Genomic DNA, 137,246 nt, shown 5'->3' on the forward strand with positions numbered 1-137,246 from the left:
AATAATAATAATAATAATAATAATAATAATAATAATAATAATAATAATAATAATAATAATAATAATAATAATAATAAAATGATGAACGAACACGATGCCTAGTGGCTGAACAAATGCGCACGCACCGTCTTGCTCATCGACTTGGCTTTGACGTTCAGACATCTACGCGGCTAAGAGTCTTCATTGTATTCATAGAACGTTCAATATGTGACACTAATGGGTAAAGGAACAATACATTTTGGTTGGCTAAGTCGAATTTGTTCATCTTTCAGGCTTTCACAGAAACATTTCTCCAAGCATCTCTCAGTTCATCTGCTTCCATTCCAACTAGTCTAGCCATCACCTACGACCAGAATTATACTACTAATCTACAACTCTGATAGTTCTACAGCAATACCACGTGACAATTCACGGGCTGATCAGGAATACCAGGTGGAACAACGGATGGAGACACATCTTCTCAAAATTATAACACAAACCCTCTCCTAAGGTGCGGACAGGATGCCAGGTTTCCGGTTACACCTGTTACAAAGCCAAGCATAGACAAAACGTCGTGATTCCATAACAGCTCAGGATTTGGAGCCAAGATTATCCAAGACTCTGCATCCGAAGGCCTTGTGCCATGGAGGGAATCCGAACCTGATGGCAGAGACCGTGCGCCCATTGTGATTCACTACTCGGCTATGATGAACGGAGGGACCTGGGATTGGAAATTCCAACTCGCTATTCATGATCCTGTCCAGTGTTGGGAGTATTTGAATCAAAATGGCGATCCAAAGGCCGGCTTAGAGGGGTATGGGAAGTTTCTAGCCACCCTCTGGTCAGAGACTTATAAGGTCTCGTTCAAGCCTAAGAAACGCCGAATTTCCATGGAAGTTACCAGAATTGAAACGGCGAACTATCCAAAGGCTAACAAGTAAAGCCAGCACTGAAGCAGAGCTCTAAGGATTGGACTAGAGACATCTTGATGACGTTGGATATGTTATTTCACTTTGTTGGAGGAATAGTGCCTGGGTAGTCTTTGCTGTCTATTAGTAATTTGTGCAGTTTATGAAATATACGCCTTTTTGCCCCATTTTAAAGATTGAAAGTGTTGATGGATTGTTCGTGTCTGGCACCTTCACTCTCTCGCCCAAGTTTCACTCTCCTAGAGTAGGGAACTAAAGGCCCATTGCACGTCTTTCTTGGCAGTAGCAGCCAGCCTGATTGGCTCAAAGACGCAAATATCATCCGGTTTGGGTCAGTACTCCAGACTCTCGGGGAGTTTACAAGGTAGAGCGTTGTAGAAAGCCCGGCTTCAGTTGCAGAATATGCCTGTTCTGTGCTTGTAAGCCAGTGCCGTCTTTTCCCCCTACAAGTATCATCTCGGCACCTCTGTTCACATTGGCGAGCCAAAAAGCATGCCCCTCTTCCCAGACGCAGACGCTCTCAAACTGCATGTGCATGGACACGCGGGTTAGCTTGGGTCTACGATATTAACCCATCAGTAGCTTTTGGCTAAGGTTATTCTGCCGGGTCTTTGCTATTTGCCGACAGACCCCAGGGCTTGTGGTGTTGCTTCGCCGGTTGCCAAGACAGAGCTACTGTATGGATGCTGTTCTGTCTTGTCTGTGTGGGACAAAGATTGAACAGATGATGAGATGGGAGTGGCGGGGAAGCGGGTTTTTCACGCTCCGTCCAAGTGAAATAGGTACTGTCTGAAGCCTGAGTTTGCTGTGCGAGTATATCGTCTGTTTCGCAGTCTTGAAATAGGTCCATGGGATCAAATAGTACTAGTAGGTAGTGAATGGAGCCCGGAGGCTAGATCTAGGCGTGAGACGGATGTACCTAAAGATGTCCCCATACCGGGAGACTCCAGGCAATAAACTGACAGCCCGGCACCTGGATTCCGAACGGACTAGGGACATGGTCTACATGCTGCCTTGTATAATTGATCTGTCAGACTGATCAGGCCTCCCGCGAGCTGACCTTCCTAATGGGAAAATAAGACTATTGAATCCTTAAATACTTTTTAGTGCCATATGCATTCTCTCGCCGTTCATGGCCCTCGATAGTACCTTGGAAGGTATTTGGTGCATGATTGTACATGTACCTACCAGATCAATTAGTACCTTTTTACGTCTGTACGGCTGGAGCTTCACCGGTGCCGTTTCAGTGGCTCCACTGCATGGTCCAGTTACCCCGTCTCCGTCTGGCCTCTTTCAATCCATCAATCAATCAGATGAACTACTTCGCGTGTCTGTACATACCTTACATGCAATGTTATCGTCTTGATAGGTACCTAGGTACCAAGAACCGAGGTAGCAGCCGGAATTGGCTCGGCTTTTTTATGCTTCTTGTTAGTACAGGCATCTTCAATGGGCTGCACTGCACAGGTACATGCGGAGCTGCTGATGGGGGCCGCGCTGGCGTTGTACCTGCTTCAGCTTCTGGTCGAGATGCCAATGCCAAGACAAACCCGCCACTAGTACGGAGGTGCGATGCTGCCAAATCGCCTCAAGGGCAAAAAGTCCCTGCAGCTGCGAATCTCCTCTCGCGCTCATCTGGCCGGATCGCCTTGCTGGTGACCCTTTTTGGCCGTCGGCTTTTTCCGTATCTTTTTTCTTTCTTTTTTTTCCTTTTTCCTTCTTCCTCTGGCATTTCCTAGCCTTGGGACTTGCTCATGTGCTCGTGATACCGCAGCTCAAGCTTCGGAGCGTTCCTGGCCAATTCACGTGAGGGCTGGGGGATTCGACCTGCTCCCTCAATCTCTCCTCAATCTGCTTCTCTTTTTTTTTTTTTTTTTTGGCTCCTGTCTGGCCTGAGGCTGCCTTACACCGTCCGTCACAATGGCACGACGTAGGTACAGGCTGTTTATGGTCTGTGCCGTCGTCATTCTCTTCCTCCTCTACAGAGTCTCGCAGAACACATGGGAAGACCCTGCGCAGCATGCTGGTCTTTACCGTCCTCCCACCTCGAATTCGCCTGCCGCGGGAGTAGAAAGCCCGCCGAAACCACCTCCGAAGCCTGCGCCCGAGCCCGAGCCCGAGAACATACCTGAAACAAAACCCAAGCCTCAGCCCGAGGCCGAGGCCGAAGCCAAGCCCAAGCCCGAATCGAAGCCGGAGCCGGAGCATGCTGCCAGTCAGAGCAAGCAGAGCAAGCAGAACAAGCTCGATGATGAAGATGACGGGCCCGGCGTCAAAATTCCAAAACTGAAAGAGCTGGACGACTCCAAGCCAGCAGTCAATGGCGGAGCGCCTGACACCGACGAGGATGAAGTGGTTGAAGATATTCACCAGAAGAATCCGCCAAAGAACAACCCTGGAAAGCCAGTAGATGATCGGATCCATTGGCGGCCTGTTGGTGAGCACTTCCCTGTGCCCCCCGAGTCTGCTATAAGCCTTCCCACTGGAAAGCCGCAAAAGGTCCCCCGAGTGCAGCACGAGTTTGGCGTCGAGTCACCAGAAGCCAAATCCAGACGAGTCACGAGACAACAGCGTGTTGCCAAAGAGATTGAGCGGGCGTGGTCGGGCTACAAGAAGTTTGCGTGGATGCACGACGAGCTCTCGCCCGTCTCTGCCAAGCATCGCGACCCCTTTTGCGGCTGGGCTGCTACCTTGGTGGATTCCCTGGACACCCTATGGATTGCGGGCCTCAAAGACGAGTTCGACGAGGCGGCCAAGGCTGTTGAGAATATCGATTTCACCACGACTCCTCGCAATAATATTCCAGTTTTCGAAACGACCATTCGATATCTTGGCGGTTTGCTCGGCGCCTTCGATGTCAGCGGTGGCCATGATGGTGGCTACATCATCCTTCTGAACAAGGCTGTTGAGCTTGCCGAGATCCTCATGGGCATATTCGACACGCCGAACCGTATGCCAATCCTATACTACCAATGGCAGCCAGAATATGCCTCCCAGCCTCACCGCGCAGGCTCTGTCGGTATAGCGGAGCTTGGAACGCTCTCCATGGAATTTACGCGCCTAGCCCAGCTTACCAGTCACTACAAATACTACGATGCTGTGGATCGCATTACTGATGCTCTGGTTGAGCTCCAAAAACAGGGCACCAGCATTCCCGGCTTGTTTCCTGAGAATCTGGATGCATCTGGGTGCAACCATACCGCAACTGCCATCCGCAGCTCACTTAGTGAGGCAGCGCAGAAGCAGATGGATCAAGACCTCTCCAAGAAGCCGGGTAACTTCATGCCTGGAAAGGTCCCCAAGACCGAATCTCAGAATGCCGAGAAACGCCCCAATCAGAAGCAAAGTGCAGACGGCAACGAGTTTATAGTTGGAAAGCTCAGTGCTTATGAAGCAATTGCAAAATTGCAAGCTGCTGATGAGGCCAGGGCAAAGGCTTTGGACAAGGCTGCAATCAAGCCTGCGGGAGAATCTGACAGCTTCATTGTTGGTAAAATCGGTGCTGAGGACCCAAGGGACGATCAAACTCCAGCTGCGAAACCGGATGCTTCAGACAAATTTGTTGTCGGCAAGATAGGGGCGGAGGATCCAAGAGACGATCAGACACCAGCTGTGAAACCAGATACCTCAGATCAAGGATTTGTTGTCAGCAAGATCGGGGCGGAAGATCCGAGAGATGATCAGAAAATTCCGGACGCATCTGGGACAAAATCCTCAGAATTTCTCGTCGGCAAAATAGGCACTGAAAATCCGGAATATGCGAAGCAAGGGCCCCGCGAAGATGACAAAACGGAAACTCGTCCGTTGGATTCTCTCCGTCGCCGAGACACCATTCCTGGTGAAGGTACATCTGTGGAGAAGCCCAGCCAAGTGCCATCCCAACAGACGGCGAGGCGAGGGACGCCACCCTTTGCGGCTGATGGCTTCACAGCCAACTGGGACTGTGTTCCTCAAGGCTTGGTAGTGGGTGGATACGGGCTCCAGCAGTACCACATGGGAGGTGGTCAAGACTCAGCTTATGAGTATTTCCCGAAGGAGTACCTACTTCTCGGCGGTCTGGAGTCCAAGTACCAGAAGCTGTACGAGGACACTGTCGAAGCAATCAACGAGTGGCTCCTCTACAGGCCCATGACGGACGGCGACTGGGACATTCTATTCCCCGCCAAGGTCCAAACAGGTGGAAACCCCTCTGAAGACCTGACCGCAACATTTGAGGTTACGCACCTCACGTGTTTTATTGGCGGCATGTACGGCCTGGGTGGCAAGATCTTTGGCCGCGAGAAGGACCTTGAGATAGCCAAGAAGTTGACGGATGGCTGTGTCTGGGCATATCAGTCAACCGTCTCCGGTATCATGCCGGAAGGTTCCCAAGTTTTGCCTTGTCCGTCACTGGAGAAGTGCGCTTTCAACGAAACCCTCTGGTATGAGAAGCTGGATCCTGCAAAGGACTGGAGAGACAAGCAGGTGGCCGAGTGGGAAGAGAAGAAGGCGGCGTTCGACAAGCAACAGCGAAGCAAGGACCCCAGAAAACCTAGCGACAAGGATAAAGAGGCTGCTGGCGAAGCCCTCAAGGAAACTGCCCAAGACCACAGCGAGTCTGCCGGTAGCTCCAAGGCCATTCACAAGAGGGCAGCTGTTCCGCCGCCAAAGTCGAGGGCTGACGAAGATGTTGGTTCAGAGCTGCCGCAGTCTCTCAAAGATAAGATTGGTCTCAAGGGTGACGAGCAGAAAAAGCCAGCAAAGAGCGGCGTCGGTATCCAACGAGAGCCTGGTGACCCAATCGACTCAGTATTGGAAGCCCACCGTCTCCCTCCCCAGGAACCGGAAGAGCAGCAAATCATCCTTCCCGAGAAGCCTGAGACGCACGAAGAGTTTGTAAAGAAGCATATTGCCGACTATGGTCTCGCCCCCGGCGTCACCCACATCACTTCGAGACAATATATCCTCAGGTAAGAGGCTCCTTTTTTGTATACCGAGTTGCATCATGGCACCCCTTTGCTAACCTCTCACCACTAGACCCGAAGCCATTGAATCCGTGTGGTACATGTATCGCATCACGGGCGACCCCACCTGGATGGAGAAGGGCTGGAAGATGTTCGAGGCCACCATCAGCGCCACCCGCACAGAAATAGCCAACAGCGCCGTCGACGATGTCAACAGCCAAGAACCCGGGCTCAAGGACGAAATGGAGAGCTTCTGGCTCGCTGAGACGCTCAAGTATTACTACTTGCTGTTCTCGGAGCCCAACGTCATCAGCTTGGACGAGTGGGTGCTCAATACCGAGGCTCATCCTTTCAAGAGGCCCGGTGGTAGCGTGATTGGACACAGTATATAAAGATCGACGGCGATGAATGAATGGGATGGGAGTAACCACTACAGGAAGCAATGGATTATTTTTATTTTTTCATTTCAGCATGTCTATGTTTTTGTCTCTGGGGTTTGTTTCTGTTCTTTTTTTTTTCCCCTACTTGTTTATTTTGCAAAAGTCATGAACAAAGCATCCGTGTTGCATATGGAGTCGAAATCACGACGGGCGTTGGGAAGAGTATTGCTTAGGAAATATGAAAAATACTAGAATTCTATAACAAAACTATATGCATCTGGTCTTTTGTAAAAACCAACTGTTGCGCCTAGACATTGTACCTCGTAGGATAAGAAGAACAAAACCAAGAAATTTCCCTCGTACCATGACCTGTTCATCTTTCTTGCATCCTCACCCATTCTCGTTGGAATCGAGAAGAAAAAAACTCAAACATCCTACCTCCTCCATTCATTCATTCTCCGATAGCCATCACGTCTGCTATTTCGTATAATACACATAAACCGCTCGTTTTTATATGTCAATCATTCTGCACGGGGAGAAAAAAAAAAGAAAAAAAGAGAAGGAAAAAAAAACAAAGACATCAAGGTCGATAGATAGGATATATATACCCGTCGGTCCTTCTCTCCAAGCCCATCCCCTATTGTATTTCCCCCCAAAGACAAGAAAAAGAACAAGAAAAGACAATGAAAAGCATAATAAAAACATTGATCCATAAACAATAGCACATGACAAATTCGTCGTCGAATGCCCAATGCATACTCGTCGTCTATAATTCGCCCAGTGTGACATTTCGACTTTGCCGTTTTCCTCGGGCTTCTTCTTATCCAACAAATGCCGTTCTTCGTCCTGTTTATCTGTTGCTTCGCATCGTCGTACAGCGGGCGTATCGAGAAGAGGGCAAATAGATCGATCGTTCGTAAAGGCCGGGGCTTCGGTAATGTCGTTTTGTCTCAGTTGAAAGCAAGATGATTTTTTTGGTTCTTTTTTTCGGTTCGGTTTTTTTGTCGTCGTTTGGACACATTAAGTATTCTTCGTGAACGCCGTCGTAACTCCGATGCTGATGCCTGTAAACCAACCAACCCCGTAAAGTCGAAAGTTGTGCCGCCCGTTTACACGCCCCTGGTATCGCCCATCACATATACACATAGACTTCCCGTCTCATATCTCATATTCCACCCGTCATAGCCGCATTGCTTTTTATTCCCTCGCATTAAACCCACTCATGCTTCATCACACCATTGAACTCAGGACGCGTATGCTCAATATCATTACGAGCAAACCAATGGTGACGATGATGAGCAGCGTAAACGAGAACCAGCCCATTACCATGGCGCTGCTTCCCACGCCGCTCTTGACCACACCGTTGCCAAAGTCTTGAGCAATAACGGATGCTGCGACGGATGCAGTATGCTGCCAGAGAACCGAGACGAGAACGAAGATGGACGAGATGAAGATGATGGCCAGTGCGACTTGCGAGACGGGGCGAGAGGGGAATGGCTTGACTTCGCGCTCGGATCCTTCAGAGTCCTCCTCCTCATGCCATCCGGGAAAGGTAGCCAAAAGAAGCAGACAGATGAAGGCGAAGATGATGGCGATGATGCTAAATGGCGGCGGTCAGTAAAGATGCATATGCGCGCGCAATTTGCCCGAGGGAAAAAGCCACTCACATCAGGTAGGGAAACACAATCATGTCTTTGAATTGGGCCGCCAGCCAAATGAGGTTGAGAGGGTCCTGGTCCACCGAGACTTCCTTGGCCAAGGCGGTCGCATTGTTACTACACAGCCACGAGCCGCCGTCCGGGTTGATGCAGATGCCAAAGTAACCAACTCGAGCCTGCAACTGGGCGTTTCCAGCAAAGCTCTTGAGGGCGCCGTAGAAGCTGTAATCGACCTGCGCCGTGTCGGGGTGCGCCTCGTAGCCCTTGTAGTAGATGGAGAGCAGGAAAATGCCGGGGATCAGAGGCGACGAGGATGAGCAGCCAGCAAGCAGCAGCGCTAAGATGAGGCGGTCAGCAAGACACACGAGTAATTGAGTTGAGAAACAACGCGACATACAAAGCAAGATGATTGCGACGACGATCAAAATCATCAGCACGTGGTGGTAACCCAGAAAGGGGACGAATCCTGTCGAGATACAATGTTAAACCTTTTACCGCATTCCAGAGCCGCGTGGCCACAATGTAACTCACGATGCCATCCCAGATGAAATTTGCGCGCGACGATCCTCGTGCTGGAACTCGAAGTCGAGGTGGTATGGGTTCCGCTCGCCATTGTTGCGATTTCCACAGAGGGGAGTTATCCCTCGTTAGAACCGAGACTGGTTGAGCGTCGAGACGATATCAGGAGAGAGCAATCGACAGCCGCGATGCTCCAGGACAAGAGGCGACAGCCGAGGGATCAAGAGCGCCGGGAGCGCAAGCCGTTGTAATCGCGCACGCAATGCTGCTGCGTGCCCCACGCAAGACGCTCTTCGCTGTGCAGCCTGAAGCCCGTCGCGATACCCCTCGTCAAGACGTTTCGAATTGTCGCGTGGCAGCGAGACGGCGCAAGCGCAACGCAACGCAACGCAGGCTGGAATGTGGATAGCAAAAAGCCCGGGTCTATCGATAATCGTCAAGAACAAAATGTTCCTTCAAAGCGAGCGTCCGAGTAGAATGCGCTTGGACCCTGCAATGTCGAGAATGCGGATGTCTTGCTGCGTGCTATCAGTTGTCATGGACGACGTGCAGGACGAGACTTGGCTCAAAGAAGAGAGCAGCGCCCAAAAGAGGAATTGGAATCGACAAGAGAGTGGCACGACGTAACACGTACAGTAGCCGGGAAAACGGAGAGGGGCCCTTCTCTCTCTCTCTTCCCAAAAGTGACTTTGACTGAATTCTTCGCTGTCACTCTTTTTTTTTTTTTTTGGTAATTCAGATGGCTGGGGGGAAATGCATTCGTGAGTAACCAACCATCCGAATTTCGCAAACCTGCGGTCGAGGCAGGGACAAGCTCGCATTTTGGTTGGCCCAGCCACGCCTTTTACGGTATTGACTTCCGTTGGCCGAGCGACCGGGGTGACGTTGGCAAACAGCGGGGCGCCGGGCCCGCGGGGGGGCGCTTCAGTGGCTGGAGGTGGGCATCGCGTAGGTTCCAGTGGAGGTTTAGGTCCTGAAGAAGCCGCTGAGGCCATTGAGGCTGCACGGATTACAGGGGCCGCAAAGCGCTGCTGAAGCGCTTTCCAGGACCCGGTTACAGTGGGGGGAAGTCTCTTTTTTCCAGCGGGTGCCTTGCAGGGGGGGAGCCAGTGCGCTAAAAAGAGCTGGAGGCAGCTGGGCCCTTTTGGAGAGCGGTACAGTAGGTAGAGATACACGGAGCGTTGGCAAAGAATCTGGATTTGCACGCGATCGATCGTCGGGGAGGCTTCAGGGCTCAGGCGGGTGGGTAAGACACGCATGGCTTTTCGAGGACCTGCAGCATCGGTCGGTAGTTGTTACGTTTGGCATGTGAATTACTAGTACAGGCGGCTGTTAGATCTCGCGTGCTGCTGCTGCTCTGTCTGTCTCTCTTACGCGGGCTCTCTTTTTCCAGAACAGATCAATGCGCATAAGACGAGGTTGGTGCTTGTGCTGGGCATCACATCAGCGCGACAGACAAGAGCAGTGCTCGTATCTCGGCGGGTTGCCATGACAATCCATTGGCTCTCGCAGCCAAGGCGAGCTGGCCGGAGCTAATGCTTAGGGTCGTGTCAGGCATTAATTGGCAGCTCGTGTGTCGCGTCCGCTCCGTTGCCAGATCCTGGTGTAGCTCTTACGAGTAATCGCACATGTACCATGGATGCATGGATGGACGGAGGCGCAGCCCTACTGACCGCCTGAAAAGAGTTCGAGTTGGAGCTCGGAAGCCGTGGATCAACAATGGAGTCGTCAACTTTTGTAGCCTTTGGCAGAAGGTGTCTATATATAGCAATTGAATGTTTATTTCGCGCATGTCAACATGGGACTTACTTTTGACTAGGTACATTTCTCACAATCGGGGGATGCCTCGGCAGTGACAGTAATCCAACAGTAATGCGTAGGTACCTAGGCTCGTACTCGTATGCAGCCAAAACAATTGCAAGTCAATCCGACTGCAGAGAAACGAGAGCAAGCAGCTGCATGCCCCTAATCAATGCAGACATGCCTTGCGCCATTTAGAACACTTCTCCGTCAGCTCTGCATGTCTGTGCTGTTTCCAGCCGTATACTTGCTCAGCTTGGCGGCTTGACCCCTGCGTTTGCATTTTGCTGTCTGCAGCTCGTTATTAGTACGGAGCGCCTGTTCCGCCTGATTCCCGCCATTAATACTACCACGACCATTTTGTCGAAAATCATTCCATCTTACTCTGTACTACTACCGTTATTATTGCCTTTGATTTTGCAGAGAAAAAAAATGAATAGAATGATATCTAGACTCGCTTACTCTTTGTCGATATGAATCCAAGTGATGAAATCGAGTCCAATGTGTCGTGCCTCGGAAACTCTTCGGTAGACGCATATCGATAACGGGCTACCCACCAATAAACATGGCCAGCTATCCGCAACGTACATCTACATCGTCATACCTTCCAGCTTCGACGCAGCTGTCCATGGCCGCATGCAAAAGTGACGACCATGTCTGGAATTACCAATGGCATCTCCCTTGATACTCGAGTTGAGGATTACCTCGAGGATAAGCTCCAGTCCACCGCTGATCTCGAAAATCTCGACCAACTGCTCACAAATGTCGAACTACAGCGGAACCAGCTCCAGTCGCAGCTCGACGATGCCGTCAAGGAGCTCGAGGAGGCGCGGCGCACGGCCGACGACCGCCATGCTGCGCTCCAAACCCGTATTTCCGAGTTCAACGAGTTGCAAGAAAGCATCGACAGGCGCGTTCTGATAGCTGCTGCATCGGATGCGCCGAGCGAAGCCATCGCGCGATTGCAGAAGCCCATGAAGCAGCTTCAAACCGTCGAGCTGGCCGAAAAATACTTCATTCTGCTCCAAGACGCTGAACGGTTGCGGAGAGAAGCTCGGTCTCATCTTCCGGGTAGCCCCAAGGAGGCTCTCGAACCATATGCGCAGCTGAAGGAGCTTGTCATTAGACTCAGGTCCCTGCCTGGGAATGACGAACTTCACTTGGTGGATCATATCGATAAGATGGCGGAGCATCTTTGGAATGAAATGAAGCAAATCATGTCTGCTGAGCTAGAGACTGTGCTTAATAAGAAGCATTGGCCCAAGGTTGATCCTCAGTCCGAGATGGATGAGGAGTGGGTTGCCTGTATCGAGAAGCTCCTCGACCTCCAGATGCCAGAGGTGATTCACAGCACAGGCGTTGTGACCCTCTTACCGTTTGAAGTCATGGCCAGAATGTTCGTCGCCGAGTTTCGCTTCCACTTTATCAGCGATAAGCCGACCAGCAGCCCTCAATCTGTTGGGACTCACTGCTTCCCCTGGGTTCTGGCGACCCTGGAAAAATGGGAGGACTTCTTTCGCGACAATCTCGGCCATCTCCTGGCATCCAAATTCCACGAGACGCCAGTGGCTAACAAGACGATATACGCGGATCCCGCATGCGCTCTTATTACGGCGATGCTACCAGTCATTCGGGAGAAAGTCAATGCGGTAGTATCAGAGACGAGCGCGAATCCTGGGTTCTTAAGCAATTTCATCTCACAGATCATGACCCTTGACGAGACCGTTCGAACACGATTCAACTATGACGGTGGCGATTCTGAGAACGGATGGGCAGGGCTGTCTGAGAGCGTTCTGGATAATTACTTTGATGCGTGGTATCAGGCCGAGAGGAGCTTTGCGCTGGAGAGATTCGAGGTGATTATGGAGTCTCGAGATGGGCGCAAAATCGACTACGACTACTCAGTGTCCGGCAAGATGAAGCCCACCTATGCCTCCGTGCAAATCACCGATCTATTACGAGTAGTGACGACAAAATACGAACGTCTCCGCAAAGTCAAGCAAAAGCTCAGGTTCCTGACAGACATTCAACTAGATATTCTCGATGGATATCACGACCGTCTTAGAAGCTCGCTCGAGGCTTACCAATCTCTAACCTCTACATTGGGCCGAACCATCCATGGCGTAACAAAAGAACAACTGGCTGCCTTGGAGGGGACAGGGGCTCTGGAGACGCTGTGCAAAGTGATTGGCAGTGCCGACCACATTGCCAACACATTGATAGAATGGGGAGATGAAGAAGTAAGCTACACACACACATTTATTGAAGGAAGAAGGAAATGCTAATGAAACAACTTATAGTTCTTTGTCATACTATGGGATCAGCTGCATAGGCGCGAATCCAGACAGTTGAGGCCTCAAGGCTCAACCATTGCCAGCATGGTCGGACACAGCGATGATATTAAGGAGCGCACTGTTGCCGCGGTGGATGGAGGCGATGAGAATGGAGCCATCTTTGATGAGACTATTGCGGCATACACCAACCGTCGCAAGGCAGGTGAAGAGCTACTCGTTGGCGCTTTGGTCGAGTCTCACTCCAAAGCGCTGCGTGCCTACACTCACAACGTTCAGTGGACCACGGTTGGCGAAAGCGCAACTCCAGGTAAGCTCCATCCCCTAAACCATGCGGTAGACCTTGCTGATTGGAACATGAAAGATGACTCTTCAGCACTCTCGATCACGCCGGAGCTAGACGAGCCGTTGAGCGTCCTCAAGAGGAATATGGAATTCTTGAGCAAAGCTCTGTCGGCCGCCTCCTTCCGCCGTGTCTGGCGAGATGCGCTTGACAGGCTCCAGGACTTGCTGTGGTCCAGCATTCTCACCCGTCAGACGTTTACCGCTTTTGGGGCTGCGCAGCTCGCGCACGATTGCGCAGCCATCTTTTCGCTCGTAGATCGCTTCATTCCTAATGGCTCGGCGGCACTGGAATCTCTTCGTGAGGGGCTCGTCCTGCTCAACTTGCCAGCAGCGGCGGAAGGCGAAGGTGTTTCGGGTGCTGCTATGACGCTCAAACAGGCCAGTGACCGAGCCTTTACGAACAATGATGAGGCACGCAAGGTTCTTGAAGAACTGGAGCTGGTGGCGCTGACGCCGCCGAATGCAAGACAGATTCTTCAGAGGCGAGTGGAAAATGATGAGAATGTTGGGTGGTGATACGATGGAACTCCGGTTTTGCATAGATCTGAAATGAAAAAAAAAAGATGGACGCTGTTCATCAGCATCATGATGCATCAAAGGCAGCACATCATATGATAAGATATTATCCAACTGATTAATTCCATGTTGAATGCCCAATTCTTCAGCCAACCAAGCGCAATACGGGATGTCTAATGTGTTAAGCTATCGAAAAACTCCGTCTCTATCAGGTATGTTTTGCCTTGACTTTTTGTCGGCTCACGCTCATCAAAAACCAATGACGTTTTTTACATCTCTTTTCCTTGACCCATAAACGCCCCCCTTCCACCATCCAAAAGAAAGAAAGAAAGAAAGACTCGTCCGCTCATCTTGTCGACTTCGAACCTCCCCCTTGTTTTCGCATCTCCTTAGTTGATAGCCCGCATAGTCATTTCAACCACGGCAAAGGTGCCCGCGCTCACAGGCATAGCTCTGAGAAGCGTAGGTCCAATGCCCTTCCAGAAGCCCCTGACACCATCAGCGCGCCATGTGGCGGAGAAGCACGAGCGCATGGTCGGGTACTTTTGCTGGGCGCCGAAGCCATCCGTCTGCATCTTGCTCTTGATGACGTCGAAGGGGTAGCTGACCAGCCAGAGGGCCTCGCCGGCGAGACCTCCGTACAGGGCGATCTTGTAGCTGGGGATCTGCTTGCGGTCGATGCCGTTGCGGGCGGCGTCGGCGTTCATGAGGTACTCGAAGGCGGTGAACCAGGCGCCGTAGGCAAAGGACTCTCGCCAGACGGTCACGACCTCGCCCCTGTAGAGGCCGCTCAGGGCGCCGTTGTGGGAGCTGACCTTGCGGATACAGTCCAGTGGCCCGTTGTACAGGCGTCCCTCGCCGTGGGGCTGGCTCTGCAGGCGGATACGGATGTGTTCGATGGGGCCGGACAGAGGCGCGTTGGCTACGCCGGCAAAGGCTCCGGCCAAGAAGTACTGGCCGTAGCCGAGCTCGGAGGCCCTGCCCTGGGCGGAGTTGCGAGCCTCGAGCCACCGACGGGCAGCGTGGAACGCGCCGAACTGCACCGACACACAGGCGCCGATGCCGATGAGGGGCGTCAGCGTGCCCTTGTAGAAGGCCAGGGCGCCCTCATTCTTGTAGATGGAGGCGGCGGCCTCGAGAGCGCCGGCGTACTGGTTCGACGTCTGCAGGCGGACTTTGACGATGTCGAAGGGTTGGCCTGGGAGGAGGAGGAGAAGGTCAGCGCGTGGGTTTGTAATGAGCCGCGAGAAAGCGCTTCGGACCGTCGCCAGACGTGCGACTTGAGTCCCGCCATTGAACCACAGGGGGGAAGATGGAGATAATGGGAGGAAAGACGGAGGAGAGGCCATACCTATCAGGACTTGGGCAATACCGCCAACAGCGCCGGAGAAGAGATCCTTTGCTGTCTGCAGCGCACCGCCTTGGTGCTGTTCAATCTCGGCGGCAGCCATCGAAAATCTGGTGGCCCCGCGGCCGGAACCGATAACGGAATTGAGGTTCGACGAGAGAGTGTAGACCGAAATTGAAGGGGGATATGAACGAAAGAAGAACAAAAACTCAAGACAGAATATCACAGCTGGGGGAAAGAAAAGGAAAAAAGGAAAAGGAGAGAGAAAAAAGAAGCTGACCGAATGATGGGCTTGTTCGAGAGGGACCGCCGATGACCCGTCCGATATCGACAATGTCGTGATTTGATAAGTCGAGATAGCGGCTGTATGAAAAGGGTTAGGAGGCACGGATATAAGGATTCGAATGTTTTTGTTTGGTGCATTCCCCGCGAATTGGGTAATATTTTGTTTGCTCCCGGATGGGGGAATTACCCTGGAAATGCGAGATCGGTGCATGATGCGATAGTTGGAGTAAGTTTATACGGTGATATATATCATCAAAAATGAGGGAATGGCTAATTGGAATTTCAATTGTTAGACGGCGTATCCTACCGTTTATTACAGCATCTTTATAAAGGCCAACTGAGCCTCTTGCTCATCTCACATCGCTCATAGATGTTGTATATCAATAGGCCAGATCCAATCTCAACCACGAACATCACCGCTTGCTTCATCTCACAACCTCGTCAAAGACCCCATCCTGGAGCCGCACGCTGAGCAGGTGCAGCGGCAGCTCGATTCATCCCACCGTTTCGACTGACCAGCATCTCTTCACTCCACAGCTCACACCCACAAGTCTTCCAAGGCTTCCCGCAGGTGTAGCAGAATTCAGCCCTGCAACGACAGTCTACGAGTCACAATGTCTCAGCAGCAGGTTCAAAATCAAGATCGATAAAAGAAAAAGAAAGAAGAATGTCATCTCACATATATGATTGCACCCGAGCGCAAGTTCCACAACGCGGCGGCACTTGAAGCATCGTTTCCAGCCTTTATCTCCCGCCACGCGAAGCAAATCAGCCGTTGCCGTATCTTTGGGACAATCTCCCGTATGCGACGCGCCTTTGCAGATGACGCACGTCTTTCTCCCGCATTTAACACATGTGCCGACTTCGTCTTTGATGAATTGCTTGGGAATAAACGTCGAGCAAGTCGGGTAGTAGCAATACTCCCTCTTCTCCGAATTGTACTCGAGCTCCTTGGCGCGATACTTGCCGAGGATGTCTGGCGATAGGAAAATCTGGTTGACGCCGGTGAGAGGGATGGGCTTGCCGCAACACTGAGGCGGGAAAATGGACTCGTCGTCGATTGCCTTTTTGACGTAGTTTGACAGGCATCCTCGGCAGTAGTCGTGAGAGCAAGGGCATCGCAGCGTCTCCACGAAGGGGAACTCGTCGGTGCAGACAAGGCAGCGACGCCGTTTGCTGGCCTTGGCTACTGCTTGCTCCTGTCTTCCCTTTCTTGATGACTCGGCAATGGGAGGGGACTCGTGGCCGCCATTGAACAAGACGATGAGCTTGCTGGTCATCTCATCGGACATGGTCCCCGACGACTCCCCATGTTGAGGGAAATCATCTTGAGGGAATCCACCGCCATTGAAGTTGTCCGAACCGAAACCATTGAGCACGAGCTCCCTGTCGCGTCTGGCCTGGTCCTCTTGGTTGACAAGCTCCCTGATGATGTCGGCATCACTGACGACGGCGCGGGCCACGCTACGAGTCATTGCTTGGTCGTGAAGCAAGGTGTGAAGCGACCGGAGCTCTGCGTTGAAGCATTCGAGCGCGAACTCAAAGTCCGGAGCCTCGCCCTCGCGATACTTGCCCTTGATCATGCTCTGGGCATCTTGCAACTGAAGCTCGATGATGAGATCGAGGCTTTCCTGGTCCATTTCGTAATCCATGATTTATGAAATGAACTTTAAGAAATAAATAATGAATGAATGAATGAATTATGACCGTCGTCTAGAGACCAGCCTGGTTTACTATTGGGACATTTGCCAAACTTGGAAGAGAAAAACAAGGCAAAAATGCACATGTACTACAAGTAGGTCAGTCTGTATCCCTTCTGCCCGAGTATGTAATCCGTACCTGGAATGTCATTTGCGCGAGACATAATCTTGCTTGCCACTCGTCCCCTCACTTATCACTTCCTGCGGGAGGCCGACAAAAGAGTCACCTCCGGGATAAGATACTCCGCATGTACAAACGAGTACTTGATGCTTGTGGTTGTTTCAAGCAAAGTGCGGGGATACAAGCAGGACATACTGTACCCTGCATGTCTACAGAGTATATCAATATGACAAAACTTTTATGCACGAATTCATAAATCAAGCGATGAAACCTGAGCTCCATCTTGACAATTCATGGCATCTTCATACCAGATTCCGGATGATGAATCTCCTTTATACTCCGTAGAAGTACCTGAGCTGTGCTTATGTCCGCTCGTCCGCAGTGGGGTCGGCGCCAGCTCCGGAATCTCTGCCGTGTTTATGAGACCGTTTGTTTCATCTCCAAAAGAACTGTGAGCAACTCAGATAAAAGCGGCTCCCGCTGACATGATATCCATCAACAACGGCCTCTTACTACGTTCTGATATGATGCTGTTATTTGCGTCATAAGATCAAGTCTAATGTCGGGGACGGATCTTTGTTTGCTTTGTTCCGATATGGTTACGGAGAAGAATTAGTACATCACAGCATTGCTCATAAGCAGCAACTGCTCGGGAGATCTTTGGCCTATCATGTGAAGCTTATGTACATGCAACTAGACAAGTTAATCCGTATATAAGCTTGATTTGGACACGAAAGTAAAAGGACCAAACAAGATCAAAACGACAAACTCGAAAGAATTGACACGGGATCGCACCTTTTACCATTATGATTCCCGGGTAGGCGCCAAATCTGCAAGGCACAATAGCCTATGTGGGCGAGAGCGAGCACGGCATGCGGCCTAGCCATGGCGCAAGCTCGAGTTACGCTCGGATGATCGCCATATCTTGGGAAACACTACTCAACCTAGGTATATGAATTGGCGTTTTCCGTGGCTTTACCGATGACCATTTATAATGAAGACGGAAGCAATATGCGGAAAGAGCTGGCTTCCTGTCTTTGTAGATGCGCTCGTTTGTGCTCGATCGAGATAGAGCGCAAGCTGGATACATTGACTGCTCAAAACACCACGAGTTAGGTCAATTGAATCATAAAAATGGCTCTTAGGTTGAGCTGTTTGCTCCTTGCGTCGTCATGGTTGTTTTCGGCAATTCTTCTCACAGAAGCGGCTCCAAGTCGTCCAAACATCGTCTTCATCTTGACAGACGATCAGGATAACCATATGGGATCCCTGCAACATATGCCGTCACTGCAGAAGCATCTCGTCCACCAAGGCACTACGTTTGAGAGACATTATTGCTCTAGTATGTTTCGCCCGAGTTCCGCGTACAAGGCGAATATCCCGTTCATGGCTGACCCGAGTTCTCTTTCTTAGCTGCTATATGCTGTCCTTCGCGCGTCAGCCTTTGGACTGGACAACTTGCTCACAATACCAATGTAACAAACGTGAATCCTCCATGGGGTGAGTGGTTTTCGATAGCAATCATTAACTAGGATTTCAAGTCTGATTTAAAAGCAGGAGGATATCCCAAGTTTGTCCAAAATGGCTACAACGACCACCATCTAGCCCTCTGGCTGCAGCAGTCCGGCTACAACACTTACTACGTGGGCAAACTCTTCAATGCTCACACCATTTACAACTACGACTCGCCTCACGTTAGCGGATATACACAGTCAAACTTCTTTCTCGACCCCTTCACGTATCAGTACTACAACGTCAGCACCACCAAGAACGGGGCACCGCCGACCAACCCTGTTGGCAAATACTCTACTGACATCGTAGCCGAGAGCGCCAACGAATTCCTCGACCATGCTCTGCAGGACGACTCTCCTTTCTTCATCACTCTCGCCCCAATTGCCCCTCATGCACTGGTGGGCGAAGGTTCTTTGGGGGGCTTTGATCCCCCGCAAGTTGCGCAACGGCACGAAGGCCTCTTTCCCGAGTACAAGATTCCCCGGACGCCAAACTTCAATCCTGATTCTCCAAGTGGTGTGAGCTGGGTATCGAAACTTCCCAAGTTGAACGATACCATCCTTGATTATAACGACGAGTATCAGAGGCGGCGTCTCAGATCTCTTCAGGCCGTGGACGAGATTGTTGACTCCGTTGTTGATCGCCTTGAGCAAGCCGGCGTGTTGGGAGATACCTTTATATTTTACACCTCCGACAATGGCTACCACATTGGCCAGCATCGATTGCATCCCGGCAAAACATGTGGGTTCGAGACCGATATCAATGTCCCTCTAGTCGTCCGCGGTCCTGGAATCCCTGCGCAGAGAGTGACACAAGTTTCCTCCTCCCACACAGATCTCGCTCCAACAATCTTGCAAATAGCGGGCATCGAAATTGGCGATAAGAAATTCGATGGGACGCCCATTGACATCTATGGCAAAGAGACTGAATCTCGGTCGGAGCATGTTGCCGTCGAGTTTTGGGGATTTGGACTTGCAGAGAGCGTCTTTGGCAGGGAGAATGGCTCGCCCATTTATCTCAACAATACTTACAAGGGGCTTCGTATTGAGGCAGAGGATTATGGATTCTACTACTCCGTCTGGTGTCACAATGAAAAGGAGCTCTATGACATGAAGGTATGGCTAACCGACAAGTTTTGGCGATTTCAAAAAAAAAAAAAAAAGAGAGACTTGCTGACACTCAGTGACCATAGGCTGACCCAGGTCAACTACACAATCTCCTCTCCTCAAAAGAGAGTCGCATTGACGCTACTATTACCATTGCTGATAAACAATGGCCCCTTGGAAAGATCGCTGACCGACTGGACGCCCTGATGATGGTTCTCAAATCCTGCAAGCAGCAATCTTGCGCACATCCCTGGAAGAGTCTGCATCCCACAGGCGACGTCCGAAACTTTCACGATGCACTCTCCACAGAGTATGATGATTTCTACAGTGAGCAAGTGAAAGTGAGCTTCACCAATTGCGAAGCTGGATACATCATTGAGTCGGAAGGACCCCAAGGCTTCCATACTTTTGAAGCTGGAGAGGGTTACGCTGATGGTGGTTTCTATGAGACGCCGGAGCAACGAGCTTTGGTCAATCCCAACTGGAGTCTCTGGGAATAGAGTGTATAAAATGAGTAACACAAAGAGTGCTGGTTGCATACATCCATACACATATACATCTGTAAGATGGTAAAATCTCTAGTGACAACTATCAAGCCCTTAAAATGTACACTCGTCTTATCGACACATTACCAGAACAAAACTAGACCGTCATCTTTCATCAAACATCCCCAAGCTCAAGGATTCACATAGTCTCCCGGAATCTTGTCTCGCCCCTCCACCTTCACCGTCTTCAACTTGTTCACATCCACTCCGTGCAACGCCCGCGCATTCACCCCCGTCCTCGTGTGCTGATTATCGTACAGCCGGCGCATCTTCTCCGGAAGCGCAGCGATTTCCTCCTCGGACAGTTCATCGTTGAACTGGTTCGTCAAGATGACACCGCATATCTTGCAGAAAACCTTGTCCATCATGCCCGTGTTGAATCGGTACCTTCCGATGTCGGCCTCGTCGCCGGATAAGATGACGAATTCGTTTTCGCTATATACCCAGAGAGCGGCATTCTAACATTCCTCCGTTAGAATAGCTGAACTTGGAAATGGACTGAAATAACGGTACTTACGCGCTCGCAGCTGCTGCAGTTGCATTGGATAGCTCTTTCAAAGGTCTCATCCAGACGCTTGGCCGTTGTGGCTACCGTGACTGCACCACAGTGGCAGCTGCCTGTATACACAACGTCTTCGCCTTCAGGCTTGGGAAGCTCTCCTTTGTGAACTGGAGGCTGGTATGTTTCTCCCAAGGAGGCACCATCGTATCTGCCAGATGCCATTAGCTTGCTCTCGGGCGAATTGGAGGTGGCAAGATGACTTACGGATGTCTCTCTAGAACCCAGGTATCCAAACCTTGAAAAGTATGAGCCTATAAAGTCTCGTTACTATTTCGTGTACTCCATGCTACGCGACTTATATGTGACTTACATTAAGAGCAAGTTGAAAGTCTTTCTCCTCGTCCTCTGACGATCCAGCGATTGCCGTAGCGCATGTCGGGCAAAACTGTAATCACAAAATAAGTCAAAAAAGTGCGATTCTTCAGGTCTCAGTCCCTTCTCATACCAGATGTTTCAGCTTCTTAGGACCAAACTCGTACGTCGTCAGGTCCTCTAAGCCGCCCTTGATAATCTTCACATTGTCTTGACCAGGAAAGATCCAGAGATAGCCCTTTTTGTTACAAATGTTGCAATTGCACTCAATTGCACTCTTGATCTCGGGCAACCTTGTCTCAAACACAAACTTGCCGCAGTGGCAGTTTCCTCGGTATGTGATGGTCTGGGCTTCGGCCATGTTGTCTCTACAGCTTTAAACCCGTAACAGTTTGCAATTCTGGTGAATCGAGCAACAAAAGGAGAATTGATGAATAAAAAGGATTGTCATGAGTTGACAAAGCGAAAGAGGAAAGCCTCTAATTCTCGGTCTTTAAACACAGACCGGGTTCCGAGCCCCGGCTTGTTCTTATCTGTCGCATCTCAACTTTCGGGCTGTCGCTTCGACATGCCAAACAAACACAACTGTTCACTTTTACTAGGCTTTCAAGGCTTACGATTCACGGCATGAAGCAAATACCACATCACGCTAATACCCCGCCTCGCATTCGTCGCTCCTCGTTTATTTGTCGGGGTTTCGGGCTACTGCTAATTGTGGAATAGAGTGGCATTGCGGGTGTATACGACGCCTGTTATTAATAGTGTATGACATGAGGCGCTTTGTAAAAGATCAAGTCTATACAAATGAAGTTGTCGGGGTGGAATAGGCATCATTCATTACGTCTTGCCTCGCCGTAGAGGATTGGAATGGAGACTTGACGCGTGGTTGCTGAGGCCTGACCGATTGGTGGGATCGGCCGCAAGCCCTTGTCCGGAGATTGAAAGAGCCATCATAAGCATCGTCATCGTCTGGAGCAACTTCAAAGCATCTTACAATCAGTAAAAAATGGCACATCTCCACTCGAGTCATTGTGAATGGAAATCATTATCATCATTAGAATAAATTGTGTCCCTCTGACATCCAAGGGTTTCCTTTACGCTGCTCGTCTAATATCTCCGAGTTCCGTTGTCGGGGCTCTTTGCCTCGTTTTGTGCCTGCGCGTTGAGCTGGATGGCTTCTTTCAGCCTCGCAATCACTTCAGGCTGATTGCTGAAAGCCGTGTCAAGCATGGTTTCAAGCTCGGCTTCTACCTTTGCGATGGGTTTCACTCCGGCTTTTCTGCTTTGAGAGTCGTTGAAAAGAGACCCCCAGCGCTTCGTAAATGCGTAAATGGACTGGCGTAGAAGCTCATCCAACTGCTCACTCATATCCTCGACAGTAAGCGTCTTTGCGGTGACTGATGGCGCCCCTCGAGACCAAAGATTGCCGCTGATGATGCTCCCGAAAAATCCCACCCAATTTTGGGGACTCAGCGTGTCCCAAATCTGGCCAAAATGCTGCATTGCGGGCTGGCTCCGTATATCCCCAATCTCGAGTGATACCAACTCATTCTTAATGATGAGTAAGTTTTTAACCATGAAGAGATCCGGGTCAGTGTCCGTTTTAAGCGACTTGATTCTTGCTTCAGCTCGCTGAAGTATCTGAATGGTCTCCCGCACAATCTTGAACACCACGGGACTGTTTTTAGCCTGCGTGAGATGGTGTTAGTTCCGAGTAAACACACACTTGGCTTTGTCAAGTGACTTACAGATCGCTCCTTGGGCATTGCTTGGTCAAACATGGCTAGAAGCTCAATCGCTCGCTTAACCAAGGGATATGCGTTTGAAGATGCCACTCCACCCACTACGGGACTGATTTTCAAGTGACTGTCTTGAGCTGCGGCCTTGCTGAGGGACTTGGTAATCTCTGCTTCAAATAAATTGTCTGTGAATGGCCACAAGTGGTCTGCAAGCAGTCGGGCGGCATATTCCCTGTACTTCCTGAAAGATGGAGACTCGTCCTCATCAACATCCACCACGCCATATTCGTTTGCCAGCCAGCCAACCACATTACACGTTTCTTGAAGTTGAGCGGTTTGGAGTACGGCTTGCAAGTTGGTAGCCAACGGCACAATATTGCCCGGGTGAACCATCGAGGTGTTGACTAGCTTGACGGCCTGGAAAGCTGACTCTGGAGAGGGGCTCCACACGAGTTCTATGTTGAAGATTTTGGTAAAAAGTCCATCCTCGCTATATATTCGTTCGAAGAGCTGCTTGATAAAGTTTCTAGAAGCTGTCTCTATCGATAGACTCTTGACTTCTTTCTGGAATTCGTCTATATCATGTTGCGTCATCAACTTCATGTCCCTATCACGGGTAGTGAGATATGTTCGGAAGATGGTGGTAATGGCATTGACATATGTTGCAGTTGTAGTTGTGGCTTCTACTGGCTGGCCGTATGCGTGGTAAGCCGATCGGACTGCTTTTCGAATGTTTGGTAGGAGAGAGTACGATTCGGCCATCATCTCCTCGAATCTGCCATAAGCGAGTGCATAGCGAGCAGACTCTGATTTCGTGGCGGCAATCTGGCGCGCAATGTCGCCGGATACTTTGTCCAAGCAGCTATTGAAGCCATGGTCAAGAAGATGTAATGCCTTGGTAAGTAGGGCGCTATATCGTGCCAAATACGAATCGCGTTCGCGGTAATTTTCCTGCAGCATGTCAATATAAAAAACTTTAAGTCTCAAAGCCTTCATCTTCTTACATGAGCGGTCATAAACTTGATGCACGAATCAATGTTTTCCACCATTTCGCCAAAGTCGTCGTCTTCGACCAATTGACTGGCGCCAGGAGCGTTCAGCCGTCTTGTAGCCTTCTCCAGGTATGCGTAGTAGTAAAGGTCTGTGCCAACCTCATCTGCAAGCTTCTCTAGTCGTCGCTGCTCCGCCAAGAGCTCTTCGCATTGAGCTTGGAAAGTCGAAGTCTGGGCCTCAACAGAAAGGAAAGACTGCGATAGCGTTGTGAGCAGCTTGAGTGTATCGTTGGCATTGTCGATCAATCCTTCCAGGTGGCGTTCGGTCATTTTCAATTGATCGCGGTATAGCCTGGTTGTTGATTAGCTGAGCTCTAATTGCGCATGTGTCCAGAGTCATACAGATACTCGCGCTGGCTCTCCTCCAGGAGCCGATTGTCTAGCGATTCTGAGGACGCGGCCTCCTTCTGAGGGTATGGAGAAGCTTCAGAGCCCTCATGGAAAAGCGTCAAGGCCTCCCAATTCCTGCTCCTCCTGTCGACTTTCCGCCGCGGCTTGCGCTGAGAGTCTTTGAGAAGCTCCGCCTTGACAACATCGTAAAAGTCGGAGTATGAGGCAGCTCGACGAGGCAATGTGGGTTCGGGAGGGTCGTTTGTGTTCTCTAACTCTTCCAGAACATCCTCCAGCGTCTCGGCGATATTGTTGGGCTCCTAGACAGAGTAAGTCGTCTGTAACATGCCAACTGAAGGATGGCCGACACCAACATTTGGCTGCTGTAGGAGCGATTCCTTGCGCTGGTGCCCACGAGGCCGGCCGCTAGACGTCTCGGCTCTGCCATTGTTACCGTTTCCAAGCTCCGGCACGAAGCTGTACCAGCCGTCCTCGTACATGGCGGCTCGGAGCTGGAAGCAAGGCTCGAGATGGGAGAATGCGCCGATTGCTGCGTGGTCACTATTTGGGATCTGCTGCACCACCCCACGGTACTTGTTTGCAACATGCAGGGTCCATAGAAAAGTAAAGTACTGTTGCGAACTAGCTGATGACTAAGCAGTTGCTCTACTTGTGTCGCACAGCGATTCAATTCAGACATGATCATTGTTCTGCATTTCGTAATCCAGCAGGTTCTCTTTTGCCAATTTTTTAACTTTGCATGAAGATCTGATGGGATTTTGCTACTTTTGTTTCTTGTTGAGGGCCGGTATAACTGTAAATCAGCAACTGGACATTGGATTCATCTCACTTTCCTTCAAATCATTGATCAGATGTCTCTGTATGAGTCCTTTGAATCATGCAGTAATTCGGAGAAAAACAAAAAACAAAATAAGAAAAAACATAATCTAGGTAATACACAAAATGTCTACTTTGTGCACTGTCACGCATCTGTTTAGGTGTTTGGATGATCAAGATCATTGGTCAGGATACATGTGTACATCGCAGTGCTCGAATCCGATGTAAGTGGCACCGCTGCGCATCAGCTTTTGACCCGTAAATCTACCCCAGTTGATCGTCAAATAAGCTTCCCTCTCTCCTACTTTCGTTCAGACCTCTAGCATCAAAGATGGTTATTAGCCTGGTGTTTTCTTAGTCTTAAAATTGTCTTGTGTAAGCTACTTCAACATCTTTTGCACTTGGAGACTTTGCTGGTACGTATCTGTATATTATGAGAGTTGGCCGCATCGTGCTAATAGGGATAAAACCCTTCTTTAGCTTTTTTCCCTCTCCATTCCTTTCTCAGCTTGCTGGGGAGGTAAAGATGAAAGCCCCCTTTCTATCCTTGTTTGGGTGCTAATTTCCATAGCTGACAGCCTATTCACACTATGGAGTACTGAATTGGATCGAGTACCGCAATGATATCGTGCATGGAGAAAATCTCATAACTGCTACTCCCTACTCGCCGTATCTTCATTATACACAAGCTTGTTTCTCGATTTGCGTCTTGGATAGTTGACGCAACCAAGCTTGCAATGGCAAGAATGGGAATTGGTTGATGAGTACTAAGGTAGCAAATAGCGTCAATGCTTATTGGATTGGCAGCTCGCAGCTCGGACCAGCCAATTAGCGGTATGACATCATCGGGTTGCCGAAAGCTTCAGTACAGGGATGTATGCACTTAAAGCCTTTTTACTAACTTTTGCATACAAGGATAGTGAGTGCATGATCTCATGGCATCTGCGACCTCACAATCGGTCGCTGCACTCATACGCTGATCAATCCAGTCCACAGCGGGGCTATCAGGTGAACTCCGGCATAGGTCATTGAGCATCTGAGCGTCAGCAGCTGGATCAGAGTGGTAAGGCAGCTATGAATGTCTCTCAGTCCGCCCTTCGGCGAGCGTCCCGTCTTCGCCTCTCGGCTCGACCACATCTCGCTACGAATCAGCGCCAATGGGCTCGATACGCCAGTGACTCGGCTGAGGGGAGGCCCAAGCGGCGAGGAGGGAAAGCCGTGGGATTTGCGGCGGTTTTCGCCGTGGCGGCAGCTGGAGCATACTACTATCCTAAGCTCCAAGCTCGACTGAGCTCGGCTCCTGAAGCAGCCCAGCCGGGGTATCAGAAGGCTGACTTGGAATTCGAAAAGACCCGCAAGCACGCTGCCTCAAAGGAAGAGAACCGCGAGCTGATTAGCTCCCAGCACATGCAGGTGAAGAAAAGCTGGGAGCATCCCGGAGTGTATGCTTGGGGCTCGAATACGGGAAAAGTCATTGACCCTAGTTCGAATGAGAAGAACATCAAGCTTCCGCGTAGAATATCCCATTTCGACAACCAGCTTCTCCGTGACTTGAAGCTCACTCAGGATTTTGGCGCAGCCATCACGGAGAAGGGCGACCTCGTGCAATGGGGCTTGGGATTTTCCAAGGCAGATCCAACGCCGGTGACGACTTTGAAGGGCAAGGATCTTGCCAAGATTGAAGTATCAGAGGACCGGATTATTGCTTTATCTCGCGGCGGCTCGGTATATGCCATACCGGCCTCCCGTGATGACCAAGAGGGCGGCAAGAAGCTGGAGCAGGACAAGAGCTCTTGGTCACTCTGGTCTTCGTCTGGCAACGAGGCCATCAGCTTCCAAAGCTTGACCCCAACAGGGCTCGGATGGGGTGAGCGCGTTGTCGATATCAGCAGCGGACTAGAGCATTGCTTGCTGCAAACTTCAGCGGGACGAGTTTTCTCCTGTGCCTCGAGCGCCTCATCATTTCCAACAAAGGGACAAATGGGCATTCCGGGCCTCACCTGGGAGACACGCCCCAAGGGGCGCTATGATCAACCACATGAAATCACTTCGCTCAAGGGGTTTGATGTCAAACGCGTCGCAACGGGAGACTATCACTCGGTTGTTCTAGATAAACTCGGACGCATCTTTACGTGGGGCGATAACACTTTTGGTCAACTTGGCTTCGAGGCCCAACTGGGAAGCGCTTTTGTCTCTACACCTACCATCTTACAAACTCACAAGCTGTACGGAAGCAGTGGGCTGGTACCCAAGGTTTCGTCAATCGCTGCCGGTGGTTTGAACACCTTCTTCGCCTGTGAAGCTGATGTGCCTGATACCAGCAACACCGAGGCCGGTGACACAGCACCTTCCAGGAGGTTACCCCATAGCACGTTTGACATTTGGGCGGCAGGGCAAGGCACCACTGGCTCGCTTGGTACTGGCAAGTGGACTCATGTTTCTCTCGGGCCTACCAAGCTGAAGGCGCTTTCGGGACTCTGCGAGTTTGATGAGAGAAGCAGCCAACTAATGCCTATCAAAATCAAGTCTCTGAGCATTGGCGCAACTCACGGCGCCGCAATCATGGACAATGTGACACAAACCTCCATGTCGAGCCGGTCCTCTGAGAATGAGACTTACTGGGGATCTGACGTGGTTTTCTGGGGAGGCAACGAACACTACCAGTTGGGAACAGGCAAGCGGAATAACTTGAACACACCCACGTACATTTCACCATTGGATGGAGACGCGGGACGGCACAGATTATGTCTGACACCTCGACAAACCGCCCGGCTAGGAGAAGGCGGCAAGGGCCGCAAAGTGACGCTGGAACAAAAAGTCGAATGCGGCAGATTTGTCACAGGGGTCTACTCTGCCGTTTGACGGAAGCAAGGGAAAGGGGGGAGGCGAAAAGCCATGTATAAGTATGGAGTGATGGAGAGGGTAATAATAGGTTGGGGCTCAGCTGATGCAGGATGTTGGGTGCGCATGTCCGCCTGTTGCTGAGCAGACACATACGGGATTTGTATTCCATTGGCTTATGAGTTGTTGGGTGTCACATGTCTCACATGGTGCGTTGGTGTTGAAACCAAGATGGCGGATGGGAGGAACTATCAATGCCTGAAAGATGAGAGAAAAAAAGAGGAAAAAGGAAAGGGACAAAAAAAGGGAAAGCAAAAGCAAAAGCAAGAGAGAAAAAAGGTGAGGCAAGGGAGTCGAAAGGGAATGGGGAAAAAAACATTGTGGACTGCGTCTGAGATGCATGTACTGTAAGATACGATATTCTTAGGATGGATCGATCTCTCCATTATGATTTGCCCCCGTTTTGGCAACGCTGAGTGACACACACACACAGACGCAGATGCAAAACACGCCGAGCAGAGCACAGTCACAAGAATGGCGGCGACACGAGCTTCAGCTGACGCGAACAAGCCTCTGTCCCGGGGGTTGGATGACGCGCTCAGGAGGATGGAAGCGAATCAAATGACCATGTTTTGAACCAAAATAACTGGCAGCGTCTGAGTGGTGGATGCGACATGCAGGTACTGGGTGCACTTACACAAGTCGCGTGCTGGGGAACCGACGCGATTGCGCTGCGGAACTCCACTGAAGAAGTTGACAAGCGCTAATCCCGGCCTAGTGTGTGCTGTCTGTCTGTATGCACGGGGGGGAGTTGCTGCAGCATGTATGTGCCAGGTATTGCATGCATGCATGCAATCAATATCCCAAGCCTGTTTCTTGGCTGGGTCAGATGTTTCCTGGAACCTCGACAGCAGATGAGATGCATCATTCTCTACATTGGCCATCCTTATTACTACTACTAACCTACCAACTGCCAGGGATACAAACGCAGTACTAATACCTACTCGTACATGCATGTACCCGGTGCTAGCATGTATTACGATCCATCTACCAAGGTATAAACAAGGTACCTCGTAGTAAGCAAGCAATCCCATCTTTCGCTAAAGCATCGGGCAATCTTACAGCCCTCAGATTGCATGCATCAAATCCAATCTTGGCTTCATTACTGTAGCAGGTACCGGTACCACTTCCGTCAGCGCCGCCGCCGCCGTGAGCTGCGAACCTCTACTCCAGATCCCCTCGCACTTTCCCGCGATTGCATATTCCTCTTCTTGCCATCGCCTCCTCTTCCAGACTCATCATATCCTTTCTTCTCCCGCTTTCTTCTTTCTTCTTCTTCTTCTTCTCTCTTCACTTTCACGCGCTCCTTGACAGAATTTTTTTTACTTCTTCACTTCTTTGCACTCAGATACATCCATACCCGGATATCACTTATTATTTTGCCCGGTCGCCGCTCTCGCCAACCAAACCCGCCAACGATCGAAATCCGAAATCCAAATCCACGGGCGACAGCGACAGCGACAGCAACGGCTAACCCGGCACGCCTCGTTGTCTCCTTGGCCAACGCCGTGAAAAAGGCAGCCGTCAGGGCTTCCAAAATCTCTTCCCTGGCTGTCATGGATAAGATCCCCAAGTTTCGCCGGAAACCCAAACCTCCCGTCATCGAGACGGCCCTCGATCGCAATGCCGCCGTCGCCTCGGAAAACATGAGCGTCAACGACTCGGTGCAGCGGACGCACCACAAAATGTCACCGTTCAAGAGCTTGCGGCTGCGAGGCCCGTCGAAGCGCGCTAGAGACAGTCCTCCTTCAGACCTCACTCCAACCACGCCGTCAGCCGTCGTGGTGGCCCAGGATGGCATCCAGTCGCCGCCCAGGCCTGCGCGACCAGCCTCTCAGCCAGCGCAACACAAATCGCCGCCTGTGCAAGATCGCCGCAGGAGCGTCAACCAGCCACCTCCAGTTTTGCCAGCCTTCTTGACGCTGTCGCAGCAAGGTGCGTCATATCTCTCACCAAGATAAGATGTATATGCAAGCCGGATGCATATGCACGTCATATCTACTGGCGCTACAAGTACAAGTGCTCCCGCCCCGCTAACATGGCACGCCATTACAGACATCGACGTCAAGTATCAGGAACTCACCTGGGCTGAGCGAGTCAGAGTTGCGCAGGGCATGCGAGACGACAACATGGGGGATGCACGATGGATCATCTACAAGCACGCCGATACCTTCGAGAAGATGGACCGCTACATTAATATCAAGCCCTGGGCGTATAACCGGGTCAAGCTTCGGGTCCCAGAGACCGAGTTCGACTATGTCAACGCCTCTGCCATTGCTCTTACGTCCCCGACCGACCCGAACAAGCCGCCGTTGCGTTACCTTGCCATGCAAGGCCCTACGGTATCCTCATTCGACCATGTCTGGCGCATGATTGCTGAACAGTGTCCCTCCCCTGCCGTCATCGTGCAGCTCACAAACATGATTGAGCTTGATGTGATCAAGTGTGATCAGTATTTTCCCATGGGCGATGAACTGCCCACCGGCGGACATGATACCGTCTGGGGTGTCAACGACTATAATCTGTGGAATGACAACTGGAGGGCAGACCTCACCTTTGTTTCTGTGGAGGAGCTTGCAGGTGGCGCAATCGAGAAGCGCAAACTACTCCTTCACGTCTACGGCGAGAAGGAGCCACGCGTTGTCTGGCATTTCCTCTACAGGCGCTGGCCTGATTTTGGTGTTCCAACTTCGGATGACTTGGACAGCTTTCTGGAGCTAATGAAGCTATCTCGACAGTATTGCGCACCGTCAACCCCACGCATTGTCCACTGCAGCGCGGGTGTAGGTCGTACGGGTACATTCATCTGTCTTGAGCACTTGATTAGGGAACTAAACGCAGGGTACCTGGCAAGATACGATTTGCCCATGGAGCGTGCCGATCTTGTCTTTCAAGCGGTTGACAGCCTCCGCCAGCAACGCCGCGGCATGGTCCAAGGCGAAATACAATACCGGTTCATCTACCAAGTCATGAGAAAGCTCTGGCAGGACAAGTACGGCCCTGTAAACGAGGAAGCCGGCAGTCGCGAACCAGCGGCTAAGAGACTCGAGGTCGCGAGTCCCTTTGCTGGCAATTTTCGGCCGGCAACGAATTAGCGATTTAACCGCGGCAGAGCAGCCTCGGACTTTACAGCCGCGATTCTGCGAAGTAAGAGCTCAGCATCCGCAGCAGATTGAGTGATGGGGCTATCCTCACGCTTTTTTGGCTTTGGCGTTTCTTTATTCTATTCTTCTTTGGATTTTTCCCCCCCCCAACTTCACTTCAATATCATTACGCAGGGATGTCTTTACCTGGCGCAACTTGGAAATGAGTCTTCAATGCCTGCTTCTTTTTCCCTCTTCATTTTTTCCCACGTTACCAACAAAGGTGGCAATCATCCTTGCATACATTTTTGCTTCTACTATTATCTTGTAGTCCTTTTTTTACCCCCTTGTTTTCTTCTTCTTGAGTGGTCCCATTCTACTCTATGTTATGGTCTCCCATTGTCGGAAACCTCGTATTACGAAGTCTTCATAGAAGGATCACAGTCGGACATACAGCATTCGGGGCATGAAGCGAAATGGAAACCCTGGAACAAGCATTGATTCACGAAAGGGTAATGAAGAAACAATATGCCCTTTCTTTTATTATTATTATTATTTTCTTTGACAACGTAGCGATGAAACAACATTATTACGGGAGACATGTTGGAGACTGTACGTATATAGATACTGAGAGTAAAAATTCAAACTAAATGCATGAGCGAAAGGATCAAACAGACAGGACAAACTACCTCCCAACTTGTGTATTAAAACTCCACGATGTGTTTCGTTTCCCTTTCCCATTCAGTATATATACTACATTAAAAACGTGGTCCTTTCCCTTTTTCCCGTCTGGGTGCAATTCATATATATAAAAACAATTTTGATGCCGCACCAAAGCATTATTTTTTCCGCCCTGTTCTCCTATTGTAAGACCGACTACATGAATTATATGCAGATTGAAACATGGGAAAAAAGAACGCGGAGACAAAAAAGAAATACAAAATCAAAAACGTTTAGATGGATTAAGCAAAAGTGTGCAGTTTGTAAGACAGATGAAACCAGCCTAGTCTAAACTTGCCCCCCTTAAGCGCTGACAGTGACGGTGACAGTCTCCTTCTCCTGCTGCGTGACGGTAACCGTGAAGTAGACCGACACGGTAGGGGTCCCGTTGACGACGGCGGTGGTACGAGGATTGCTGTCGGAGCTGGGGATGGCGAGCTCTGACGGGGCGGGATCGTCGGGGATGGGGATGAGGACGAGGCTCGTGGGATTAGGAGGGGGGAGAGGCGCAAAGGCGGGGGCCGAGGGGGGCGTGATGACGGGGGCGGGCTGGCTGGTCTTGATGGTCTGGAAGGTGGTTGGAGCTGGCGGCGGCGAAGGGGGGGGAGGAGGAGGAGGGGCCGCGGAGCTGGTGGTGGCAGGTGGAGGGATGACGGGGTCCGGAGTCGGCTGCTGAGGCTGAGGCTCGGGAGTGGGAGTGGATGAAGGCTCCTGGGGTACAGCCGGGGTTGTCGAGGAGGCCGGTGTAGTTGCAGGTGGCGGGGACGGCTGATCGCTGATGGTGATGACGGTGGTGAGAGTTACCGCCGGAGGATCAGCCGGATCGTCACTGGGGACAGCCGGCGTAGGGGCCGGCGTGGGGGCCGGCGCGCTGCTCTGAGGTTGGCCCGTGGCGCCGAGGATGTCTTCTGCTTTAGAAGTGTCCTGGCATCCCACCACGACGCCCTCGGTAACTGTCATTGGCAGGGCATAGCACTTCATTCCCGGGATGGTGCATGCCTCGAGGACAAACGCCCCGTCGGGACCGCACTTGGCAAGTTGGCCGTCGATGCAAGCCGCTTGGGAGCCGGTGCAAGCAGACTTGGGGGTCAGACCCTTGAAGACATTGTTGTATTGCTGGGCCTGGGCGAGATTGCTCGCAAAGACCTGAGCCGGAACGGTTGAGGTGCCAGTGGGAAAGGTGGTGAAGGCAGTAGGGACGGCGACGTCGGGTGTTCCCGTAGGCTGAACGGTGACAGTAGCAGTGAGCCTTGTCGTAGACGTGGCCGTGGTTGTCGGCGGTGGGGGCGGAGGCAAGGCTGACGACGACGGGGGGGCTGCGGTGGTTGATGGCGCAGAGCTCGTCGAAGAGCTGGGAGCAGGGAGCTCAGGGGTGGGGAGGAATACAGGCTTCGTCAGGGTGCTCTGCGGCTTTGAAGCTGGTAAAGTGGCAGCCTGACTGGAAGTGCTGGCCTCGGATGAGGTCGAGCTTGAAGTCGACGAGGCTGTGGAGGATGCAGAGGTTGGGGGCGCCGTGACTTCCGCTGGGGCTGATGAAGTCAAGAAGAGCGCTTCGCTGGTGGCACTGGTGGCAGCGGTGGACGGGATTGACGTGGAGCTAGACACCGTGTCATGAGTTGAAGCAGTCTCTGAGGTTGAGGCTGAGGCTGAGGTCGTTGGCGACTCGGTAGAAGATGCGGTCTCGGACGTTGCAACAGTAGTTCCAGGATTGGTAGTACTTGAAGTCAGGCTGCTTCCTCCGGTGGATGTGGGAGCCGCGCTGGTGGTAGAGTGAGGCTGGGTTAGACTTGTAGAGTCGACTACCGGCTTTGAGGGGATAGAGCTCGTGGTGAACTCGGCAGCAGTGGTTCCTGGGGCCTGAGTCTGCGATGCCGAAGTAGCTTCAGTGATAGCAGAAGAGGTAGCCTCAGTAGTAGCAGAAGTAGCAGAAGTAGTAGCACTCGTCTGCGTTGTTGAAGCCGTAGTCTCAGAGACAGGATCAGTTGTCTGAGTCCGAGTCTGAGCTGCCGTGGTTGAAGCAGTAGTGGCAGGCGCAGTGTTTGTAGTGGCCAAAGTCTCGGTGCTTGCAGAAGAAGCGGCATTACCAGTTGTCAGAGGCGCAGTTGTAGACTCTTTAACCCCGGTTGTCGCCGTCTGAGACTCTGTGTTTACGGTAGCAGAGCTTGAAGCCTCAGATCCAGTAGTTGAAGCACCTGTTGGTGTTGTCTGAGGAGTTGCCTCTGTCGACGAAGGCTTTTCTGAGGTTGTTGTTCCTCCGATAGAGGTTGTTGTTCCCCCTACAGAAGTTGTTCCTCCCACAGAGGTTGTCCCTCCCACAGAGGTACTGTGAGCTGTAGTCGAGGTAGCAACATTGGTAGAAGTGCCAGCGACGGTGCTGGATCCCTCTGAGGAAACACTGGTGGTGGCTCTATCATCTGGCAACGCAATTGTCGTGGACTGGTCAGCAACCTGGCTAGTTGCACTTGTACTGGCAAGCTCGGTAGAAGTAGCCGGGGCAGCACTCGTAGTAGGAATACCAACGGCCGTACTGGCCGTGATTGGAAGAGAAGCCTCGGTAGAAGTCTCGACAGCACTGCTAGACGTGGTTGGTGCGGCGGCGGGAGCACTCGTTTCAGCTGGAGCACTCGTTTCAACGCCTGCAGTGGTTGAAGAGTCCACGATTGGGATGACAGTGATTCCTGGGGCCGAAGAAGTGACTGGAGCTTGGCTCTGAACCTGAGAAGGCGTGCCAGAGGTGAGAGAGTCGGGTATATCTACTGACGAGCCCGTCAAGGTTTGAAAGATGGGGCGAGGAGTTTCGGCTGAGGACGCAGCGGGTTCAGAAGTAGGTCTGGAATTGGAGATGTTAGACATGTGTGTTTTCTTGACTTTTAGTCTTTTGCTTTTCTCAGTTCAAAGCGACTTACCCTTGCTCATTAGGAACTGCCGACGTCTGAAATACGGCAGTTGTGTCAGCTCGCGCAACGTTGGGCCTACACAGCGCCGAAGAGCGTTAGCATGATGCAAGAGTACAGATGAAAATTGATGACATTGAAAAGACTTACATTCTGGCTCTCAAGTGCGGCAATGGACCAGCCTGTGCGGGCTGAGCAGCCAAGAACATGCCCAACGAGGCGCTGAAGAGTATATCGTAACGCATTATGAGTCTTTTGGAGAAGGATCGCGCAGCGATGGAATGCAAGAAAAGAAAGTGGAGGAGAATTCGAATATAGTAAAGATCAACAATCAATGTCGTTTGCTATACCATGAAGTGTGGACAAAGGATTGAACGTTGATTGATAATAATTATGCGTGTTCAACACACAAGAGGTGCTTGTGTGCGGCCGGTGTCACGATGAACTTGACAAAGAGCGAAACAAGACGGTTCAACAGACGAGAATCAAAAGCAAAAAGCAAAGGGAAAACAGGTGATGGAAAGAAAAGGAAGGATATTAGACGGCGGCAGACTGAATAGCCGTAATGGCAGTGACTAGACGATGGGAAGGGAGCGTGGGTGACTCAAACAACTGCAAGTGAGCGTGATCGACAAGACAAATAAGGAAAAGAGGAGAATCTCAGAGAGAAGAAAAGAAAAAGAATGAAGGAAAAGAGACGACAGTAAGAAAGAGAATGAGAGAAGTGGTGAGAGTTCAACCAGAGCACCAGAGAGAGACACGACATGCAACGTTAATCATCAGATCGGGAACCAAGAAGAGAACAAGGCATTGGGAAAGGAAAGGATCGTCCCGCGTATTATGTATCTGCCACCAAACAAAGAAGCCGTAAGAAAGAGAGAAGAGCTCGTTGCCACCTCAAACGAAATAGACGCGCATGGCTTCAATGGCCCAGTCCCAGCATCATCGTAAACCCGCAAGTCAGAACCAGGGCCATTCCCTTCCACTGCAGCCTCCCGCCTGGGCATGGCAGAAACGATTGAAACGGGCACCTCTTCACGCCTCGCTCGTCTGAGAGCTCTCGGCCGCATCCGCGCGGTTGGTCACCGCAAGACCCCCAAACAAACCCCAAAGAGAATATTGCGTGGATTGGTGGAATGGATTGGATGCAACTTGCATGCTCCAAGCTGCTGTGCAGCCGCTGTCTGGGCCGGCGAAAGATGCTGGCCTATCAGCGCCGCCCCACCGCTGCCACCTGTGGCTCAGCAACCAGTGGGTTCTGGATTAAGCGCCAGTCGCTGAGCTTTTGCATGCCAGTGACCCGACGGGCTTGTTTCGTGTCTTTGCATGGTGGTGAGAGGATAGCCTGGGGGGGGGGGTTTTTTTCTTTCTATTTTCTCGTTTCTTCTTTGTTCTTTTTCGGGGGGGTTACGGAGTAGTTTTAGTTCCCTTCATCCTGTTCGGATGTGTGTTCCGTGACCAAGCATGGCGTGGCTTCACGTTCAAAGGCACTCGTTTGCTTCCTCAGACAGCCAAGACTCCCAGCCTAGCAAGCTGTTTCAATTCTCTCCGATCAAACCTCCTTCTCTCAGCAAATACCACAATTCTGACTCTCTCTTGTCTGTGTGTATTTCCTTGTATTACATCTTAGCACCCTGTTTACCAAGCTTCTTTGTACTACGAGTACTCTTAGCAGGCCGGCATCTCTACACCAATCGGAAGCCCATTCGACCCCCTGCACTCTCGGTTTTAAGATGAGACTGCGATAGCCGCTCAGCCCTCTGCAACCTCAGAATAGAAGCAGCAGAAATTAGACTACCTGACCTGGTAGCACCAAGACGGCCAGTTTTTGTGTACCAGTTACTAACATGTTCACTCTTGTGTTCCTACATGTATCACCAAGGCACAATGCGATATCTACTTTAACCTCATAACCTCATACGTGAGTAACGTTAATTCTACCATCTATTCTCCGGGATGATTCACGGGCCCCCGGTTCGGTTCCCACCTCTCCAAACAGGAATATATACAGATTATAGAGTCAAAGCCAATGTCTCCTTGCAAACGCCCCAATACCATGCTCCCAGTTTCAAATATTGCTTACATGTAGATTCCCAAGCCCAGCTTACACATTCCCATGGCTTCTCCATTCACTGCCGCGCTCCACCTCGGTAGCCCTGCTTGTACTCGTATCTTCTGTCCACGAGAAGCGCACCCGCTCCAGCACGCGCGCCAAAACACAAAGAGATTCGTCTTCTTGCATATAGACGTACGCCTCCACAGCCTCTTCGTCAGGCCATGCCCAGTTCAACCCAGCCGCGCCAATTGCTTCCCGCAAAGACTCCACTACCCCTGGTTCGAGCATCGGCTCGGCCAGGAATCGAAAAGCGCAGAGAGTCTTGACAAAATCCGCATACGGCGGCGGCTCGTCCAGCTCCGACAATGCCTGAACCACTTCAGACTGCCCCCACACCTCGATCAACCAGCTCAGCAGCTTGGCCATCTGCTGAAACTCGCCCAAGTACGCCAAGGAAATCATATACTCGTAAGCGTGCTCGCTTCGAGCTGGGTCCCTTCGCCACATCATCTCATCCAATGGTGCCACTTTCGTCGTACCCAGCAGTCGCCGGCTTTCTCTTTCATGTGAAGCAAGTTTGTCAAACAACTCATTCATCCGCAAAGCGGAAGACCGGAAGTGGCGAAACACGCCAAGCGCTCCCGGCCTGTTGTCAAAAGTATCCCATTGCATAGCATCCCTGTGCCTGGATTTCCTGTCGTACAATGCCCACAGCGCGTCATCTTTGGCCGTTGGCGAATCAGATTCCAATTCGGTGGAAAGCTGCTCGAGTTCGCGCTTGGCTATCTTTCGTATAGTCTTACTGAACTGTATGAATGCCGGCAGTGGAAGGCCACCAGGTCCATCAAGTTTCTGTATGACATGAAGAGATAGCTTGAGCTGCTGATAAACAACTATCCTTAACCCGTGATGGTGCTGTGACAAGTTTTTCAGAATCGTTCCCCAGATGAAATTGGACCACTGTGTCTGGGCTGGTCCTAATCGCTGTTCCGCCAATTCAATAGCCCGTATCATGTATTTTCTTGCTCGTTTGCCCTCTTGTCGTGTCATCACTTGGATATATGCTGAGATGATTCCAATAGGCACCTTCTTCAGAGCCTGGGCATCCATCTCTTGAGATACTAGACGATAAAGATCCCCAGTCCGATCGAAATCGTGTAGGTACTTCCGCGCCATTTCCATTGATTCAGTGTTGGCCACCAGGATGGCAAGGCAGTTGCCACTTGGACGGATACCATCCAGCAGCATCTTCTCGTAAAGCTGAGAGACGCTTGGCGGGCGAATGCGAGCCCTTTCAAATTCCGTGAGATTGGCCTCCTGTGGGGTAGGGAAGTTTAAAGCTCTGTCGCCAGGGAGGGCTCTGGTGTGTTCGTCGGCTTCTCTCATCGTCAACTTTTCAAGCATGGCAGTATACTCAGCTAAGCCAAGCTCAAGCCCCTCTTCGGGAGGATTCTGGAACCTCTCCCAAGCTTCCTGTGCATTGCGCGTAGCTCTGATGGAAGCCTCCCACAGGCCCATCTTTCGATTCCTCGCCAGCGACACCCGTTGCTGGATGGTCGGCGTACCGTCTGGAGACATGCCCTGTAGGATATCAACAGCATCATCGTGCGCGTCTTTTGCGAACCCAGCTTCTTGCATCAATACTCCTGCTCGCACGGACCGGCTCCAGCTGTCTTCGGGATCCATCTCTTCGTCCATGCCATCTCCGGGTAGTAAATACGGAGGCCATGTAGGCGCGTGTCTGACCGAACTGTGCATTTCGACTTGATTTTTGGACATGCCTGCCAATACCTTTCTGATTGCACGAAAACCCTCAACGTCTACCAGGAGTTGTCGTTTTAGTCTAGAAGAAACAGCAAGAAGAATTCTTTGTGCCTCCCAAAAGAATGAATTTGGCGATGACTTCTGAATCGAATGTATGCGGTAGTCCGAACCAAACAGTCGAAGCCCGTGGTTAAACACCAAGCATTGAGCTTGATAGATTTCTTCTTGTGGTAGGGCTGATTCCGCTATTGTCTCGATATATTGAACAGCTAGTTCTCCGAGTTTGACTGTGTGTCTAGCGTCGAGCCGTATGCAGTGGTGCGCAAGAAGGGACATGACGAAATTGAAACTCGCCGGCCCATGTGCCCGCTTTGATCTCTTGGTACGGACGCTTGGTCCACTTGATTCAGCTCTCATCACATCCAGATATGAGGAGCGACAATGGCTAATGAGACGACCGAGAGTCTCGAGACTGGTGAACTTTGATGATTGCCGAAGGAGAAAGTGTAAAATAAATGGCGGTGTATATGAATCGCGCTCAAGAAACCTTTCACAGCGCACGTCATCCGTCTTGCCTTCGAGAATATACAGATAATAAGCCAAGTCAGTATGCGAGTGGCCATTTCGCCGTGTGACGTCCATTGCCTTTTCCCATTCTTGAGAAGATGGAAGGAGATCCAGAAGCCCGTTCTGGCGGGGTTCTTGAGGCGCTGTCTTGCGAATTATCATCTGCAGCAGGATTATTGGAAGACGAGCGCTACGACTCGCTGCAGCCTGTATCTTCCAATTCTCGGTATCTTCATTGGCCTCCAGCACCTGCTGCAGTAGGAAATTGGGTGATTTATAACGCCATGATGTAGGGAACGTGGAGGAATGTCCAGCCCTGCGATGGCGGCGTGAGGGAGAGGGCGGTTTCGACGAATCTAGAGAGCTTTGAAGTGTGTTGGCTTCGGTAGGTTCGGCATGGGTATCTTTACGCCGCCCGCGATGTGAGGAACTATCAGTGGGAAGCTCATATTGGCGAGTTGGATGGTTTTCGTAATTATGTGTGGGAGACTCAGGTGTGTGTCTATAAAAACCAGTCGATGTTGTGGCTCGTGGGATGTGTCGAGCGGATTGCGCTTCAAAAATATGGTCGTCTCGGTCGAATCTAGAGATCCTTCCAGTCTCGTGCCCAACGGCAATGGCAGCTTGTGATGCGAAAGCTTGGCGGCTATGGATTTGCAACGGCGATCCATGAACCATCTGCAAAAAGGCGAACGTGAGATGCCAAACTCCCCTTGGTCGAAATTCATGGGCACCTACCAAAGATGGATGGAACAGTTGGCGCGGCACCCGCCGCCTTTGCTCCAACTCCCGTGTTGCATTTCTGAGCATTCCTCCTCATGTCTCCAACACGGCCAGCAAGGGTCCGTTGAAGAGGCCTCTGTCGTGAAAATTGGGCGGTTGGAGGGAGTAGCCAAAGTGTTGTCGCGAGTCTTCCAAAAGTTCAAATTCGGCCTACCGTCCAAATGCAACAATCGGGGCGTGTCCAAAAGCGGGTCTCTTCTATTATGGAGTAGCCCGGATAGACTACTGCAAAGGTACTATAGATTAGTATTACCTACTAAGTAGTAGTACCTACTTAGTAGGTAGTATTGTCAATCATTCGTCAAGCTTCATGATGTAACTTGCAATCGACTTTCTCTGCAAAATGATCCATTTTCAAATAATCCCTAGACATCATCATACAAGATGGAGAAAGCGCCCAAGTATTTTTGCACCTATATAATAGTCACATGTTGGAATAGAGCTCCTCGTGGCCAGCCAGAAAGAAATTTGAAACCTTTCCAAAGTGTCTATATTACGCATCACTGTCCTTCAGCTTCTTCTTCTCTGCTTCTTCCTCTAATTTTTCTTTCCTCTTTTGCACTACCTCCCAGTTGTAAACCCTCGCAGTTGCAACCTCCATGGTCTAAACCCATCGTCAGCAACCCAACCAAACCAGCTTCTCAAAGGCCAGGAGGCTACTCACGGTAATCTGCTCTCGGAGAAAGTCCAAGTCTTCCTCGCAGTTTGACAGGCTTGTCTTGGCCGCTGAGAGCTTGGAGGTTAATAGCGTCTCTGCTTCATCGACTGGGTAAGATAGCATGACATTGGCCTGTGGTAGAGTCAGCTTGGCGGCCCTTGTTTTCCCAGCACTCCCATCATACCCCTAGCCAAATGTAAACCTCCTCAGTCGGTGGGATGTTCGCTCTAGCATATAAAGTATCGTTGAGCTCAAAGGTTGTCTCAATGGGGTCGGTCTCCTCCTAGACTCAGGCATGAGCAAGCAGTTTTCCTTGGAATGGCTTTGCATAGTCGAACCTTTCGTAGCTTGAGGAACTGCACGGTATCCAACGTCTTCTGGATATCAGGAATCTTCTCCCTCAGCCCCGTCATTCGACGTTGCAGGTTCAGCTCCATGAACTGATACTTCCTACCACGGGCTCATTAGCCCTTTTGCCATGGCAACAGTCCAAACTGTCGCAGCTCACGAGATCATTTCTTGGAAGTTCCGAAGTGTCGGTTCGACATCGTCCCGGGTTGACACGTAGTCTTCGACCTTGTCGACGAAGGGAGCGTAGGGAATTCCCCTTGGGTTGGTCGGAGTCTCATCTTTACCACTGGGCACAGCTTTGTTAGCACCTTTGTAGATCAAACGTCAGCCTGTCACTGCCGCTCCACTTGCCTTGCGACTAGCTGTTTTTCTGAGCTCGCCATCTTTGCTGCAGTGCGTCTCTCGGCGCATAGAATTGGAGGTTTTGGACAGAAGTCCAGGTCATGCCGCCATGGCCAATTCGCAGGAATAATAGTGGGTACCTCACCGACGGTGAGGTGAGGGGCAGATGGAGGGGTTCCTTTACAAGAATAATGTCACAAATATTTTAGCCAAAGTGCAGGGTAAGAGGTAAGAGCCCATGGCCCATGTACTCGTCTAGAATCAAGATGTTCTCTAGGTATTCAAGTAATTAATGTGCCTCACTAAGAATTACAAATGACATCAAGCAAAGAAATTGTATGGGGTTAAGATTGTAGATGGCTTAGCCATGGGTTCCTATCTGGGGCTCGCTTTGTCGTGATATAGCTTACGCATGCTCCGTAAATCGCCATAGAATCTGTGATACATAACATCGAACAGGATGAGTGTTGTTTTCAGTAAACCCCAGAAACGATTCTTTACCGCTCCTTTCATAAGTAGATTGTACTCAATGGTAAGCAAACTTTTTATGTTGCATTCTTGCTAAGAAAGATATGGCTAAACGGTGTTTCCCCACCACGTTTAGAGAGACATATAGCTAAGAGGCATGAGCGCGTATACATCGTCTACCCTCCCCAATTCATACTATTGCGCTCAGAGACACATTTTCGACACGAAACGCCAGCAACCTTATCCCGTCATCATACTTGTATACATATGTGAAACCCTCCCCCAGATCGACCCAAACTCCAGATACTAAGCCAAACCATGTTAATCTGTTCGTTTCTTAGCTTCCCGAGCACCGGCTGCATCAGTTTCCTTGGCGATTGCAGGCGATGGCGTATCGGGAATCGATGCGTTGTCATCATCCCAATTATCTTCAGCGTTTTCATCCCAGTTGTCGACTTCTTCTTCAAGAGTCCTGCTTCGGCTCGAGGCGTCCGTGATTCCAGACTCCTGACCTTGCCCCAGCTCTACGTCTTCAGTGTCCTCACCTGGAACAGCATCATAGTGTTTGCGCTGTCGTTTCCTTTCAAGCATCCGCTTGTGATACCATGCACAGATGCCAAGTCCAAGTAAACTACCAACGATGTTTGCTACTATATCGTAGATGTCGAAATCTCGATCGTTGGGAAGGAAACTCTGTACGAACTCGGATCCGACACCAAGTATGAGAGTGCAGACCACCAGGGTCATGTGTAGGATTCGTCGACGATTGGTATCAACGACCCAGTAGAATACGACCGTCAGTAGGAAGAACGTTACGAAGTGGAGGACTTTGTCGTTGACATAGGCGCCGAGCTGTATAGTCGATAGACCAGCATAGCCCGCCAGGAGCAGAAGAAGCAGGAAAACACCTTGAAACTAGTATTAGCATCTTCCAGCGAGCTAACAAGGCCGGCGCGTGTGCTATTCGCAATATGCAAGGGACGGAATTTTTTTCGTGATGCGGTCGGTCTGTGCTAATGACGTACGCACCTGCAAAGGGCAGTCTTATCCGCATGGCTAGGTTCGGGGAGTCGAGGAGACGGCTCCAAATGTGACAGAGGTCTGAGTAGTATGATGGCCTGGAGAGCAGCAAAGCTCCCTAGACCAAATGACTCGATACAAGGCAGCGTATCTGCATGCAATTGGCGTGGAGTTGCGAGGGAGCTTGTCTTGAGCTGGAGAAGCAAGCTGTGGCGCAGCCGAATACGTACCGACCCAGCAGGTGGTGGTGCTTACAGAGGTACCTGACATGGGCGACTTAGTACCTTGGTACTAAAGAAATGGGAATGTCTAAGCTGGCACGGTTCACTCTTGGGCACAGACGTTGAGGTTGTTATACACAGCAGCGCTGATAAATCGTTCGATTTCTACTCAAGTGCACAAAGAGAATTTTCACAGCGAATCTAGCGGCATCCTTTGTCTTCTGCTGCTTGCCTTTTCGGCTGTGTGGTCACTTAGTACCGATGCTCTGTAAGAATGTGCTCAGGCAAGTGAGCTAACCATCACGTGTGGTCTCACGTGTAAGTGAACTCAACTGGGAAAAAAAGGGTTTTCCCTTACACGTACCTCAGGCGAGACAGAGCCTTAGTAAGGCAGAAAAATAATACTCGTACAACTGGCACAGTACGGGCGCAAGTACTTTCGTAATGCTAATGCCTCTATCCGTGAGATGTACGAGTACACGCACGACGTAGGCCCATGCCCCCGATAACCCGCAAGCACTCATTGCAGCGGCATGCATAGAGCCTGTCAACGCAAAGCAAGCCTTATCGATATTTCCATGCAGCAGAACCTCCTGCGTCGCCCTGCTCCAAGAGTCCGGTACAGCGCCCCATAGCGGTGCTTGTGCTGGTACCACCGGCCCAGCTGCCGCCGGACAGTGACCCAGTGCAAAGTCTCCGCTTTGGGGAAGGGTTCCCCATACGTACAAGCCTCCCAAATCCTCAACCTCACCTCTCGATCCGCAGACAAACCAAGCGATCGCGATCCATCGAAACTCGGCCAAGTCATCTCCGTTCGTCGCGATTTCCTGACCGCCATCTCTATCGATGCTTCTCCTTTGGCCCATGTGTTGTTGAGCTCCTCATTCGCTCCCGGTCCGGCCGCACGCGAGCGCATTCGTTGGCGCATGGCGAAAGGGGCCTTGCTGTCGCTTTCATCGCTCGGGGCCCAATATGACTCTTCCTAACGGTCAGGCCGCCTGGCCGCCGCCAGGACTGCATCATTCCAACAGCAGCAGGAGTTTGCAGATTGTTGACGATGGGTTGGCGCGTATCGCGACCCCAGTCGACACTTCGCTGGTGTTGATGCCTGAGGCAACCCTTGATATCGAAGACGAGAGGCGACGCGCCCATTTCGCAGACTTGTTTCAAAAATCAGAAGAAAAGATCGCCCTGCTCTTTGCGGACGACGGATCCTATAATTTGAACGCGATCGAGGCTCTACGACGCTACCCCCCCACCCCTGCCGTTACCCTCCCTCCAACCACCGACCACGAGCCCATAAAAGAGCCGCCACTAAAGAAGGCGAAGCGTACAATAGACGAAGATGACTATGACGACGATGACGAAGACGACGAAGACGAAGAAGCATCGTCTGCCGCTCCCAAGCCTCAGGGTGCGGCGGCTGCTTCCAACTCGCTGTTATCGCCGTCCAAATCCGGCAGTTCTCCGGTTCAGTCGGTCACTTCTCCCAGCAGAATAGCAGATAAAGCGAGGTCCCAGGATGGATCGCAGACCAAGGTGAAGCCCGAAGATGATGCCATAAAGCAACTGGAAGATGTGAGGATGGCAACAGAAGCCGCCGCCCGGCGAAGCTTCCATACGATTATATATACCTTAGAAAACGACCGAACGGCAATGCTTGAGCAGCAGCAACTAGAAGATTCTGAGAAGCAGCTCCAGGCTGAAATGGAGAATAACCAAAGCGCAGGTGCGGCTGGATCACAAGCTGCGAATCAAGGGTCTCTCAGCAGCGCGAATCTTGGCGCGTCAAGTCTCACCCTCAAGCATCTCATTGCAAGGATAGACATGAAGAGAGATCAAGTAAAGGCGTCCGATGCCGAGCTGAGGCTCTTGATGAACGAAGTGCGGAAAAACCGCAGCAAGTGGGCAAGCGAAGAAAATGTCAACCAAGAAGAGCTGTACGAAGCTCTAGAAAAGGTCTTGACGGAGCTGAAAGCTCACACGGAGTACTCAACGCCGTTTCTCACCCGCGTCAACAAGAGAGACGCTCCTGATTATTATAATTGTATGGGCAGATTCCACATTTCGCCCTCGAGCGTGTGTAGCTTTACTAATTTTGCCCCTAGTCATTAAAAACCCGATGGATCTGGGCACGATGACCAAAAAGTTGAAATCGTTGACCTACAAATCTAAAACCGAGTTTGTGGTTGATCTTAATCTTATTTGGGACAATTGCCTCAAGTATAACCAAGACATGAACCATCCACTCCGCCGAATGGCAAATGGAATGCGGAAAGAAGCAGAGAAATTGATACCTCTGATTCCAAATCTCGCCATCCGATCGCGGGCCGAAGTGGAAGCTGAAGAACGAAGGAAGCAAAATGGCGGCGAAGATGACGGCGGCGAGGACTCTGATGATGAGCCCATCATGTCGTCTCGTGGTCGCAAGGCCACGACCAAGGGAGCCAACAAATCCAGGAAGGCTCCTAACGATCCCAAAGAGGATACCCCTGTGGTTGACCAGAAGCCAATCTTACAAGTAAACGGACTGCTGGGCAAGCTTGGTCGTGAAGGATCAGAAATGGACGGGAGCAACGGGTTTGCCACACCTCCGATTGGCGGTTCCATCACGCCCGGTGCGGCCAACGGCCCGTCTGGAATTACAAGCAACGCTGATGTCATGGACATTGACGGCCCTAGCATCAACGGAATGAGCCTGAACCAAGCCTTTGGCCAAGCTGCCGAGCAGGCTTACGAAGATGAGGAGTATAAGATATGGAAGCAAAGTACAAAGAAGGACCGAGCTCTGACAGCCAAGGAACGATTTTTGCTGTTCAAAGACAACAAGCTTAGCGTGGATGCTCCCGCCTTACTCAGAAGCAAGGCAGGCATGCGAAGATTCCTGGCTCGCCAAAAAGAGGCGGAGCTGACCAACAGCACTGAGTTTGATACTTCCGCAACTACTGCCAAAGCCGCTGGAAGCAAAGCTCCTGAGACATTGGCTGAGGGCATCGAGGAAGAAAAGGAACAAGTAATCCCCGACTACTATACCCCCCTGAGCAATATTCCAGATATCCCCTCGAAGCTGCAATGGGTCGAAGATGGCGACGGCCAAGTGATCAACCAGCATGAGGAGTTCCTTCGCCTCGTTTCGCCCGGCTCGTTTGTCGCATCGCAAAGTAAACTGACCAAGAAAATGGACGAAAACATCCATCAGATACAAGAAACAAGAAAACTGGCTATGAAGATTTCTGTCATCAAGCAGATGCAGGTCCAATCCCAGGTAGGAAGAGCTCCCCTCGTAAATTTCTCTCCTCCGGGGGTGATTGCAAGCTTACACTTAGCCAAAGGTTTATACAAATCAGTTTCCAAAGTCAAATTCTGAACTATTCAGGGAGCTGGATATTGAGCCACATTTCATCGCAGATGATGGCCCAGTGATGGCAGCCGAGACGTGCCAGAATGCTCTAAAGCGTTCCATTGCGAAGATTCTCTATACCACCGGCTTCGAGGAGCTGCAACCATCCGCCATAGATACCTTCACGGGCATCGCAGCCGACTATTTTCAAAAGCTAATTAGAACGTTTAACATCTACCGAGAGGCTGAAAAGAAATCAGTCCAGGTTGGAGGCGAGATGACGCTACAGTCGCGCTTTACACCAGAGGAGGTGATCCTTCATACGCTGGAAGAGAACGGACATGATGTTGCCACTTTGGAGAACTATGTCAAGGACGATGTCGACAGATTGGGTAGCAGGCTGGGTGCTTTGCACGACAGGATGAAGTCCCATCTGGCTGACCTTCTCCGCCCTGCTCTTTCGGCAGAAGCAGGTGAAGATGGAGCTGGCGCTTTCAACGACGGCAGCGATCAGTTCACCAGTGGAGATTTTGCCGAAGACCTTGGAGAAGATTTCTTTGGCTTCCGGGCTCTCGGACTGGACAAGGAGATGGGTCTCGACTTTGTTTCCGTGCCGTTCCATCTGCTGCAAAGTAGAGTGCGCAACCAGTACCAGATGCAAACGCAAAACTCTGGCGGGTCAAGCAGCGAAATATTCGAGCCGCTTCTCATCTCGGAGCCTGTCACCAAGGAGAACATCCAGCACCAGGTTGGCTTGGTCAAGAACTTCTTCCTGGCCAAACTTCACGCTAATGGCGACACGCCACTGGTTGAGGATGAAGATCTACCGACTAAACAGCGCAAACCGCGCCCCCGTCTCGGTGCCAGCGGCAAAATCATTTCCGCGCAGAAACGTCCACCCAAGGAACAGTTGGCGCTCGCGAAGAAGAAGAAGAAGCTGGAGGCCGCTGCGGCTGAAGCTCGATTGAATGCATCCCCTCAGAAAGGGGGAGCAGCAAATGCAGCGGCTGCGAAGAAAATAACGGCACCTCTTCCGAATGGTGCTGTTCCCAATCCTGCGCTCTTAGCACTGGCACCTAGCATGGAGCGGACGGACAGTATGCAGAGCCAGGGCGGCATGAGCCAAACTGACAAGGACGACACCACTGGCATGATGAGCCCAGAGAGCATTGCTCAATAGTGACTCACAGTAGCGGGCAATTATTTGGCTTCGGCAACTCAGGACTCCTACCCTCTCTGCTTTCCTCCCATCAATACTGTACATATACGATGCACCTTATGGGTAGTTTGGTGCACCGAAGAAATATCTATATTGGCCATTATGCTTGCACCCGTCAGCATTCCGGCCCGACAAGTCTTTTCATTACTCAATGTATATCTGATGCTTTAATGCTTCTCGACCTCTAATGATTTCTAACCTTGCCCCCGGCTATACCCCTTCTCGGACCTGGGGGACAAGGACCGGACCGGCCTCTTCTTTCTTCTCCTTTCTATTACCCCTTTAGCTCTGGACATGTCTTTATCCTCCGAACTGGCCGGCCTCGAAACTTTGTGCGGCGTTTTATAGGATTTGATCATGGAAAAAAAAGAAAAGAAAATAAGCCTTGGCTCTTAACGAAAACGAAGAGCTATGACGAATATTGCGAACGATTTGGTGGTTTATTTGAAAGAAGGGACGAAAAAAGATGAAACCCGAAATCGGATTGAATCTCCCACTCAAAAGAAGAAAAAAAAAATCGTTGCTTTTTTTTTCCAGTTTTGTGCATTGCGCTCCAACCAAAAAGAGGCGGGCCATCTGTCATGGCCATGAGAAACAAATTTTCCTCCCCCCCAAAAAGAAAGATTAGGAGGGACGTGTGGATGAATTTTATGCTATTGACCTGAGGCGGCAAAGATTGTTTCCATCCCTCCCCCCTTTGGGGGTTATACTCTTCTTCTTCTTCTTCTTCTTCTTCTTCCCTTTTCCAAACTCTTTTTATTTTCTTCTTCTTTTTTTTTGCTTGTCGGTTTCGTGGTTAAACTGTCCTTTCTGGTACCCCGGTTTCTAGATTATCGAATTCTATTACGAGATTTCGGCTGCGCGGCCATGGTTTTTGTGGATCTTGGCGGCTTAGATGAAGGGCCTCGGTCAATCGATTTGTTTGATTGCTTTTTATTTTCCTCTCTTTTTCAAGTTGTGTTGTTTTCTTCTTGTTCGGTTTTCATGCTCCGTGGTGTGGCCTGATTCCTTTGGTTGAAGGCGTGGACGAATGGAATGGTTTGAATGTGAATGCGAGGACAAACGGGTTGGGTGGTGGGCGTGGGGAAAACGAGTCAAGGAAGAATGCTAGGTGATAGGCAATACACAGCCTTTAATAAGCTTGTTTGACATGATGTTTCACTTGTAGATCAAGGTACGGGTGAGAAATGTATCGTTCATCTACTGGTAAACAGTACATGGAGCGAAATATCTCGCACAAAGCGTCACCAGGCACGCACATATTCAATTCGGAGAATAATATGTTTTCTCTTACTAAGCTTGCCTACTTGTTGAAGCAGGACAGGACATACCCATACCGACGTTGAATGCCTTTGATATCAATGACCAAAAAAGGTTCGTATGCCCCCCCTCAATCCCCCAAAATGTTCCCAGTCATAAGAAAACTCCCCTCCCACTCACTTCCGGTTGAAATGGAAAAAGATCGCATGCGCCAGCCCTCATGTTAAAAAAAAAACTAAAATTGCAAAGTTGTTGAACCTTTTCGCCATTCTTTTTTGGCTTTTGTCCCATCCCATGTTAAATGCCTCCTTTGGTGGACTTGATCTTTTTTGATTCTCCACTTTTTTCAATTATTTTGGTATATGATTTCGTTTTTGGAAAAAGAAGTTGTATAAAGGAAAATTGTCTCTTTGTTTTCTGCAGCATCTTGCACTTAGATGCCGGCATCCAGGCGCCAGCCCTCAACGGGAAGAGGGAAGCCGCTAGCCCAGGCGGCAATCTCCTTCTGGAGATCGTTGATCTTGGCGATGTTGCCAGAGGCAACCTCGGCCTTGAAGTCCTTGAGCTTGTTGGCGGCCTTGGGCAGGGAAGCCTGAGTCTCGACGCAGATCTTGATGGCCTGGTCAATGTAGAGGGCGACACGCTCAAAGTCCTTCTCTCCGAAGCCACGGCTGGTCATGGCGGGAGTACCGATGCGGATACCGCAAGGGGTCAAGGCGCTCTTGTCTCCGGGGATGGCGTTCTTGTTGCAGGCAATGTTGATCTGCTCGAGAACGGCCTCGACACGGGCACCGTCAAGGCTGAACTGACGGAGGTCGAGGAGGACCATGTGGCTGTCAGTTCCATCAGCAACAAGCTTGTGGCCGAGCTCCCTGAACTTGACCTCGAGAGTCTTGGCGTTGGAGACGACCTTTTCCTGGTAGGCCTTGAACTCGGGGGTCTGAGCCTGCTTGAGGGCAACGGCCAGGGCAGTGATGGTGTGGTTGTGGGGGCCACCCTGGTGACCAGGGAAGACGGAGAAGTTGATGGGGTCCTCCAGGTTGTAGAGGGTCTCCTTGCCGGTCTTGGCGTCGACGGAGCGGACACCCTTGCGGAAGAAGATCATGGCACCACGAGGGCCACGGAGGGACTTGTGGGTGGTGGTGGTGACAATGTCAGCCCACTGGAAGGGAGAGGGGATGGCCTCGGCGGCGATCAGACCAGAGATGTGAGCCATGTCGACAACGAGGTAGGCACCGACAGAGTCGGCAATCTTGCGCATGCGCTCGTAGTCGATCAGACGGCAGTAGGCGGAAGTGCCGGCAACAAGCACCTTGGGGCGGTACAGGATGGCGTTCTGCTGGAGCTGGTCATAGTCGATGATGCCAGTCTCGAGGTTGACACGGTAGGGCATGGTCTCGAAGTAGGTAGAGACGGCGGAGATCCTGCAGGGCGCCGTTAGTCAAGAGTTTGCTTGTACTGGTGCTCATTCTGTAGCTTACTTTCGCTGGGGGGTCTGGTAACCGTGGCTCAAGTGGCCACCGTGGGGGAGGTCGAGACCCATGAGACGGCCGTGGGGAGGCATGATGGCCTGGTAGACCTGGAGGTTGGCAGGGCTGCCACTGAGGCACTGGACGTTGACACCCCACTTCTCAGAGTCGAGGTGGAAGGCCTCGAGGGCACGACGCTGGCACAGCAGCTCGATCTGGTCAATGTGCTGGTTGCCACCGTAGTAACGAGCGCCGGGGTAGCCCTCAGAGTACTTGTTGGACATGGGAGAACCCAGGGCATCGAAGACGGCGCGGGAGGTGATGTTCTCGGAGGCAATGAGAACAATGGACTCGCGCTGACGCTGGACCTCATCTTTCTACAAGCTCCATTAGCCGAACGAGTCACGGAAAGGAAAGATGCTGGATGAGGGGACAAGGCGATGCTCCGAGGATGGAGGGGCAGAGAGTGGCAACTTACCATGATGGCAGCGACCTCAGGGTCAGACTCGAGAAGAGACTTCTCAAGCATCTACAGAAGCAGGATATAGTCAGTACACTGGCCTCATCGAATCAGGCAAACAAGCCCAATGGACCAAAACCCGGCGGACGAACCTCCTTGTGAGACGTGGACAGGGCGTAGGTAGACATTGTGGATGTCGATTGTGGGATGAGAGTCGAAGTGGACGAAAGTGAAGAGGGCAATTGACCAAGGGATGAGTGCCTTTGGAGGGAAGAAGGAGGGGAAAGGGTCAAAGATATGGGAAGATGGTGAAGAGAAGAAAGAGATGACAAGAGGGAAAAAAATGCGCCGACTAAAATTTTCCGTGGCGCCCAGGAAGAAGCACGTTGAGAAATGCCCGGAAAAAAAAAGCTACATATAAGAGAAATGCTAGACGGGCGAGATCGGATAGCGGGGAGTATCAGTGGGGCAAGGCGGTGAGAATCATGGAAGAGTTCTGTCCGCATCTTGGTGGGGTCACACAGCAGGTCACACAGTATCTATAGTAGGTTGGAGTGCTGAAAGGTGCTGAAAGGTGCTAAAGGAGGCACCCAGATGGCTCAAGGTATTCACCCGCCGATCGCTGGTTTAGGCCTGGCGCTGTGCTACTGGTGAAGCGCCGCCTAAAGCTGGTGTCATTCCCATGTGTCGCGGGTTGTAGCAAACTCAACTAATAAGAGTCATTTGTCGCTGTTTTTCTTTTCTTTTTTTCGCCCGTCACTGGCACAAGCTGCTGCCGATTACGCCAAACAAGGGGGCAAGCAAGCCCTGAGAAGGCGACTTGATTAATGGCTCAGATTCCATGAAACAGAGGTTTCGTCGTGCCCTGCGCCATCAGACTGCTTACCGCCAGATGCGGGAGCAGTGACAAGGACATCACACAGGATTTGAGCAAATCACCGAATGCTTGCTTACCGGGTACAGCAGGTAAGATATGCTGCGTATAGGTGAGGTACCTATCGCATCTGACGCACACGAGCTTGGCTTGCATCCTGAGACGGGCTGCCATGGCAAAGGATTGCTTCCATGGGATACGAATACGAATCCAAGTCTGGCGTGAATCAATAGATGGAAGAGATACCCCCCAAAATCATCTTGGAATTGACCTCTTTTTGGTCCGATTCGAGTACTATCAACAGGCACACATGATGCAAGTCGGGGCACCTTGATGACTGAAAATTGCACATGCAAATATGCCCAACTGTGGCTAGAAACCCCCCAAAACAGCCACATCCCTCTTCTCCCCGTGGCGCACCCTCCACGCAAGCGCCGTAGCCGATCAATTGAAGATGGCATCAAGATAACATCCAATGTTATCCTCCGTATTAGTCGTCATCCACAACCCCCCATAAATCCCACCACCCAAGAAAATCCAAAAAAAAATAACAATAAATAATAGATAAATAAATAATTATGAGCTGGCCGTACCACTTCCTGACCCTCTCAAAGGAAGACGTCCTCCTCCGCCGCCACACAATCGACCACTATGCCCGCATCGCCCTCTTGTCAGCTCTCGCACCGGCCATAATCGCCATCCTCGTCCGCCTCGTGCTTCGCGCCGCCAGGCCGCTGCTTCGTCTCGGCCGAGATGGTGGCGATCGGGGCCGGTACTCGCATATTCCCGGGTCGCCCACCGTCAAGGCCCAGCGCAGCAGTGGCTTTGGCGCCTTGGTCGCGAGATGGAGGGCGTTGGCGTGGTGGCTGGGCGACGATGTTGTTTTGGGGGGCGTGAGTTGGGGGCAGAGGGATGAGTGGGTGCTGGGGCTTCTTTGGACGGGCTGGCTTCTGGCTTTATGTGTTTTGGAGACTGGAGAAGGTGAGTTCCTCTCCTCGTGAGACTCTTTGTGTAAATCTCATGTGAGATCTCATAACAAACCCTTGTGATACTCACTTGATATCCAACTCAGACTTCATATATATCACCAACTAACTTAAAAAACAACAGACTACCTCCACCTCACAAAACGCTTCGGCACCATCGCCGTCTCCCAACTCCCCATCCAATACCTCCTCGCCCTCAAAGCCCTCAACCCCTACGCCTACGCCTTCAGCTCCTCCCACGAACACGTCAACCGCTACCACCGCACCCTCGGCCGCATCATCTACGCCCTCGTCACGACCCACATCGTCCTCTACAACGTCTTCTTCGTACTCTCCGGCATCTGGCTCAAGCGCTTCTTCGCCCCCGTCGTCTTCTGCGGCGTCCTCGCCGCCCTCAGCTTTGACGGCCTCTTCGCCACCGCCCTCGTCCGCGCAAGGCGGTACTCGTACCGCCTCTTCTTCGTCACGCACTTGGGCGTTGCGTTGCTTGCTCCCGTGCTGCTCTTCTTCCACGCTCATTCCGGTCGTGTATACGTCGCCGGGAGCGTCGTCGTCTTCCTCGCGGACATTGCCTATCGCAGATTCACCATGACTCACACGGCCTCGACGTTCGAGACTGTTCCCGGAACAAACCTCATCAAAATCTCCGCTCCTATGCCCGCGGAAAAGATTGAACAGTTCCGCTCTCGGCCGGGCTCCCACATCTACCTCAGCATCCCCCCCGAAGGCCGGACCAGCAAATACCCAGCGTCCAAATCCTTTACCTTTGACCTTCTCTTCAACCCCTTCACCGTTGCCTCCGCCAACCAAGACACCCAAAGCATCACCCTCGTCGCCAGAAAGCGAACAGGCCCCATGACCAGCATCCTCTCCCAGTTCGCTGCTCCAACCTCCCTCGACGACAACAAAATCACCCTCGCCATCGAAGGCCCCCACGGGGCCATCGGCAAACACTTCCAACACCTCCTCGCCTGGGGCGCCTCCCGCACCCTCCTCGTCGCCGGCGGCGTGGGCGCAACCTTCACCCTCCCGCTCTACCACGCCCTCCAACGCGAACTGCCCTCCGCCCACGCCCAATTCGTCTGGGCAATCCGTTCCGCCGCCGACGCCACCTGGGCCATGACCGGCAACGACTCCGACAAGCCCCTCCTTGACGACGACAACGTCCATCTCTACCTCACAGAGAACATGAGCATCTCCACCGACGCAAATAGCAGAAGCCGCGATGCATCCATCGAGCTCCAGAACATGGGGCGAGGGTCTCGCTCTGCCGCGGGTACTAACAACAACAGTAGGCGCCCCAACTTTCAGAAGATTGTAGACGACTTGTTCCGCCACGGCGCAGAGGAAAAGGTCGCCGTTCTAGTCTGTGGCCCGGAAGAAATGTCGAAAGAGGTACGGCAACGGATAGGACCATGGGTTCTCAAAGGCCGTGAGGTATGGTGGCACAACGAGAGCTTCGGATGGTGATGATTTGAACGAGAGACGAATCATGTATATAGATGGGTACCTAGGTACCCAATCATTAGATACACACAGACAAAGGTATATAAATGGCTGTTGTTCTTGTTCCAATATTCATTACGGAGGCACGGAACCTCAAGATGTCAAAAATGTTTTATTCTAGGCTTCATTCCCCTTTACAAGTTGGTTATTTGCCCTCTGCAGGGCTGTCGTGCTTTGGTCCTGTAAAACCGCAGAACCAAATCGATAGATGAAAGTGCCAGCAAATCCAATGAGGCATGCCGAGCCCATTCCCCAGCGGTGTCTATCTATCCTCTTCGGACGTTACTTGCCAAACTCCACAGTGCCGTCATATCAAGTTAAAAAAAAAAAAAAGCAATCATGCCAAGCCTCCATGTGGTATCAGAATCTGAAATACACCATCGTCAAGAATCATTCATGTAAGCCCCAGCTTCCGGAAGGTAAGAGGAAGGAGGCGGCAGCAAAAGCAAGTTATTAGAAACGAAACGAAACGAAATCAAAGGAAAATCATAGGCTGCGTCACTGCCGATAACGAGCCAGCTGGGCCATGATGTTCTGCACCTGGGCCGCCGCGTCGCCGGTGCCTGTCGCCTGTTGCGCAACTCCGACGGGCGGCTGACCACCGTATGGCGCGCCGTATTGCATCTGAGGATGGGCTCCGTGAAGTTGCTGCGGCGCCGCTCCTCCGTTGAGAGAGCCCAGGATTGCTTGGATATCGACGGGCGCATTGGCGGCTGGTGCTGCCGGCTTCGCGCCGCCGTGTGCGAGCCCGCCAGGCACCACTCCCGCAGACCCTGCCTGAATGGTGGACAGGAGCCGTTGCAGCGTGTTGTTGTCCACCTGGCCGATGAGACTCGCGAGGTCGGCAGCAGATGGCGCGGCCTGCGGTGGATACGAGCCGGGCTGCTGCATACCAGGGTACGCAGCTGCGTGAGGAGGTTGCGGGGCTTGTGCGCCATACTGCGTGGGATATCCACTGGCGCCTCCGTAGGGTTGGCCGTAGTTTGCTGCGCCGGAAGCTTTGGCTCGCAGGATGACTTCAGCCGCCGTGCCTGGCTCCAGGTCGACGTATTGCTCGAAGCGGACATTGTGGATGCCGCCGGACCGGTCGAAGGAGTGGACGGGAATCCTAGCCAACCCTTGGGCGCGGAGGTCCAGGTCTACAACCCCGTGCACGCCCTCGGCCGCTTGTCTTTGGATGACTTGGTCCTTTGGGAATCGCGGGTGGAGATACATGACATTGGTTCGCAGACCCTTGGCCTTGAAGGCACCCTCGACCCAGGTGCCAAAGTCCCGGTTGACGTCTGGCTGCATGATGATTTGGACATCTGGAACGTCTGCGCCGTATCGACGCGGCAGATCGAGCTCTGCCTCGTGCCGCGATCTGTTGTAGGGGCTGGGTGATCTCCTGCGGTAAGAATCCTTTTCATTCCTGGCGTATCCGCTGGGAGATCGGGAGCGGCCACGACCTCTGCCCGAGTCATAGTATCCTCGGTCCCGGGCGTAGCTCTCGGTCCTGTCAGTCCGGTCGGCTCTATCGGTTCTGCCATAGTACTCATTACGACGAGGCGACTGATTGCGCGTTGATCGATTGTCATCACGATATTTTTCTCCTCTACGGCCACCATCACGTCCGCGGGCCCGCTCAGGACTACGGTTCCTTTCTTTTTTAGATTTATCTTGGAGCCGAGAGATTTCCAAATCTGCATCAGGGTTAGCAACAAGCTAATTGGTGAAGGGGGTTAAAAATGGAGGCCCAGATCGATGGAGAGCCAGATAATCACTTACGGATGCGGCGACCTTTGACTTCCATGCCTTGCAGGTTTTCTAGAGCACTATGTCCTTCCTCGACGGTGTGATATTGTACGAACCCATACGCCGACTTGAGAGAAATCTGAGCCAACCTGCCATATCTGTGGAATATGTCAAATACATCACGCTTGGAAACCTTGTCGCTGGAAAGATTTCCTAGCAGAAAAACTCACATTAGCACATGCACGCGTGTATATATCTTGGAAAGTGAGAACATGAACTCAAGGCGGAGTCACTAACCGATGAAAATACGCGACCCCTCGGGGAAACGATCCCACTTGGCCTCCGACATGTACTGTCGCTCATCGGCCATGAACTGGTCCCACTGGCGCTGATAGTCGGCATCTTGGGCTCGATCAGCAGGATATCCGGATGGGTTGGATGGATATGGAGAAGGGTTTATGGACGCCGCAGCAGCCGAAGGGTTCATGGCTGTGGCAGGAGGGGGTGGGAGATTCCCCAGAGCTTCAGTCGAGGTTCCGGGAGCACCAGCAATAGGAAAAGTGGAGGGCTGTCCCGGCGTGGGCGACACCCCAACGCCTCCTGGGACATTGGGATTGGTTCCGGGAGGATGGTGCTGAGAAGCATACGATTGGGGCGCGACCTGCGGCAATGGAGGGCGCGGTGGGAGAGAGGAAGATGATGGCAAAGCAGTAGGGATGGTGGTGGCGGTCGAGGTAGCAGTTGGAGGAAAGGGGTTAGAGGCCACCGGGACATCAGCCGTTGGGTCAGGGTTCCCGGAGCTGGGTTCAGCGGGATGGGCAGTGAGATCAGCCACGAGCTGTTGGATGTCAAGAGATGAAGAGTTCTCGGAGTCTTGCCGGGCAGGGCCAGCTCCGGGCGGCGTGGGCTGAGCCACAAACGGGATGGAAGCAGCAGCGTGCGCATCGCTAGCTTGCGGCACGGCGAGCTCAGGACCAGCATCGGGCTGGGCGGTAGAGAGAGATGGGTTCTGAGCAGCAGCTGGGGCAGAGGCGGATGGATCAGCAGCGATGTGAGAGACGTCTGATGGGCGACTAGTCAAATGATCGGATAAAAATGAGGATGAATTCTCGTTGGATTCTCGTGGCTCTGATGATACATCTTGGTCTTCCCCTTCCTCGGGACCGATGGGAGAATCAAACGTCTTGGCGTAGTCGTCGCTGTTGTCGACGAGCTCCTGCCGCGGAGGCTCTACGACCACGTCTTCCGTCTCCTCGCCGTAGGCATCGCTGAAGCTGTCATCATCTACGACATCGTCGGTTTCACCAGAAGGCGCGAGGGAAGGATCGACGACGGGGGCGTCGGCCGTGCCATTAGGAAGCGAGGCAGCGGCAGCAACCATGGCGTCGATGGTATCGACCGTGTGCTGGAGTGCTGGCACCACAAGAGGCGCGGCTGTGTGGACAGGCGAGGGAGAGACAGGAGAGAGGTTGGCTGTGGCCCGCAGAGCTGCTTCGGGCTCAGGCTCTGGCATGAAGCTGGACTCGCGGCTGGCTAGAAAAGGTCTAAGGGGGACGAGAGAGGCTGGGCAGTTGCATCCGCGCAGAGAGAGGCTATTATGGAGTACCTTTTGCCGGCGGTTGAGAGAGGGATTATTATAACCTGCTTGTCGACGATGGTTCGATGTGGGGCTGATTGTGCGGCGGGCGCGCAAGGATTCTTTGAAGCTGCAGGCAATATTCGTACAGTAGCAGGAGGGACGATTTGCTGCTTTTGCGACACGAAACACTGGCCGGGGCTACGAGAGGCGGCTTCGAGTACTTGTACGGGGGTTCGGAGAAACGGCCTCGGCGCGAAGGGACGGGAGACAGAGACAGAGACGGAGACGGAGACAGGCTGCGATCCGTGACAGGACGCGCCAAGACGTGGGTGAGGCTACGTTGAAGAGATTTCGAGGGTTGAACTTGACGGGAGTTGGTTGGAGAAGAGGAAGTGCTAGCAGAAGCAGAAGCGGCCGGGAGGCTTATGGCAGAAGCCGCCTCAAATTCTGCCAGGCGGCTAGTCCTGTTTGGGCCAGCACTTTGGCCCAAGGCAATGCGGGGCGCGAACGAAAAACTCGGCAAGGCAACCAGCTGGGTTTATTCCCGTCTGTTCTGATTGGAATGTCTTATCTATCAGGTAACTTTATTGCTTGCATCATATCATTTTCAACTGATCCATATTACATATCTTACCAAGGATAAGACCAAGATTAGCGCTGGCTTCCATTTTCCCGTCCATCAATCACCGCGTGAGTGAGTGAGCGAGGGGAGCTGCAGCTTTACCTGCTGTAAGTAATAGATAGTCAAGCGTCTTTTTGCCATGGGCTGCTGCGAGACACCTTAGCCGGCTTCACAATGTTACTGTGGCATCTGCCAAAGAAATCGGTGCTACCAGCAATCGCCTCTCGGCAACCGAGGCTGTCGCTGGCCTTGTCCTCATCTCAGCTCGTCAGACTCAAACGCTACGAGGCGTATGATGCTCGACTAGACCAGGACGCCTTGGCCGAGGCTCGAGTGTGGTACAATTCATTTGACGCCTCTCAATTGCCCAAGGGCAATACCTCATATGCCAGGTCCAGTGGGCCTGGGGGGCAGCACGTCAACAAGTATGAAATGGCCCAAGGCCTCCCCCTCTTTCGGTGTCTGAATGGGGCCATGAGAACTAACTGCGAGACCGGCTGAAGAACTGAAACCAAGGCAGTCACGGTGTATCCCGTCAAAGACCTGCTCGCCGTTCTCCCCAAATATCTTCATCCCGCAGTGCGGTCTTCCAAGTACTACACGGCTGGCAATGACTCTCTCACATTTTCGGCGCAAACCCATCGGTCCAAATCCGCCAACCTTGACGAAAACAAACGCAAGCTCATAGACGAGGTCATGGGCATCTATCGTGAATTGACGCCTGCTGAGACGAGTTCTGAGAAGAAGAAGAAGCACCAGGAGATGTATGCGCGCACCCCCGTAGTCGAGTAATGAAGAAATGGATGTACTAAAGTAAAGACAGTGAAAAGAGATTTCACGAGACACGAGTTCAGGACAAGAAATTCAACAGCGCCAAAAAGCAGTCACGAAAGGGGCCTTTAGAATAGTACATGTAGGTATAGATGGGTGTTCCTCAAGGAGCTGGCCTCGTCATGAGCAATCTATGGACAGCCGCTAACTACTAAAGTACCTATAAACACTATATAGGTGGCAGACACAATCAAACCTACAGCACTCTGTAAGCTTCAAAAAAAAAAAAAAAAGAAGCAAAACAGGTAGTTTTAACCTAGGTACAACAACATCATCGGTTGCAAGGAAATGCACCAGCGATCACGGTGCGGCTGAGTGCATGCAGATTTGGGGGTTGGAGAAGGAATTTCAGCTGCACCCCAAAAAGAATGGAATCGTGGGTACCAAAATGGCTGCCCGATTTCTCATGGATTCTCCAACGTCGCACTCCCTTACACAGAGGTTAGCCAAGTGCTGGCTCTCTCTCACATGCTTTATTTGGCACGGGCAATCATCTCAACTCAAGCTTCGTATCCATCTATTCTGGATCAACTTTAGAGTTGGTAACTAAAAATAAACCGCATCTCTGCCACTTGTTGCCACCTCGATTTAGTTCCATAGAGTAGGGGTTCATCTCTTGGCAGCCTGCCATCCCCAAACGCGGCACATCTTGTAAAAATGAACATCATAGAACATAAGGTACATGACAAACTCCCGTGGACCGCGTATTACGTGCAGGTACTAATGTTTGTGATGCGTTTGTTAAAATCCTTGGGCTACACTAGACCCCAAATGGGTTCTTCTTTCTCATGGATGGATTTTCTTCCCTGATTTGCCCGCCTCGTTTAATCAGCCTCAGTCATACTCTACCAACCTCTGCTCAGGTCATCGGCTTTGAAATCGCAGCTTGATAGGCTGCCCAGTTGAGCCCATGCATATTCTAGGCTGCCCCTAGGCCCCTCCCCCACCTGGCCTTGAAAGACCGCCATAAACTCCCCTTAGCCGTCACAACTACCTACTAGGTACCTAGTAAGAATCAATCCCGCCCCCAGAATCCTTTGTCTTTGGGTCCAAGGTCGCAAAGAACCCATCTTCTCCCGAAACTCGCTCCCACATACACGTCAAAACAAGCGTCGCCTTGAACCTACCGCTCTTCTCCTGTTCGTAACTTGTCCGCCGCCGCCTTTTCCCACCCGGAGCACCTCCGCCTTTCTTCTTCTCCACGCCCTCTCCTCTCCGGCATCGCGGCTCCGACCACGATGAGCCGCCAGCAGCCTCAGCAGCAACCCCAGGTCCAGCCCTGCAGATACAAGGTTGGAAAGACGCTGGGAGCGGGCTCGTACTCCGTTGTCAAGGAATGCGTCCATATCGATACCGGGCGTTACTATGCCGCCAAGGTTATCAACAAGCGACTCATGGCGGGGCGAGAGCACATGGTACGCAAGCCCTCTTGATTGACTTCGACTTGGCAAACTCTTGTCGCCTCTCCGCTTCTTCCGTGTGCAAGAATACAAGAATGCGTGCTGATTAGATGGGGGGAGAGGAAACAGGTCCGCAATGAAATCGCCGTCCTCAAAAAGGTGTCCATGGGCCACCAAAACATCCTGACGCTGGTCGACTACTTCGAGACAATGAACAACCTCTACCTCGTTACGGACCTGGCTCTCGGAGGCGAACTGTTTGATCGCATCTGCCGCAAGGGCTCGTACTATGAATCCGACGCGGCCGATCTCATCCGCGCAACGCTGTCCGCCGTCGCATACCTCCACGACCACGGCATCGTTCACCGCGACTTGAAGCCCGAGAATCTCCTCTTCCGCACGCCCGAGGACAACGCAGACTTGCTCATCGCCGACTTTGGCCTTTCCCGCATCATGGACGAGGAGCAGTTCCACGTTCTGACCACCACCTGCGGCACGCCCGGCTACATGGCGCCCGAGATTTTTAAGAAGACGGGCCATGGCAAGCCCGTCGACCTGTGGGCCATTGGCGTCATCACCTACTTCCTCCTGTGCGGCTACACCCCGTTCGACCGTGACTCCGACTTTGAAGAGATGCAGGCCATCCTCAACGCCGACTACAGCTTCACTCCGGTCGAGTACTGGCGCGGCGTCTCGTCGCACGCCAAGGACTTCATCCGCCGCTGCCTCACCATTGACCAGGACAAGCGCATTACTGCCCACGAAGCCCTCCAGCACCCCTTCGTCGCCGGCCTCGCTCCCTCAGACGGCGCTGGTGAGAACCTGCTGCCCACGATCAAGAAGAACTTCAACGCTCGGCGCACGCTCCACGCCGCCATCGACACCGTTCGCGCCATCAACAAGCTCCGCGAGGCGCAGAATCTGATGATGGACGGCGCCCGCTCCCAGGAGCCTGCTCGCGCTCGCGGAGGTCCCAACGCTGCTGCTCCGCCCATCAGCGGTGCTCGCAAGGACGACAGCGCCATATCGATGGGCTCCAGCCAGGGCAACGACGCCGGCGCCGGCGCTCACAGACAGGCTGATGATGTCGTCATGGGCAACACAACGCCCAGCTCCGATGTGCCTGCGTTGCTACAGCCGGGCAACCTGGCTAACCGGATCGTACAAACAAGCAAAGGCCTCTGGAACCCTGAAGCCGCGAGGTAGCAGTGTACACGATATGACGAATCACACCAAAGGTAGTGATGGAGGGGGAGTCCCCTCCAAGCAGAAACATGAACTGCACATCACTGGCGCTGGCAGCCATTGATGCGCAGCTCGTTTCTCATAGAGGGCCTCCCAAATTTCGACGGGACGAGAAACGAGAATCATACTGCCGTCTCATGGAAATCCTCCTCCATCTCCATTACCCGTTCACTCAAATAACACGAAACAAGAAAAAAAAAATCGAGCCTCACATTTATGAAGAAAACCACCCCTGCTTATTTCATTTCCCTTTCTCTTTTCCTTTTTTCTTCTTTCTGTTTATACGTCTGTTCGAGCCATGGGAAATATTGAAGGGTTTTTAATGTTTTTGGTTCACGATGTGCCTGGAATGGGAAAGTGGTAGAAAAGGCATCATGTCATGAGATATCATAAGACAATGTATATGGCTACATAGCAAGTGAAATGGGCGCTTTAATATCACGCAATGAATGAAGAACTGATTACTATCCAACCATGATACGCATTTACACCAAAGACTAACGTATTCCATTTATTCATTACTGATGTTGGGACATTCCTTCTTTGACTATCATAGGGAGGCGGTTTGTAAGTAAGATACAGGTTTCGTTCATTCATTCATTCATTCATCCATCCATTGTTCATACACCATATAGAGAGACAAAAGTAGGTAGGTAGGTTTTCATCAATGTTTTCTTTTCTTCATTTGTGCCTTTTGTTCAAAAGGTTGAGCGAGCGGCATCTTTGGTATTTGCGCCAGTGGCCTTTGTAGTTAAAACTCTCCAACACCGCCCTCTCCCTCCATCCTGAATGTTTCTTTCTATCCAGCAATTGGATATGTTTCGTCCTTCCCAACCCGATCGATTCTCCTCCGGGTTGATTCTTCGTCAGCGCCCCCAACTCGTGGCTCACTTAGCGAGCGTTCAGTGCATGTAACTCATCCCATCCCATCTCATCTCCCATGCACGGATTATCCCCCTTGGTATGTATACATTACGTACTCTATCGTGTGAAGTAGTACCCTCTCCCGTGTGTCGAATGAATATATGCAGTCGAATCATTTGAAAGGTTCGAATGGAAAAATAATATCCTTTTCTTTCCCATGATTCCCCAATCCAGACTCCCTTCCCCCATTATTAAATATTCAATGTCCGGTTCAGCCATAACGAAGCCGGATGTGTTCCTCCCCTCACCAATAAGAGAATAAAATCAACACCACATTGCGCCATTTCGCTGTGCCGATGAATGCCAAAGATGTTTGGAAAAAGTGAAGGCCTTTGCCAAATATTAATTACGAATTTTGAATCGAATCATAAGCGGGTTCGTAACGCTCAGTCACCCGTCGTAAGGGTGATGAGTTTTGAGTGATATAAGAGATGGACGTAGGAAAAATTTTTGTATCGTCGAGCAAGCAATGCCCGGCGGCATCGTCGGATTCCAACATGCCATTACCGCGATACAACAACTTCGCTCAAATCAACGTCTCTGGGTGGGATCTGGCCATCCCAGGCCTGCCCGTCGCTAGTCAAGTCCATGACCAGCATTCCGGGGATTGAGGCTTCTGAGGCAGTGGGGCTGAGAGTGCCACTGCTGGAGCTGCAGCTGGAGCTGCTGGCAACAGTCCATCCGTCGCTAGAGTTGGCACGGCGGTGGTCGATGAAGCCCAAGCTAAAGTATTGGCCAGACTCTTCGTCTGCCACCTTGTGGTGGTCGCCAGTCTCGACAAACTCGTATTCCCATCGTGTCAGCTTGTCGGTCTGGCGTTGGGGCAGCCACCTAGCGCGAGAAGAGTAGTAAAAGGCGGCAGCAATGAGACCACCAGTCACCAGGTCGATGGCATAGTGGTGGCTCAGGTACATGGTCGCCCACCAGACCCAGCCAGCGTAAGCAGCAAAGAAGAACTTGAACTGGGGGAAGCAGTGGCTCATGAACAAGGCCTCAAGGACAGCATTCGCAGCGTGGAGAGAGGGGAATGCGCCAAATGGAAGCGGGGCATTGGTGAAGTTGGTCGTGTACAGGTCAATGCCGAAAATCGCGTCGACACGAGCCAATCCAGCGGGTGATCCGGGCATGCCGTAAGCAGCAGGGACAAGTCCATGTTCGTTCTCATACCACGGCGGCGTGCAGGGGAAGATGAGCTGAATAGTAACGCCAAGAATGCTCATCCAGCCAAAGGCACGGGCGAAGACGGGGGTGGTACCAGGAGCGGAGAAGATGAAGATGATTAGAGAGCACACTGCAGGCGCTCCGAAGTGCATGATGCCGTAGGGAAGCCAAGCCAGAATATCCAGGATAGGGTGCTTGTGGGCCGAGAGAATGTTGGACAGGTTGGCGCCGTAGAGAACGTTTTCCAGGGCGGGCAAGATTCGAACCCAAATATGAGGACGATACTCGGTAGGGATAAATCTATACAAGACAGGGCGGAATTAGCAACATAGCTCTGGGGAGCCCAATTGAACTGAAGAGCCAACTCACCGACTAGTGAAAAAGTAAAGCAGCCAGACCCAGATGGGAAGCGACGGGAGGAAGAACTGGCGGGTGGCCGGCATGGAGAGAACCCACGCGGCGCCCATGAGGGCAAACAGCTTGAGGGCCGGAGCCGGAGGAGCCATGTAGAGCGAGAAGAGCGTCAGCCCAGCCAGGACGACGTATTGCAGGTCGGCAAGACGCCATTGGTGCTTCTGCAGGTCTCGCAAGCCGTCCCAGAAGTTGAACGAGGTCTGCAGGCTCGTGATGTCCTCGCCGCGATGCGTCGTGTTGGACTTTGCCCGGGGGCGCCGGCGAACGTAGCGGGCGGGAAGGCGGTTGAGGAAAGCCAAGTTGACGTGCTCCGTCAGCAGCGCCGGCAACTTGGGCTTTCCCGATCCAAGATCCATCATTGTTGCTAGAGTTGTTTTTGCCCAAAAAAAAAGTAATGTTCAAAAAAGAACTGCAGGCCGCCTGGTCGTGCAAGGGCGGAGAATTGTCGCGAATCTTTTTGCAGCAAAAGAAGAAGGAAAAAAGCAACCCGTGGTGGAGAATTGGGGGAGAAAAAAGGAGTCGGCAGCGATGCTGGTTCCAACAAAGTACGAATACAGCGGATTTGCCCCCAAACACTATCTCATAATACCCAAGGACGGAAGCCAAAGAAGCAGCAATTTGCGTGGACTTGTCGCAGCCGAGGCGTGTCGAGGCACGTGCAGTTGGGAAGCGGCCGGCGACGCAGACGAAGGGACGACGAGCAGGTTCCACAGGCCGATGGGACAGGATTGTCGTGGGCGCTGCAGGGCTTTTGCGTGCGTAACGAGGCAAAAGGCCGCTGTGGATGGTGTTGTTCCAAGGGACAGAGAGGGCGGAAGGGCGGGAGCGCCAAAGAGGAAGGCGAGGGAAGAGGAGGGAAGAGGTCAAGTCGGATAGAGAGGACAAAGGAGAATGAAGCCAAACGGAGGAGGAGGGGACAAGTCTAGTATGTAAAGGTCGAGCAAAACTGGTCGTAAGTGGCAGCAGTAGGTGAGGTAAGACAGGGAATGATGACAAGGTGCAGGAGGGCGGTACGAGGCGCTGGGTACCTCCGAGGCGTGCGAGTTGAGTTCAGGTTGGTACGGGTTCAAGTACAAGTACGGGTACAAAGGACAGGAAGTGTGTCGTGTGGCGCGAGAACCTTGCACAGGCATGGCGGACGGAATTAGTGCGGACAACGGCGCTGTGCGTGTACAGCAAGCACAGGCTCCGAACGGGTCTGTAGGTACCCTTGGCGGCGGTACACGTACTCTAGGTACTGTACATGCGATACATGGCGGGTGTCTTTTTTTTTCTTTTTTTTTTTTCTTCCTTCCCTTCCCTGCTCACCCACTTTTCTTCGTCTAACGGCTTTGTCCCTTAGCGCGCGTGGGACGGACACCCGGACTCTGCGCTGTTGCGGCGCAAAAGGCGATTTGGATTCGATGGGTCAACCTCAGGCGCTGTGATTAGACAGGGCCCGGGCTAATTTGGGGACAGCCCCGGAAGCTGCGGCCCATGGGTACCGATACCTCGCAGCGCCGTACCCTCGATTGGCTCTTTGGGGCGCTCGTGCTAGCGCTCGTCCCACGTACTACTAAAGGTGCGCTCTGCAACTGTGGACGGGCAGCGGTCGTAGTGTGAAGATTTGAGTGCCAGCCACCGCGCGCTGCAAGTCCAAGTACCGGTACTCGCATCCAAGGCTGCAGCCGGCCCCAGCCCAGGCAAGCAAATCCCTGGAGCTCTTGGCGGCTTGGCCCTGGGCGCCTGATGGTGAAATTGCACCCGGTCTGCGAGCGCTGTGAGTGGCTGCGGCGGCTTCTGGTGGGGGACGCCCACTAACTTGCTGGCCGAGAATGCCGGGATGCATGGCGATGCGCACAATTCATGCGTTCTGGTGCCCGTGGATGGTCGGGGGGCAAGGAAAGAAATTGTGATTGTGCTCGGTGACGGAGCCGCGCTGCTTCCGCCCGCGAGAGCATCAGCTTCAGCTTCGGGTCGATCAATTTCACCTTGAATCTCATCTCACCATGGCAGCTACCACATGGCAATTACCGTCCCGTCAGACTTTGAATGAATCAGCTAATACGCGTACCTTTACTCTTACATTCAATTCCGTCTTTTGGGACGAATACGGCATCTGTACAAGTACGAATGGTACATACAACGACGGGGGGGACTGTCCGCCTTGACGAGGCTAAAAGAATGTGGAATCGGGCCAACTCGACCATGACGGACTGACGAATCTTTCCACCGCAAAAGCTTCTTTCAATGGAATAAAACGGTCCAGCCTACGAAAGCTTCTGCTAAGCACCTGATTAATTATCGCAGTAGCAGTACTATCGTCGTAAATTCTAAGCGTCCATGACGTCTAATCTATTTCAGATGAAGCCATTTTGCCATGTGCCTACAGTTGGGGAGCATCCCGCGCGCTCTGGATAAGATACTTTGGTAAGGTGGGTTGGAGGTCCTTGATAAGTCGGGCTGCCGGAGGTTGGTAAATGCCGATAAGAGAGTGAATCAACATCCATGGCATTTGATCCAAAGTGGTCAGTGGATTCTCTATTGCGGCATCTTTGGCGGCACAAGGAAATACAAGAAGAAAAACGGACGCTTCGGCGCCGGGTCCCTCTCCAGCTCGACCGAGACTTCTTGCACTCGTTGAGAGAGACCAACTGAAGTTGAAATGCATGCGAGTCGAGGCACTTGAGAATGCCGGCTGTGGCGCTTGGATGGCGCCGCTGCGAACAAGAGAAGAGCCGAGACCCCTCCCAAAATAGGAAGAAGAGCAAAAAAGAGCAAGATCAAACAGGGTTCGATCGATACAACGAGTAGAATCGCAGCCGGGTCACGCGATGGAAGCCAGTGGACGTCGACAAGAGCACACAAGCGGACGCTCGTGGTTGGATCGTGGCCTCAAATCCAGCTAATGCGCCAAGGTCAACTAGCGCACGACAGTCACACTTTTTTTTTTCTCCCTCTCTCTTCTCTGCATGTCGTCTGTTCCGTGCGGTGAGCAAAAAGCGCCTCGGCAGAGCGGGCCTCCAACGTGTTCCGTGGCCGCAAGAACATCCAGCACACGTCGAAGGGAGGATTGGAAATTGCAATGATGAAAGAGCTTCATCTTACTGCTTTGTGACATCCCCGTGTAATAGAATCGAGGCGTTACAGACCAGGAATGCTTTGAACCCTGTGCTTCTTGGCTCAGGCCATTTCAGGCGCTTACCTCTTCGCTCTTTGTCCCAAGTCCGCGAAATAGGGATCGATGGATTGGGCCCCGAGAATGGTTCACATCACCTTGCACCCCTGGCTGCATGGAGCAAGGCCTTTTCCTGGCGCCCGAAGTTTCGAACGGGGCCGAAAAAACTCGAGCCCTCATCCAACGGCTCTCCGGCAGCACTCTCTTTCAAAAGCAATGCTCCGGGAGTCCGCAGATACTAGTATCAATTCCCGCTACTTGGGTTGCCAATAATAACCGCGCGCGCGCGTTGATTCCTTTCAAGCTTTGCCTCTTTTTGCCTTTTTCCTCAACCATTCTAAGCGACGGGCGTTGGCCGCCATCGCAGCCCCGATTTCTCATCGTCACTTGGTAACAGTTCTGTGGAGTCGAAATGTGCCGGGAGTGCAACCCTCTCGGGCAGCATGGCGAGATATCGTGCAGGCATGAGCGAACTGCTCTGATAGCGGTGGAGAGGGCAGGTCACAGGAAAAGTCGGCTGACAAAAACAAAATGGAATCTCGCTGCTTGTTTAAGCAGCGACTTTGCCGACTTGCCCAGCTCAGTAATTGCTGCTCTTGAGAGCGCCCAAGGATGGCGACAAGCGCACTAGGCGGTCTCGGCTCTCTTACCATCTCACCCAGCAACCTCGTCTTGGGACCAATATGTACTTCTCGTACGGCGGTATACTGTATCGGTTATACTACGAGTACGCGTAAGCGCGCTGTCTGATCGAGACTCTGTTTCATATCAAGCTACGTTTTATGCCTGTTTGCGGGACCACGAAATAACCCAGGCGTGTCAAGTGATTATAGAACAACAGATAAACACAAAGCCCAGGTCCGTGATGCTGCTAAGAATGTCCCTCTTTCTTATCAGTTCAAATGCGCTTGCGAGATCTCCGCCGAGTGACCGACTGCAACTAGGAGAGTGGTCGCGTGGCCTCCACTCCGCATGCGAGAGATCCAATACGTGTATCAACCAGCTCGCTTGACTCGCTGAAGCTGTCCACGGAAACGTCGAACAGGAAGCTCGACAGAAGCACGGCCGTTGATCCCCAGAGACGGATCGGCCGTAACCACATGCCCACGGACACATCTCTCTCGTGACCCCTGTTTTTTGCGAGCGGGAATCTCGGGCGGCATGCAGCTCCCAACACACAAACCTAGCCCGGGCTGTCTGTCTGTCTCTCTTCCGCAGGTGCCAAACCCGAAAAGAAATGGTGAGGGTGTGAAGCTGGGCGACTTGCGGCTACTGCAGTGCGAGCTAGAAAGAGGAAAAAAAAAAAACAGAAAAAGTGCTATGACGACATTGAGCAGCCCCCAGTTCCAATCCGGACAATTCCAGCCAACGACCCTTTTCCTCGCTCTACCTTTTTTTCTTCTTCTTATTTTCTCTCTTTGACGAACCAGATTTCGCGGAGGCGGCCTTTTTTCCCATGCTAACTCTCTTTCTTAGCGCCCAGTGGCTCCGATGGAGAAGCACCTAAGAACCTGTCTCTGTACCAGTACGTCGGGCGTATGTACTTCCTCGCATGTACCTTTTTGGTCTTGTGCCTTTTCCACGGCCGAATTGTCTTCCATGTCATTTGTGACGGTGTGATTCTGTGCTTTGATTTTTTTTAGTGCACAGGCGCGTGCTCTGACATGTGAGTTTTTTTTTTTTGCCGATTCTGTACTTGTAGCCCTACAAATTTCCCTCCGCAAAAAAAGGGAAATTAGACGCGGGCTGGCGAGAGCGAAGGTCTGTTTCGGCGAGTTTTTTTCGCCTGTCGCACTTGTTTTCAAGGTTCTTTTTTAGCGACGCATTCATCATCACCTCGGCTATGAGCTCCGCAACTCTCATCAAAGAAACTACAAGCATTTCAAACTCTTTGATAGAACTCAGTGACGACACCGCGGCTAGTCCTATCCAGATCACGTCAGCTCAGCTCAGCAGGATCGGGCCTCTTGTTACGCTTGAGCCAACCAAATACTCTACTGCGCCTCGCGTTGCCCAGTTGCGTCCTTGTGTTTTGTAGCTAGTTCTGCCTAATCGAGCCTATATCGTTCGTTGGCCTTTGCAACACCATTTTCTCAGTCAAGGGATAGGGTGTGTGAACATGTTTGGTGATGACAATGCTACAGAGTGAGACCACTCGCCTGCATAAACTCATCACACCATTCGCCAAAAGCTGAACGAACCAGGTCCGCTTAATCCGATAGGCTAAAAAAGCAAAGAAAAAAGCAAAGAAAAAAAACGCAGACCCGTGTAGAGTCTCTGATGGAGACGTTGCCTCGGCTTTGAAGTCATTCTTGCTTTTTACCATCTTCTTTTTTCTTTCGCTCGTGTTCGCAGTAGTGCCTTCAACGGCCCGAGGCCTTAAAGGTTCCTTCTTTGTTTCCTCCGCCTTACGCCTCATGCAAGGGGCACCACCACCAACATCACTTTGAGTTTGCTTGATCTAATAAAAGAATGTCCCCTCCCTCTTATCACGCCCGTACTGTATGCAGCAAACCTCGATTTTCCTTGATTTCTTGGCAAGGGAAACAACACCCAAAACACGCGGCGATCTGAACCGCCAAAAGATCCCTGCCTCCAGAAACTCTTCCCCCCCTGTTGTGTTTGTCGTCGCCTGGTTACGGATACAGTATATTTCCTTCACTCCGAGTCAGTCCTCGCGGGACCCTAAATGCTGATGGGCTCCGTTCCGTATCAGCACGAATCCCTTTCATCGTATCGTATCCCCGTATTGTCCTTGGCAGTTTTCTCCCCTTGCCCAACGAACTGCGTGTAAGCCCGGCGCTTAGTCAAGCGAGCTCCCAAATCCCATCTACGAGTACAAAGAGCTGTCATCAACCGTAACGGTACATGATACGCGAAGGGTAAATTGCGATGGCTCCATTACCTACTAAGTAGACAGGGGGAGAAATCGCCCAACAAAGTGCAAAGAGCCATCCTTGTCCGATCACATCCCCCACGAAGCACAGCTTAAAATTAAAGTCACCCACGAGCAATAGCTTTGTCTCACCACCACGAAACGAGCCACGCAAACTGTCCCCGGATGACGAAGCCCTTTTTCTTTTTTTCCTCCCTCCCGCTCAATTTCGCAAGTAGCACCCGTAACATTAGGTACTAAATCGTACCCAATGTCCTATCGCGATGGGGTAACTGTACGCGTACAGCAAGGCGCAGAGTCAGCCCAGCAAAACGCCGCCAGCTCAGCCAAGAAGGATCGCATCTCCGCCACCCGTCCACGTCAGGTACTATAGGTACCTTGTGTATATCGCCGTGTCTCTGTGTCCATGGAAAGTAGCAGTACGAGTACTCGCCACAGAAATAGTACCTTTTGCCAGGGGGGGTCATGTCAAACTGCGCGCGGCCCAAGATCAATCAAATCTCGACTTTTCGCCCTGCCGATGCCCGGTGCCCCTGCATTGCCGCTGCCGCTCCGTCCACGTATGCATGGCCTCGTTTTTTTGCCCTGTACGACAGCCTCATTCACAACCTTGAGGTTTGCTTGCATGGGGGGATACCTGGTACCTACTAAGGTATACCTAGTAGTAGCTGACTTTTGCTGGGAACAAGTATGGAGAGGTACTAATGTACCCGTATCGTACTGTAAACCCTCCGTAGTGGTACCTGGAACGCATGCACATGCATGGACAACGCCGCCCGCCAAAAAATCGATCACCGCCTCTCTAAGCCTCGTTCTCGCTCGCTTCTCTCTCTTCCCTCACCGATGGTTAGACCGATCGCTGCTCGTGCGCCTCCTATCCGTTGTACGTATCCACTGCGCGAATCGGTCCTGTCAACCGACTGCCAGGTCACGATTTCTGGGTCGACCAGGGTGAGTATCCGGATCTGATGCCAACGGTGCACAGATACTCGTAATAGTATTCCGTTTGCTCGCCCGGCTGTTGGTCAATGTATGACAGAGCATTCCTATCCATGTCTGCCTAATTCGGTGTCGCCCACGAGAGACTATTGTGTGTAATTCAGACATCTGGATTTCAAAAGAAAGTGAATATGCCCACGTCTTCCAGGGTCTCACATGTGTTACTTGGCTGCAAGTCATTTGTCCTCTACTGCAGTCTATTAGTTTCATACATAAGGTACGTCAGACGGTTCTCTACCCTACGCATGTCCATCCAGAGACTCTTCTCAGTGAATAGGCCTCCACGTCGGTAGCATGTCTGCGAAATGTGAGATGTACGTGAAAGAAAAAAAAGTGAAATGCCCGTCACATTTTGGCAAATTGTCTCTTCTCTCCGAAATCCTGACTTCATATCTCGTCCACCCCTTGAAATGCAAATAGAACCTCTCTCCTGGATTTTTGGTAGAACATAAAAAATTGCTTCTTCCTAAACGCCAATGTCTCCCGATTGCGAGAATAGCTCTTCTTGATGAACAGTCCAGAGCAGATAGAAATCGAAAGTGAGCAGCCAAGGCCCCATAGACCTTACAGCCCCTGTGGAGGGTAAACCCTCAACAATCAACACATCCCCTACCGCTCATCACCTTCAGCATGGCTATCGTAGCTGCCTATGCATCCTCAAAGGTGCACTTCGGTTGCCAAAGCTCAAATACACTATCCACAAAACTTATAAGGAGATCTAGGGGCCTAGCTCGATCCCTTAGCTTTGATCGTGGATTTTTTCTTATCCCCCCCCTGAGCACTTGGTGGGGGGCTCTGCTGTGATGAACCAGTGGCATTGACTTCATCTTTGCTCTTCTTGCTCTTCTTGCTCTTCGACTGCACCGGCGTAGCGAGGAGTGCAGAGGAAGACGGGAGAGGGACCGGTGATTCCTTTGGTCGGGAAGTCACGGGAATGTTGGGCAGCGGAACTGCTGTTTGACGCGGTGCGGGCACTGGAGTCTCGGGCTTCGTCTTCTTGGTCGACTTCTTAGCCGTGCTAGGAGTAACCGCTACGGCTTTGGAGGGAGTGGCAATAGCGGTGGCCGATGATGAAAATGCCGTCGACGGAATGGCTGGTGGCGCAATAGGAGTTTGCTTTTTGGCGGTTGAGGGCAATTCTGCTCCGAGATCAGGACTGCTAACCCTGGCCGTCTTCTGCTTCTTGCCCTTGGTCGCCGCAGATTGATTTTCTTCTCTCAACTGTTCCTCAGCAGTGATGGCATCATCTTCCGAGGTGGTGTGTTTTCTCTTGCCCTTAGATTTCACATCCGTAGTATTGCTCTCGGTAGCAACGTCGGCGTCCTTCTTCTTTTTGGCACCTTCCTTCTTGCTCTTCTTCTCCTTTTTGGTAGACTTGGGAGTGGCTACCGCTGCAGGCGCTTCTGCCATGTCAACATCTTCGTCACCGGGCGCATCTGCTCCGATGTTGCCCATCGGGGTGTTGACGCCGAATGGCTGGTATCTAGCCCTGAGGCCCTTTGGTTGCGGTCGAGCAGCGCGACGAGGCGCGGGGCCGACGGAAGAAGCGGCGGCACCTCCGAGATTGGCAATTCTCTTGATGTGCATGGTCTGATCGATTTGCTTGCGGGCTAAAGGGAACATTAGTTAGTGGCAAGTAGGTAAACCCGGGGCAGCTTAGGAGGGCAACTGACTTGGTTGGTATTTCGAATCGCTGGCTGAGGGAATCAAGATCTGGATCGAGCTCTTGGTCGCAATGGTGTCAAAGGAGACGCCATAGTCTTGGCCGTCATGTGAAAAGACTCGGTTTCCAATCTGCGACCGGTCCATGGGGATCTCTATGTTCTCGATAACCGAGATGGGGACGTTGGAGGGAACCGTAAAGTACCAGAACTGCTTGCCCTGCAGATTTGCTTCATTGCAGATGCGAGCCACGTCCTGGCCGTTGGCTCCGTCGTCTCCCTTGCGCAGTGCGAAGTCGGGAGCGATAAAATTGGGCGTTCCGACTTGGTTGTTCATCTCGCGATCTGAAATGTGCATGGAATCGTCGACTTCAGCCTCACTATCCTCTGAGTCGGAGGAAGATTCCTCTGCAGGCTTCTTTGAAACCTCGGGCTTTTCAGGTACTTCTTCCTCGTCCTCGCTCGATTCTTCTTCGCTTGACTCTTCCTCGCTAGAACTGCTCGAAGCAGAAGCTTTGGCAGGTGCGGCGGTAGGTGTCTTAGGGGTGCCATTTGTAGCGGCGGCAGGTGCGACCGGCGTCTTCGAGATAGGTTTAGAGGCAGGTTTGGGAGTAGATTTGGGTTCTTCTTCCTCCTCGTCGCTAGACTCTTCTTCTTCCTCGCTTTCTTCCTCGAAGCTGCTGCTTGAGGATTCCTGGACCGCCGCAGCTTGTTTGGCGCCAGCTCCGTTTGTCTTCGCCTTGGGCTCGCTTTGCTCCGGTTCGGACTCGCTGGATGACTCGCTGGAGGACTCGGAAGAGGACGGCTCCTTCTTCACAATCTGCTCTTTCTTAGCAGCAGCGTCGCGTTTGGCAGAAGCGTTGCGCTCGACGTCGCTATCGGCGATCTCCTCGTCCCTGCTGCGCCGTTTGGGAGTGGTCAAAGGTTTTGCGCCATTGGCACCGATCTTGTTCAAAAAGTCGGCGCTGTTACCTCCATCGCTATCACTATCGCTGTCGCTGCTTTCGCTCGATTCGTCGCTGTCATTGTTGTTTGGGAAAAGGGCGACACCGGGCTCCTTCTTGATGACCGCTGCCGCGGGCTTGGAGATAGGCCGCCGATTGTACTGAGCTGAGGCGCTGAGGCCCTTCTTGGTATCTTCGACGTGCTTGTTAAGCGAGTGTATCTTGAAGGGCTCTTTAGGCGCCATTTTGGCGGGTTTTCGCGGTGCAATGAGCTTGGTTGGATGCTCAATCAGGTGGGAGAGATTGGAGAGGATAACGCTGCTCTAAACTTTTTTCGAAGCCCAGATGGAAATTTTGAAGATGCACAAGCAGAGCCCCACCATGACGCGCGCCCGTATTGGGGAAAGCGCGCTATTTGGCGGGACGTGTTTGGCGCAGGTCGAAAATCTTGGTGCGCTATGCCTTATCGATAAGCGCATTTTCAGACGCTGTAAGCGCCAAATGCGAATCATTGCCAGCATGCCAGGCTTATTACATTCTCTCTGAAACTTGACCTTTACAATGCATTTCTTGTCATGCTAAGCTGGTAGCAGATGTTTGTTACGAGGAATTGTAAATTATTCCATGAGTACTTCTTTACTGGCCACTGAATCTCATTAATTTCTACTCTGGTTTTGATCGTTTCCTACTCAATATTGCTCAGACATGTCTTCTAACAAGCGTCGTAAACTCGACACCCAGACTGCCTCTTCATGTAAGTCAGTCTTATTTCATCACTAGAAGTCTGCTATGAACAATTTTAGAATAATCTAACGCATTTGACCCAACTCTTAGCAGCATTAAGTGCATTAAGTGCACTTGCAGCTCGCCGGCGCTTGGTCGCCAACGTTCCAGCCAAAGAGCCCAGTTCATCTCCGGAGCCTGAAGAATCAGCTTCAGCCAGAACCAACTCCTTCAGTGTTCTACAAACGTTGAAGCGTCAAAATGAACCTCCCAAGTCTCCCAAGAAGAATGGGTCAAGAGGGCCACTCAGTCGTGGCGACTCCAGAGCTTCTATCTCGCAAGGTGGTAAGATGAGGTAGGCCTGCTTGATCCTTTCATGGTACAACAGTAGACTTACGAAAGACTTTCAAAACCATAAGCGATCCATCTACGCAAGAAGCCGTTCTTTCAAGTTCTCGGATTATGTACTCGTCCTTCTTGCTTAGTAAAAACAACTGCCGCACAACAGCAAAGGGCACTATTGCGTTAAAGCTCAGAGACAGCGAGGTATGTTTCTAGCATCTATATAACTGTGAACTCTCGTAGTAGCTAATCTATCTGTGATTAGCGATTCATTGTCATTGGCAGCTTTGGGATCAAAGTCATTGCTGGCGAGGCGACTGTGTTTGGAGCCACTCTCCAGCCATCAGGTCCTATACACTGGATTCACGCCCCCCACTGTCATGCAATTCCAGTTATCAGAACATCCGAGAGGGTCAGCTTGGAGCTTTACCATGACCCAAATTCCGACGGGTTGCGACGGTTAAGCCGTTTGTCCCCCCTTTTCAGAGGCATATGGGGAGAGTCAAAGGATGACTCTACGGATAACAGCCTTGGAAAGGGACGAACGTTCCAGATTGTATGTCCAAAATCTGACTCTACTTACGCCACTTGCGGCTAACAAGTGTCAGGTATGCAGTTCTGATGATGCTCCTAAGAAGTGCGTCATACAAGAACTCTCATCTCCTCCAGCATGGAACAAGAAGCTGGCCGATCTCGTTTCCGTAGCCAAGGGTGGCCCTTTCACAACGCTTGTATGCGGCCCCAAGTCTGCGGGAAAGTCAACCTTTTCCAAGATGCTCGTAAACCGCTTCTTGACGAGTGAGGCAACACGAACGGGGACTCATGGCATCGCTGTTCTCGACTTGGATCCTGGCCAGCCCGAGTATGCACCTTGCGGGACGATCTCGCTCGTTCACATCACCCGGCCCAACCTAAGCGCAGCCTTTACGCATCCAAATATAGACGACGAATCCTACAGAGTCATCAGATGTCATGCGTTGGCGTCCATGACACCAGCAGCCGCCCCAGAGCACTACTTGGAATGCGTGCTAGATCTTCTTGACTACTATCGAAGACTGGTGCGCAATTGTCATCTTCTCATCAACACTCCAGGTTGGGTTCTGGGCACTGGACAGGATCTACTAGTGGAAATCATCTCTCGAGTGAACCCTCCAGAAGTGATTTACATGTCTGAAGACGGCCCTGCAGATGTCGTTGACGTTTTACGCGGCGCAACCAAGAGAACCTTTACTACCCTTCCCTCGCAGCCATCCGAGTTTGCGTCCCGTACCGCCGCTCACTTGAGGGCCATGCAAGCCATGTCATATTTCCACTTGCAAGACCACAAACAGCTGAGCCCAGGACTGAGGCCGAGCTGGAACCCATCTCCACTGTCGTCCGTCCCTCCGTTGCAGGTTCGGTACTCTGGCAATCAGCGGGGAATTCTCGGTATTCTACTCTATGACTACCAGTCTCCATCGGAGCTGCTCTCACAAGCAATCAATGGAATGATCCTTGCGGCGGTAGATGTGGAGGATCCCAAAGCATTTCGCAATCTAGCTTCCACTGCCCAGTTGTCAGAGGATCGTGGCGATGAGGACGGGTATTCCTCATTAGAAGACTTCATTTCGAGGACTCCGGAAGGACTGCCGTATATTCCAAATGCCAGCGACATCACTCTTGACCCTCGCTTCTCTCGCACCATCGGCCTCGTTCTCATCCGCGGTATCGACACCACTACCCAAACACTTGAGATTCTTACTCCCATCCCGCTACAAACAATAGAGCAAATACGGTCTCAGGGTCGACAGATTGTGCTCGTTCATGGGAAATTCGATGCGCCGACATGGGCATACACGGAAGACTTGTACGAGCGGTCCCAGCAGGACGATGTCAACGCAGACAAGCCCCTCGAAATAGCGAATGAAGACCTAAACGAGGACGAGGATGAGGATGAAGCCGAAGAGGTGGATGAAGAGGAAGTCTCAGCAGAATCCGAGGCCCCTTCGGACCCAAGTGCCGGCTCTTCCACCGCCCTTCCGTGGGTCGAGGTGCTTCGCGGCAGCCAAAAGCGGCCAGTCGGCTCGCGTGTGTGGAGAGTGCGGAGAGACCTGGGCCGCAACATCGGCGGTGACTGAGAAGACAGTGTGGCAAAGAAAATCATCAGCCAAGCGAAGTATGAGTGTGTAGACTACGAATGCTGGGGTACGGGGGAATGGGGAAGGGAAAGCTGACGAATGGACATCAAATAGAGTTTTCTTTGAAACAAATCATACCGATTCAACGCTGCCCTTGTCTTTGTTGGTGCTGTGGCGGATGAGGGGAGCGTTGGTCAGAGATGACCCATGATTACTTAGGCCCGAAAACCGTGGAGCGATGAAACTTTGTCATGTCTTCGTAAACAGGGTAACACATATACTTGTAGATCGCGTATACCCCATATTGACTATATAAGAGCTTCAGATGCAGAGCGTAGACTATTTAATTCTCCGACAAGATTAACTTCTTTTTCTCTCTAATACTATAATTCACGAGGTACTAAAGCAACCATTGGTAAATTCAATTGGCCATGGAAGCATCAAAGGTCGATGTGCTCATTGTCGGGGCCGGCCCCGCGGGCCTCATGCTCTCCCTTTGGATGGCCAAGCTGGGCGTCAAGACCAGAGTCGTGGACAAGCGAACTGGCAAAATCGCGTCCGGTCAAGCAGACGGGTAAATTCACCACACAAGGCTCGGAGACGAGTCGACACAGTGTATTCACATGGAGGATATAAGTCTAACATGGCGCAAACCAGATTTCAGTGTCGTACCCTAGAGATTTTCGACAGCTTCGGCATCGGACACAAAGTATGGCACGAGGCAAACCATATGCATGGTGAGTTGTTAATATCCTTGATGTGCCGCAATAACACGACGTCGGAGCTGTCAGGAAGAGATGTTCTAATCGTGCGATGATAGAGGTCAGTTTCTGGAACCCGGGCGAGGATGGCAAGATTCGTCGCCACCACCGCGGTCCCAATACTCAACCGAATCTTTCGCGGTTCACCGAGGCCGTACTGCACCAAGGCCGCGTCGAGAGCATCCTCATCGATACAATCCGGGCCTCTACCTCTCCCAAACACCCATTGGTCGAGATTGAGCGGAGCGTGATGCCTACGTCGCTGCACATTGACGAGAGCTGTGTTGATGATGAAGATGCCTATCCCGTAGAAGTGACGCTGCGCCATCTGACTGAGGAAGAAGCTACCCCGACGCAGAGGCTAAGTAATCTACAAGATGGGCTGTATAGGAGCAACTTAGCGGAGGATGATACAGAGAGGCTGCTCGCGAAGACTGAGGGTGTTGGGAGAGAGGAGAAGGTTCGAGCCAAGTATGTGGTTGGATGTGATGGGGCGCATTCGTGGGTGAGAAAGACGCTTGGTGAAGAGTACCAGATGAAGGGTGAATCGACTGATGCCATTTGGTAAGAGATTTTCTTCATCGGTTGAGTTTGCATCGATAGAAGCGCTAATGACTTTTCAAATAGGGGAGTGCTGGACATTGTTCCCATCACAGACTTTCGTGAGAGCTTTCAGAGTCCCTGGATGTCCCATTGAACGAGACTGACAAGTTATGACAGCGGACATTAGAAGCAGGTGCATGATACACAGCGCCGAGTTCGGAGCCATCATGATCATTCCGAGAGAAAACAAGCTTGTCCGAGTTTACACACAACTCAAATCCGTATCCACGGGCACAGGACGTGTTGACAGGTCACAAATCACCCCAGATGTCATCTTGGACACGGCAAGGAAGATTCTGAGCCCTTACACTCTTGACTACCACTACATTGATTGGTAAGTCTCACAAGGAGGGACGCTGTGTTCCACCGACCGGAGGAAGCTATTGGAGTGAAGTACAAAGGCTGAGTGAAACATCCGCAGGTGGACAGCATATCAAATCGGGCAACGAGTCGGCGATCGTTTTAGCAAACACAACCGTGTTTTCCTTACAGGAGGTGAGAGAGCAATCCCTGCAGACAATTTAGCTCGAGAGGTCGGTGCCGGGTTTACTAACGCGAAGGCAGATGCGGTGCATACACACTCGCCCAAGGCCGGCCAAGGCATGAACGTTTCCATGGGAGACACGTACAACCTTGGGTGGAAGCTCGGCCTCGTATGCAAGAAGCTGCTACAGCCGCAGGTACTTGATACGTACGAGCTGGAGCGGAGGCAGATTGCTCGGCAGCTCATTGCCTTTGACCACAAGTTCTCCAGGCTCTTCTCAGGGAGGCCGGCCAAGGATGCCTCTGACGAGGCGGGATCTTCCATGAGTGAATTTCAACAGGCTTTCAAAGAAGCACAATTGGTAAGTGTACATCTTCGTATTCCCAGCGCTCCCCATTACCCGGTAGATGGCCAGGATGTCCCTTGGGCTGAGTCGGTGAGTGGTGGGATCGGGAAGTGAGACACCCTGTGAAGGTGTCTACCCTGCCGATTCAGACAATGCCATCTTGGTTTCCAGATCGGGCTGCAAATGGGGATCGCTATTGGCCGCGAGGCCTATGTTACGTCTTTGCTAATTGAAAACCCGCAGTTCATCACAGGTGTCGGCATCCGCTATCAACCCAGCATTCTCACATCAGACAGCGGTTCGAAAGGAGGCTTGCAAGGCGCTGAGACACCGTCTCAAAGCCAGGTCACGAGCGTAGCCGGATCTGCCGCGCACTGCCAGCCCGGCCGCCGCTTTGCGTCGCAAATCGTGCAGTCGCAGGCAGACGCCCGGCCGTGGGAGCTGCAGCTGCATCTGCCGTCCAATGGCCGGTTCCGCGTCGTCGTGTTCGGGGGCGACATCTCGCAAGCCACGCAGCTGGCCACGGTCAACGAGCTTGGCGGCTGGCTCCAGGCCAACGTGCTGTCGCCGGCCAAGTCGCCTCGCATCAGCCTCGCTCCTGGGCCCGACCCGCGAGGAGGATCGGGATCCTCGCAGTGGAGGACGGAGGAGGACCCGTCCATTGTCGACGTGCTGCTGGTGCACTCGGCGCCGCGGGACAAGATTGAGCTGCTGCAGGATCTGCACGACGTCTTCCACCCGTTCGACAAGAGGCTGGGCTGGGACTATGGCAAGGTGTTTGCCGACGAGCTTGGCAAGGCACACGAGCACTATGGCGTTGATGCAGGCAGGGGGGCCGTTGTAGCGGTGCGTCCCGACGGGTACATTGGTCTGGTGACGGGGCTGCAGGCGGAAGATGGCTGGACGCGGCTGCAGGGTTGGTTTGGAGGGTTGTTGAGGCCGAGTCCGGCGAGCTCCAGCTGAATCGACATGGGCGAAGATGCTTGAGATGGAGGAGAGATGAAGTGATCTCTAGCTGCATGTGCTGCTACAGGGGGAGAACTTTTACTCCTAGTGGGCTTACAGGGGACATGGAGCAATGTACAGTGGGAATGGCGCTGGCCGTTTTGCAGGGATCCGGACTCGACTGGATCTGGGCAATGAAACAGCAAACAAGCGGCTGAGGTTTTGAATCGATGCTTGATGCGATGTGCTTTTGCAGTTTTGCTTAGGTATGAGGGCGTTATTGAATATAGATTGAATGAAATGGACTGTGAAATCTTCCACATCTGCCTATAAACGCACGTAGAATGCGTACATAAACATCTGACAGAGTGCCTGAGGATGGCTTGATCGGTGAATCCCTACTACTCGTACATGTATGTACGTGCTTAAATGCGAGATTGCGTCGCTTCCATCTCGGCAACCTCGAACTGCCCTGTTTATCGCAACTGGCACAGGGGATGAAATACCCCGAGATCTTGTACTTGTGCTCGACCACTTCGTAGTCTGGAATACGGGCTCCATGCCCCCATTCGGACCACTCAGCCGTTGCTTGGGACAATTCCCTGTTTCTGTACTCCGTCAGTGTGTGCTAGATAGGCCGTCTAGTGCTCAAGGCCGGCAATTTGCCAAGAAGGGATCGTCGAGGGGCGCTTGCGGTGAGACTCGGCCAGGTTGGTTTGGGACAGGCAGGATGAGAGACGAGCCGAGTTTGGGCAATGAGGAGGGACTGTGACTTGGATGGTGGTGGTACGAGAAGCCATCTGACAAAGTACATGTACAATTCTTGCTCATCTGAATGTATTAGAGATGAAGCTGACCTACCTTGATAGAGATAGACAACTCATTAAATGAACGAGGTATCGTTGATATTGGCTTTGGGGCTGTAACGCATTGACGGCCGTGCAGCATCGCACAAGTGTCGATTTTCTCAGGCACCCGGTGCGGGCATGTCACACCGATCTGCCCTGACGGGGTTTCTGGGTTCAACAAGCGGAAAATAGAAGATTACGACAGGGAGCAAGAATGGAGGGCTGATATCGTGTCATGTCAACCGGGATAGATTCAACAGCGGTTGCTGTGCCGAGCAACTGCAGAGCGGGCTCCGGCTTTGACATGAACTGCGGCCAAGACAATGAGGCCAAGATTATGTATGAGAAGTGCATCCAGAATGGGGGCCGTCTGGACAAATACTCTTGAAGTCATTGAGGCTTGAGAGAGATGCTGTTGTGAGAATACATCCATACATGTCAATGGGTGAACCAGATGGCTGGGCGGCGCTGAGACATGGCTTGACGCAGGGGATGGAAACGGGAACCCGGGCGGGCAAACGCCAGAGCGCTCAGCTTCTGTTATTGCTTTTTTTTTATCCTCATGTAGTAATATTGTTGATGCATTACCTTGTCCAGGTGAGCGCTGATGTGATGTCCAGCTCGGGTTTCTTTTATTCTATTAAAGAGGCTGCTTGCCGCCCGTGTCAAGTGACTCCATGTCCTCGTTATACATCGAGATGTACATTCCACATGCAACTTTCAGCTTTCGCCATCAATCCAACGTCCGCCCGTTTTTCCCTTCTTCTCTGCAGCACGGACGTCCGCTAATAATCCTCCAGCTTTGCCCTAGCCGTTGCCGCTGACACCATCATCTCCACCACATTTTGGGCCATTGCCGAAGCGCCGTTATTGATCCTTGGTCTCCCGCCGTTGACACGGGAGGGAGCAGCTCCAGCCCGTTTTCTCCTTCTCTTCCCCCTTTATCGGAAGATCTTGACCAGTGTCTTCTTCTTTCAGTGCCATCATGGCAGATTGGAATGTAGACTTTGGAGAACATCCCTGCATCAGGGCGCAGAAGGCGTTGATAGCACAACAGAGCAAAGAGGCTCAAACCATCCTCCGCACGGCTTGCTCCGAGTGCAAACGCCGGAAACAAAAGGTATGCCTTGGATCCGTTCATTAGTCTCTCCAGTCTTCTCATTCACATGGAATATTGCTATATCTGGATTTATTTGCGGTACAACTTGTCATCACTCTCGGCATCCTTTAATGGCACATTTGTCTAACATGTATATCTCCCCTAGTGTACTCGTTATTGGCCATGTCTACACTGTGGCAATAGAGGCTCCTCTACCAACTGTGTCTTTCAGACGGTTCTCGATGTGAAATCCCCCGAGGAGCGCCGGACTCAGCTCAAACAGTTGGTGGCGCAAATCGAGGGACTGTGTTGCTATTCTCACGAGTTACTCGATCCAGTGGATGGCGATAGTGACGGCAGTGATATCGATCTCGAGGAATTGGGCTACTCTGCTTCCCACGTTGCCTCAAGTTACAGCGGCCCTCGCAAGGTACCTTCAGATGTGAGGCATCATTAACAGTCCTCATGTTTACAGTACCTCGCCTCCGCTAACACCGCAGCCCAGGAGAGACGGCGTATAATGCCAGATTCCTTCAAGCCTGGCCGCTCTCCTCATTTGCAAAAAGCCTTTCAGGTTCTCCCGTCTAGGTCATGTGTTGGTGAGACTTTGTTTCTCCTCATTCCCCTTCAGTTATTACCAAGTACTGACTCAATACAGATGCTCTAGTGGATAACTTTCTGAACTTTGTCAACTTTCGCTACTACATTGTTCATCCTGTAATGTTTAGGCGAGAGTACCAAGATTGGTGCAGCCGTGCTTACAATGATAATCACGTTGATCTTCATTGGACTGCTCTCCTCCTGATGGTCTGTGCATGTTCAGCTCAGTATCCCAGCGATGCACTTCGGCGTGCGCTCGAGGCGGAGCAGGGTCTCCCAGTTCACCAATTATCCGAGAAGTATCATGAGACAGGTCGTAAGGTTGCAACGAGGATTTCAGCAGGAAAATATGATATACACGCCATTCAGACCTATCTGCATTCGTCCCTCTGGTTCAAGGCGAGGGTTCGATATCCTGAATGCCGGCGTGATTTGGCGACTGCCGTCCAAATTGCCAGCAAAATGGGTAAGCTGGTCTATCCATATGCTGTTCTTAACGTTCTAATTTTCATCTAGATATCAACCATGAAGAAAATACAAGTCTGCTTTTCGAATACAATTTGGAAATGGGGAGTCGAGCGTGGGTAATCATTTGCGCGTGGGATTGGTTAGTTATTCTGCTGGACTCTGATACGTTGATGTATGTTCTAACTCTACAAGCGTTTAGGCAGCTTGGAAACATGATCTCATACCCCCTTATTCTGCAGCCCAACCTTCATTATGCCAAACCGCCCGGAATCCTACCAGACGAAGAGCTAAAAGAGCCCCAACCCTCTCCCGGCTTGTTCATGTCGCTTCAATCCGAACTCGGGAGCGCACTATTACAGGCGTTTGGGAAGCTTGGGCCTCTGGAAGAAACGGAAGATGCTAGAAGACACAGAAACATCGTAGAGAGCTGGGCCGCGCGATTGCCGCCTCACTTCTCTCTGCGAAACCCCGACACAAGTCTGGATGAAGGTTATCCATGGCTTAGATTCCAGCGATTCAGCCTTACTATGATGGGCACGTTGTCATTATTATCCCCCTTGCGGCCATTTCTCATTATACCGCTGTCGACGGGATCTCTAGCTGAGTATCTACAGCTTCAAAGAGATGGCACATTGTGGGCTCTCAGATACTTGAACAGACTATTCCAGTTTCTGCGGTTTGCTTTCCCCAATGATCCAACATACCACACTATTTTATTCTTCATGTTCGACGTATCCGTGCTCTTGTGCTCTGCAATGATACATGATATAGATTCGAGCATGCCAATGCGCGAATCAGTATTGAGAGCAATCGAGGGGTCGCTTGGCGTGATGAGAGCTTTGGAGCACCGCGCGCCGATACCAAAGCATTCTTACAAAATCCTCAATCGCCTTTACGAAGAGGTTGTAAGACCACCGACAACAGATGATGCGCACAGGGCCAAGAGGCGAAGGCTAGACCATATGCAGGATCGAGTATTCCCTAATCGAAGAGTAAGATACATGCCTGATCTGGATGAATTTTGGGACAATTATGACTTTAGTTTTACTATTCCCGGAGAGAATGGTCCCATCAAATCACATGTCACGACCGATAACGACGTTGTTGTCACTTCATCAGCGAAAACACCGTCAAGCAGTATGGTAACTGACGAACCGCCCACTCCATCACAGAACGATGATGAAAACGTGGACATCGTCGAAATGTTATCAGCTTGTATTAGGTCGTCCAATTTGGAAGATCGATCTGTGACTATTACCCCATCGAATACACTCATGCATCATATAATCGAGTCCGTACCAGAGCCGATTGGAGATTTCGACAATAGCAAGACTCCTCCTTCAACTCACGATGCAATCGGCTTCGAACACTTGATAAGATATCTCAACGACGATTTTTGGGATAGAGGATGGGGGTTGGATCAGCTTGAACCGCCAGGTCTTGTGGAGTGATGATGTGGTTCCACGGATACCCCAGGTGGTGAGTTATGAGAATGTGGTAGTGCTCTGTCCTGGAGTAACGGTCATTTCGGCGTTTTCGGTGACTTGTAAGATATATTGAAAAGGACAAGTGGAATGTTTCAGACTGCAACTTTCTTTGGTCCAGCCCTGATTAGCCATTAAAAGTTGAACAATGTGAAAGCATGGTCGGTCAATTTAACATATCACCAAGTATCCTTATATTTTCATGTTTAGGGAGGAAGAAAACTTCTCAGCTACAATGCAACAATAGAATGAAAGACTGTACTGGTAATTGCATTCAATAGTGGGTAGCGATTGTGTAGTTTGAGCTGTACCACGTTGGAGTTGTGTGCTTGCGGAGAGAATCTTAAGTAGTTTGCTGTAATGAAAGCACTTGATTTTGCACTAAATTGTATTTCTAGAAATATAGGCTCATTTCCAGGGCACAATCCTGTCATCAAGCTCACACTCATCAAACAAAAACGAAGCCATCAGCTCTCTCTCGACAGTTTGGACAAGTTTCTCCGTCTAATGTACGCGTACCCTGCAGGTTTCTCATAACGGTGGCTCGCGCGATACGGAGAAATTATTCTCTCGACAGGGAAGAGTATGTTGTATCGTAAACTATGGATCGATATCAAGATTATGGAACTCGGACCTGTAACTTGTTACTAACAGTGTACGTGTGTGTTTATTTAGAATAATAACCCACCTTTTCTGCGGCTACAGAGATTTGAGATCCAGAGAGAGTGACAATGGTGAATATAGCTCAACCCCATCTTCGAAACTGGGTCTACCTATGTCGCTTCCTCTGTCCCCGTATCCGTTACGCGAAATACTTCTTCGAAATATGCCGCAAGCTTGACTACTGGAGGGCTATCATCGCCAGTTATCCGCCGCTGCAACTCCAGTGTTTTTGCCCTCATTTCTTCCGCCTCTTCTTGTCTGCCAACTGTGTGGTATCTTATTGCAAGAACCCACGTAGTATCGACCATGTAAGGATGCATATCGCCAAAAACTTCCCGCATCAGTGCCAGTGTTTCTACCGCTAGTCCCTCTGCCTCTTCATCTCTGCCCAGTCGCTGATATATCATTGCAAGCTTTCCCATGCTCCAAAGTGTGTTGGGATCTTTATGGCCAAAAACCTCCCGCAGCAATATCAGAGCTTTCGTCATCGATTCCTCAGCTTCTTTATACTTTCCTGCGCTGTGATATATATTTGCAAGCGATGACAGGCTCGTAATTGTACTAGGGTGCTTAGGGCCATGAATCCTCCGATGCACTTTGTAAGCTTGCATCATCATTTTTCCAGCTGTTTCATGATTGCCAGTTGTAGAACCTACCGATGCGAGAAGTTTGACACTAAAAAGCACCTCATTATGATTCTCCCCGAGAGTTTGGCACTGCAGTGGCAGTATTTCCAAAAGCAGTTTTCTTGCCTCTTCATACTTACCGGTATCAGAATATATCGTTGCGAGAATTCTCTTGCTCTGTAGTGTATCGTAGTGTTCGTTGCCCAGGATCTCCTGCCGTAATCTCGCTACCTTCTCCATCATCTCTCCTGACTCTTCAAGCTTACCGAGTAGATGATGAGTTATTGCAACAGTCGCCATAATCTTCATCGTCTCAGTGTTGTTGTCGCCTGAAATTGCCTTTCGCAGTTTTAGTGTTCTTTGTGCTGTAATCTGACATTCTCTCCACCTCCCACGGTCGAATAAATGATCCATAAGCTTCTTCGATAAGCACAAGGTCGTTGTTTCTCTGCCACAGAGTGTAGCCCACTCACACGCCCGCTGGGCATGTGTAATATACTTATCACATTCGTTCCATTCCTCGGGTAGACGATTGCCCGGAAAGAGATTGGTGGTAATCTCAAGTGCTGCAACCAAGAAATATTCCTCCTCTTTCTTTCTCTCCTTTCTGCCTAGCCCGTACCTCATCGCTTCTTGTACTAGCTTGTGCATCTCGTATGCACGATTTCCATCCCCACTGGCCTGTACGTTTAAAAATGAAAAGTCGCAGAGACGGACAACAGCTTCAAGTATCTCATCATCCTCGCGATCAGAGTCTGACGAAGAGTCATCACTGTGAGCTTCTTGACTAAGTTCCGTATCGTTTGTACCGTCGCTGTAGAGAGCTGCCTGTTTGATCAACTCGGTAGGGATGTTCTGGTTGTCTAGAAATGCATGGATGTGTAAAATCTGATATGCCATCTTATTCTCAGCTTGAAGATAGTTCATAGAAATGTTCCAGGTTTCTAAAATGCTGTTAGAAACATCTCGTCTCCGATGACGGTCGCTTTGTGATTGCTTTAGAATCCTCCATCGTTTTTTACCATCTTTCAATCTTTCGACATACTTCTCAACGCTTGTCAAAGTTTTCTTCATGTAGGCCGCAGCTTGCGATATAGCGAGTGGTAGCCACTCGAGTTCTTCAAGAAGTTCGTCAACATCTTTTGCGGCATCGCTGTTCTCTTGGTTATTTCTGATACTTTCGAATAGCTCTTTCGCCTCATCTGGAGCCATCTTTGGGATTTCAATTGCCCTTCGAGCTGCAACAAGGCCTCCAGCGATGCGCTCATCGCGGCTCGTCCAAAGAACCTGGCCCCTTGGTCCTCGTGGGATGAACTTCTCCAGGTTTAATGCATGTTCTCCCCGATTCGAAGCGTCTTGTCCAGAGTGGTCGACACCGAAGAGTCCCAAGTTATCCGCATTATCTAGAATAAGTACCCAAGGGGGGTTCGACTCGATACCGTCACGTACGGTCGTCAAGAATTCTTCACCCTCGAGACTGGTTGAAAGACCCAGCTTCTTCGCGATCGCTTTGAAGTCTTGGATGAATGTCGTCTCGTTGTCGGCATGGACCCAGAATACGGAACAGGAGGAGGCTTGGCACCGGCGATAGGCAAAGTCAAGGGCGATCTGAGTTTTGCTGTGTGAAAGGTACCTGTACTTAGCAACCCGTTGACGTCTCTCAGGGGCATCATAGCGCTTAGATTGCTTACCCTGAGCCTCCAAGCCCATAGAGGGCAGCGGTAGAGCTCTCATCAGATGGTGGCAAGATACTGTCCAGCTTGTCAATGATATCTCGGCGACAAATAAGCTCTTCATTGCGGAGGAAAGGAATCAGGACGCGAGGTTCACAGGGGGCACTGGCGTAATTATGGATCACATTGCCCTGGTGAATCCGGACGTTGTTTCCAATGGTATTGGATTCGATGACATGGGAAGAGCTCATGATGTCAATATCGTCATCAAATGAAGTAATAACAAAAAGCAGGGCTAAGAGGGTAACGGTAAGAGTATTGTGCAGGCTCTGGTAACATAGTCATGGAGAGCTAATAAAATAACTCAACGCTGAAGCTGATCACTTCTTTTGTTACCATTCTAAGGGCGCGGGGTATTGATGCTTAAGGCTCGAATGAGAAGCTGCAAAGCCCCCCCCCCTTTTCGTTTGGATAAGGCTGTCGTTTCGGACAGCGGTAGAGCATAATTCCCTGGCAAATAAGGAGCATGCGCGAAAATTCACATCCATGGATACGTTACTCCATACACGGGACTCCGTTATCCTCAACGAGCTAACGTTTAATGCTCTGGATACGCCTGGGGTAATTGAGATCCGAGTTCACCAGGCTGCTCCGGAACTCGCTGGTTCTTAGATACTGAGTCTGTACTTGATCAACCAACTTTCGAGGGCCAAGTACGAAAAGAAATACCCATACAATCGGGCTGTCTATGACAAGGACACCAAGGCGCAGATTTCCAAACAGAGCGGGTAAGACAGCAACGTGTGCGAACCCCTGATCAACTCGGCGAAGTCGAATTGGGGTTGCTGCACGTCATATGTCTACTATTGTCGATGCTAATGCAGTAATACAATAGTATTACACATGCATGTGCTAAAGACAGGCCTCAGCCCCTACACATGATCCACGAGCACCAGTGGTGGTGCCGTTGATGTCTTTTGTCACTCAGAATCTAGCCCCAAAGGTCTTGAGCGAACGGCAACGGCTGCATCATATGGGCAGTAGAGGCTCATGAAGCAACCCACGCAGCAGCCATTTGGCGCTCAACTCACGAGACTGATGCTTAGGAAGAATCGCCAAGCCATACTGTCTGTCACAATGGCCTTGTGTGACGAGAACATGCGTTTCGTAACTTGCTGCGGAGTCAATATATGACATGTCTTCGTAGCCGCTGTCGTCATAGACATGCTACGTTGGAGACGAGTATGTTTCGATCGATTAAGAAGAGCAAAGGAGGCATCGGCAATCCAAAGTTATTCTGAAGACGGAACAGTAAGAATGAGACTAGGTAAGGCATAAGGGTGTAACGCCAAGATTGCAATATACTCTGACATTGTGCAGCATGAAGCCCCCTTGCATTTTCGGTGTGGCTGTAAGATGTAAGCGATGAAAAAACAAGAAGCCAAAACGTCCTCGTAGATTGATACTAGTATACTGAAATCTAGCGCGCGGTAATGTATGGTTTAGTGATAAATGCCTTAGAGCCGCTCTGGTGTCGAAGTCTCTGGCAGTATGTACATGGACCCTGGTTAATGAATCTCATACTTCAAATCTCTATCCAGTCAGCGAAGTGAACGAGTGAATTAAGCCAACGCAAGCGTACAGCTTTGCTGCCTTGGGGCTTCTGCTGTTGGATATGTGACAATCCTTGGGCGTCTGCGTGAAGTAGAGCCGGAGTGTTGCACCCAGTACACGTAGCTAAGATTATACAGGTAAATTAGTAGGAGGAGGAAAATCAGATTGCTAGAATCTCAATTAGGTATATGTGCCTAACTAGGGAAGTGGTGACAGCGCCAGCGATTGCAGTGAAACATGACCAGTACCAGACTCCCCTCTCCAGCCACCCCTTTTTCCAATCTTCCCGCGCTTTTTCGCCTCTTCCCATTGTCATCCTCTTAGGTCAAAATGTTCCGCTTTACACCTCTAAATGAACAACAGCAGTGCCTCTCAAGTCCGTCATATTAACCGCCATCAATTGATGGTGTGGATAAAACGGAGTAGTCGCGCCTCAAAGGCAGGATGTACCAGTCAATTGGCGTCCGCGTTGACCATTTCAATGTCTGAATTCTCCGATTCAATGCGTGTTCTGCATTCGCATCCTTCTTCCATACGATTGACGACATGAGCAACGTGGCGTTGAAGCCGTCGAAGCCGTCGAAGCTGTTGAAGCCGTTGAATCCGTTGGGGCCGTTGGGGCCGTCGATACAACCTAGAATGTGTCAGTCGATATTCCGCAAGATACGAATCAAGAGGTCTCTACGAACCGACATAAAAGAGCCAACTCTCTAGAGACGTGGACCAAGCGACGGTGAAGTCCATGGCCATAACAGGCGTTGATTGACATTTTGAAGCGTTGGGACTAAGCTTATAGCTTAGCTTTGCTAATATCCAGAGACGAGGTTGTCGCTAAGTTATCGCCTGGTATGTACCTGCGATTGCTGAATGCAGACTTTGAGTCTTCAGGCTCCTGAATATCTCGAATCGAACCTCCTACGGGTCAGCCCTTTATATAATAGCGGACATGCAGTCCCATCTTCGAGCACAGCAACCAATCGGCGATAAAATTACATTCTGGCACATCGGTCTGGACAACCTGGCAACTGAACTGCTCGAACAGCCATACTGATATGCGAAGAGTGAATGTCAAGAGAGGAAAATGACTATGGTCTGGGGTGTTTGGAATGATGGAGACCGTATATGCTTGGGCGTGTAGTAAACCTGCAAATGCTCCAAGAATATGTCACTCGTTGTAGCAAACTTTGGTCATGATTGGTCAAAAGACAAGGCTATGAGTTGTCGGTAATTGTCTGTCAGCATATTGATGCATCGACGGTATTGCATCCTTTTCTTTTTCGCCTTGTCTCTGTCGCTTTGATGCTAACAAGTTGGAACCTCTCGCCAATCAGAAAGCATGCATGCATACCTCCCTGCATGTGCCGCCTCAACGATCTTCCCACCGCTTTTTGGCTAACCGCCGACGCCTCACATTTGTCTTGGACTATTCTTCTTTCTCCTTCTGGGGATGAGAGGGCCCATTTCCATGTGCGGTTCTTACAATAAGAGACGAGCAAGCCTCTCACCGCCTATACTTCATGTGACCGTGACATATCGACCGGATAGGTCACTGTGGTCGGATTAAGTCTGCCAGTCTTCCTTCTGGTTGGGTATGGCTTATTATAGGTGCTGACTTGGCATACGAACCTTCAGATGGTCAAATCAGAATGCCCTGGGAGAACTTCTGCCAATCTGCCACAAGGAACTCCAACAATCCATGTCATCTGCTGGCTGCAGTAATATGGAGGTGCAGGAAGAATGGATTGCTCTGACTGTTCTTGAGAAATCTGCAGTAGGCTAAGACACTAATGTACCAGGTGTGATCTCTGCAAAGGTGACTGCGGCGAATCATCTGGTGTTTCGGTCTGCTGTTTACACCGATATATGCCTGTATTTCCATGTGGGTGCATGTAAGTCGCTCGATACTGGCGGTAGCCTTTGAAGGTTATTAGTCAACCCCTGCGTCTTTATGGCTGTACGGGGTGCAGCATTGTTTAAATTGCCACCGGAACTAGGGCTTGCATACGCGGTCTGAACCGTAGCATATATACTATTTGCTGTTGAAGATAAACCTGAAAGCAGTTGCTTCCACTTCTGACTTCTGAAGTGAAGTGCTCTTTGGCTTCTCAGTTTTAACTGCCGGGGATTGCCTCACAAAAAGGAGGCAAGTCGAAGAAAGAACCTTGTAAGGCATCCAAAAAAGCGCATTATTTCTTACTCTCAGCTGGTTTCCGCCATGTCATGTATGATTTTGAGATTTGGCATGCCACATTGAAAAAGTATCGCTTTTCGGATTTTTAAGCTGGCATGCCTTACTACTAATTGACATCTGACTATTGCATTACTGTAAACATCTTATAACAATCACCCGGAGTGAGACGTATTCCCTAGAATCTCCCATTTCTATTGCCTATAAAGAAGTTTCTCTTGATCACTCAACCATCCATTGCTCATCACCAAGTGCTGGATTCCGCTTATTTTGGGATTCACCCATTGTACTTCTGTAGATGCTGCCACATAGAGTGGGCCTGGAACACTCTTCGATAGAAACCTTTCGTTTCCATGCGCTTCTACTTCTCTGGAGCTGGCCTGACCATTTCAGCGGCCTTGGATAGGTGGATGCATGTTCACTTTGCCACGACAACAAAGGATCTAGCATCCACTCCCTCCACGGTATGGATCATCTCACCCCAGGCGCTCATGGACAGGCGACCGCTCGCCAAAGCCAGTCCTTAGTCTCTTTCCAGGATTGTTCCCGGGTTTAATCTGCCTCTTCGACCGGAGTCTCCTCCGGGTCGTCACTGTAATTCTACTGGTCCAAAGAGTATGGATAGTGCAGATGCCACTGATGAAGAAGCGGATACCATCCGACTACTCGACTTGGCACAATTAGGGGTTGGATATGGATGGTCAAACCTTCAAAGATGATTCATACAACCCCCTGCCTTGAAACTCAAAGCCCGCCCTGACATGTGCCTTTTTGTTTACACAGCGCTAGCAAATACAGGGAGTACTCAAGGCCAAAAGTGTGCTGGCTAATGGTTATTGAGGGGTGTTCGTGAAATGATACAATGCAAATAGCATGATAGGGCTCGACATGCGGCGTACGGACCATGTGATGATATACCTGATATGTAGCTCTACGTGGCTGTTGTCGAGTTTATACTAGGTAGTTCGTGCTTGGTATATCCTTGCCCTAGTACGAAGTACATGCGTTACATGGGAGGCCTACTGCCCATCTTGATCGCCTCTGCGCCGTCGATTACAAGCATTCTATCATCCTAAGTAACTGCTAAGGTAATCGGCCGTAAATAGGTGTCTTGAACAAAGTACCAACCAGGGGCACCAATCGTTGATTCTCCGCTCATGTAAGATGCGAGACCAGACAGATGACAGCCGACCTATCACTTTCATCACTTCGATTGCCGTCCGCATGACTGAAATTGGGGTTAATTAAACCTGTTGAATAGTGGGTGTACAAGGGATTACTCTATGTATAGCGGTGAAGACCAACATGAACTGATACTGTCCTCGGGAATTGATGTAATCAACGGTAAATTATGGACACGTACGGGGGTGTACATCAGACCGGAGATTCGATACCGATGACAGGGCCTGACTAGCCCTTGTTGAGTGACGCGCTGCCGGCACCATCGAAACCGGGACGAAGAGGCTCGCAACGCACCAACCACTTTGAATTGAACGGCAGGCTGTATCTACTAGGAACTCAGGTGAAGACTAAATTAAGCCTAGGATAAATACAGCCACCGCAAATGCCAGGATCATCGGGAGGCGCTGATACGTTGAGTCGGCTGCGGTTATACTTGGCACTGCGTAACCACCGCCCGACAAGGTGTCCTATCCAACATGTTTTCTTCAGCCGGGGATGTTTCCAGAAGTCTCCCTTATACAAATATTGATTGCATAGCAAAACGAAAAGCTGTTTAACTACATAGGACCTCTGCTCGTCCTCGCATGACTTTGGCGATATTGATCCACAGTATACTGACTTGCGGCCCGGCCCCGGGTCGAGCTGAGACTCTACGCTAGTATACAGGCACATTGATCATGAAAGAAACCTAGACGAAGTCGCTTCTGATCTTCTCCTCTAGCCTCATTGCTTGTTTTTAAACCACTAACAATATCCGGAACGGACGGGACGGGCCCTTAGCCGGCCAATCCATTCGGAAAGTGTACCGTCCTGCTAGGTATATAACGAGGGGCGTTTCTGAAGTATCGTACCCGCTACGTTAGACAACGGGAGCGCAGCTGGCCTTATCTTACCCTAACAGACGCATCTAACAAGTCATGAATACTCGGAGCAATGCCTGTATTGAGTAATATGGAGACACACACTAGTAGATATTGGCCCTGTTCTCTCGACTGAAAGTGTGACAAATACGGAGTACGAGTACGAATAAAATGACCCTTGTGGACGGAGATGGCTAGTACCCCTGCAAGTTGGAAATACCAAGCTACAGGGTCATCGGAAATCTGTTTGTAATCTCGCCAATACCATTGGACCGGCATTGAAGAGTACTTCCGGAGTCACATTCTGAGAGGTGGCTCTACTCGTAGTGGTGTGTATCTAGGGACTGGTGTTTGATCTTAATGAGCCTTGATCTTGTTGGCTAGAAGGTTATAATGTTACGAAACTGATGTCTATTATTAGGATAGCGCTCTAATTCGGAGTGGTTTTCCAGTATTTTTGGAATAAAGAGTATAGGCCTATTGTGTTTTACGAGATTTTGCAGATATTTCGTTACAAGCTGAGAAACACTGATGGAAACTTGCGAGCTACGCACGAGCAAGACTCTTCCTGACTACATAGCATTTTGTCCTCTAGGTTTTCATCGTCGAAGTTCCTGCAATCAAGGCTTGTATTTGTCACCAGTGCTATATCATAGAAGCGTTGTAAAAAGACTCGTGAAATTCTGGATATGGATTTGCAATATTAGCATTGAATAATGACAATAGCGGAATAGATGCCGAGAGTGAATCATCTCTTCTTAGTAACCTAGATAGGTGCCACAGCCACGAAAGCTACCAAAAGGTTGCTTCACTAGCCAATTTCAGCGTTACTTGACGTTCTAGGATGCTAGAACCTGTCAGAAGCGGCGGCGTACGAGAGAGTGATAGAGTTAAGGAGAGGTTTTAGTTGTTATAAAGGGATAAAGCAGCTAGGAGGCATATAATAACTATATTTATCTTTAACCTCCTCTTAAACTAAGGGGATTTACGCTTCTTTATATAGTAAATCTTAGCTATAACTAGCCTTTAAGCAGTAACTTTAGCAGTACTCGCTAGCTTTATAACTTTATAATACCTTTTCCTTCCTTAGACCCTTAATAAGCTACTTTTCCTTTTTTAAAGTATACTTTTATATAGTTTTTTATAATTTTTTTTTATATTTTTTCTTAAGGTGTTATTAAGGTATTAGCCCTAATTTATTTTTATATAAACTATAGTAAAATTTAGCTATAAATAAAAAACCTTTATTTAATATTATAATAATAAAGGGTATAATCCTTAAGTAAATAAAAGCAAAAGGCTATATAAGAGTTATTTATTATAAAGTAACTTAGCCTTTATAATAATAGTTTTATAAAGTAGGTTAGTAATTATTAGTTATAATACTTAGATTATAAAAAGGCAGCTCCCTCTTCCTCTTTATAAAGTCCCTAACTACTATTATTACTATTATATCCTTCCTCCTATATTAATATATTTACTATAATATCCCTTTTAATTATACTTTATTAAAAGTTATTATAAAATACTATAGTAATAACCATAGCTGTAGTTATACTAACGCCTTCTTTTATTATATAGCCAGAAGCTAATAAGTAAATTATACCTTATCCCTAGTCTACTTCCTCTTTACTAAAGCCTAGTATAGGCCTTATATATATAAATATTATATATATTATTATATTTATTAAAAGCTAGGTAATATAATAGAATATTATTATAATATATTAAGTATATTTCCTTATCCCCTAAGTTTATTTTACTTAGGCTTTACTTACTTTTTCTTAAATAATAGTAATAAATACTTTTATTATAATAATTATAATAGTATTTATATCCTTATATTAATTATTAATAAGGCTATATATATAAACTTAATTAATAAGATTAAGTTTAATAACCTTAACTTAGTAAGCTAATTTTATAATAGCTATATAGTAAATATTAATATACTCTTAGGCCTATGTTACTATACTTTAAGTAAACTATAAAAAGGCTTATAATAGAGTAAGGCTAGGTCCTACTTTAGTAACTTCTGCTTATTAAACTTATATTATAATAGTAATATAATAACCCTATTTATATTATACTTATAAAATTATAAATACCTAGGTTTAATTAAATATTATAAATTTATTATATAACCTTTAGGCTATACTTATATTTTATATTTTAGTTTATTCTCTTTAGCTTTATTAAATTACCCTTTATTAATTTTCTTTATAATCTTAGCTTATATTTAGCTAAGCTTAAAGTATTATTTTTATTACTATAACTTAAGACTGCCCTAATTCCTAGGCTAATATATTATAAACTAAAGTAACTTTTATTATTAATAATACTATTATAGATAATATTAATAAGTAGGGTATACCCTATAACTCTTTTACTTTTATAATATCTTAATATAATATTTAGTAACTATAGTATTTATTAATAATTATAATAAAGGAAAGTAAAAGAAATTAAAAAAAAATAAAAGGGATTAAAAAAAGTTAATAAAAGTAGGAGGAATTAAAAAAAAGTAGTAAAAAGTAAATAAATATAGATAAAGAATTTCTTATACTTTTACAGGGTTCTCCCTTTTTATAAAATTTATATTCTTACTTAGGGTTTTCTCTAGCTTTTTTCTGCTTCCTTTTATTATAAAGGCTCTATAAGTAAATTTTATATATCTAAGTAAGTTCTTTAAGCTAGTACTTGCGTATTATACCACTAACCTTACCCTTAGCTATACTACTTCTATAGATTATATTTACTAAGCTTTTGCTATTTTAGCTACTTTAGGGAGCTTATAGGTTTTTTTTTATTTTATCTCCTATAATAGATAGGTTTTTTTTTACTTTATTTTTTACTATAAATTTTATATATTTAAGTAAGTCCTTTAAGCTAGTCCTTACCTTAGCTATACTACTATTTATAAATTATATTTATTAAGCTTTTTACTATTTAAGCTACTTTAAAAACCTTATAAATTTTTCCTTACTTTATCTTTTACTATAAATTTTATATATTTAAGTAAGCTTTTTAAGCTAGTACTTATATATTATACCCCTATTATTATAGCTTATACTTACTAAGCTTTTTATTATTTTAGCTACCTTAGGGAGTTTATAAGTTTTTTTTTACTTTATCCCTTTATAGTAAATTTTATATATTTAAGTAAGCTTTTTAAGCTAGTCCTTACTTTAGCTATATAATAACTATAGGTTATATATACTAAGCCTTTTATTATTTATACTACTTTTAATATAGCTAGAATATTATTTATACCTTAGGACTTTATAAGGTTTTATTAAAGGTTATTTTTATATTCCTTTATAAAGTTCTAGTTTATAAAGTCTTTTTTTAATACTTAAGAATTATATTTTTTACTATAGCTTTTTTATTTTATATAGTAAATATAGCTTTTTTTTTTTTTTTATATTTTATAATTTTTTTAATATTATATATCTCCTTTAATATAAAGGGGTTATTCTTTAGCTCCTTAAGGACTTTATTTTTACTTTTAAATTCCTTAAGGATTATAATATTAAATACTAAGTATATTTTAACTAAAGTTAAAAGTCTTAGCTAATAAGTAAGGCTACTTATATTAATAACTTTATTAATTTAGTAAAGTCTTATATATTTAAGTATTAACTTTTAACTTAGTTTCCTAAGTTTAAAGTTCTTAATTAATATTAATACTTAGTTTTTTATATTAAATATCTTCTTTTACCTCCCTTTATTATATTATTTATAATATAAGTTACTAAAGTATTATAAAGTAATAGTTATATTTTCTTAGTCTTTAATTATTTTATTAACCTAATTAATAATATTTTTATTTATATATTATAAGTTATTATTATTAATAAAGGGGGGGTTAGGCTTATAGCTAAGTAGTAAGTATATTAGTGTTTACTTAATTACTAAGTACTTTACTATATTATATATAAATTCTATAAATAAAAGCTTATATAGTTAATTAAGCTAATTTTTATTATAGAAGGCTTTAAAATAGTATTTAAGGTTTTAATTTTACTATTTTATTTAATTATTTATTTAAGGGTAAAAGGTAGTATTAAGTCTCCTTTTATAATTTAGTAAGTAGTAGAAGGTTTTTTAAAATATATTAGTAAAAAGGCTTTTTTAATTTAATATTATTCTTTTAGGAATTCTATATAATTTAAAAATATAATAAAGGAATTTATTAACTAACCTATTTATAGTTATTTATTATAAGTATAGGAAGTATAATATATATTTTATAAATTTATTAATAATAATAAGTATTAAGTTATAAGTTTTCCCTTATTTTATAATTTTAAAAAACTTTATAATAAAGTTTATTAAAAGCTTCTTCTAGGGCTATATTAATATAAATAATACTACTAATTCTTTATAAGGTTTATAGTAATAAGGCTTTATTATTTAATATATATAATAAGTATTAATATATTTTTTTAAATTTTTTTTTATATTTTACTAAAAATAAATTTAGGCTATTTATATATAACTTTTATTAATACCTAGGTAGCTAGTTATTTTATTATTATAAAATAAAATTAATATTTTTTACTTTATATTATAAAGTATAAAGATTTTAGTTTTATATTAAAAAAGATATTTCTTATTTATACTTTATTTACTATAAGTTTTCCCTAGGGCTTTATATTTAGCTATTAACTTTTATACTTAAGTATTCCCTTATTATATAATAAATAGTGCCTTTTATAAGGTTTTAAGTAATTTTTTTAATATTATAATAATACTTCTGTATATTATTTACGTAAATCTAGCTAACCTATAGGTTATATACTAAAGGCAGGGCTTATTTTTTAGTAAGTTCTTCTTAACTTAAGGGGTTAAGTTAAGGTATAACCTTAAGTTTAAGTAATTATTTTATATTATTAATTTAGGGTAGGGTTTTTTTTTTTATATTTTTTTATTTTTTAAATATAATTTAATATAAAATTTATTTATAAAAGGTATAAAATATTTAAAAAATAATTACTTTTTATTTTATAACTAATATAAGTCTACTTAGTAAAATAGCTTATTAATAAAATTAGCCTTACTTAGTTTATATATAATCTTAAAGTTATATAAGGCTAGCTTTTGCAGCTATAATACTTATTTACTTAAGAGTTTTTTTTTTTTAATAAGGAAATTATAATTTAAATAGTTAATAATAACTTTTATTTTATTTTAGGTATATATAAAATAATATTTTTAAGTTTTATATACTTTTATAATAGTAAGTATTTTAGTATTAGGGGTTTAATAATATACTTCTACTTTACTAAGTTTTTATAAAAAATAAGTAATAGGGTACTAGGTTTTATTTATAAGCTAGGATAGTATAGTATTAATTATATATTTTAAGGTATTTATTTTAATATAAATTAGTATATTAAGGTTATAGTAGTAAAGTATAAGTTTTTATTAAAAAGTATTAATAAGTTTTTTAAATACTATTAACCCTTATTCTCCTAGTATAATATTCCCTTTAGCCTTTTTTTTTATTAAGTTAGTTAAAGGTATTATAATTTTACTATAGTTTTTTATAAATCTTTAATAAAAGTTAGTAAAGCTAATAAAGGTAAGAATATTAGTAATAATATATAAAATAGGTTAATTAGTAATTACTTTTATATATTTCTTCTTTATTTTAATCTTATCTAGGGTTATTATAAACCTAAGATAAGAGACTTCTATTATATTAAATTTATACTTCTTAAGGTTAGTAAATATTCTATATTACTTTAGCTTATTTAATACTTCTTAAATATATTATATATACTTAGTAAGGTTTTTATTATAAATTAAGATATTATTTAAATAAACTATATAAATATAGTTTATTAAGCCCTTAAGTATTTTATTAATATACTTTTAGAAAGTAGCAGAGGTATTAATTAGTTTAAAAAGTATTATTTAAAACTTATATAGTTTATATTTATACCTAAAGGCTATTTTTTCCTTATTTTTTTTATAAATTTTTATATAGTAGTATATATTTTTTATATTTAACTTAAAGTAAATTTTTATATTTTAAAGTTAATTAAGGATTTTATAAATTAAGGGTAGTAATATATAGTTTTTATATATTATTTTATTTAGTATATAATAATTTACGTAAAAGTATAGTTTATTTTCTTTTTTTAAAATAAATAATATTAGTATACCCTAGGAACTTATAGATTAATATATTTAGCTTTATTATAATACTTACTTAATATATTTTTATAATATTTTTAACTTTTTTTTTACTAAGGAGTAAATAAGTTTTTAAAAAGGCTTTACTTCTAGCTTTAAATTTATTATATATATTAGTTTTTATAAAAGTATTAGCTTTATTATTAATTTTAAGTTAAATACTTTTGTTTTATTTATATATTTTATAAATAAAAGCTTTATAGCTTTTTTTTAAAGTAAAGTTATAGGGGTATTTTAGTTTATAATAGCGCTAATATTAGAATATATAATAACTAGTTTAACTTAAGTTTTTTTTACCTAAGTATATACTTACTACTTAAAGGTTACTATTATTAAGGTTTTTATTAATATTAAGTATTAAAAAAAATTATTTTTAGTAATAATAATAAAATTTATTTAATTATATTATAATTTTCCTAAAATAATATTATTAAATATTTTTATTATTATAAAGCTTATAAATACTTATTTTTTAATTTCTTAATTATTTTTTATTTTTAAAAACTAAAAAATATATTTATATATTTTACCTAAGTTTTTATATATTAAAGTAATTACTAAGTTATTATTAAGTATTATTAAAGTATTTTTTACTAAGTATTTACTTAATATATTAATATTACTTTTAGTATTAAAAATAATAATCTTTAACTTTTATATTTCTTTTACTTATACTTATACTTTTTTTTTTATTATAGGAAATATAATAAATAATAGCTTAAATAAGTAAAATTTATTTTTTTAAGCCTTTTTTAAGGTAATTAATTTAAAATTTAAGCTTTATACTAAGTTAGCTAAAATACTTACTTAAGGGTTATTATAATACTTTATAATATACTTTTTATTTTTATAATATAAGTAATTTAGCTTTTTATAACTTATAAAATAATACCTAAGAGTTTTATATTTATAATATATAATACTTAATAAAAGTTTATATTTTCCTTACTTAAAAATAGCTAAGGAGTTATTAACTAAAATATTATTTTTTATTTAACCTAAAGATTATTTTAATATAACTAAAACTTTTTTTTTTTTATATAAGGTATAAAAAACAGGCTTACTTTTTCTAAAATAAGTAATATTTTTTTTTTTTTATTTATCCCCTTTATTAAAATTATTAATAATTAACTTTACCCTAAAGTATTTTTTATAAAGATTTTACTATATAATAAAAAGTTTTTTATAAAAAATATATTTTTTTATTTTTAAAAATACTTTTTAAAGGAAAATTAAAATTTTATAATTATTTTTTATATAATATAAGATTTTATTATTAATTTTTTTAAATTATTTAATAAACTTTTTTATAATTTTACTTTTTCTTTAATATATAATATTTAGTATTTTTTCTTTATTAATAATATAAGATTAAGTATTTTTAACTTAATTTTTATATTACCTTAGGTATTATATATAAATAATATTATTATAGTTTTATTAAAGTTTCTTTTTAAAATAGTTAATTTAATATTATTAAGTTTTTTTTTTAAAATAAAAATTTATTATAAAAATTTTATATATTTTATTAATAATTTTTTTAAATATAAATAAAGTATTAAGTTTAAAAATATAATTTTAGTATTTTTTTTAAGTTTTTTTTTTAAATATAAGCTTTAAAAAATATAATTTTTAATTCTTTATATAATTTATTAACTTTTTTATAAATTTCTTCTTAAAAGCTATAATAAGTAACTTAAAAAAAGGCCTTTTTTATAAAAAAAGTATTTTAAATTTTTTATTTTAAAAATTAATAAAATTTACTAAATATTAAGTAAGTTTTTTTTTTTAATTTTTTTTTATAATAAAAATTATAAAATTAAGTAACTTATCCTTAATTAAGGAGATATATTATCCCTTAAAAAAAGCTAAGGAATTTAAAATAATAAATTAAAGGTTATACTAAGTATTAAAAATTAAAATATTAGTTTAAAAAGTAGATTTTTTTTTAAAAGGTATTATATAAAGTATAAGGCTTTATTATATATTTTTAAAATATAATTAGCTTTTTACTTACTTTTAAGTAATAACCTTTATTATTCTTACTTTAATAATTTTTTACCTTTTAAAAAAAAATAAACTTATTAAAAATAGTAATATATAAGAGAGTAATAAAGTTAAGGAAAGGTTTTAGTTATTATAAAGGGATAAAGCAGCTAGGAGGTATATAATAACTATATTTATCTTTAACCTTCTCTTAAACCAAGGGGATTTACGCTTCTTTATATAGTAGATCCTGGCTGTGACTAGCCTTTAAGCAGCGACTTCGGCAGCACTCGCTGGCTCTATGGCTCCATAATGCCTCTTCCTTCCTTAGACCCCTGACAGAACCACTGTCAACAAGTTTGGGAGACACCTGTATGGGCAAAGAACCGTAGAGGGAGGCCGAGGGAGACGGAAAGAAGAAGAAGGCAAGGCACAAAAAGACAAGAGCCGTGAAAAGGCAACCGCGCTGAGAAATGTACATGTCCTCAACTATGTCAGAAGTGGTTAACGCATCCGATTTTCACTTGGGCGGGCGTGTAGCGACGGTATCTTCCCCGTTTTCGTGCGCCTGATTGTAAATCCACCACACCGTGTATCTATGACGCTCAAAGACGGATCACGGCCATCAAAACAAACCATTCAGTGACAGGGATCGAGTATCATTTCTCATAAACCGTCACACTTGCAGGCACTCAGTTTCCGGTCCAGTCCCGGCCGGCCTTGAGTGCTTTGGCCGCTCGTAAAAGCCGTTCCCACCGTTACTGCATGGCCATGTCCGTTCCATGTCCGTTGTCATATGCCCGAAGAGCAGGCGTCATCATAGACACGAATTTATTCCCACCCCTTTGGTTTGGTGCCGCTTTATCTTTCCCCTCTCTTGACGGCCCAATGATCACTGAGCGGGCTTGACTTGGCCCATGGCTCTTTTGGCACCTAGTTGAAGGTAAGGCGGTTGCATGGACGATGGTGCGAATGCAATGCGTTACAACTCATTCAGCATGATTAGCATTTGATCCAAAAATGCCATGTATAGAGAATGGGGCAAGAAGCACTTGTTAATTAGTGACATACTCCTATTTCTTTTCGTCATGTAGATCCGTGCATGTTCTGGCAAGCAGTTACGGCTACGGTGTACCATCTGGTCGTGTCATTTGAAGCTATACTTACGTCGTGCTGGAACGGTACGGTGAGTGAGGACGGTGAGGTGGCGGACAATAAACTCTATTGGTTAATGGTGGTCGGGAATATTTTGTTTGAACGCGGTGGGCGAGCGCCTCGCACATCCATCTAGTCAGACATGGAAATAAGGACAATGAAGAGGTTCTATGTGGACAGGGTACCTGAGGACGGAGAGGAAAATGTCGGAGTAATATCTACAGTACAATGCGAATATGACTACGAAATGAAGACGTGCTGTTAGGAATAGAGAACCTGGCTGTCAACGACCGCGAATATTGGAGGCAGTTTTCTATTGTGAGAACCACGGTCCTATTCCGCCCTCCGTCAGAGATCATTTAGAAACCGTAACTCTGACCTGAATCCTTCAGTCTGTCAGCTATCATGCAAGTTGGAAGAGGCTTACGTATAGCTACCGCCATAATTAGTAAGAAGAAAGACGGAAATGAAGAGGACATGGTAGTAACTGCGGAGTGGGCGCAATGCTCGAAGTGGGTTCTTGGGTTGCCCCTGTTTGGTTGCCTCTTTCTGCTTCTTTAGCAATATTGAAGTCAGCCTCGCCCGGTTGTCAATGACACAAAGTATGCCAAGAAGCCTTGTGGGCAGAGTCTACATGTATTACGATATATCTCTCCATTTAACCAACTACTCATTCAGCATACAATGTAGACGCAGACATCCCTAAAGGACTTGGTACCTTCACGCCAGTACAAGTGCTTGTAGTCATTGCGCAAATCGCTCGGTAGCTCTTTGGGTTGTATGCCGTATCCGTTGTCATGCGGAAATTGATTCTTTGGCCACAGCAAATGAAGTACGGCTCAATGTAGCGCCTTCAGTATATGGCATGCTCTATTTTAGACATTGATGGCCAGTTACGGCGGGACCAGTCAAACCAAATGAGCTTGAGAAGCAGCGATAAGCCATGTCACGATGTGACCCTGTCATGTCTCTTCTTCTTTTCTCTTAACCACCCCAGCCGCTCACACTGCGTTATGCCTGGTTGAACCCAAAGGTCGTGGATACAAAGAGAAGGTCATCGTTGTATCGCAAGATAACCGGGCGGGTAATCGTCGTCGACTTAAATTACAATTCTTCTTAATATTTCCCACACGCCTTTCGTTCACCGTTATGATCTTCTGAACTTTCTAGTAAATCCCATGTGCTTTCTGAAAAGTATGTCCTTTTCAGTCACCTCACAATTAATTACAATGTACTTCAACTGAACACTGCATATCTTCTGCTTTAACAAAGCATGCACTTAGCCATATATATATATATATTACTTAGAACCAGGGTTAAATCTCATGTTTTATTAATTCAGCTATTATAAGCTGCGACTCACCTAGATGTAGTAATAATTGGCCCCAGGTGCCAACTGATGTAGATATTATATAGATGAAAGAAAATTCTGTAAATATTAATTCATAGGTAGGTAATAGTAAATGTATGCGCATGTCGGGTGTTTAACGCCAAGCGCTTATCAGAGAAGGCTCATATCGTCATCCAGAAAAATGCGCACTCAGACAATATTCGTAATTGAGTATATCAGATTCTACATGCAGGAAAAGATATATAAAGGATCGGGAAAAAAGCAAGAGGAAGTATATGTATATACTGAAAACGAATTGGCTGACTTTTGGAGATAAGGAGAGTTTCAATTATACAGCAGGCCAACTCTCAATGGCTCTTAATGCGCTGGGACGGTGAGAGCATCATCGGCCGTCCTCCCGCAATCCGCCGGCTCTCGGAGATTGGGTCCGTACGAAGTATGGAGTAGCACAAGTATAGACAAACCTTATTGTTACCAAATTAAAAGCAAATATTGCCTTTTGCGGGTACCAAGTACTCAAAATCGCATTGTGAGTGATAGACACTCCAAAAGGACAAGATTTCGGGTATCAATGGTAGCATTGGACTCGGTATGCTCTCACCGCTTCGAAACTCTCATCGCGGAAAACGGCCCCCGTAACCCTGACAACAATGAAGTTGGAATAAGCTTCCTGCGAGTCATCTAGAGCGCAGTTAGCTGCCGTTAATACGGAGCACCAGCATGGCCTTTCGCGGAAGCTAATGAAGAGACCCAGCTTTTCATCTCCACCGCCCCCCATGGCGAGATGCTGGGCTCGGTATCTTTTTCGGCAGGTCGAGATGATCGCGAATGGAGTTGGTGATGTGCTCGGGAAAAAGGATATTCTCGCCTAAATGCCGCAGAGCACACGTGGCAATGTTATGTATGTATGTCTTGCTGGCAGTAGAGGCTTACCGAGTAGCAGCCGCAGTCCAGTCATTTGGCTCACTCAAAGCGTAAAACTTGCCCTAACCAGCAATCGGCCGATGTTGGGATTGGTCACAGTGTGACGGAGATTATGCGCTTCGCAACGGACGTTGGAGCTATAAAGGGGACTTGGCAGTCGTTGTCGCGTGTAAACGTCGAGTGCCAACTCCGTCGAAAACGCGTTCCCCTGCGACCGAGCGATGAGAACCAACGAGGCTCCGTTCTGCGAAAGTTGTCCTAAACACGCACGAGTAAGCATGGATTCTAACGGTAACGTAACATGAGGAATTTGAGGATACTGAACTTTGACACCGTGCGTTGAAACTGCTTGCATGGCATTTCTAAGCACGATGGAACCTACAAGGTAAGGACTAGACACTAAGGTCAACCCACTGACGCGGCAAACGCGTCTGAGCTCAAGGAAATCCCAGGATTATCTTCGTCTTGTTGGCAGATAAACGCGAAAAAGAAACCATACGCAAGACTGTAGGTGTATCTTGACTCAAAATGGATATGAAGATGAAAAGATGAAAAAACGTAAACAGGACGCGCCACAGAGGTGCTTCAGGCAAGGCACACGTAATGTTATGTTGAGAAGCCCCGGCGAGGCTGAAGCAGCTTTGGTGCCTCAGGCCTTGTGGCCGACACAAGACCATCAGGCGACTGTACAGAGTGAACCCGCTCGGCATTCATTTGACGCGAAAACTTCAAATTTCAACGTTTGTTTCGGCCGGAATGGCTTGGGACCCGTTGAGACCAGGGGTTAGATCCTTCGTAAGCCGGGGTTGGTTGTGCTTGTCCTAAAGAAGAACAAGGAAGAGAAAAGAAGAGAAGAAAAGAAAAACAAAACAAAAGTCACCCGACGAGAAGACGGTTCGCGTCCACAGTCCCACTACGGAAGTCAGGCTTCATTTCCGGCGAAGGTGTCGGCTCTCACCGTTTTGCCGCATGGAAAAAATCAACAGGGATTGGGAACAATACCGGCCGGAGAAGAGGGACAAAGAGGGATGGCTGGGCACCTTGGCCTATATTAATTCTGTGTGGGAATTACGTGAACATGTATGGGAAGTCATACATGTTCACGTAAACGTGTATGAGAGTCATACACGTTTACGTAAGTATGCTGGAGAATGCCATCACTGATTTGCACGCCACGAAGCCCATACAGAGAGATGCCAAGACGGGGAAAAAGGAGAACAGCAAAAGCGTCTATAATCTCGTCAATTGTTCGGCCGGAAATGTACTACTAGGTACCTAGGATGTCATGGGGGTGTGAATAACAGCCGGGCTGTCTCGTTGAATAGTGAAAGTCGGCGACGGCCAATTCCACTGGCTACCGCAAAACAGGTCATGAGGCGATAACAGAGCCTGATTCGGCGGTGAAGCCTCTATTTGTTTGGACCACGGGCATGGAGTACCCGTGATTTACATGCATGCAAAGATGAATGTCATGGATGTCAATTGACGCTTCAATCCACCATGCCATTAACCCAAGCGGAGTTTTTCTTCTCAGAGCTGAAAAGACCAAATTGTCAACTCAGACCGGGGGAGGGCTCAACTTGTCCGGCAACTGCCACGTCGTATCGACTGTCCTGTCCGAGGTACTCCACGATGGTTTACAAGATCAACCTATACCGGCCGAAACGAAATTACACACACAAACAGTTTGGCGGAGAAACAGAATTGTTGGCATGTCAATTAGGTGTACTATTTAGGTAGGAATTACAACTAGTATTTAAATCCGATAGCGAAAGCCTAAGTAAATCGCAATACTAAAAAAAAACTTTTTTCCTCCTGGTAGTCGTTTTCTCAATCATTCTACCCCCTTTTGTCCATTCGCCGGTATATACCGCCGTCATCTAAGTAAGCGATAAGAATGCCGCCCTATTGTACTTCATAATCCGTCATAATAGTATTGTGTAGCCGGTAATCGCGCCTCAGATAGTTGTCATCGTCAATTTGAGTCGGCGTCGATCATCTCGATGTCGTCCGTTTCGTCATCCGTGTCGTCGTCCATATCAATATCATACATGTCAACGTCGTCCATGCCGAAATCGTTCATGTCAACGCCATTCGGATCAACGTCACGCAGATCAGCATCGTCCAGATCAATGATCCTCGTATCCAATGCATCTCGATGTCGGCGTTCACGCTCCTTATCCATCCAATAGACGACGTGAGCGGCGAGTTGTTGGAGCTGTTGGCACAACCTGAAATACATAGGTCAATATCAGGAGCCCCTAGAGAGGAATAGAAACCTTTGAGTTACTAACCAACATAAAAGAGTCAAGAGCCTAAGTATGTAGACAGCGAAACGGTATACTTCATTGCTCGAGGTAGTGTTAACCGGCATGTCGAGGTGTTGGCGCTAGCTCCGCAATGCGTGTCCAGTTATACTCGGATAGGATGATTGCTCAGATAAAACAAGTGGTTCAGTGTGCCGACTGGACTGATCTGAGATTACTTGAACGGGATGTACCAAGTATTAATACTTTATATAATAATAGACACCTCGTCTAATCTCAGGGTGCCGCCTCATATTCCGAAGGCAAAGCTGCTTCGCAACTAGGGTTTGGACCCAGCATGTCGGATACGAAGTACATGTAATCATTCTCCGATATTAGCGGCAGATAAGTGAAATAGAGAGCGTCTTTGGTTGCCGACGTCTTTGGTTGCGGTAATGATCATTTTGGTATTAGGTGGTGCCATGCGTCAATCATGCATTGCTGGTACAGGAGCCGAAGTCAAGGATATGCCAAAGGAGCTAAGTTTTTATCATATTACGTAGCTGTCTGTTAAATGGCAGGGGATTGATTGCCGAGACTGCTGTCGCTATGCTCATGCCATCGGCGACATCATGACCTTCATTCGCCTCGATGTTTTCTCTTTCGCAAATGCTTGCTAGTTGGCGTTTTCTACCAATGACATAGCATGTGGACAGCAGATGGCCGACCTCAACTCATTTCCACCGCTTCTTTGTCAGCTTGATTCCGCCTCACAGTCTCTCAGATCGTTCATCTCTCGGTTTGGAGTGTAGGACATGCTGGCTCCTCTCGGGAGATCGTGGAGATCTCAACGCACCCCCTTTCACCGCCTGTTACTAATGGGATCGTGACCTACTGATACGCTGGCTAGCTCATCGGGGTCGGGGAACGCCTCCCAGGGATACCGCCGGTATTGTATGCAAATCACTTTGTGAGATAGGCATTTGCCTTGTAGAGAATCAAAATCCCATGTACACAAGTACATTGCGCATGTACCTGATACCAACATTAAACCCACCCCCGTTAAAATCTATAGGAATAAGCGCAGCAAGGGGTGTTTGTACGCCTACTGTACATCTTCCGCTCATATTGTTTATAGGAGGGCAAATGTACATTCGGTGATGTTGTCTTGATGCTGTTGGTAAGCACGGCATTTACCTGCACTAGCTTGATACCCTTGTACGTACCTGGTACATTACCATCCATCGGCAAATACATCCAAGAACCGGATGTGCAAATAGTCAGCGGCCATCGACACACCCCTTCAGGTAGGTATTCCGCAATACATTTTCAGCTGAGAGAAGACAAGCTACGTTTGGCCCTTGCAAAATCACTACTTCACGGCCCGGGGATAATGAGACGGAGACGGGACTCGGCCTTTTGTCTACTTTGACTCTAGTCTTTGTGCCACAAGTGCCACAAGCCTGAGCGGCCCGAGCACTCGGTTCCGGGGAAGACTGGGCCGGCACGGATCCCCAGCCGTGGTTTCGCATAAACTTGATGGCGGGGAAACAAAATGACAAGAAAGAGAGAGAGAGATGAGGATGGAAGATGGAAAAGACCAGAACAGAAGGGAGATGAAAGAAATCGTGCCATTTGCACCCCTGTTCGGCTCCATCAGGCCAGTTATTGAGGCCTGGGAGGCCGCACCGAGTAATGGGTGGTGTCCCAGCTTCCCAAACAAGTCGGCCGATGTTAAGTCAAGTCTGCCTTGGGCCGCCCAACTGGAGGGGGAGAATAAGTGCCCTATAGTGCTCAGACAGAGAGTCATAAGTCCAATAGAGCCTCTAGAGTCTCCTGTTTTGCTGCCTTTCTCGTGAGTTTTCCGAGTTTCTTAGCCATCCACTTCTCTTACATCCCTCTAGACTAGATTGAATCCAAGTTGTCAAACAAGCGCTCAACACCATTACGGCCATGCCGCGTGGGTCCAGGCCACCATTTCCGTAGTCGTGGGATTGAACCTCTAATTTTGATGTGTTTCTCTGACATCAGCTGAATTCCTTGAATGAGCAGTACCAAGCCGGCCAAACAACCCCCCCAAAAAGGGGGAAGGGGAATGACCAAAACACAATGCAGTCATGATTCACTCCTTGAAGCAAAAATTAAATTACTGCACGCACACATAGGCCACTGGTTGCACGCGTTGTTCTCCACTCCTACCACACCAGAAGCTGCTTCTTCAACGTGTGTAGCCTCCTCAGTTGGTGGGCTTACCAGGCTTTCCGCAAGGCCTCTGACTGCGGAATCTTGATCAAGTTCTGTCTTTGAACAATTTTCTTTTCTTTTCACATCCCTAGCACCTCCACACACACTGAATTGACCGCCTTATCAAGGCCTTGTAAAAGCCTTGGAACACGCAACCAGCGACACGAGACCCCACAGACGGGGTATGAGAGAGGCAGAAGAGATTTCGTGTTGCCCCCTTTTGCGTGGCTTCAGATACCGAGGGAAAGCCATTGCTGATAGCAGTGGTTGACAGCCTCTTGTTTGCCCCTTTCTATTGTGCCACTTGAAGCGTCATCTGATATGGAATTGAGTGGGAGCGTGCTGTATTATTTAATGGCATCCAATAACTATTAAAGAGAAAGCCATTTGACTTACAAGCAAGTGGTTACGCCGGCTATGATTGCGCATGAATCTGTCAAAAATATTCGTCGCGGGTACCGTCGCAATCGCGTATACCGTCGGAGTACCGAGGACACGGTCATATTAAAATTAAATGAGCTATCAAGTCTTTCTGGGTGTTTCGTGCTCGTACTACCTCCGTACTATACAAAGTATTCTTGTCCGGATATCCAGGTGGGCGGAATGTGGACGCCTCGCAGGGGGTCCTAGGAGGATGACAGGAGTGAATCCTCGAAAGCCGAGTCATTGACAACCAACCTCCCTTCCACAGGTTACACGTTCGTACAATTACATCAGAAAGGTAGACAAGAGGAGCTATCAACTGTTTGGTTCCTCGTACTTCTTGGGAGACATAGTGTCGCACATCCCATAGAGGTGTGTAGAGAATCAGAATACACCTATTCTACCCCATACTCTTTCCCAGATTTCCCAGATTTACTGTCAGTATACTGCCAGAATGAAGTTTAATGAAATTAGCGGGGAAAAAAGCTGACGAGTGGCAAATTGATGTTTGGGCATCTTGAATTTTTCTGGAGACAGCACTGGCCTGCAGTTTCAGCCTCGTCGAGTCACCTATTAACACTCTCTTGGTGTGCCGCTGCAGAAGACCTCGCGTTTCATATTCTGGTGCATATATGCAGGGGCGTTAATTATGGGCCGTTGCTCCATCTCTTCAGTTGTCCATGCTGGTACTCAATCCGTTTTGTCTGCAGTACAAATTTGAAGAAGCAGCATCTCTCAAATATCCCGAAGAGTACGAACACACCCAGTAGGCACCTAATTAACCCTAATTCAGTCCTGTCTCCATACAGACGCTGCTAGCTAGTACTACTACTAGCTAAATCATGGAGGCTCTGTGGGATGGATCGCGGGCCGCGAACTAACACTACGGAGGACGCCCAGGTAGGCATCTACCGATTCGGGAAAGAGTATCGTTGGCAATACGTTTGGTGCGCGTACTGGATCTACAGACACATAGTATAATGAATCATTGGCAGGTATAGGAATCGCCAACTATACCGTAGTGTCGTGTCGGCTATCCGTGCAAGACAGAAAAAGAAAAGATTCGACAGCAGAAGGACCTGTCATTCTTCGTGGTTCCATATACTTGCATACAGGCCCTGGTTAGTTTCAGCCTCCGGTCTCCAATATTGACAGCTCATAAAGACGAGGCTCTCACAGTTGCGAGTACAGCTACCGTACTCGTACGAGTACGAATGCATGAGCGATGAATAAGCGATCAAGATAAGAAGACACGGCCAAGGCAGGGGGGTCGGAAGATCCGCTTTATTAGTTTGGACGCCTCGATTCTGGCACCCTGGCTCATGCTGTAGTATGTACTCGTGCTGTAGGCCGCCCCGTACGAGTGGGACTGTCAGCCCGGGGTTGAGAGAATCATGACAGCCGCTTCAAGTTGGACCGGGATGTACTATGTTGGCGAGAGGATCAAGAGAGAGCGGAAGAATCCCGTCGGCCCACTGCTACAGGTAGATGTACGCGCAGAGCATACTATGGAATGTGCTGAGAAGCTTCTCCCCGCTCGACCAAGTGTTGGGAGCGCCAGTTATTTCTGTAGCACTTCCTGCGACATACACTTCGTAACCGACCATGCTTGTGCTCTTATTCGTGCGATGCTGAGACTTCGGATTGTGTGGCAGAGACGGTTAAAAAGAGACAATCGCCCTTTTTGGCCGACTCCATTACGGCGCTTGTCGTGTTTCGATGGACAATACACATTAGTATTGACCCTTATGCGGCCACATAGGTGGCCTACTTGTCGGCTGTACGAGCACTCAGCCCGAACCTGCCTGGAGGCAGCAATGTACGAGTACATGTAGGTATAGGGTCACACCCGGCCCTGCAATTTCAAATCTACCAATTAAAGGAGTGCCAGTGCAGGAGAAGAGTCTCTTGGCGTCCCCAAAGGCAGCGCATGTCTCTGGCACTCCTCCCCACTTCAATACTACCCACCGCAGCCTCGACCAAAATACGAGCAACAAGTGATGACTCAGTGTCTTCTTCCCCTGCTTCTTCACCAAGGCATTTTTCGCAGTTGAGATGGTGGTGTGTTGTTGGTTGTGCAAATTCATTTTGCTTGAGAGGGATGGCATCCGCCCTCCTCGACAGAATAACGGGAGTGCTGCACATGAGGCACAGAAGTCGAGGGGTCAGGTGGAAGAATTTAAAAAGAGCGCATTGTCTAATGTGACCGTGAAAAGCAGTCTCCCTTAGCCAGCCGGCCCCTTTTTCTTTCTCGTTATTGACGGTCTTTGTGCGACCGCTTCCAGACTGTTCCATCGAATTTGCGCGCTCGTTCACCGGCACTACATCCATCTCCAAGTTTCCAGCGCATTGCTTTATGTATCAAATCTCGTTTCTACCATCAGAGGCTGCAGTAGTAGCAAATATGAGCGTATCACTCACGCTGTCATGGAGCGTCCTCCTTGGTGTGGATGCAGCGTGCTCCCTTTCAGCTGTTGAAATTCTTGACGTTAAGGGGCCCCTCACCATCTCACAGGTTGTAGTCAAGCTTAGGCATATGAGAAAAGAAAACTGGATGAAAGGAAGGGTTGGCATACACAATCTCATAGATAGGCTACCAGAGCCGAAGGATTTGGTAGTGTTTGATTATTTGGACGGAGGTAAGTAACCGCAGGTGTTGGTCTCCCTCCCTCCCTCCATAAAGCCACGCCTCTGGTATTTTTAATTTTAGGTCCTAGAAACTGCTGGCTACGCTTCACAATTTCTCTTAACCTTATCCTTCTTTGTTCCCTCATCTCCAGCTGCCGTATACGCTTTCCCTCAACAAAGTACGCTTCGCCATGCTGCTTTCATTCTCTTCAAACCAGTCATTTGTCCATCTGGTTCGTCTCTTTGTTTATATCATCGTCTCTCCGCGACCTTCACACATCTTCTCTCACGGGCCAAATTCCCTCAACCGGACTTTCTTAGATCCTCTCTACCTACAAGCTTCAACACGCGCTACATCTACATCTTCCGTGTGCCCTCCCTCCAAACGACGACGCGAGTTCTTTAGCAGAGGCGTTACACAATATTAACCGCCCGCTACACGCGTACTCACTATTCGACATAGACGAGACTGTCGACATACCCTCCGACTTGAACCCGCGCGAATTCCTTCCATTTGCTGGCGTCTTCAGAAGACTGCATTTTGGCGATATGGACAAATTGGACGCGATCAGACGTGAAGAGGCCATCAGATGGGTCCGCCGTTGACGATACGATGTTTATATAATAGGGACGAAATATAAGCTTTAGGTGCCCAGGAGAAAAAGGAATAGATGCGCGCTCTTCGAACTGTAGGCTTTTGTAAAGTCTTTTGCATTCGTATTCTGGATTCATTTCTGGTAACGTTCGTCAAATAGAATGTACCAATTTCTTGTCTTTAGCGAGATCAAGCAAGTTGAGAGAAGCGAACAACCCTCACGAGACTAAAGCATGCCAACGCGTGCGGTAAAGCTAATAAACTATTAAACATAACTCTATTAGAACGCGATGAACTCTATTAGAACGCGATGAACGATAACGAGCCACGCGAACGATACGGTTTCAAGACGATTTGGCATTACCCAGTTATACCAACGATCGAGCAATAGTCTACACAGACACAATATAATTTCTTTCCGAGTTTCCATCTCCAGTGTCATAATTATACTATTCCGACAGATTCACAGGCGGAGCTTCTTTAGCTTACGTAACCCTAGTTAATAGGGTAAGTAAGATAAGTATTACTATTAGGGACCTTCTATTAAGTATGCCTTTCTTGTTGATAAGTATTTAAACTATACTTGAATGGGCTATTGCGGGAGAGTAAAATATACTATAATAAGCTTTACATATATATATACATGAGCATATAAAGCAAAAGCCCTCCTCGCTCAGAAGGGCTGTGTGAGATGGATACTATTGGCTTGGCGGCCCATAGTTAATACGGTGGTGTAGCCAATGGTTATCATCATTGTTACACTTGCTGCCTAAACAACTTGCTGCCCAAGCGACTCGATGCCCAAATTACATATAAGGTAGCTTTAGTAAGAACAGACTTCCTTTATGTTCTATATTGAAAATATTATTGATCTTGTCCGTTCATAATTAAATCCCATCTTTAATTCTTTTTATTATTCAACCGCTAATATGCTTAGTTGTGCTTGCTTTGGAAACTCTAGGCGAAAGAAAGCAGAAGGATTTAATACTAGTCCGCAAGAGCACACTGGTAACGAAAATCATGCTAATCTTGATCATACTGATCACGATCATGTCGGTCATGATCATGTTGATCACGATCATGCTGATCACGATCTTGCCGACCAAGATCATGTTGACCAAGATTATGTTGACCAAGATCATGTTGACCAAGATCATGTTGACCAAGATCATGTTGACCAAGATCATGGCGACCAAGATCATCCCATACAACACAAACACAATGAGTCTCTCGCTGGAGAGGGCCAGGATTCCGGAAAGTCAATTGTGCAAGAACTCTGGAAAGCCGCATTTCGCAATTTGGAGGATGAAAATGGAACATTGATGAAGAAATTCAAGGAGCTTATGAAACTAGAGCTGAAAGACCTTGATCCTGCAAAATCGACACACCTTAATGCAGAAGAAGATTGGAATCTTATGGAAGCCTTTGTCTCCAGCCAGGTTCCCCATGCACTGGATCCGGCGAAAGGAAAAGTTCTCAACGGATTAGACCAGGCGTTTCGAATCTTGCGAGGGATAATTGATTTGATAAATGAACCTATCAAGCTAGCTCCACAAGCTGCTGTCCCTTGGGCAGGCGTGAATATTGCTGTTACAGTAAGCGAATTTCATCCTCACAATATTATTCCATATAACTAATCAATCTTAGGTAATCTCCAATCCTTTATTGGAACGCAAAGCGAATCTTGACGGTCTTCAAGCTGCCTTTGACAAACTCAATTGGTATCGAGAGATTGCTGCAGATCTCTTCCAAAGCGAAGAAGCGGGACATACAATCTTAAGGCAGCGAGATCTACTTAAGATAAAAATGGTTGATTATTTTCAGAAACTTCTTCTCTATCAAATACGCAGTATACTGTTATTACACACCAATAAGGTTCTCGTCGCTATTCGGGGAGTTGCCAAATTTGACAACTGGGAACAACAGTTGAAGGAAATTAAAGAGGCAGAAACCGAATTGGACAGTCGAATTGAACAATATCAAAATCGAAGAGAGCGAGAAGAAAAAGAGCAACGCCAAAAAGAAGAAACCCGGAACATGTGCCTGAATGCCTTGGAAGTACCAGACCCAAAATATGATAAAAGGCGCATCTTACAAGACAAAGGAGGTCTTGTTCCAAGTTGCTGCGACTGGATTCGAGAAGAGCAACAATTAGAACAAAGAAGCTTTCTTAACTGGATTAACGATCCTGAGAAGAGCATATTCTGGATTACAGGTAAAGCCGGCAAGGGCAAGACAATGCTGGTATGCGACCTCATCCAAGGGCTTGAAGAAACTCTTCATAAAGGGCCATTATTTTATACTTTCTGCGAAATCTCCAAATCTCAATCAGCAGATTACAACGCCACCACTTTGCGTGGCCTTATTTATACAATAGCATCTCAACATCCATCACTTACACACTACATCCGAGCTGAGTGGGATAAAAACCATTCCCTATTCAAAGATGTAAATGCTCGACTAAAGTCTTACGACATTCTCAAAGCTATTCTTGTCGACGATGTAATGAACGGCACTATTATCTTTGTTGATGCTCTTGATGAGTGTGGCAATGACTTGGACTTACTGCTTGACCTTATCACAACTATATCCAACATAAAATGGGTGGTTTCAAGTCGAAGCAATACTAATCTTATCGATGAGAAGCTTTCCAACTCTCCTCAATGCCAAAAAGTGTCGCTTGACGAGCTAGGCGACTTGGTAACTACGGCTGTTGCTATTTATATCGAGAAACAGGTACACGATCTAAAACAAATAAAGAAGTATACAGATGACGACAGCCTTAACATTCGGCGCTATTTAATGAAACACGCTGAGGGCACCTTTCTGTGGGTTGCATTAGCATGCAAAGAACTTTGGGATCCTGATACCGATGACGACGCCCTTGAAGTTCTTAATAGTCTACCTCGCGGTCTCGACGCTATGTACGAGAGAATGATGGGAAAGATTCAAACAGCGAAGAAAGAACGAACGAGACTATTTGAAATAATATTGAGTGTCAATCTGGTCGTTTCGCGCTCTATCACAATTGATGAATTTCTACTTCTTGTGAAATCATCAAAGAAGCTCAACCTTTTTAAAGACGCAAGGCACTTACAGCAGATGACCGAAAAATGCGGCTATTTCTTTACAATTTCTCATGGCGACAACGCGCTCTCATCCTCTGGAAACTTTATCAACTTTGTTCATAAATCGGCGAAAGACTATTTACTCGAGAATAGAAGCGAAAAGGTACCGCTTCCTGGGTTAAATTACGATATTTTCCAGCGATGCCTCGAGCAAATGAGTGAGCATCTCAGACGCGACATGCTGGATTTGAAACATCCCGGAGCGATACCAACTAAAGAACATCCTGCTCTCAAACGGTTAAATCGCATTGAGTATGCTTGCACTTGCTGGGCAGAGCATATTGATTGTAATAATCACGTCGACAATACCTGTAAGGAGTATGGGAATTCGATTCAAGATTTCCTAAGCAACCATTTCCTCTGTTGGATAGAGGCTCTTAGTCTTCTCGGGAAGTTATCCGCGGGGGCTATGGCCCTTCAAAAGCTCAAAGACTTTGCCGTAAGTTGCAAAAGTTCTCTCTTGCCTTGTTGATATACGTTTGCTTATTGAAACCTATCTCACTTTAGGACAACCACAAAATGCAACATCTTTCCGAACTACTTAGAGACGCCTATGTCTTCTTTATAACTTTCAGGCTGCCTATTGAGCAACGTCCATTACAAGTATATACGTCAGCTTTATTATTTACGCCGACATGCAGCCAATTAAAAACCGTTTTCGCTGAATACGCACCAAATTGGGTCACGATAAGATCCGGTCTTAAGAAGCAATGGCCTTCTCACCTTCATGCCATAGAAGGCCTCCATGGTTCTATAAGAAAAGTGGCGTATTCAAAAGATGGCCGTAAACTCATTTCAGCATCATGCAGCGACGTCGATATTAGGGATACAACGACATCCGCTTCTTTGCAGAAGTTCCACGTTCCAGCTCATCAAAATTCAGAGCCACGAGATTTTGAGATATCAGGGGATGGAACGAGAGTGGCTTGGTGTTGGGGCAATTCGCATACGCTCATTAAAGTTCTCGATACTACTGTTGGCATATGGATTGAAATGGCTGGAGGCCATTTAGACGGAAGGTCTTTACTATTTTCACAAGAAGGGAGTCGGCTAGCTTCCTCATCCAAGGAATGCATAAAGTTATGGGATGCTAAGAGAGGTGTGCTCTTTTGTGAATTGCCTCTACTGTGTGATTGGTCCCCAAGTTTCTGCTTCTTGGGTGACGGTACACAATTCGCCTCGGCTTCGGATAGAACTGGAGAACCAATTCAGATATGGTGTACTGAGTCAGGGCACCTGGAAAAACAAATTGCACTGGAAGATGGAACGATGGTGAGGACATTAACATCATTTCCCAATGATCAATCCAGGCTACTATCGGTTTACGACAATGAAAAGGCTGAAATTTGGGATTTGCTGTCAGAACAAAGTGTTTTCGACTTCGATAATTTTGTTGACGGGCTTCAAGGTGTTGGAATATCTCGAGATGGTGAGACCATAGTTATCATCACCGACTCAGAAGAAGCTTACCTATGGGACCTCAAGAAGAAAACAAACTTTAAGCTCGATGGAAGCTACTCAACCCCGCTTATCTTTTCAAATGATAGCAAACTCCTTGCAATGCAAGCCACATGGGATGATGAGATTTGGGTCTGGGATATTGACTCACGTAAAATTATACGCAAATTCGAAGGCCATGATGACATTGTGAGATCAATGGCCTTCTCGCCGGATAGTCGGTTTCTAGCTTCAAATACGGGGGATAGAGGCAATCCCGGCGAAGACTATACTAAAATCTGGGATATCAATACAGTTAACCTCGAATTAACTGATGTTGTTGAGCATGAGGAAAAGACCAACGCGATATCACACGTTTCATTTTCTAAAGAAGGCAAATGGCTCGCTGTTGTCTCAGAAGATTCAGGAATCGACTTATGGGATAATTCAGGGACTTTTATATGCAGAGTCAGCGATCAGGAAGATGTCAGATGCATCTCCTTTTCGTGGGATAGCATGAAACTCGCCTTCGGGACTGTCGATGGTATTTGTGGGATTGCCAACATTTCACCAAAGCCTGATACTCTGGATACTTCTTCGCGAAAATTGATTCCAGAAGGTGGATCAACCGTAACCTCGTTATCGTTCTCCAGGGATGACATGCTTCTTGCTGCTGTTGTCATTGATCGTATACGATTCTTCAATATTGAAACAGGCAAATACTGCCAAACGCAGCATCCGAAACCAAATGAGGATGAATACTTCGGACATTATCGCGAGGATCCTCATATTTGTGCTGTTAATTTCTATAAAAACAGCCTAGCTGTTTCTATCGCAGAAAATGGCAATGCTCAAATGTGGAATACAGTAACAGGCGAGTGCTTGAAAGAATTTCGCGCAGAGTCTCCTAAAAATATATACGGCATGGTTAGCGCTGCTATTGATGTGAGGCTCTATCAAGACTCACTGCAACTGATTTCTACCTCCGAGCCAGAAGGCTGGAAGTTATATATCACAGATGTCGAAACAGAAAGGCGTGTTCAAATTTCGGAAACCTGCGCCACAGATTTCATTGAGTTTGCCCTCAACAGCAACAACATTATCTCTACCAGGTGTGGTAATATTGACTTAAACCAACTCGACCTTAATGGGGATCAACACACATTTAAAGCTACAGGTATTATTATCCATGGCTACGGGTTAGGTGACGATTGGATTCAGAAAGATGGAAAGCCAATCATTTGGCTTCCACCAGAATACCGAATGTATTGGGGTAGGTATAGCATTGGAAATTCTCAAATTGCTATTGCTACTATATCGGGGCGCTTTGTATTGATTGACTTTGCGGAATAAGTCCCTAATATTTAGTAAATATCCAAATAAACATGACGAAGATTGTATTTAATTCAAATATATGTATTCAATACATCAATGTGACCAACTGAATTTCTATAGTAATATACCTAAGTAAGCATAAAGTAAGCTTTCTTTATAAATCTATTATAATAACGGGCCATCTTGCCTAAATATTATATATCGCCAAGTTTACAGTGGCTATATATTGCGATTTCTTGCTCTTCTCCTTTCGGTCCTTGTAATATTTCACATCTCTGCTATCCTATGTATTGAATCCAAAACGACCTGTATGAGGACAGCCTCACGTTCTCTGCCAGATTCAACAATACCTGATTATCCCGGCACGGTGTTTCATTCAAGCCCTCTTGCGATTACCACAAGAGACTCTAATATCTATTTTTGATCCGACGAAATCCGACGAAACAATACTGTCTAGCCTTCTGTGACAAACATTTCATACTGCCAATCTCCGTAGCAATGCTAATTATCACGATACATACATACGCGAAATTGAGTTTATTGTTCATAAAACATGATTGTGATCACTAATATTAAGGCTGCTTGGGTATAATATTGTAGTGGCGTAAAAGCTCTAGATGATAGGGGAAATTTTGAAAGCGCACTGCTTTCATGAAGCGTTAGGGACAAGGGTTGCAAAACATTCTCTAGTCTTTTTGCCCAAATATTTCCAAATATTCCTTCCGCGCATACTTTTCCATTTTATCCTAGCGAAGCATTGTCTTACCTTATTTTCTTCATTTTTACGCAATTCAAGCAGTGTATACGAGAATATTTCCCGTTTGGTGATTACATCTTTTTTTGTAGACGGCCGCGTAGCTTTCAACTTTCTTGGATCCACGCGGGCGACAACTCCCAGTGTTATTTGGGAGAGTTATCGAGGGACTGGTCAGTTGTATACACCCAGTCCATCTTGTCTTGTTGTAATATGACCAGTATGCCTCTGCCGCTGCCGCATCTATAGCAGCATATCGCATCGTATTGATTGGTAGCCAGCCCTGTCCACTGGTGCATGGTGGCATCTGCTTGACATCTTGAGGCTTAACAGAGGGCGAGAGTCCCCCTCAACCGGCAATGGTTCTACCAAGGAAGCAGAATTGTTAAATCACATGTCACTGTTTGCCGAATCATGAAGCACTGTTTTTTTTTTAGTTTCCTTAGTTAGAAAAGGCCTCTCAATCTTGCAAATCGTGGCCAGCTTTGCATCTCACCCGCTAGAGCGAGTCTTGCCGGAGAGCTACCCCTGTCAACAGAATTGAGCAGCAGGTTAAGCCCAGACACTGCGTCAAGAGCGTCTCCGGCTAGCCATGCAGTCGTCTGCCGTTCTTTGGGATCACATGAGCACTTGAAACTGGGGGAGTACTGCCAGCATGCGGCATCCTTCGGAATACACAAGCAATACAAGCCCAGATAACTTGTCAAACGCTTAAACAGCATGTACTGTATCAGTCTCTCCCGGCCATACCTTGAGTGTAGGTATTTGTTCCGCCCGCATATTCGGATACCAGTCCATACTTACTCGAGTAGACACTTATTAATCCTTTTCTCGTCTACTGGTCTGTTTCCTACTAATTTCTCATGCCCCCGCTGAGGTGCGTCAGTCCCATTTCTCTTTGCTTTTTCCTTAGCTCTTCTACCCCAGCAACAGGACGGCCTCTTTGTCTAAACATGGACCCCTGGAGAATAAACGGAACTGACATAATATTACACATATTATTTTGGTAGTACTATCTATTTATACCCAGGTAAACAAGGTAATACATCTATGTAATTCACCAGGTATTCCATTCTTCAGCAATCGACTTACACAACTCCCATTACCCTCTTCCCTCCAAAAGACTCAACTCCCCATCCCATTACACAAGCATCGCAGCAGCCGCAACAGCCAAGCCTCCAAGAAGGGCAAACTCACCCCTCACCTGACCAGCATCGTTACCCGTCTGCGAAGGCGCCGCACCAGAGCTCGTCTGAGAAGCAGCCGAGCCACCACTCGTCGCGCCCGCGGTTGTGGCAGTCGAGGCGCTGGATGCGCTGGAGGGGTTCACGAAAGCACCGATGACGCCTCCCTGCTGCTGCTTGGGAGTTGTGCTCTTGGCGGCGTTGGCGGCGTTGGACTTGAAGATGTTGAGCGTCTCTGACTTGTTGGAACTACAAGATGACACAACTGGTCAACAACACCACTTCCCATATATAGACTGATGGTGCTGAGGATAGGGAATGGACTCACGAAACGTTGATTACTCCAACCATGCCAGCCTGGCAATGGCCCGGGAATCCGCAGTAGAACCAGACAGGCTTCGTATCGTTGATGGTAATAGTGAAGGAGTTGGGCTTAAGAACATCCCGTCAGCACACGAAGCTTGCCAGCACTTAACAAGAGAGGGGGAGGGAAAAGCTTACATTGGGGCCATTGCCATTGGTCGACATGCCGGCGAAGAAGCCGGTTCCGCCGTTGAACGCGGTGCAAGGCTCATCAAACGATGCCTGGACGACAGAGTGTGTAGGGCCAAAGAACTGGAACTCGATCTTGTCGCCGACGTTGGCCGTGATTTGGTCGGGCGAGTAACTTAGTGATCCGCTCTTTCCTACTGTGACCACCTGAAGCGACGAGGCGGCAGAGACGGCGCCGACGAGGCTGCTCAAAAGGAGTGCGGGTGAGTACATCATGGTTGTTGTGGAGATGTATAGGGAGGTTAAGAGAGAGACAACTTTCGAGGAATTGGTCTTGAAGGAAGATGTTTTGTTACGAATGAAACAACGAAACAATTCGAAAAAAAAAAAAAAAAAAAAGAGGATATCATTTTTATATAGCTTCAGACTATCTTACCGACTTTTGAACCCATCTTACCGAAAACTAGGTAGGGGGGGAAAAGGGATTCGTAACACACGCCCAATCTAGTCCCAATATCCCCCGTCTCGTCTCAACGGCCCTGAACTCAACCCAACGCTTGGACGGCTCAACTAAACCTGCATGCCATGGGTGGGAGAAAGAGAGACGGGCGCATTCAGCTGGATCGTGCATATTTCTATTAATAGTCAATTGACCCAGACGGGCATTCAAGTCTTCCCGCGCCGAATGAGGCTTGCATGGGGCCATCGTGCGCTTACTTGGTTACCAGATCGGGAGGCGTCTCTTCAGCTGGCGAATAAGACGTGCCCTTTTCGATGCAGACGGCAATTGGAGTGCCGCCGGGCCACTTACAAATCCACGCCTAAAAAAGTTCATCAAATGGGCTAAACAACTCCGACGTGATGGTTAGGCCGAATGGGAAAAAAGGATGAGAAAGGTACCAGTCGCTGAGGGGCTTGGGAGAGTTGAAAGATTGCTATTGAGGAGAAAAGCTATCCGCAATCACTGCGCTAAGAAACTCTGGTGTCTTTGCACTGTTGTTCTGGACCGTCCATCTCCGTCTGACGTTGGGATGAGAGCAAGACAACATGTTCTAACCATTTGCATAGATGGTAAACATCTATACTTTGGGGGTAGATGCACATACATGTACCTATTCAAAGGCACTAAGACAAGGTTGCGATACCTAGTAAGAGGTGCCGAGGTAGTAGATAGAAGTCGACACACTACCAGATACTTGTAAACCCCCGGGTAGCAGAAAGGAAGAACCCGGTTGCACATTTATCAAAGCGCGTCCCGTTTTCTAATGAATCATCCTTTTATTTGCTCTTGGTCTCATGAGATAATGTTGACAAAACGCATAAACATATGCTGTAATACAATGACAAGTCCCTGCCCAGAACCGACCGAATCAGGGCGTCTAAAAGAATTTCGACGTCAAGCCCCCGATAACCATGTTCCGCTTCTGCCTCCCGATAAACTTGTTTACATCGTCCGCCCATCCCTCGGATTGCTCTTGCAATGAATTCATTGTGTCTCCCATGAGGTTCAGTTTCTCGGTTCTTTCGTTCAGCTGCCTCGTCAGATAGTCGCCCCAACCTTCCTGGGTTGCGGATGCACCAGCAGGATGGCTTCTCGCAGCTCGCTGCTCCGCGGCAGCCGCATCCATCATTCTCTTGCTAGGCGGTCTATTGGGGCCTCCTATCAAAAGGTCGAGATCCAACGGCGATACATGCTGTGTTCCACTAATCCACTGCATGTTGGAAATCGTCGGGCGGGGAGGAATGCTAATCTCGGGGTTGATTAGTCGATCCGGGGATTGTTGCAGCGGTTTTCCCGTACCCCACACGTGGACGACTGCCATCTCCGCAGGGCCTGCCCATGCGAAGATATCACCAGTCTGTGTGACAATGGTTGCCGTGCTGCGTGTACGATCAATCATGGGGAGCTTGGCACTACCAAGATCCCGCATGCCCGGGATACTAAATGCCCTGGCCGTTCCATCCCGGAAGGTAGCGACAATGGCATAGCCCTGCAACTCAAGTTCTGCTACACAGGCCGAGTCGCATAAGAAGTCGCCGAATTCTTTGGAGGCGCCCTTGGAATGAGCAGGCCTGAGGATCCTGATTTCCTTCTCGGTCACTGTCCATGATTAGTCTACCGGCGGTTTGCAAAAACGTCTCCGCAGTCAAAGACAAACTAAATGAAGCAAGGAAACACTTACCGGCAACGAGAACACCATTGACCTGACGCCCCTCTCGAAGCCCAGCCACGATTGGGCCCGTGGCTAGCGCCGGCTTCCCGGTGTCAGCCTGGATCGGATTCAGGGCGACAACTTTTCCGTCGAATGCAACCATTCCGGCTACTTCGGCTGTGTAGCCCCCGCCCCCTGCGGGTAACAGCTTCATGGTGATGACCTTTCCCAGGTTGGTGCCAACAAAGCAGCATATCGACGAGTACTTATCGTCGTCCAACGTCATGACACCAAACTCAATTACCACGGCAAACTCTTTCGGGGGTTGTGAGCTGGATTTGGAATGGCCCTTGAGAAACAACTTTCTATTTTCCGGCTTCGCAAAGTCCGTCATGGGAGCTTGAAAGATGATTTTAGGACCACGGAGGTCGATGATGGTCAGGAAACCGAGCTCCGACCCAATCGCCGCGAAGCCCACGTTTGAAATTTGAACAGCGGTAATCGGCCCTTGCATCATCTCGTACAAGACAAACGGCTGTAGGCCTTCCTTTAGGTTCGGCTCTGCCCTGGAGCTGATGTCGGAGAGTCCCATTGGATTCGGATCCAGCGGCTTGGGCTGATTCTTTCCGTAATATGGGTTTGTGCCCCAGCGAAATATGACGGCCTCTCCGGTTTTCGTGCCCACGACAAATTCGCCAGTGGTACTAGCCAAACTCATTGCAGTCACTTCGACGTCGTCGAAGCGGTCCAAGGCCCGAGCTATGTCGACCTGTAACTGGACTTCGTTTTCGATTTGATCAGCGTGCCCTGAATCATACAGTCTAACGATGCTATCGGCATGCGCCGTCTGGATAATTGTGCGATCTTCAAATCTCTTTTTTGGTCTCACTCCGGCTGCTCCACCCTTTACGAGAGGTTCTCCTTGATCTCGTTTCTCCACCATGGACAGCCACCTAGGCCGGTCGACGCTGGAGACGTTGAATTTTGTAACAAAAGGATGCACGAAGAAAGTTGACGGATGGAGTTGATTGGTGGGGCTGATCGGATATCCAGAAGGAAAGCTGAGGGTAATCAGCTCGCCCGAAGATAATAGCACAATGACGGCAATGGGATCCTGTGAACCACCAAAGTAGGGCGAGTCTCTCGGAATAAGCAGAAAGTCAATTGCTTGAGCTCCGGGTGGCAGGGCCAGCGGTATATGTCGTTTGCCTCGGAAATGGTTCTCTAAAGCTTGCCAGGTTGATGTCGCATACATGGGCGTCACGCCGAGCTCGATAAAGGTCAGACTCTTGGGAGACGCATCGGGGGCCTGGCCACCTGCAATCAACAAGCCAGTGTCGTCGCAGTTTTGTTTGCAGCACCAAGCGATCTTGATATACGGCTCCGAGTACGCTGGGGTCGGCGCACTCGGGGTGGCTTGTTGAATGCCAAACTCCGTGAGTGTTCTCGCCATGACAACTTTTGCTTCTTTAGGATCCCAGAAAACCAGACTTCCGTCCTCATGGGCAGTGAGGATAAACGTGCCCGAGGGGTGCCACAGAGCATGGGTCAGACGAGGTCGGCGCACTTGATCCATGCCGATGCTACTTCCTCCAGGCGCCCCGACCGGAAGCACGTACTCGAGAAATTGCTGTGGCTGATTCTGCTTGAATGTATAAACGACAGCGCCGTGGCTGTATCCGATCAGGAGCTTGCCGGCATCTCGGGGATGCATCGACATGGTGACCAGAGTGACTGTGTGCTGTATCGGATCCTTTGCCTTCCAGAAGTTGGGCAGTCGGAAAGACCGCGCGAGACCACGTCGGTCCAGATCGTATGCCATGATGTCTCCATTCTGCATTCCAATAAACGCCCAGTCGAGCATAGGATCCGTCACCATCGAGGTCACCGGGCCGCCAATGACCTGAGCGGCCAGGCGCTCTCCGGTGTCGAGATCCCAAAGACCAAGCTCATTGTTCCTATCGAGGCTGACGAGACGGTTTGCGCTGAATTGGATTGTCTGGAACGACGTTCGTCGCGGGGGGTCGAACGTCTTCTGCACGCGCTGCTGGCCAAAGACGTAGATCTTTCCAGAGCCAAACTTGCTCTCGGCGGTTCCGATGGCGAGCAGCGACTGCACGGGATCGTAGGCAAAGCAGCTAGAGGATTTGTCGCAAGTTAGAAACCATCGCACATGCCATCTCCCCAAAACTTTCTCCCCATTCTTTCTCTTTCTCTTTCTCTTTCTCTTTGTTGTCGTTGCTGTGACCGTCTCCGTCGTTCGTCTTCGCCCCTTTGGTGGCGGGCCATGGTTGCGTCATAGCCAAACCGCCGCTTCACTCACCTTATCTGTGAGTTGAGGCCATATCGCGCGTGGTCATCAGGCGTAAAGAGTTCCGGTCGGATGCTGGCAGACAGGTCATTCTGGATGCCTGCCTGCTTGCCTCGCAGAAAGCCGGCCATGGCGCGCCGCAAGTGGTTTTGCGAGAGGTTGAAAGGGAGAAGAAGTTGACAGCCATTTCTCGGCTTTCAGCGCGCTGCTGCCACAAAGAGCTCCAGCTCGACTCACCAAGACCCGCCGATCCATAGCGGGGTAGGGCCACTGGGAGCTTTCATGTTGGGCAATTGACGGGCGTCAGCGTCCGGAGCTTGCCGGAGCTTGCCGGACATCATGGAATCCATGGATCAGATTTTGGCAGCCCGTGATCAAGTTGCGTGTCATCCATTGATGCTTACGTTCGCCCGAGATCTGTATGACAATCTCAACCAACTGTAGTATCGATATCGACTTTGTATTCTTTTCTTCTTCTCTTTTTCTTTTTCAGTCTCACACGTGCAAGTCTCCTTAATACTACCTCTACGGCCCAACGCTCTGATGCCAAGCATGTCCCCATGAAAGAAAGAAAAAACACAGCCTTCCTTGGCTACAACATCCTATCCAATCATTCAACAACATTTCCATGTGATTGACTGCACTCATTACACCGTTCTTTCCTCCCACTCATCCATCCCTCGTCTCAAAGCCGCATCATGCTGCTATCTGCTTCCCTTCTTTTCTTCTATATCCTTACTATTCATCCTAGAACCCATTTCCACCTCCACCGAATATGCATGGCCAAGTCATGGTCAACCGTAGATCAAAATCACAAAGCGCACATAACACTCATCCTCAAATAAATCAAATAAACGTCACAGGATTCTTTTAAACGGGAAATCTCAAGCAGGCACATGCACCTTCACGGCTTCTAAGTCAACTTGCGTCCATTGTCTAGGCTATGTGAGCTTATTATAATAGCAAATGACCTCCACCGCCATCTCCCGCCAATCCGGTCGCCCCTTTTATTCATGTTTGATACTTGAATGTATCTCATGTCTGTGTGATAGTCGTCCAAAAAAAAGCATCTCTCCGTTCCTCTCGTCACTGTAACCACCTCCTAACGATTCCTCAACCCCTTTTTAAAAGCAAAGTTCCGACGCAATCCCACCTCCATTCTTCTCGGCACCGTGGTTGTTTAGATGTACCACATGGTGCTACGGAAGAAATCCCTCTGTCTCACCTCTCCGTCAATGGGAGCATTATTCTCCGGTTTTCCGCCAAGCTGGAGAAGAGTCGGAGCATCACTGCCCCGTTGGGGGACACTCAGTGACTCGCCCTTGGCAACTTTGTCGCGGATCATCTCGTGGCCCTTGGCGCCAGCACGGAAGCCCTCGCTGGTTGCGACGTTCTCATGGGCACGAGCCCGGGCTCCGGCGAGATGCGCGTAGTAAACGGCTGGGTGAAGCGACACTGGTGTTGTCGATCTTGCATAAGAATAACATTGATGATAGATCATCTTCTGCAGTTCGTTGACGGGAATGTTCATCTCATCAATGAGCACATGATAGTGCACTGGACGAGCGGTGCCCTGGATGGCAACATGCGAGCAGAGGTAGAAGTCAAACATGAAAGGATGAGTAACTTCCTTCTCCACCAGAGTTCCCGGCAGGGCGTTTCCATTTTTATCTCCCTTCTCAGGGAAGAAGCGGATGTGATGGCGCTTTGTCGCCACAATCACAGTAAACTTGGGCATCGGCATGTTGGGAACCGCCTGCTTGAGATAAGCCTTGATTTCCTTGATCTCTTGCTCGATGACATGAGCAAACTGTCCCTCAGCGACACCGTCGCGGAAATACATAATATGCTTGGGGAACGAATGATCATGGCCGGCCTTCCAAATTTTGCTCAGGTTGCCAAACAGAAAGTTTACGTTGGAAGACGTCAGCATCTCAACTCGATAGCCGTTGGTTTCCACCATGGCGGCATATTTTGTTGCGTCTCTGTCAACAGACATGGTCATGGCTGCGACAGAGGGAGATGGGCCGCCAGGCGCAGGGTGGGAAATATCAACGCCAACCATCATGGTAGGTCTATCCTTTGGGAAATAGGTGCCTTGGGTCATCCTCCATGGCGGGTTGGTGCGAGAGGTAGAACCTCCAAGCTTGGCATTGACCTTCAGGCACACGTTGGAGTGGTACTGTCCGTTGTTCTGGGCGACAGAAGCGCCATTCACAACTTGAGTCAGGATGCCGAAACGGCAATCGGCAGACTTCTTGAGGCGCTCATAGTGTGGGCTGTTCTTGTGTTGAACGACGACAAAAATCAGTTGGGTATATCCTCGCTCACGAGTAATCTGGTTGTGCGCATGAGCCAGTGCTTGAGCAATGTTGTTCTTGATGTTGCCTGGCACATTCACCAGGACAGGGTCAGCTTGGCAGGCGCCTCCGTGACCCATAAAGGTGGACTTGAATGTGCGAGCAAACTGCTGAAGCTGGGGGAGCTGAACGCAGTCGTCCATGACCAAGAAGCCCCAACTGATGAGTGGCGCTCGGTTCTGCTTGAAGAACTTCTTGCCGCGTAGATCCCAACGACCAGAATATTTAGGATCAGCTGTGCCTTGGCTAAAGTTCACGGCGGGAGGAGCCAAAATCCTGGCCTCAGTCCTGGAGAAGGAGGTTTCCATTTGAACTCCATAGTGTCGCAGATATGGATCTTGAGGCAACTGAAGATCGCCTACATTCTTCAAAATGTCACCCTTGCGCTCCTTTGGGCGCGTCACGGCAATCTTGATCATTGCCGCAGTCTGTTCGGGGTTCAGCTTGAACGCATACCTCTGCATCGGTTCAACAAAGGCAAATTCCATGGGGATGTGTCCATTCTTTCCTGTGGAGATAAGAGGTAGGTGAGCATTTCGTAGATGCGCCTTGTACTTCTCTTGATAGTAGTCGGCCACCGAGATGTCTCGCCCATTGTAATCAAATTTGACTGTCCGGGCATTGGCACCTTCTGCTCCATACTTCTGATCAAATGCAAAGTCCATCACGGTGTAGACCTTTTCAGCAAGCTTGGGATCGCGATTGCTGTGTCGGATGGTGAACTTGAGCTTGCGCATCTTTCGCAGCTGCTTGAAGGCATCAGAAGACTGCCACTCTCCCCTCTGGTTTTGCACAGGCCTAAAAATGGTCGTGGTTGCAATGTTGATTCCCTTGTAGCGCCTGTCAAGGGTGCCGAGGAAGTTGGCCATGACCTGATCCAGGGTTTGTCGGCCAGTCCAAAAGCAGGTGTTGGTAACATCTGCGTTGAGAGCAAGGCCAATGCCTCCCTTTGCAAGATTGTTTGATAGCCTCAAAGAAGCATAAGTCCCTTTGTGGACTTCAATGACTCCGCCTTGCATGAGCGGCCGGCCAGCTTCATTTCGCTTGTAAAAGTTTCGTTTGATGGCAAGCAAATGCTCAGACGGCCACTGGCGAATGAGGTGGTCCATGAAGTTGAGGGCTTCTTGGACACTGTTGTTGAATTGAAGCTTTCTGTCCAAATAACCCTGGAGAGCAGCCATCTGGATCTCAGTTGTCTTGCGCAAGATGAGATAGAATTTGTTGGAGCGTCCAGATCGTGCAGCAGGCTTGCCCTCGTCCAAGTCCACGGTGACACGAATCTCGCCACGGTCCACCAAAGAAGGAGACCATGCCAGTCTGGAGCCGTCTATAATCCACATTTGATAGTTGTAAGCAGCGAGCGCCTTTTTGAGGTTTGGATGAGCCCAAATCTTCTTCAAAACTGGTCCACGTTTGTCCGGTTCAGGCGAAAGGACAACCTATCAGGATGTCAATTAGTAACGAGTTTTCCAATTCTTGATATCACGGACAACTCACATCGTATTGGTAGATCTTCTTTTTGAAGTCAAACTTGGTCACTCGGAATTGATTGACTTCAATAGTCTCTGGTCGACCCTCCGTGTTGAACTTGTTGCCGCGAATAGCAAACACATCTTTTTGGGCCTCATTAGTAACATAGGCATCTGGAGGCAGCTCCATGCGAGAGTTTCCCTTTCGATCGTTGCTCTCCGTCTTTGCAGGATCGAATCCCATGCTTGGTGCCCAGCCAGGCTGCGAACTGCCAGAGGCTGTGCCTTGTGCTGGTGAAGCGCCACGGCTTCTCGAAGCACCCGATGCAGATGGCTGGCGAGATGGCTGGCGAGATTGCTGGGGGGTTCCTGGCCCCGAGACGGCGGGAGAGCGTCCTCTCTCAGACATTTTCAACGCTGTATAGTAGAAGAAAATGTCAGTCAAAGGAACGATGAAGACTAATGAATTCTGAAAATACAAATGAAAACAAAAGTGTGGGAGGAGAGGAAAGATAAACAGAGGCGATGGCCGGATATGAAGAGTTTGCCTTGAACAGACGTACCAGATGGCTTTGATAACCGCTGCTAGATATGTCGGAGGCAGGCGTGCCTAAGTATGGAATGGTATCGTAAACGAAACTTGGCAAGAAAGTGATGTCTGAGCGATAGGCCTGCGGCTGGGTTAGCAAAAGCATTTAATGATGTGCCCTAGTGAGAAAGAAGGATTTTACCAAAACTATAGGGCAGCGAAAAAGAGAACGGACTTGGTAAGAGAAGACAGGAAAAATAAAAGAGTGTTTGATAGGAACTGAAGAAGACGCAAAGAGCTGTTGGAGAGTAGGAGATGTGATGAGCCAGATGCTGAGACCAAGCTAAGGAAGATGATTAAATGTGCAAGAGTGGACGCGACGAGTGCAAGAACATAGCCGGGAAAATGGGAGATGGATCAAGCTGCCGAAGCTAAGAAGCCACCGCGAGAGAAGTGATGATGGTCAAGAGGAGGGCAAAATGCAGAAAGCCGACAGCAAGTCTAGAAGCCCGCGAGAGTCGAGAAATGGTCAACAGGGCAGAGCACTAGGGACGACGCAAAAGGCACAGCCGAGCAGCTAGAGAAGCAAGATTGAGGAGTTTGGGAGAAAAAGGCAGAAATAGAAAGGGCCACTCACTGATTGTGATGATTTGAGGAATTCACCCAAGGCTTTGCAAAAACAAGGCCAAAGGCTACAACGAGTCGAAAGGAACTCTCCAAGAGAAGTGCGTGCGAAGAAGAGCTGTTGAGAGTGTGATGAAGAGGAAAGAAAGAAGAAGAGAAGAGGAGGAGAGAAGAAGAGAGGCCTTCTTATAGCTGTAGGAGGGCAGCTGGCAGAGGAGGAGTGATCTGTGGTGGCAGGCACGTGAGGCCAAGTGCCGGGCACCTGCAAATCAAGGCAGCAACAGCGTCACAGATAATGCAAGAATAATATATCAATCAGCTAAAATACGCTCGGATAAGAGTATTGGAGATAAGATTATAAGAGAATAGCTGCATTCACTGAGGTAATAATAAACAGAGCGAGGCGATCCGAGAGCAAGGGATATTGGCAAATCTCCACCCATCCTACACCAGAGTTACACAATAGGATCATCATAGGCCTAAATAAAATAAAATACCTGTGATGTATATTGTCTTCCAGATACAACACCGCTCTTTGTTGCATATGGCCACGGCTAGGTGCGTTGATGCTTTGCTGTTTCTGCAAAGCGGCTTCATGCTTCCGATGGACTACGTTAGTGAATAGATTCGCACATCTACCTAGGTAGTCCAAGGGCAAAAACTTGTTACAAATGCCCGAAGACAATCAGAGGCGATATACACAAAAAAACCACTAAATATTATTTATGTGGATAGTTCGATGCAGAGTGATATAAAGCAAGCGGTGAATACTGCGCTCTCGAAATTGGATAAAGATCAATATGAAAGAAGACTGTAGTCTCTACGAGTGCAGCAGCTTTGCTACATGGAATAGATAAACGTCAAGCAACCGCCGAACCCATATAGTTGCACTTATGTTGCCCCTGCCGTTATGAGATAGACAAAGATGTTTGTTATATATACCTATGCTAACTGCCAGCTGACCCTTAACCAACTACCTGATATCTTGCAATCTTACGCAAAGATGCAAACGTACGTGCTTGCCTATGATATCTAGGGCAAATAGGTAACCTGTCCAACTTCCTATTTCCTACCAAACGCCATCGGAATGCATCAAGAAGAACAAGCATTTGCCGCCATCAACTTTCCCTCAATACCAAACCACATCTTCATGTCCGCCGCCCTCCTAATCTAGTAGCAATTGTCCAGTTTGCGAAATACGTTGAAGTCTTTCATTACAATCCCCAACCCCCCTTGTTCAACTAAAATCGATATCCACCATACTGACCCGGTGGTGGCGCGCTGTATCCTGCAGGAGCTGGGGGCCACTGGCCCGTAGTTCCACTTGTATCAGTGGCTCCGTACGGGAGCGTTGGGTATGCATTTCCAGTTTCTGTCCTTCCTAGAGGCGACTGCCGGTAGACGTTGGAAGCAGGCGCAATTCGTCCATATGGACTGATGGGCCTTGGGAAATCTCCTGAAGCTTGCCGTCCATGAACTGGGGCAGTAAACCGATACTGTCCCCCGGTTTGAGCTTTCCAAGTCCCATAGTCCGGAAGAGGCGTGTCCCGAAGCAGTGAGACCATGCCCTGCGCGCTGAGCCGCTGCGAGTCGTAGGTATGGGCTGGAGGAAGAATGCCCAAGAGGAACGTGATATCTCGGTGAAGAGCTGATGACTGATTGCGACGCTGCTGGTCCAGTCGCCGGCCGGCCGCGCCTTTGAGCGGAGAGCTGCCTCGGGCGAGCCTCTTTGGAGGGTTGAGCTCTTCGTCATCCGGTCCAAGGGGGCGTTTCGGAGACGCAGTGGCCCTAATGTACTGAGGCCGGGGACTCTGTTCTCTCTGTGGGGGGAAGCTGTTACGCGCCGACGCAGGCCGCTCGATGATGGAGGCAGCAAGCCTAGGCCGCATTTGCGTGGCTTTTGAAATGATGACGGGGGCGGCGATTGGGTCAAATTTGTCAGATGAGTAGCGAGCCGCAAAAGTGGTGAGTTTGGGGTCTTCGGGAAATAGTTCCAACATCCTCGCCTCGATTTTGTGGATCTGGGAGAGTTCGCCGTATTGAGACTCATACTTGTGGAAGTAGGCGTAAAGAGGTTTGGCCTTGTGAAGCGTCTCTGGATTGGCGACAAGGCGATTAACGCAAGTCTCAAAAACCACGCGAGCATCTATACGACAGTTAGGTCAGAGTCTGCGATTCCCGAAAATACCAAGATATAGAAGACTTACTCGTTGTATCGTCCTTGGAATGCAAAAACTTCAAGTACTCGACGACAAAGCCTTCGTCGTTCGGAAAGAGGCGGGCTCCACGCTCAAAAATCTTGGCACCGACTGGATCTTTGTACACTACAGATTCCAAGAGAGCGACGGCAACATATACATCACTAGTAAGACGTCCCTTTTGCCGGGCGTCAGTAAAAACTTTGCGCAGCCCCCCATCGGTCTGATTGCCTTTGCCTTGGATGCGGCGAATTGCCCTCGCCATGGCAATCCATACGTATGAAATGGTGCGGGAAAGGAGGTTGGTCTCGGCAGCGTAGCCTTTCTGAATAGCAGAGATGCGCTCCTCGGTAGACGCCTTCTTCAGCGACCCTTGGTCGTAGTCGTCGTCCTCGATTGACTGCTGCACAGGAGCCTCATGTGCTGCCGCTTGCTTGATGGTGGAAATTTCCAGCTTCTCGCGCTCTTTCGCCTTATCTCCCAACGCGTACAAGGTGTTAAGAACATCGTCAAAAGGCTTCCGCACCGCCTTGGCGAATTCGGACTTGTCTCCCTCCCTTAGCGGAGAGGTGGCCTCAATGTGGTCTGCATGCTTCAGAGCAAGCAAAACGCTTTCAGGGTTTGCGGTAATTCCTTGTACCAAAAACTCAGTTCCCAGCTCTTTATCAACGTCACCTATGTCGTTCTGGAGGCACCACTCGGCTGCATCAACCCAAAGCTCCGGCCAGAAGCGCAAAGCCATGAGGGCCTGTTTGTAGCAGTACAGGACCCGCTGCGCGAATACCTTTGGTTCGTCCGTCTTGAGCACCAACGGATCTTCCTTCTCCCATTCGATCCATTTCTTCCAAAGGGCAACCTGGCTACGGAACTCCTGGTCACCTTCAAATCCCGGGGCCGGTGGCAGTCGAGGGAGGTTTGTGCGCTTCAAGTCTCGTGTAATATTATCCAAGGCAATGTTGCCACTCTTGGCAGACATGTATCCAGGAGATCGTTCTTGAATAAACTTGCGGCCCTACTGGTGGATTAGCAGAAGAATACCACGATTCAGAGGATATCTGGACACGTACTGTCACTTTATTGAGCCCCATCTCAAATTGATCATACTCCTTCCATAGGTTGTTCACTGTTGACATGGGGACGTTGATGGCACGATGGTAGGCTTTGCGTAGCTGGTCCATCTTTTGCTGGTCCTGCCAGCCAGTGCCTCCGATTTGACCAGGCCCGCTCTTGATGAATTGAACGTAGTCCTGCCAAATGTTGCCCGAGTCGCGATCAACGCCGATATTGTCAATTACAAACTCGTACGATTGGGTCACAGTTCTTCTGGCCTGACCGGTTGAATCATTGTTGAGGTCATTTCGACGGCGGATATAGTTGAGGTAAACGGTCCAGAGATTGACATTGGGGACGGTCATCAAGCATCGGCCAAAGAGCTGTTCCGCATCGACAAAGTTGTCCATGCCGAGCTCCATCTTGATCCATTCCACCCACACATCGGCCTATGCTTGTGTCAGCCGTGCATGCATATAAAACGGAAGAGAGGAAGGACAGGGTAAGAGGTACTGACCGACTGGGGGAAAACTTCCAGGAACCGATTGTACACCTTGCGAACTTCGTCCAATCTGCTGTTGCGCCTATGGTCGGCAATGAGATTCTCCCAAGCATCCAAGTCGCCTCGAGGATCCTCTTTAATGCGAGCCTCGAATAACGCTACCGGATCAAGGCTAGCCACAGGTGTTGCAGTCACGTTGGGAGGAGCATTAGTGGGAAGAGGAGGGGCTGGAGCAATTGCCATCTTGATCTCAGTGGGCTGACCAACTTGACTCTGCGACACCGAAGGCTCGCCAGGGCCTGCATTGTCTGCTTGGTCGTCTTCGTCTTCGTCGTCGGAGGCTTCCACTAAGAAGCCGCCAGACATTTTTGGCTTGGGGGTGGGACGTTGCGAAAGGACAGCGGGGGCGGCGTTTTCAGGGACTGGAGGGTCTGGGAGAACTGATTCAACGGGGACATATTCGGGATCATAATCCCCTCCATCCTCGGTTCCATTATCCGCTGATTCACCTGACACATGAGAGTCTTGAGCAAAGTTATCAACTTGTTCGTCGCTATGCTGAGTATGATCGCCCTCCGCGGCCGCAAATCCTTCATTGCCCCACGAAGTGCCTTCGGAGGCCATCTTGAGAGGCTTTCTGTATAATTCAACTGGGAGCACCACAGATGGAAACCGATTGGGGGGAGTTGTTTTCGACGATGGGGAGCTGTCAATGGCACACGCAAAAGGAAAGGCAAACTTGACGGGCTCGCTACTGGACAGCGCTGCCAAAGTGCCGCGGCGGTTACGGATCGATCGACCTTGCAAGCTGCCAACTCCTGGTTAATGAAATCCTGCGCAGATGGTGATGATTGAAAGATGCATACCAATGCCACAATGCCAATGCAACGACGAATCCAACGGATAGATGCCGTTTGCGTCACTTACCGGCTGGCAAATCGCGTCGCTCGTGATCAGCGTCGAGGTCGAGGTCGAGGCGGCGCTTGCTCGGGAGGGCGTCGAATCGGTATCAATACAGCACGATAAAGCGGCCGTACAGCTGGGCAGGGCGCAGCAGCGATACCTGGATCAGGGTTCGGGAGCGCGCACCAGGAGCGTGTTTGGCCGAGATGATGCTGTGTCGAGGTGAGACTTGGAGCTCTGAAAATTAAAGTCGCCCAAGCTCCCAATCGGGGAAGGCTGCAGACCAGGCTGGAGTCTTGTCTTGTGAGACAGAGGAGAGGTACTGGCATGTACAGGAGCGAGTACCGGCACGAGGTGGCTACCAGGTGGCGACTAGGGCGGTACGTACCCGTTGGTGAGGCTACCAGCAGCGATCCCAGTCCCAGCGCAGGGCCGCCAAGGTACCCGGAAATAATTCGCTACCAGGCACCTCAACCATCCCACCTGTTGCTGTACCTCCAGGCTGTTGGCCAGTGGCGCCAGTTGCCAAAATCAAATCACAAGCGCCACACAAACCACTTAACGCGAAGCGCTACGGTCGCGTCTCCAGCCGCTATAACTTCAGTTGTTTCAACTTCTTCCTCTCGCAATCTGCCTGTTCAAGTTGAGCCTTTCCTCCCTCAAAGTGCAGCCGTGTCTTGTCCCTTGTCTGCACAAAAAAGCCAGCGATCTGCACGTTCCTTTTGCTTTTGCATCTCACTCTCGGCATCGCCTCTCGCGCAGCTCGACGCATCATCCTTGCCGTTACCGACTCTTTCAGTTCTCTGTTCTCTGTTGCCCCTCCAACGATTTCTGAATTCCTATCGCGGCTTCGACCCAACCTCTCGCGCAGTTTTTCTCTCCGCTGCGTGTTTCAATTGGGCTCCCTCACAGCACGCATCTCTACCTACTCTATTGTCCTTTTCGTGTCACCGTTTGTGAATATCCGCCACCATGTCTGTCGTGTCGCTTCTTGGGGTCAAGGTGGTCAACAACCCCGCCAAGTTCACCGACAAGTACGAGTTCGAGATCACATTCGAGTGCCTCGAGCCGCTTGAGAAGGGTTAGTCACGACCATTCGGCTCCTTCACACCCGTTGAAATATGGTAGCCTAATTCATTGCCTACAGATCTCGAGTGGAAACTGACCTACGTCGGATCTGCCACCTCGTAAGGCGACCCCTCCTCGTTGGGCATCAGCTTCTTTCCTGTCCTGATTCTAACACATCGCAGGGACCAATACGACCAGGAGCTCGACTCCCTTCTCGTCGGCCCAATCCCCGTCGGAGTCAACAAATTCCTCTTCGAGGCCGAGGCTCCCAACACCACTCGCATCCCCGACGCCGATATCCTGGGTGTCACGGTCGTGCTCTTGACCTGCGCCTACGATGGACGCGAGTTTGTTCGGGTTGGATACTATGTCAACAACGAGTACGACTCGGAGGAGCTCAACGCAGAGCCCCCTACCAAGCCAATCATCGAGCGAGTGAAGCGTAATGTCCTTGCTGAGAAGCCCCGTGTGACTCGTTTCGCCATCAAGTGGTCAGTACTTGTTTTTGTGTTCGTCACGCGCCCAGAGCCAGATTCTAATTGTGCGTCATTAGGGACTCCGAGGCCTCTGCTCCCCCCGAGTTCCCTCCTGAGCAGCCTGAGGCCGACCTTGTTGCGGACGAGGAAGAATATGGCGCCGAGGAGGCCGAAGAGGAGGCCGCCGAAGAGGAGGCCGCTGCCAAGGAAAAGGGCGAGGACTCTGAAATGGCGGGCATTGAGAGCGAGCACCAGAACGGACACCACGACCCCGAGGAAGAAGAGATGTCTGAGGATGGCAGCGTTGACATTGAGGGCGAGAGCGAAGACGAACTAGAGGAAGAAGAAGAGGGCGAGGGCGAGGCGGAAGGCGATGACGATGCTATGGAGGTCGACGACGCCTCGGCTGCCCACAAGCCCGTCTCGGTTGTGTCTTAGTTGATGCCAAGACAAAGCATCAACTAAGTTTCCCCAGGTGCGTCGGCGCTGAGCACTTTTATCATTTGCTGCACCGTTGAGACGGGATGATGGAGTTACGAAGACACGATGGGAAGGGATGGGAAGGGATGGGAT

The 137,246-nt window shown here is 48.6% G+C and overlaps 34 protein-coding genes across 34 annotated transcripts; 14 read left to right on the forward strand and 20 right to left on the reverse strand.

Annotated features, from left to right (window-relative positions):
* Positions 1-2,828: 2,828 nt before the first annotated feature.
* On the forward strand, positions 2,829-6,243 carry Triagg1_10035 (CAZyme family GH47; the record flags this gene model as incomplete). Its single annotated transcript, XM_062905010.1, has 2 exons — positions 2,829-5,857; positions 5,925-6,243. 2 exons carry the CDS (start codon positions 2,829-2,831, stop codon positions 6,241-6,243), a joined length of 3,348 nt encoding a protein of 1,115 aa, XP_062751049.1.
* Positions 6,244-7,461: 1,218 nt separating this feature from the next.
* On the reverse strand, positions 7,462-8,502 carry Triagg1_10036 (uncharacterized protein; the record flags this gene model as incomplete). Its single annotated transcript, XM_062905011.1, has 4 exons — positions 7,462-7,831; positions 7,899-8,226; positions 8,287-8,355; positions 8,421-8,502. 4 exons carry the CDS (start codon positions 8,500-8,502, stop codon positions 7,462-7,464), a joined length of 849 nt encoding a protein of 282 aa, XP_062751050.1.
* A 2,359-nt stretch (positions 8,503-10,861) lies between these two features.
* On the forward strand, positions 10,862-13,360 carry Triagg1_10037 (uncharacterized protein; the record flags this gene model as incomplete). Its single annotated transcript, XM_062905012.1, has 2 exons — positions 10,862-12,448; positions 12,509-13,360. The coding sequence occupies 2 exons, from the start codon at positions 10,862-10,864 to the stop codon at positions 13,358-13,360; spliced, it is 2,439 nt and encodes an 812-aa protein (XP_062751051.1).
* Positions 13,361-13,749: 389 nt separating this feature from the next.
* Positions 13,750-14,811, reverse strand: Triagg1_10038 (uncharacterized protein; the record flags this gene model as incomplete). Its single annotated transcript, XM_062905013.1, has 1 exon — positions 13,750-14,811. The coding sequence occupies one exon, from the start codon at positions 14,809-14,811 to the stop codon at positions 13,750-13,752; it is 1,062 nt and encodes a 353-aa protein (XP_062751052.1).
* Positions 14,812-15,434: 623 nt separating this feature from the next.
* Triagg1_10039 (uncharacterized protein) lies at positions 15,435-16,645 on the reverse strand (the record flags this gene model as incomplete). The annotated part of the gene is made up of 2 exons (XM_062905014.1): positions 15,435-15,582; positions 15,687-16,645. 2 exons carry the CDS (start codon positions 16,643-16,645, stop codon positions 15,435-15,437), a joined length of 1,107 nt encoding a protein of 368 aa, XP_062751053.1.
* A 1,429-nt stretch (positions 16,646-18,074) lies between these two features.
* Triagg1_9992 (uncharacterized protein) lies at positions 18,075-19,932 on the forward strand (the record flags this gene model as incomplete). Its single annotated transcript, XM_062894021.1, has 4 exons — positions 18,075-18,156; positions 18,228-18,314; positions 18,369-19,441; positions 19,519-19,932. The coding sequence occupies 4 exons, from the start codon at positions 18,075-18,077 to the stop codon at positions 19,930-19,932; spliced, it is 1,656 nt and encodes a 551-aa protein (XP_062751006.1).
* Positions 19,933-20,108: 176 nt separating this feature from the next.
* Triagg1_9993 (uncharacterized protein) lies at positions 20,109-21,212 on the reverse strand (the record flags this gene model as incomplete). Its single annotated transcript, XM_062894022.1, has 5 exons — positions 20,109-20,435; positions 20,495-20,687; positions 20,744-20,790; positions 20,850-20,924; positions 20,985-21,212. The coding sequence occupies 5 exons, from the start codon at positions 21,210-21,212 to the stop codon at positions 20,109-20,111; spliced, it is 870 nt and encodes a 289-aa protein (XP_062751007.1).
* A 746-nt stretch (positions 21,213-21,958) lies between these two features.
* On the reverse strand, positions 21,959-24,472 carry Triagg1_9994 (uncharacterized protein; the record flags this gene model as incomplete). Its single annotated transcript, XM_062894023.1, has 5 exons — positions 21,959-22,540; positions 22,600-23,541; positions 23,595-23,934; positions 23,985-24,292; positions 24,347-24,472. 5 exons carry the CDS (start codon positions 24,470-24,472, stop codon positions 21,959-21,961), a joined length of 2,298 nt encoding a protein of 765 aa, XP_062751008.1.
* A 1,411-nt stretch (positions 24,473-25,883) lies between these two features.
* On the forward strand, positions 25,884-27,671 carry Triagg1_9995 (uncharacterized protein; the record flags this gene model as incomplete). The annotated part of the gene is made up of 1 exon (XM_062894024.1): positions 25,884-27,671. One exon carries the CDS (start codon positions 25,884-25,886, stop codon positions 27,669-27,671), a length of 1,788 nt encoding a protein of 595 aa, XP_062751009.1.
* Positions 27,672-29,266: 1,595 nt separating this feature from the next.
* Triagg1_9996 (uncharacterized protein) lies at positions 29,267-30,805 on the forward strand (the record flags this gene model as incomplete). Its single annotated transcript, XM_062894025.1, has 2 exons — positions 29,267-29,645; positions 29,766-30,805. 2 exons carry the CDS (start codon positions 29,267-29,269, stop codon positions 30,803-30,805), a joined length of 1,419 nt encoding a protein of 472 aa, XP_062751010.1.
* Positions 30,806-31,816: 1,011 nt separating this feature from the next.
* On the reverse strand, positions 31,817-34,652 carry Triagg1_9997 (uncharacterized protein; the record flags this gene model as incomplete). The annotated part of the gene is made up of 3 exons (XM_062894026.1): positions 31,817-34,343; positions 34,420-34,485; positions 34,558-34,652. 3 exons carry the CDS (start codon positions 34,650-34,652, stop codon positions 31,817-31,819), a joined length of 2,688 nt encoding a protein of 895 aa, XP_062751011.1.
* Positions 34,653-36,511: 1,859 nt separating this feature from the next.
* Positions 36,512-39,472, reverse strand: Triagg1_9998 (uncharacterized protein; the record flags this gene model as incomplete). Its single annotated transcript, XM_062894027.1, has 1 exon — positions 36,512-39,472. The coding sequence occupies one exon, from the start codon at positions 39,470-39,472 to the stop codon at positions 36,512-36,514; it is 2,961 nt and encodes a 986-aa protein (XP_062751012.1).
* Positions 39,473-40,070: 598 nt separating this feature from the next.
* Positions 40,071-41,441, reverse strand: Triagg1_9999 (uncharacterized protein; the record flags this gene model as incomplete). Its single annotated transcript, XM_062894028.1, has 6 exons — positions 40,071-40,181; positions 40,242-40,367; positions 40,420-40,518; positions 40,574-40,685; positions 40,744-40,894; positions 41,339-41,441. The coding sequence occupies 6 exons, from the start codon at positions 41,439-41,441 to the stop codon at positions 40,071-40,073; spliced, it is 702 nt and encodes a 233-aa protein (XP_062751013.1).
* A 276-nt stretch (positions 41,442-41,717) lies between these two features.
* Positions 41,718-43,503, reverse strand: Triagg1_10000 (uncharacterized protein; the record flags this gene model as incomplete). Its single annotated transcript, XM_062894029.1, has 2 exons — positions 41,718-42,248; positions 43,123-43,503. The coding sequence occupies 2 exons, from the start codon at positions 43,501-43,503 to the stop codon at positions 41,718-41,720; spliced, it is 912 nt and encodes a 303-aa protein (XP_062751014.1).
* Positions 43,504-43,609: 106 nt separating this feature from the next.
* On the forward strand, positions 43,610-47,157 carry Triagg1_10001 (transcriptional regulator family: Bromodomain transcription factor; the record flags this gene model as incomplete). Its single annotated transcript, XM_062894030.1, has 3 exons — positions 43,610-44,684; positions 44,746-45,902; positions 45,964-47,157. 3 exons carry the CDS (start codon positions 43,610-43,612, stop codon positions 47,155-47,157), a joined length of 3,426 nt encoding a protein of 1,141 aa, XP_062751015.1.
* A 1,732-nt stretch (positions 47,158-48,889) lies between these two features.
* Positions 48,890-50,573, reverse strand: Triagg1_10002 (uncharacterized protein; the record flags this gene model as incomplete). Its single annotated transcript, XM_062894032.1, has 4 exons — positions 48,890-49,880; positions 49,938-50,302; positions 50,404-50,454; positions 50,538-50,573. 4 exons carry the CDS (start codon positions 50,571-50,573, stop codon positions 48,890-48,892), a joined length of 1,443 nt encoding a protein of 480 aa, XP_062751016.1.
* A 1,264-nt stretch (positions 50,574-51,837) lies between these two features.
* Triagg1_10003 (uncharacterized protein) lies at positions 51,838-53,715 on the forward strand (the record flags this gene model as incomplete). The annotated part of the gene is made up of 2 exons (XM_062894033.1): positions 51,838-52,240; positions 52,370-53,715. 2 exons carry the CDS (start codon positions 51,838-51,840, stop codon positions 53,713-53,715), a joined length of 1,749 nt encoding a protein of 582 aa, XP_062751017.1.
* A 534-nt stretch (positions 53,716-54,249) lies between these two features.
* Triagg1_10004 (uncharacterized protein) lies at positions 54,250-56,998 on the reverse strand (the record flags this gene model as incomplete). Its single annotated transcript, XM_062894034.1, has 3 exons — positions 54,250-55,433; positions 55,519-55,698; positions 55,783-56,998. The coding sequence occupies 3 exons, from the start codon at positions 56,996-56,998 to the stop codon at positions 54,250-54,252; spliced, it is 2,580 nt and encodes an 859-aa protein (XP_062751018.1).
* An 862-nt stretch (positions 56,999-57,860) lies between these two features.
* Triagg1_10005 (uncharacterized protein) lies at positions 57,861-58,478 on the forward strand (the record flags this gene model as incomplete). The annotated part of the gene is made up of 2 exons (XM_062894035.1): positions 57,861-58,146; positions 58,207-58,478. The coding sequence occupies 2 exons, from the start codon at positions 57,861-57,863 to the stop codon at positions 58,476-58,478; spliced, it is 558 nt and encodes a 185-aa protein (XP_062751019.1).
* A 1,277-nt stretch (positions 58,479-59,755) lies between these two features.
* On the forward strand, positions 59,756-61,123 carry Triagg1_10006 (uncharacterized protein; the record flags this gene model as incomplete). The annotated part of the gene is made up of 2 exons (XM_062894036.1): positions 59,756-59,932; positions 60,038-61,123. 2 exons carry the CDS (start codon positions 59,756-59,758, stop codon positions 61,121-61,123), a joined length of 1,263 nt encoding a protein of 420 aa, XP_062751020.1.
* A 1,466-nt stretch (positions 61,124-62,589) lies between these two features.
* On the reverse strand, positions 62,590-64,020 carry Triagg1_10007 (uncharacterized protein; the record flags this gene model as incomplete). The annotated part of the gene is made up of 2 exons (XM_062894037.1): positions 62,590-63,547; positions 63,617-64,020. The coding sequence occupies 2 exons, from the start codon at positions 64,018-64,020 to the stop codon at positions 62,590-62,592; spliced, it is 1,362 nt and encodes a 453-aa protein (XP_062751021.1).
* A 7,419-nt stretch (positions 64,021-71,439) lies between these two features.
* Triagg1_10008 (uncharacterized protein) lies at positions 71,440-73,563 on the reverse strand (the record flags this gene model as incomplete). The annotated part of the gene is made up of 2 exons (XM_062894038.1): positions 71,440-72,323; positions 72,387-73,563. The coding sequence occupies 2 exons, from the start codon at positions 73,561-73,563 to the stop codon at positions 71,440-71,442; spliced, it is 2,061 nt and encodes a 686-aa protein (XP_062751022.1).
* A 460-nt stretch (positions 73,564-74,023) lies between these two features.
* Triagg1_10009 (uncharacterized protein) lies at positions 74,024-76,500 on the forward strand (the record flags this gene model as incomplete). Its single annotated transcript, XM_062894039.1, has 5 exons — positions 74,024-74,072; positions 74,153-74,386; positions 74,550-74,587; positions 74,649-74,939; positions 74,992-76,500. The coding sequence occupies 5 exons, from the start codon at positions 74,024-74,026 to the stop codon at positions 76,498-76,500; spliced, it is 2,121 nt and encodes a 706-aa protein (XP_062751023.1).
* A 431-nt stretch (positions 76,501-76,931) lies between these two features.
* On the forward strand, positions 76,932-79,657 carry Triagg1_10010 (uncharacterized protein; the record flags this gene model as incomplete). The annotated part of the gene is made up of 7 exons (XM_062894040.1): positions 76,932-77,074; positions 77,158-77,237; positions 77,321-77,825; positions 77,889-77,923; positions 77,982-78,198; positions 78,286-78,784; positions 78,866-79,657. The coding sequence occupies 7 exons, from the start codon at positions 76,932-76,934 to the stop codon at positions 79,655-79,657; spliced, it is 2,271 nt and encodes a 756-aa protein (XP_062751024.1).
* Positions 79,658-81,472: 1,815 nt separating this feature from the next.
* Triagg1_10011 (uncharacterized protein) lies at positions 81,473-84,105 on the forward strand (the record flags this gene model as incomplete). Its single annotated transcript, XM_062894041.1, has 6 exons — positions 81,473-81,607; positions 81,819-82,016; positions 82,062-82,185; positions 82,245-82,652; positions 82,703-82,793; positions 82,854-84,105. 6 exons carry the CDS (start codon positions 81,473-81,475, stop codon positions 84,103-84,105), a joined length of 2,208 nt encoding a protein of 735 aa, XP_062751025.1.
* An 806-nt stretch (positions 84,106-84,911) lies between these two features.
* Triagg1_10012 (uncharacterized protein) lies at positions 84,912-87,499 on the reverse strand (the record flags this gene model as incomplete). Its single annotated transcript, XM_062894043.1, has 7 exons — positions 84,912-85,320; positions 85,458-85,476; positions 85,568-85,756; positions 85,901-86,371; positions 86,450-87,045; positions 87,119-87,429; positions 87,497-87,499. 7 exons carry the CDS (start codon positions 87,497-87,499, stop codon positions 84,912-84,914), a joined length of 1,998 nt encoding a protein of 665 aa, XP_062751026.1.
* Positions 87,500-89,100: 1,601 nt separating this feature from the next.
* Positions 89,101-89,464, reverse strand: Triagg1_10013 (uncharacterized protein; the record flags this gene model as incomplete). Its single annotated transcript, XM_062894044.1, has 2 exons — positions 89,101-89,348; positions 89,404-89,464. 2 exons carry the CDS (start codon positions 89,462-89,464, stop codon positions 89,101-89,103), a joined length of 309 nt encoding a protein of 102 aa, XP_062751027.1.
* A 17,075-nt stretch (positions 89,465-106,539) lies between these two features.
* Positions 106,540-106,806, reverse strand: Triagg1_10014 (uncharacterized protein; the record flags this gene model as incomplete). The annotated part of the gene is made up of 1 exon (XM_062894045.1): positions 106,540-106,806. The coding sequence occupies one exon, from the start codon at positions 106,804-106,806 to the stop codon at positions 106,540-106,542; it is 267 nt and encodes an 88-aa protein (XP_062751028.1).
* Positions 106,807-113,629: 6,823 nt separating this feature from the next.
* On the forward strand, positions 113,630-118,618 carry Triagg1_10015 (uncharacterized protein; the record flags this gene model as incomplete). The annotated part of the gene is made up of 3 exons (XM_062894046.1): positions 113,630-114,295; positions 114,348-116,267; positions 117,167-118,618. The coding sequence occupies 3 exons, from the start codon at positions 113,630-113,632 to the stop codon at positions 118,616-118,618; spliced, it is 4,038 nt and encodes a 1,345-aa protein (XP_062751029.1).
* A 1,877-nt stretch (positions 118,619-120,495) lies between these two features.
* Triagg1_10016 (uncharacterized protein) lies at positions 120,496-121,306 on the reverse strand (the record flags this gene model as incomplete). The annotated part of the gene is made up of 3 exons (XM_062894047.1): positions 120,496-120,787; positions 120,867-120,970; positions 121,040-121,306. 3 exons carry the CDS (start codon positions 121,304-121,306, stop codon positions 120,496-120,498), a joined length of 663 nt encoding a protein of 220 aa, XP_062751030.1.
* A 1,103-nt stretch (positions 121,307-122,409) lies between these two features.
* On the reverse strand, positions 122,410-125,625 carry Triagg1_10017 (uncharacterized protein; the record flags this gene model as incomplete). The annotated part of the gene is made up of 3 exons (XM_062894048.1): positions 122,410-123,131; positions 123,214-125,321; positions 125,507-125,625. The coding sequence occupies 3 exons, from the start codon at positions 125,623-125,625 to the stop codon at positions 122,410-122,412; spliced, it is 2,949 nt and encodes a 982-aa protein (XP_062751031.1).
* Positions 125,626-126,674: 1,049 nt separating this feature from the next.
* Positions 126,675-129,732, reverse strand: Triagg1_10018 (uncharacterized protein; the record flags this gene model as incomplete). Its single annotated transcript, XM_062894049.1, has 2 exons — positions 126,675-129,293; positions 129,352-129,732. 2 exons carry the CDS (start codon positions 129,730-129,732, stop codon positions 126,675-126,677), a joined length of 3,000 nt encoding a protein of 999 aa, XP_062751032.1.
* A 1,985-nt stretch (positions 129,733-131,717) lies between these two features.
* On the reverse strand, positions 131,718-134,850 carry Triagg1_10019 (uncharacterized protein; the record flags this gene model as incomplete). The annotated part of the gene is made up of 4 exons (XM_062894050.1): positions 131,718-132,622; positions 132,684-133,686; positions 133,742-134,173; positions 134,242-134,850. The coding sequence occupies 4 exons, from the start codon at positions 134,848-134,850 to the stop codon at positions 131,718-131,720; spliced, it is 2,949 nt and encodes a 982-aa protein (XP_062751033.1).
* Positions 134,851-136,101: 1,251 nt separating this feature from the next.
* Triagg1_10020 (uncharacterized protein) lies at positions 136,102-137,111 on the forward strand (the record flags this gene model as incomplete). Its single annotated transcript, XM_062894051.1, has 4 exons — positions 136,102-136,210; positions 136,277-136,316; positions 136,380-136,688; positions 136,751-137,111. The coding sequence occupies 4 exons, from the start codon at positions 136,102-136,104 to the stop codon at positions 137,109-137,111; spliced, it is 819 nt and encodes a 272-aa protein (XP_062751034.1).
* Between the last annotated feature and the right edge of the window lie 135 nt (positions 137,112-137,246).

The sequence above is a fragment of the Trichoderma aggressivum genome (assembly GCF_033847375.1).
Source record: "Trichoderma aggressivum f. europaeum strain CBS 100526 chromosome Unknown scaffold_063, whole genome shotgun sequence".
NCBI classification, from domain to species: Eukaryota; Fungi; Ascomycota; class Sordariomycetes; order Hypocreales; family Hypocreaceae; genus Trichoderma; species Trichoderma aggressivum.